This window comes from Palaemon carinicauda, chromosome 1, assembly GCF_036898095.1.
Source record: "Palaemon carinicauda isolate YSFRI2023 chromosome 1, ASM3689809v2, whole genome shotgun sequence".
NCBI classification, from domain to species: Eukaryota; Metazoa; Arthropoda; class Malacostraca; order Decapoda; family Palaemonidae; genus Palaemon; species Palaemon carinicauda.
Window position 1 is genome coordinate 243,968,787 of NC_090725.1, and position 123,242 is coordinate 244,092,028.

Genomic DNA, 123,242 nt, shown 5'->3' on the forward strand with positions numbered 1-123,242 from the left:
TCCATTGTCTGTTATTCTCATTATATGTCCTTCCCATGTCCGTTTCTTCTTCTTGCGTTGTTAGAATATCCTCTACTTTAGTTTGCTCTCGTATCCAAGTTGCTCTGTTTTTTGTCTCTTAGTGTTATTCACATCATTATTCTTTCCATATACATATATATATATATATATATATATATATATATATATATATATATATACATATATATATATATATATATATATATATATATATATATATATATATATATACATACATTTACAACGGATTTTTATTCCTTCTATTGGCCCTAAAATCCTTTCTCCCCTTTACACACACACACACACACATATATATATATATATATATATATATATATATATATATATATATATATATATATACATGTGTGTGTGTAAAGGGGAGAAAGGATTTTAGGGCCAATAGAAGGAATAAAAATCCGTTGTACATAAGAGTAAAATATGAAGAAAGAGTCAAGAAAATTGATCTCAGATTGAAAGATGCGAATAGGGAAAATTGTTTTGAACCTTTTATTCATATCTAATCCACAGAAACTATGCAAAAAGTAGTTGCAAATGTGCTGACTGTTTATAAATGCTGTTATTTCCTGTCATTCCAGTAATTCTATATCAAGCTTAGATTGCATATACTGAATAGAGATAGTACCCAATTCTGCGATGTAGAGGTAATTACATCTTGTGTTTATTTCCATTTATTTGAACCAGTTGTAGACAGAACAACTTCACAGTTACTGACAATGCATGTGCACACGCACAGTTATTCTCCTGACTATTACACTAAGAAAATCTAACTCTGATATTTCATCAGATTGCATAACATTGACAGTTTTATTTGTGACTTTTCTCATATTTTCAATTACGTTCTTTACTTCTTAAGTACCACTGCCTATAGTTAAAATTTATTAATCGTTCCTCATTTAATTTTTATACATATTGAAGTTTACTTTTACATAATTCAGATTATTTTTAACTGAAATGATAGAACATTTACACCTTGTTGCATGACATTATCAGCGAATAACAACGAATAGGTTTCCTGAGTTGTATAATATGTTCTAGCAAAGAAAGCTCTGCCTGTAGAGATATGGAGGGACATTAGAATAACTTAGTAAACATCCTTTTTGAACTATCTTGATAAATGTGATAATGGTGGAGAACTTTGCGTTTGGGTTCGTTCAGCCTGGGTCGTTTAGTAAGACGTAAATAAGTAAATGGAGGACGTTATGAAAATTATTCACAAAAATACCGCACGTTTAATCACTGCAAATAAGGGGAGAAATTGTCAATGAATTTAACTTTTAAGACGAAGACAAACTTGATATTCAACTAGCAATAGGAAAGTCCAGATAATTCGGGGGAAAGAAGCTAAGAGTTTCTCTTTCTGTGGTCCATTAGTAACGTCTTTGTCTGGTGATCGCCAGACTAGGGTTCGAGTCCCCCTCAAACTCGTGAGTTCCTTTAATCTGCAACCCCACCATCCTTGTGAGCTAAGGGGGTTTTGGGGGAGCCCATATGTTTACCTGCTGAGACATCACCAGCCATTGCCTGGGCCTCCCTGGTCCTAGTCTGGTTGGAGAGGTCTAGGGCGTTGATCATATGTATATATGGTCAGTCTCTAGGGCATTGTCGTGCTTGCTAGGATAATGTCACTGTCCCTTGTCTCTGCAATTCATGAGTAACTTTTAAACCTTTAAAGTGCAAGGTATAAATGATAATTAAACAGGAGGATTTCTCTACTGACAACTTCCACTTTATATTTGTGGACTGGGAAGCCTGGCCCGTACAAAGCAACCTGTTAAATGATGGGGACGTAAATTTCAAGAATTTCTCCAGGGCAGTGACCGAAATAAAACCAAGTATACAGTTCCTAAGTTAAACTTGAGAAAAATTAATCATAAACTTCACACAAGACTTTATAAACATCTTTGAAATTTGACAAATATTGACTTTGTTGTGTAAAGATAAGTTTTCTGGTGGTATTGGAGGAAAGAAATGATAGATTTCCGTTGATTTATTGTAGACCTATTTACCACTTTTAGAAGAATGTTTGAACATTTTATTGTTATTGACTTTGCTATTGTAATATCCAATCTTATTACCCCCTGTTCTCCCTTTATGTACCTGAGATTGACATATGTGTTGTTATTTGAATAGTTAGCATAACCATCAGCACGACTCTTCCCTTCAGTATGTGTCTGATTTTCTCTCCTTTTTTCATTGCAGTTTTCAGGTGTGTCTGAGGATAGAGTCAAAGTGACGGTGTACCTTCAGTCCCTCTGCTCAGACACAGTCAGATTCTTCACAAGCCAGTTATACCCCACTTGGCAGGACCTGCAGGACATCATCGACCTGGAATTCGTGCCCTACGGCAAGGCCAGGGTAAGGAGGAAACCGGGTGCAGGAGAAACACATTGTATTTATAGTTGGAGAGAGATGGGAAATACTTCTTTATGATCATATATTTACGGAGGTACGATATCACTTTTTTTAATGATTGAAAAGGATGTTAAGGGAAAAGAAAAGAAGTATACATGCATCATCTTCAATTTTCCAGGGGTACAAAGACAGATGGGGTTTGTATTTAGCAATTGGGAGAGAATGAATTGCATATCTTTGATAGAATATCAACAAAGAGTGACAGGACTGATTATTGAGATGTGATATGAAATATGAATCTGTCATCTTACTTAGGTAAATTATTATTTTACGAGGTCGCTACAAGAGTAGACATTTTTTTTTTTTTTGTAGTTAAGTAAGTTATACAAAGAATTCTCAAATGAATAAGATCATTTTTTTTTTTTTTTTGAGTTTCCTGTCTACAGATTGGGATTTTCATGCAGCTTTTTATTATTTGAAGAAACCGTTAAATTCTGTAAAAGTATTAAAAACTTCTTGAAAATGAACTTTAAAAAAAATATATTTAATTTGCGGGAGAAAATATTAAGCACAAGCATAAGATTTAAGATATTGTTTTACATTGAAGCATGAAGTGCATAGAAAAGCAGATAGATTAGGGTTTTCATAGTCATGTGCATTAAAATATATTACAACATTGATAATAATGACGTTTTTAACAATATGGAAGAGTCCTTCTGAAAAATTTAGATATACTGTATAATTTTACCAAAATAAGATATTGGGGAGAGGAAAGAAGGTTTTTAAACAAACTTGTGCAACCATTTCATGAAAGCTGAGTTTGAAGGAAACAATCATATTTCGCTATGTTCAATATGCGTGATGTTATTATGATTTTTCTATTTCATGAAAGCATTCAGAGTAACCCTTCTAGAAATAAGGAATGACACTTTCCTAAAAACGAAGTTGAAAAACTTGTGTTACACCAACAGGCAACACCTTTGGAATCGGGAGGCTACAAGTTCGTGTGCCAACATGGACAAGAAGAATGCTACGGAAACTTGGTCATGTCTTGCGTCCAGAATTCCCTCCCTATTTCCACTCAGGTGGATTTCTTCAATTGCATGTTTTCACAGCGAAATCCCGCTCAGGCCGGAAGTAAGGTGAGGACTCTCTCTCTCTCTCTCTCTCTCTCTCTCTCTCTCTCTCTCTCTCTCTCTCTCTCTCTCTCTCTCTCTCTCTCATGAACTAAAGAGTAACTTTGGATTCTAACTTTCTTGCCTTATAATAAGTTCTTTTTAGTTACTTTGTAAGTTTTACCTTGGAATCACTTCAAATTACAGCAAATACCCTATTTAATAGATGTGAGAGGACCAGTCTCTTATAATATATTTCAAATAAAAATTACTAGATCATTCTTATAAAAGCGCCGCAGAATCACCTTACCTGATTATTCAGAATTGATAAAGTTCTAGATGAATATTTTTTATTGTCAATTATGTCTTCCATAATTAATTCTTGATATTAACACAGATATGCAATCATCACTGAGAATTTCTGCTTGTAAACTGACAAGATTGCGTGTGTTCGAGCTCTCTGGCAATCTTAACGATTGATTAATATAATTCCATAGTCATTATTCTTAAATTAACTAAGTTGCGTCCGAAAATGCGAGACAAGGATTATATATATATATATATATATATATATATATATATATATATATATATATATATATATATATATATATATATATATCTTCTTTTTTTGAGTAATGTACGTTTGTTGGAACCAATCTTGGAAATATTTCGAAGCGAACAATTTTTTGTTGTTGCTCCCTTTGGTCTGTTAAGTCTTAATAGAATACGGCCAGTAACATTGAGCGAAAAGGCTGGAGTTGTATCGTTTTCTACAACTCGAGGTAAAGAGCTTAGATGGATAAAGAGATAGGATGAATTTGAGTAAATTAGAGACGAATGAAAAGATAGCAAACTGTAGCAAGCAGTGTACGGGAAAACTTGAAACACACCCACATATGTTTATTGCCATCATTTACACTTTCATTTCTAGTAAGAACTTTTAGCTGTGTAGAAAAAGCTATAGAGAAAGTGTGAACTGTCATTCTGGAGTGCCGGGTAGGTATTTTATTTCACTGACTTTGTGGGACACCACTCAAAATAGATATAATTTCCACGTGTTAATCGTACTCATGCTAAGAAAAAAATTATTGCAATGCTAGTAGATAAACAAGATATCATTCATGCAATTGAAGGATGGTACCTAAACCTCCACTTTGTACTATTTTTACAATTCATATGCTTGGGTAATCGGGCGATGACCAGCTGTTTCTCATTTTACTCAGAATAAAAGTACGCTCTTAAACAGAGGTTTCATATGGCATACTTAGCGAAAACAACTCTGGATCTTAAATAAACTTTACAGCTTATTGATCTCTCTGCAAAAATTGCAATTAAAAATTAATATTTATTCAAAGACATCAAGCGCACGATGTGCTATCTTCGTAAAAGGGGAACAAATATGATCTCTGAAGGAATTAATTCATTTTTAAAACGAAATCTGTTTACGAAATGCTGCGACGAGAAGATATTTAGTTTCAGATACATTTAATTAATTAATAGAATTGTATTTTAGTTTTGACCTTGTAGAAGAGCCAAAAGAGAAATTAATTACAAGACTCAACAGTTCTGCCCGACCATCATATCCCACCAAGACATGACTGTGACAGGAAGATTTGTGAACCGTTGACCCTTGACCTCGGAGTGACTGACGGAAAGCACAGACGACCGGTACTGGCTTGCACCATCGTTGGACGGAAGCTAGGAAAAGTAACGGAGGGAAGTCATAGGGATAATCTTTTCATATTCTCATATTTCGTAATGCATGGGGTTGAGGTGAGGTCATTATTAATTTCTCTACTATTTTGGACACAAACCACAAACGAAAATTGCACCTGGGTATGTTTACAATGTATGTTTTTGTTTCATGCCGTACTGCGTAGCTCTAAAAGGTTGCCTATAACCTTTTATGCTCAATGTCTGTATTAAATTATATTGAATTATATTTTTGACTTGGAACATGTTGAATTATATCTATAAGTTAGAGTATGTTGAAGGATATCTATGAGTTGGAACACACGTTGATTATTTTGTCAATCAGATGGGACTTTTTTTATGGCTTTTCTTTCTTTGGAGAGATATCCTATTGCAATATGATTCTTTTTGTTTTCCTTATATTTAAGCCTTATTGGTAATTTTCTTAGGATTTCTGTCGTTGTACTTCAATAGTTTTTTGTTTAAAAATGCATCGCACTATTCCAATCTCTCAAAATTTACGCTATTCTATGTTTTCATTCAGTTTTATTTAACCGATTTTACGATCTTTAAAATGGAGCATGACCTGACTACGTTCAAAGTCTCTGATATTTAGGGAAAAAATATGTAAATCCATGATAAAAGATATCACCGACAAAAGCAAGACCCCTAACGTTTCTAATTTGATGACTTGAACTCACTTTTCATTGCTGATAACTTTTAATCTTAGTTGTTATTCTCAAATATAGAAGCAGTGGATTTGGCTCTAACCCCTTAAATTTGTTACGTATTGTTCCTTAGTGAACGTCATCTATAAGCAAGGGTCTTGCAGTAGCGCTTTGTGCAAATTACTGGACCAGATAAATAAAAGAAACAGTAATAACTTCATCCTATAAGAAAAGCCACGTCAGTTTCTCATCTGTGTATTAAAAAAATCCAATATGCAATTTGTTTAAAGGGATGCATGGGTATGATTTTGCCAAATTATTCTTCCTAATATTTACTTTTTTGCATGAAGATGATAGTACCTATTACTTATGATACATTGCATCCTTGGTATTAATGAGTCGTCAAAATATTGTTTACATGTTTTACAGTACACCATTGGATCCTAATTGACGAGTTGTGCGCCAACGTTTCTGCAGTAATGAAACGTTGTTTTCTCCCTTTTTATAGTTGTCACGGCCCCTGGTGGTATCATTACTTAGTATTCGTGGTGGCGACCGTTAAATTTTTTGACGAATTTCAAAGCTGGGGGCCTATACAATATTCTATATTGAGTATGTTTAGTGTGCCCGGTGTAGAGGTACCTGCATTTTGATACTATTCATTCTTTTTCAATTCCTGCACATTTGCCCTACATTTCGGAGAATAAGCTTTATCACATTATTCATCTTAATTAGTTGCTATTGACGATAGCGCTGATTTGATTTGATTTGAAATTTGTTTAATTTTCTCATTCAATTTATTTATACATATTTCCATGGGATGGAAAGTTCCATATCTTCATATATCCCTGGCTGGACGGAAAGATTTGAAGACCTTTAGGAAAAAAATCATAAAATCACTTCCCTGTCGAAAGCGTGTGTGATCTTGCTTACGGGAATAAACAGCCATGCGAATTAGGCTACTCTCGCTAAATGGTTCTATAATCTTGTAATTGGAAAGAATTAGCAAGGCAAGTCGCGAGTGAGTGACATGAACCTGGTGCCGTTTAAATCCGCTCGATGAAAATCCTTTTCTTAACCACAATCACTTTTCAGTTTCTTCTCAAAAGATTATTCGAAGGTCTTCACCATTCGACAATTAATCATGGTTCGCCTTTCAGACACAAGTCATATTTTGTCGTCGTTGGCGATCTCACAAGAGTTAGAATTCAAACTTTCTTCCCTTCTCCTCTTGGATGATTCATCAGTCCCGAGATTTGGCATTGTCGGGTAGTCAACAAAAGATTGATTATATTAAGATCTGGTTAGGCAGTATTTTTATTAATATTTCGATAACAATGGAAGTCAACGCTCAACATTTCCAATTATTTGAAGTATATTCGCCTTCTTAAGATTGCGTTGTTTGAGATTTAAGTGAAACCTCAATAGTTACTTCAGCAGGATCTTGTCAGTTGGAAGATTGTAGGGGTACATATAATTGAGTAAAAGAGAAAATTTTGTACCATAAAGTGTACACTACATAGTGTGGAAAATATAGTAGTAATAATGATCTATGTTTATTTAGAACAGTTTTTATATATATCTTATTTGCATTTGTTTGGTTTTGTTCCAATTCTTTATTAACCTACTATATGGTTTATTATTTTTAAGAATATCCACTACCAAGTACATAATTATCTTCTATAAATAGTTTAACGGTATGTTATATATACTGCTTGTAGCTTACTTCTAATAATGATAATTGTCATGATAGCAATTTCAGTAATATTTTGTGATGTTGAGAATTACTTATATAAACGTATCTCACCCGGAGATGGAATATGAATGAAATGAGGAAAAGCAGATAAGAAACCCAGATTTATTTGTCTTTAGATTCTCCTTCATCATCGCTATCCGCTGAGTCATTAGTTACTGCCTAAGACAGAGATATATGATCATGACTGATATTTATTTATTTCCTTCCCTTTTTTTTTTTTTTTATTCTCACCAAAACACGAAAACGTGGGAGCAGTGCAGCGATGATCTAGGCCTAGACTGGACACCCTTTGAAGAGTGCGCTAAAAGTGACCAGGGCGCCGAGCTGTTGTACCAAAATGGCCTCAGGACTGCAGCCCTCAAGCCCAGACTCCATTTTATTCCTACTATTGTTATCGATGGAGTAAGTAGTGTTCATTTGTTGTTTTTCGTCTCTGTTTTTGGTAAATTCCTTATATGTGACGTCATGTTTATTATATCCAATGGATTAATCTGTTCATACTATTATCTTTGTTTAGATTCATATACTCTTTTATGGTCTGATGTTTCTTTAAAAAAATTTTTAATGAAACTGCTCCAGCCAAACTCTTTATGCGTTGTCATGAAGAAAATTGTATTTTCCTTATTATTATGTTTATATCTTAGCCGGGTGCTCGAAAAGTTATTTTTCCCAGCAGTATTAGGAAATTTGAAAAAAAAAAAAATCCGAAATTTTGACTTTCATTGTAATACCTATTATAACTTACATTTTAATATATATATATATATATATATATATATATATATATATATATATATATATATATATATATATATATATATTAGTCATGAGGCGTACATCTAAGAGTTTTCTTTTGGTTACATGGAATGACTGTTATGTGGCTGTTTAATAATATGTCAGGGCTCTACTTTTGCCACATATTGTATTTAAGTAGTGGTAGAGTTGTACAGTACATAGTATATCTCGTGATGTAGTATTCCATTCCATACATTGAAATCAGTAGCATCCCTCTCTCTCTCTCTCTCTCTCTCTCTCTCTCTCTCTCTCTCTCTCTCTCTCTCTCTCTCTCTCTCTCTCTCTCTCTCTCTCTCTCTCTTTCCACTTATATTTCTTGTAGCTGAGGCTCCTGTTGCTCTCCTGTTAGATTAATTTTCTTTCTAAACAGCAATTCGTTGTCAGAATACTCTAATGTTAGTGTAACGATCATTTAGATTAGGTAGGCCTCATGCCACCCTCATTGTATCTCAAATTTTTTGACTCAGTCATAATTTTGTTGATTTATTCTGACATCAGAGCAAGTTGCTGATTTTAGTAAAGAAATAGTCTTAAACTTTTCTGTAAATATATCCTTTTTTTTTTTTTGGAGTACTGGATTTTCTTTTCTGCATATTTGTTTTCATCTAACCCAAGTGTTAGGAGGTACCTCTTCAAAAATTATCTTATCTTTCTTGTCCCCTGCTTTAACCCCACCTTCCCATTTTCATTTTCCCAATTCATCATTCTTTTAATCTGATTGAAATATTAGGTTTCGAATTCTATTGATACATTTCTTTATTCTTTATAATATTTATAATATGGTGGCTTTTGATCTTTTATCCTTCACTTAGTTATTCGTAGCTAAGAATGTAGCCTACTTTTTGGTGTAGGAATTGGCATTTTCTTAAAAATAAGATTTAAGCACGACGGGATAATCAGAGAAGTACTTGTAACTGACGAATTTCATCGATTCATAAGTGTTATCTCCATCTGTTATTTCCCCTACATTGTTTATCAACTAATCAAGATGCTTCTGCATTTCTTATATTATCAAGTATTCAATGTTCTTTCAACTCTGATGCTTTCGCCTAGTTCTTAGTACTACAATGTAGTTAGCATGATTTACTGAAATTATAGTTTATATAATGAATATAGAATGCCTATTCTCAATAAAATGTAATACCATTCTTATCAATCCCCAAGACTTAGGTACTTATTAAGTAGGGGGTAAGTATACCAGGGTTGCATGCCCTCTCCCTCTCTTCTCACTTTGTTGCCTTTATCAGAATTTTAATATATCACTCTAAATTAATTTTCTGTCTTCAAAGACTCTTAGGGAGAGTGCCTTATTTATAGGAAATTGCTATAACCATACTGATATTTATGTTATATTGCCTTTAGCAATGCTGTACCCCCTCGTAGGCATCTGGCCATTTTCTGCTTGCTATATTTTTCATTTTTCTTCTGATCTGAACGAGAGTATTGTTGATAGATTTTTATCTTAGATCACTTTATGTAGCCATCCATGTTGTAAGTGTAGTAGCCTATACAGAATAGCATTCATAGTTGATGCATGCAAATACATTGAGTTAATTTTAGAATATATCACTGTTGTTCTTCCTTTATATATATATATATATATATATATATATATATATATATATATATATATTATATTTATCTATATATATATTTATATATTTATATATATATATATATATATATATATATATATGTGTGTGTATATGTGTGTATATATATATATATATATATATATATATATATATATATATATATATATATATATATATATATATTGAATTAGGTTAATATAACATGATTTGGAAGAACGTTGTAGCCAACATGGACGTCTTTACCTCAGAAAGAACGTTATTAACAGTGTAAATTACTAGGCACATGCCTATCGTAGTTTAACAATGCCATTCTCTCGTCCAGACAGCTTCAGTCAATATTCATCTTAAGATATGTTCTGTAGGTTTACCATTTTTTATATATAAACCATATGAGGAGTCGAATATTTTTGTCTAATTCAAAAGAAAGAAGAGTGTTAGAAATGAAAAAGGTGTAGTATCTCAGACTTATATTTCCAAAGAGGATTATTTTGATCCACGTGAAAATAAGCAACAGTCGACAAGCTAAATTGGCTAGGATTTTCAGATGAAGACAAGATAACTGGTCTCCTGTGTGACAAATGCAGTTAACTGCTTGAGAGGTGGAGGCATCTCATCGTAACGGAATAGTGCTAAAACCAGCAATTGTAAGCAAGACATATCGAGGTTTTCTTATCGGAAGTATGAAGTTGATCTAAAAGAGAAATGAAGATAATGTCAATGACTCGTCAAACTGACTTCTCATACAGCTATTTAGAGGAAGCGGGATATTCAGAACAGGGTCAGATATAAAGCCCATAATATGTGATTTGACCTAGGAAACAAATTTTTTTGCATATGCAGGTAATGCTACCTTCTTTGCATCAATTCCATTCCCTGAATGTATACCAGTGATTGTCAAATTCCTAAATAGAGCTATAGCTAGAATTATCGCTTAGTGAAAATTGAATGTATACCAGTGATTGTCAAATTCCTAAATAGAGCTATAGCTAGAATTATCGCTTAGTGAAAATTATGGGGACTAAGTTGAGCCCTAACAAAACTCAGTGTGTGATTGTAAGTAGGTGAGGAGCATTGGCTCCTCAATATCCAGATAATTTCATTGATAGCACTTCTAATTATATACAACTCATTTGGAATTTGAGGCATAAATCTTAATTGCAAATTCAATTTTGAGAAATACATTAGGTCTGTTTCTTCTTCTTAATGTGTTAGAATTTTGAATAAGTTGTAGGTAGGCAAAGAAACAGCTATGAAGAGATTGTGGAATGATCATCATAATTTAGCCCTTGATTCCGGGAACCTCAGACTAGTTGCAATTGCTTCAATATAGAATAAGTTGGCATAAGTCACGCTTCTTTATATATATATATATATATATATATATATATATATATATATATATATATATATATATATATATACATACGATTATTTATTTTAACTTGCTTACTGGTGTTATGTTTTTTTCTCTCATTTATAGTTAATTCGTTTTGTATCTATTTCCTTTAATCAATTGGCGTCATGGGGCTCTTGGGCTTGTAACATCCTGCTTTTCCAACTAGCTGTGTATCTTAGCTAGTAATAATGATATTATAGTAGCGCAAATAATTTTTAGAGCCAAGAATAGTAGGTAGAAGTTAAGTTAAAAACATTTTGAAAAGACAAGAATATTGACAAAAGAGAGGATTTTGATTCCATTACCATCAAATATATAACTAATGACTTCTGTTAGAAATTTAGACATTATACCGAATCAGTCTAAACTGGATTAAATTGTAAACTTTCACTCAGAATTGCTCTCATAATCATTGTATTGAGATGAAGAGATAGTGAATCAAACTTGACTGTGAACAATGTTGTGTCTCTGAGGTGAGTAATAGATCTGGAAGGTCGAATCATTTAGGCATATAAGGTCATTGGACGGTGCATCTGTTATGAAATTGTGGAAAAAAGGGTAAGGTTCGTTTTCGTTAGAACATTTTCACGTGTATCTCCATATGCATGATTCCGTTTAATATGGCCCATTAAATTGCTACTTGTTCCAACCACAGATAAACGGTAGGTATTAAAGAGGTAGATGAGTCATACCAAATTTTCTTAGATTTTCTTGTAAAGTGTACTAAGATGGATTCTAGTAAAATCCTTTACAAATTCACAAAGATATCAAGAGCATACGAATCTTAGGCAAATTATTTATTATTTAGATATTAGTATAAAAATGCATGCTTGTTTAGAGTAATCTAAAAATAAATCCATAACTTACTTTTCAATGGTTATAATAAATGGCAAGAATTGTTGGAATTAGGAAACGTTTTAAGTCATGGCCTAAACAGGAGAGATAATAATACTGTTTACAGTGTATCCGATACCGGAATGTGATACTGAATTCTTTCAAGTATCAAACTCGAAGACTTGTGTTCTTATTAAGTTTTCTTCCAAAATTAATGTCCTTTTTCAGCATTACGACGACTACCAGCTACGACTATCGCTCCTCGCGTTCAAGAACCAGATCTGTAATATGTACCAGGGACCTCCACACCAGAGCTGCCTGTAGACATTGGCTTTGAATTCATGTCCGCTTCTTTGACTCACTGCGGATTCAGCGCTCCTTTTCTTCAAGACGGAATTTCAAAAGCAAAGATCATCTAAAAATTTTGACAGCTAAATGTTTGACCTCAAAGACTTATCATCAAAAAGCTTCACTTTTAAAATATAGCTGATCCTAAAGCATTAGCTTCCTTCAAGAATATTAATTGATTCTAAGAATTTCCCTCAAAGAAAATTAGCCATGAGCCTCCTTTCTGAAGAAGTGCTATTTATTGCAAAAGATATTGTCACTTATATAACACCAACTCGAAATTCAACAGAACTCGACTGAAAAGGAGATGCTTGTTATGCAGTCGCTAGTTACAAAAGTCTTCCATATTGCCAAAACAGTGTTCTTATAGAGCTGTAATTTTTCATTGTTATTTTTATTGCAGTGTTTTTTCTGTTCATTTTTTTATGTGATGTTCAATAAAGATTTTGTAATACAAACTCTTTTAGTGAGTGGTGTTTGATAACAAACTCGATCATTTCAATTATTTTGTGTATATGCAAGGTTAGGTTATCAAGCATAGTAATTTGAATGAGCTTTTAACATGTATGAGATTTATTCAGACTTATTCTTGTCTATAATTTAAAGAATATTTGAGTTAGGACGTGAGAATTGCTGATGTCTTGAACAAGATATCTGTGAACTTGGCATATTAACATCAATTTTTTTCATTGTTTTATGTGGACAGCCCATGATGGCTACAAGTAACGATTAATTTTGTCATAGTAATAGTAGCAGTAGTAGTAGAACTGGTGAGAATGATAGCTATAGCAAAACCAATAGTAGTAGTAGTAGTAGTAGTAGAACTGGTGAGAATGGTAGCAGTAGCAAAACCAGTAGTAGTAGTAGTAGTAGTAGTAGTAGTAGTAGTGGTGGTGGTGAGAATGGTAGCTGTAGCAAAACCAGTAGTAGTAGTAGTAGTAGTAGTAGTAGAACTGGTGAGAATGGTAGCAGTAGCAAAATCAGTAGTAGTAGTAGTAGTAGTAGTAGTTATGTTGGTGAAGAAATCAGAGCAGAATGTTTTTTTTTTTCTATTACAGTATATTACAGTACTGTGAGAATTAAATTACATTTGGTTTACTTGTGACAACTGGGAGTGTTTCATACTATTAAACAGACTGTCAGTGGTAAAAATACGAGAATTACCATAAAGTATTCTCCAACGGATCTTGTTAAAACTCAAAGCTAAGAGCTTTACTAACTATTGGGCAGCGGACTCCACAGATGAATACGTAAACTTGTTTTGTATTGTTACTGCAGAATACACTTCTTTTACCGTAAAGGTAGAGTATTCCTTTCTCTGGAATAATTAACAAATCCATTTTTCGACTGTGTATCAATAGAACGAAAGATGTGATTTTCTGTCATGATTAATAACACTGTAAACAATAGTTTTTGACTTACGTACGAAATGGTAATGAACAACCTTATACGTGAATGCATACGTTTGCCAATTGATTTTAATCTTTAACGAAAATAATAAGAAATACATATAAAGAGGCAAACCAATTTTTACTATAGTTAACACTGATTTGTTGTTGCTTAAAGTGTTAGTGTAATAATGTATTTAGTAGTATTTGAAAGGAAAGTAAATACGGTATAATTGAATTAAACAAATTCCTATAGACCCCTTGATTTTATTGAGATTAGTGGAATAAGGAATATATGCTTTGACCATACAATTGAAATACATTGGAAAGAATCATTACTCAATTACTTGTAAGCATCTCTCTCTCTCTCTCTCTCTCTCTCTCTCTCTCTCTCTCTCTCTCTCTCTCTCTCTCTCTCTCTCTCTCTCTCTCTAATTCATTATAACCCCCGTCATTGAGATTTGATTAAAGGATGTGTCGTGTATCTACATATGTCACTTTTCAATATGCTTATTGCCGTCTTGACTTTTTTATTAAGTATAGTTATAATAATAAAGATGTTTACTGCTATACAGTTAGTATATTGGTCTCGGGTGTGCAGCGTGTAAAGGCAGAGCCGTATATAGAGGGAGGCTGGCCAACTGATTTTATGGCACCATCTTTTAGAATAGTAGGTTGGCCAAAGCACCAGCCACCCGTTGAAATACTACCGCTAGAGAGGTATTTGATCCTTTGACCAGCCATATAGTACTACATTGGAGCCTTCAGTAGTTACGGCCCGTTTTTCATTTGCCTACACATACATCGAATAGTATGGGCTATTTTTTCCACATTTTCCTGTCCTCATACACCTGACAATCCTAAGATAACCAAACAATCCTTCACTTAAAGGGTTAACTACTGCACTGTAACTTTCTGTGGCTATTTTTCATTTGGTAAGTGTAGAAGAGACTCTCTATCAGCTCTTTTAGGAGAAAGATACTCCATAATCAAACCAATGTTCTCTAGTCTTGGTTCGTACCATAGCCTCTGTACCATGGTTTTCCACTGTTTAGGGTTAAAGGTTTCTTACTTGAGGGTACACTCAGGCACACGATTCTATCTGTTTCTTTATTTCCGTTCCTCACTGGGCTATTTTCCTTTTTGGAACACATAATCTTACAGCATCCTGTTTTTCCAACTAGCGTTATAGCTTAGCTAGTAATGATAATAATAATCTTGCATTTCTCGCTCTCCGCAATGATATAGTACCCCGCGTTCCTTTGCCCTTTTCTACGCTCTTATGTGTAGCTGAATGTCAACTTAAGTTCTCTATTATTCTTTAAGATGTTAATCGAAATACACATGATAGTTTATAATTTTATTTCATTTATGAATTTTAATCATGAGATAGATTCCCAACATTTACTAAAATCCATTCAACTTTCGAAGCCTGGTGTGGTATGGCCGATACAGATATCATACGTTGCCAATTAGATGTTATGGTAATTATATTATTGTCAACGAGTCCACTGAAATGAGTTATTTCTTGAAATGTAGTGTTTTTCTTCCAACAGATATTTTGGATATATCTTATTTCATCGATCATTATTTAAAAACTAAGTTGCATTATTCTCAGGCCGCTGTGATGAAGCAAGGTAGAACTGTAGGGATGTCAGAACAAAGGGTAGGGTTGTTTAAATTGCTCCCGCAGAGATAATCCTTCTAGTGGGCAAGGAGGTTTAATACCTCCTTGCCTGTTTGAACTTGGAGGAAAGATACCTATCTCGCCTCCAAGCTCGGGAAGATTTTCAGGAGACCTTGAAAGTCGCAGGTAAAGATCTGCTTCTTAAAATACACTCGTTTATTTATTGTTTATTTTCAGTCATGATTCTATTAACTCCTTCATAGGAAGGAGTATGTATTATTTACACACACACACACACACACACATATATATATATATATATATATATATATATATATATATATATATATATTTATATATATGTACGTATCAGTCTTTATATTAATGGATAAAGTAAATATCGCCGCATAAGATATTGGTATTATATGCAGCATCTTTTAGCACACTTCATATCTTTTAAAGGAAAACAAAAATAGTTGCTTATTAATATATAATTTGATGTTCTTAATTGTTTACCTCTCAAATTTTTCTTAAAAAAAGAAAAAAAAATATCCGCAAAGATGTAATATCTTTCTCCATTGAGAACTGTCGACCGATTTTCTACTTCCACTAAATACAAAATTTCATTGCAACCAGCACTTTGTCGAGTGTGTGTGTGTGTATATATATATATATATATATATATATATATATATATATATATATATATACACACACAGTTTATATGTATATATATATATATATATATATATATATATATATAGATTACAAATTACAAATAGAAATTTGTAATGAATTGTTAAATAATTTTAGGCAAGAAATTTAGTCATTTAGTTTTATTTTGGAAAATATACACTACCGTTTTTCATTGTATTCATTTATTTGATTGCGTATATGAACGTCATCATTGTCAGTCCCATCATAATTTTCTTTATCTTTATCATTGGCATTAGCATCATCAAAATTATGATGTCCGGAATCTACATCGCTGGGGGTCCGTTGCAAATCCAGATAACATTATTAAACTGAAAATATGACTCCCGCCAGAGATGAAACTCCTTTATTTCTATTGAAGGAAAACGATACCATCAAAGAGCATTCAGGAAAATGGCTATGGTCTGGAAGAATACAGCTGTGGCTCTCATGTTATTATATCTCGAGGCATAAATTCTTCAGAGGATTATAACCATTGTTTTGCGTCCCGTGGGATTCAAAATGGAACCAGTCGACTTTCCTCCAAGAGTCGCGAGGTGATTAAGAACAGGAATAGGAATAATACGAAGTCAGTACCCAAGTGGCCCGGTGTACCGGTTTCAAATTACCCCCTCCAACTCTTACCTCCCCCCGGTAGTTTGAAACCAGTTTCAGGCTACCTTGGGGTGGGGTGGGGGGTAACTTGAAACCGGTTTCAAGCTATCCCCGGGAGTAATTTGAAGCCGGTTTCAAGTTATCCCCCTGGTTTCAAACTACCCCCCTCGTTTTTGCGTAGTATCCCATCATTTATACAGTTGCTTTTTATCAGGGTCAACACAAAATTTTTAGATTACATGTACATACATGGACGGTTTCCTCTATTGATGAATTTTATTGTTGTCATATATTTATCCGTTTATCATCTTAGTTCTTCTTTGCGATTATTATACTCGTACAGTGATAAAAGCATGGTCGATACGGCCATCATGTAGAGTTTTTTCCAAAACGAACTTAAGATACATTCAGTGAGGAAATTTGCATGATGTATAATACTAGTGCGCATTAGTTTAGCGTTCCTTAATTCATAGGGATGACCACAAAGAGGACGATAGTTACGATGACCATGTCTCGTCCTTGGGCCGCAAATCAAACCCCCTTTTTCTGTTATCTAATTATTTTGTATGCGGCAGTAAGCCATTGATCTCTGGTGTTTTGGGATGCATATAAATCCAGGTTAACCCGATGACAGCATCACTTGTCCAAAAACTCGTCAGTATGGCTGCTGAATGGAAATTGGACAAACTCGATATCATCTTTGACTACGCAGTGAACGCCAAGTGCCCAAAAGGGGTTTCGGAAAACGAAAAAGCCAATCTTAGAAAACTATACTCTGTTAGATTACGAAGGTCGATGTGTATCCAAAGACAAAAACACACGGTGCCATATTTTCGACTTCGTAGTATACCTTCTCACCTCACTAGATTCTTGTAGTAATCTCCATTGGGAATCGAACACCTATCAAAAAAAATTCTTCTGAAGGCCACAGATGAAATGTTTCTTTGTTTTCTTTAGTCATATTGTCTCTTACAAAAAGTTATTTTATCATTTTTGTTGGCAGATCAACATGCTCACTATACTTTCTTGTTATCAGTTTGGTTTTAACATTTCTCTAATGATGCAATACCCATTTCCCTTCTTGTTATATTTGTATTCTAACTTTAATTTATATCTTCCTTTTATTTCTTTCTCCTTATTTGTTTCCCTTCTCAGTAGGGTTGCTTCTTGGCTAGTTATAATAATAATAATAATAATAATAATAATAATAATAATAATAATAATGCAAAGAATTTCATACATCTAACTTGTATTTTGAAATTAGTCTTTCGATATACACCAGAATTTCTTTGTTGATATGGATGACAACATATCATTTTTAAAGAAGATTCCTCATTAGAGGACTCAACACTTTTTACTAAAGAATCAATATATTTATCGATTACCACATCTTGCTTTGCATCGTCCTCCTGTATTTTTTCGGCGTGTTTTACGCCATTCGCTCAATTTTCTTTTGTCACCGAATGCAGGGATTTTTTTTAAGTAGGCATACCTTTAAATCTACTATTTGAATTTTTTTTTTCGCTACATAGGTCTTTACTTGTGCTCAAATATGTTCAATCGGATTGTATTGGCAATAGTTTGGGGGAAGACGAATGACCCTGTGACCATTTTAACTGCGATTTTACCAATCACGTATGCGTTATCTATATTACGGGAGTATTCCTTGACCATTTCCAAAAGTTGACATTTTAACATATTGTCTCTTGGTAATACGGTTTATTTTTTTTTATTTTTTTTTTTTATTTTTTTATTTTTTTTTTTTTTGGTGAGCCATTATCTTATTTGTACCTTGTTGCTTAATGCTGTTGGAGGTTTATCTTATTTTTCTTCACGATAAGATGCGTTACCATTGCAATTATGGAAGATGGGGATATATTCGATAGCAACTGCTTACGGAACCATTGTTCAAAATTACGCGACTATTAATTTGACTCTGATAGTAGTTTTGCTTAAATTGGTTGCTTCTGCTATGCAAAAAATTGCTTTACAAACATCAGTAATAGGGCCTTCTTTCTGTTTTTCTAAAGCAAAATATTTCGAAAGATTATAAACAATCTCGTGCGTGACCTATAAGTACTGTATCCTACTGTTTTTCTGTATGAGGATGGATGACCTTCCATTCTGGCTGACGAAAAGTTCATGATGCTTTTTCTGTCTCCCTTGATTGGCTATTATCTGTTACAGCGTTTGTAATTCTCTCTCTCTCTCTCTCTCTCTCTCTCTCTCTCTCTCTCTCTCTCTCTCTCTCTCTCTCTCTCTCTCTCTCTCTCTCTCTCTCTCCTACATCTGGGTATGGTGTGCAGCGCAAGCAGCAAGCTACTTTCGTCGCAGGCAGGATCTACTTAGAACAGGTCTGCCAGACAGAATCCGCGCTTAATCCCCGTGACGTCACATGCTCCATAGGATCACTAGTAGTGAGCGATGAGAGGCTTATCATCCTTACTTATTTTCAGCACAATATTCAATCATTATTATTATAGTATATTTCTTATATACTACCATATATCATTCATCATTTTGTTGTAAATTACAACAATAGGATTTAAAGAAGGTACGTTTTTCTATTACAAGATATGTTAGAAATACAAATTAATTGAATAATAACATTTATTGTTTTAGAATTTCAAGATTATTACATATAAGAATTCTTTTGAGATAATATCACATATTACTCAAAAGTTATAAATGATGATATTACACTTATCCAGCTCTCTCTCTCTCTCTCTCTCTCTCTCTCTCTCTCTCTCTCTCTCTCTCTCTCACTCTCTCTCTCTCTCTCTCTCTCTCTCTCTCTCTCTCTCTCTCTCTCTTTATATATATATATATATATAATATATATATATATATATACAGTATATATATATGTGTATATATATATATATATATATATATATATATATATATTTGTTCTTTATCTTTAATGACTATAAAATATTCACAAGCATGAGTTCAACCCAAGTATGTACAAAAAAATTACATATTAAGTTTCATCCTTTTTCCTATTTACTCCCTTAGAATCTTCCCCTTTTCCTTCATTTTTAGCAAATTTTAGTTTGTTGTTGAGGTTTCTTATCCTAAAAAGAACAGATATTTTGGCGAAAAAAAAAATTTATCACTTCAACTGGAACTTTGACTCCCGATTGTTTCAGCTCATTAGCTAAAGTTTTTACACATTCTTTTCCTTCTCTGAGAGACCTACCGTGTATTGCATTAAACACTTCTCTCATCAGTGTTGATTGGGGAAAGAAATCATCTAAAGGAGCCTATAGTTCACCTTGGTTTACTGCCTCTACCAATCTATTTGTATTGCTGCCATTTTCACGTACTTTGTTGCCTAAATGTGGGTATTTGGTTATAGATTTTCTGACTATGAAACCTCCAATATATCGTAATGCTTCTTCTTCAATAACCGTTGAAACATTTTTGTCCAAGTCTTTATCCTTGCAAAGTTCCAGATCATCTTGTGAATTCAAGTTCTCATTTTCTTCAAATTCAAACTCTGAATCCCTAAACATGATACTGGTTAGGCAGATTTCTAATGCAAGTTCTCTTTCTCTTGCTGTACTAATATGTTCATCAACTTTTGACTGAATGGTCATTGAATTTGTTTACTGCACTGTGGCTCAGTATTTGTTTTTTCGCTAATCAGTCTCACGTCCTTACCTAATAACAATGATCTAAGTCTATGTTTGAATTCTATTGGGGTTGGATGATCATTTGTTTTAAGCACCCTAACAACTGCTCAATAGAGTCCTGATTTAATTTTTGTGTCATAATTTGCTGTAGGTCGTGCTTATATTTCAACATATTGAATAGACCTATTGTTGACTTGCTTGTTAGAATTACTCCTTTTTGAAACATATAAACTTCTTGCTTTGGGAGATTGTACCCTCATTGAACTCATCAGTTCCACTACTTCATTTAGAACCCCAGTTTGTTTTTCAATATCTATGCCAATTGCATTCCTCAAGGGTATATCTCCATACATATGATTAGTGTTCATTATATCAAACCAGTCATTGACCAGAGATATGAAATTAGAAGTTTCCTTCCAGTTGTTTGACTTTAACAAATTCTTCTCTCCTAGAAATTTTAAGGCATTTGAGCATGATTTAGATAACAGTTGTACGGCATATTTATCTGCAAGGTCAGAAAGGTAGAAGATCCTAAGAAGCTTAGTAGGTCCTGAGCACGACCATGGATCAGGTGATGTAGTGACCCACGGTGACTCATCCTTAATCCTCAGTCTGGCAGACATGTTCTAAGTGGGTCCTGGTCGCAGGTGGTTCCTGCCATTACCTGCCCGCAAGGCACGAAGGGTTAATAAGGGATACTTTCTGACGAAAGCCGATTAATGAATATCCATCGCTGACCTAAGATACTATATCCAAAAAGTGGTAATTTTGTGTCTCGTTTCTTTATAGAACGACTGAATAATGTTACAAAACTATAACAATTTTAAGTTGAGTTTTTATAGAATTAAAGTTTAACACCAAGTAATTGCATTTACTATAACCATCAAATGACATCCTTTTCTCTTTATTTCCGAAACACAATGTCGGAAATATGGCATATGTGTTTTTGTCTTTAGATACATCTCAAACTTCTTCGTAAATTTGAAAGAGTATGGCAACAAAGTACACGTCTCGTGGATTTTTGTGTCAATTTCTCCACGCATGCTGCCGTGTGAAGCTCATGCAGCTGAAGCACATGAATGGAATCTATTTGAGATGATAAAAGAAAAAAATTCTTTTCCTTAAATACAAAAATAAACTTTTTTTCTACTGCTGCGAAGTCGGCAATAAATGCATGATGCATATGTGCACTGTCATATAGATTATTTTCTATTTTGATGAGGGGAGTAACTTGAAAACATGAGGGGTAGCTTGAAACCGGTTTCAAAGTACCTCCCCGGTAATCTGAAAGCGGTTTAAAGTTACGGGGGGGGGGGGGGGGGAGCTTGAAACCTTTACACACGGTCCAGATATACCAGGTCAGCCAGACAGGGTACCGATTTTAAGCCTCTTCTGCGCACCTATGTCATCTGAAGGGGTTTAAAGTTGGCGAGACCCATTAAGAACGTAGATCTATCACACAGTCAATTTAAATAAAACAACATTTTACCTTTGGAAAATACTTTATTAAGTTACAACTTTCATTTTTTTTCTTAGGGCCTCCCTGCATGGTTGTCCTTGAGGTTTTCTATACTTTATCAAATTATTAAGATATCGCATTCGAAAATATACCGATATCTTAACAAAAAAAAGCAATAACATCGTCAGGAACTTCAATACCAGACTGTTTTAATTCTAAATAAAGCTTTAAAAACAATTTTTTCCCTCCATGAGAGCTTCCCCGTGTACACCATTAAAAATCTCCCGCATTATTAACAACTGTGAAAAAAACTTACTAGAAAGTGCATGTAATTCCCCCTCCGATTAACACATGCCATCCAAGTATCATTCCTTAGCACTTCTTCAGTCTTTTTTCCCAACTCAGGATATTTTACACAAAATTTCTTTACAATATATTCACCAATGTATTTAAGAGCTTCGTCCTCAATTACTCCCCCAATATCTTTCTTTATTTCTTTATTTGCTCTCAAAAGATCTTCTTCCTCGTCTAAAGCACCTTTCTCTAAATCAAAATCTAAATTTCTGAATATCTGCGTTGTTAGGCATAATTTCTAACGCTAAGTCCCTTTTGTGATAGATTCATCGTCTTTGGATGATTCATGAGATTTTCCAATGGTGGTGATATTACACTTTTCACTTAATACTTTAATTTCCTTTCCTAGTAACATTTTTTTTTAGCCGAAATTTAAAGTTCACAGCCTGAGAATGATCATAGTGCCCATCCATTTGCCTTATACACCCAAGGAAATGTTCAAGGCAATCTTGATTTAGTGTTTGTGTAAGTAGGTAGTCAATTTCTAGGACTTTCAGTACCTAATAACCTAGACTTTATGTCATCTTTGTAATCGCCTGGTTTAAAATGAATCGAGCAAACAGTAGTATCCAGAACGTTAATTCTGTCTGCACGGCAACATGCATGTATCCACTGGTCTATGTATGGTTTTTCTTTTGGAAAGCGATGGTATTCTATGTTTGAGCTTTTAGTTTTATCATGTCTATTATAACAGCCAAATACTGCGCATTTACTTGGCATTATTAGTGACGGAATGAATGAATGAATAAAATGATAATGGACACAGCGTCTCCTATTGTTTACGTTACCTCTATATTTAGCTAACTAAGGCAATGGTCCTTTTTGTTTACCCACGTGTGTGAGACGGGGAAGCTTGACGTCACAGTATGGGTGATTCACAGCTTAAGCTGCTCGTTGGCTGACCTGGTATACATAGACCTTGCCTTTCATCTGGGGTCTAATCCCTCGCAGAAGACCTGACCTTGGGGGTCACTCGAATGATACGAGCGAGGCCCGCAAAACCTCTCGAAGCCTAACTTTTTTTTTTCTTTTGTCTTCATTTTCGTTCTTTGGTGTCTCAGTAATAAGAATTCCGTCAACTTTCGTCTTCCAAATATTACTGTTTAGAAAGATGACTAACGTCTATAAGAGATTAAATATGCAATTCAAACGATTTATCACTGACTTTGGTATTGTCTTTAATAAAGATACCACCAAAGTGCATTATTATTATTATTATTATTATTATTATTACTAGCTAAGCTACAACCCTAGTTGGAAAAGTAGGATGCTATAACTATAAGCCCCAGGGCTCTAACAGGGAAAATTAGTCCATTGAGGAAAGGCAATAAATAAACTACAAGAGAAGGAATGAACGATTAAAATAAAATATTTCAAAAATAGTAACAACGTTAAGATCTTTTACATATAAACTATGAAAAGAGACTTATGTCAGCCTGTTCAACTTCTATTTCGTTGTTAAAGTACACGGACCTATAAAAGAACCTCGAAATGGACTGTTTATGAGACGTGAGAACGCATGTTCAGCTGAACCTAACGACAACAACCTTGTAGTGAAGTTGTCCTCAAGGTTGTGTATTGAGCAAAATCAAATGCTTTATCAGCTGTTTTCTCTTGCCAAAATCTAGTGTTGTGAGTTTGACTTTTTTTTCAAAAGCTCTTCATTACTAAATCATAACATTGAATGAATAATATGGTATGCGGTTGTTTATAAAAAGAAATACCTTTAAAAAAGGGAAAAAATTTGTTTTTAACTATTTGCCAATAAGTAATGAAACTGTACAATGTGGAACTATATAAATCATCCAAAGACAAAGACAATTACACATGCAAGTAGCAGAAAGATTTTCAAACTATTAAATGATGTGAAAATGCTGCTGCTTTGTAAAATCAACGAAAATTTTATTATAAGAACAACAGATAAGGTGAACGTTCATTTCACAATGTTTTAAAATTGTTCAGAATTATAGGTAAGGGTAAAAAAATTATTATTATTATTATTATTATTATTATTATTATTATTATTATTATTATTATTATTATTAAGTACACACATAAAAATCCACCAGTTTACAACGTAAATTTTCGCGATCATCATGGGAGAAATATGTTCAGAAGTTTTTGCACAGAGGAACATAGGTAACCCAAATTATGATTTTAGGGCAAAAGAAAATTTCAGTAAGAATATGGCTCTATAATCTGGATGTCCGTATGTTCGTTTAACTATTCTTAATTAAAACAAAAGTTTGAATGATATTGCAAGCATAAGATTCAGCAGAAATTGTTGTGAGTTGATTTTGTTTCCTGCTTGAACCAAATCACAAATTTGTTTTTTATTCTAGTTAGGTTGTGTCCATTGCGTTAATTATTCTATTAAGTTAGTAAAAAGCAAGACCTATCTGTAGGTCTTGGTGAAAAGACAAAGAAAGACCCTTCCACGTGCGGTTTAAAGACCCCAAGTTATAATCTCCCGTAGGAAAGTAATGCTGTGAGTGCACCTCTCTCAAGCCGTGCAGTGAGGCATCTCTTTTTGGGTCTTAGCAGTGACCCCTAATTGCACTGCGCTTTACCATCGTACCTAATTCCTTTCTTCCAACTTACTGTCCAACCTCTCATTTTTTTTTACTTCATGGAGCAATTGCAGGGTTTTCCCCTTTGTACTTAGGCACTGAATAGCCTCCCAGGCCTCAGTATCCTGTCGTGTATCCCATCTAAATCATAATTGTTGTTTGTACGATTATACATTTGAAAGTTCAGTGTACGTGGAATAATCGTACATCATTCAGATTTCATCTTTAAAACTTAAATTACCACATTCATTAGCGACTGCATAGTAATCTTTTTACACAATTGTGCAACAATTAGTTTGCCTTACTATGTTTATAGCATACTGTTTCACGACTTGTATTTACGGAAATATTTTTTCTAATTTAGTTATCATACACAGATCTAAGTTCAAACGGTTACCACCGCCTAGGCCGAATTTGATTGGCTATTGTCAAGGCCAATGGAAAGGCATTTTTAAATGGGCGCTCTGATGTCAAGACCCAGGCCTGAACTGGGAGGTTAATCAGACGGGAGCGCAGATAGCTGGCGGTCACATCACCGCTTCCCAGTTTTCTTGTTGTGTGAGGTATTCAGAGGGTGTCAATCTCGTGTTCTGAATATCGACGGCGATGGCAAAACGACCTGGCGACATTTCTGTCAATCACAGTAAAGACAAAGGTAAATTTCAGGAAAACATTTCGCATTTTTTTTTCTTTAATTTAACTTTCAAAACTGATAGTGGTTACCTCTGTGGTTATTGATGGCTTTTATCAAAACTACACTAAATCTGATTCGCTTAGAATGTTTTAAAAAAATCCGAAAAAGTATGCATTATAAACATATTAGGATCCTTACTAATGTATTCTTGTAGATTATGGCCTCTGTTTGTATTTATGATTATGATGTGCCATTGATGATCACCAGAGACATGATGCTGTCCAGTAGAAACCAATGAATCAGTCGGCTAAGACTTACTTGCTTTTATGTGGCAGTCAGAACTTGTCTTCAGAAATTATAGTTTCAAATGAATCGAGAAACCGAATAGTTTAATCATAATCGAAAGCCATTACTTCACCCTGTGGTTGGTCAACAGTGAAATAGTTGTTTGTTGTTTTCGATAGATTTTAGCAGGAATCTAATTTCACTTGAATATTATGCCCTTATTGCTTCCATATATATAACTGTGATTTTAGCGCAGAGCATCTTGTGTATATGCCAAGATATTTGACTTTTGAAAAACAAATATATTTTAGACAGACTCTAATAAACTGACTTCTTTCATCAAATGGAAAATGTTGGACTGGAGAGTACGTTATACTGCAGTTGGAGTTACCCAATTCAAAGAGAAACAGAAGTTCATTTGAATAAAAAAAAAGTTAATTCAATATTACTCGGTCATTCTGTAGCCTAACTTAATAGCCGATTCTTTGTTTATTATCAATTTAAGTTTTATTATTGTTTTATCATTCTTCCAGGGTTGTTTTAATTTTTTTATAATTATTAGTTTTCTATTTCTTATAATTTATGTAAAGGTTAGCTTTATGTGAATTTTTATTTACTCCTTTTTTTCTTTGATTTTATGCAATGCCTCCTGCTTTTATTGCGGAGACAAAAATTCACATTAAAAATTAAAATTTTTATAGTTATTAGAATTAGAAATAAAGTCCTGATTAGGTTTCTAAAGCGTATATTGTCACCGTAATACTTAGTACTAGATTAACTTACCTTAACCTTAGTTAAGACTAGATATACAGAACTTCACTGCAATTGATAAGTAAATAAAATAATACTTGCATCCGAATCTACTTCCAAATTTAATAAACTATCCCTTTTATCGTAACACAATTTTTCCCAAGATTCCATTGAAATCCATTCTATCATTGGGATATTTTGTCAACGTCCTACCTCTTCTCAAAATCTAAAGAATTTTTGTTTGGTTCGTATTCCAACACCTATAAAATTCCCGAGGAATCCATCAACCAGGGTATTGTTTTAACCCTGGCATCAACAACCGTTTGGGAATCTCTTGTGGGAAACTTCACCCACCCCTATAAAAGTAATCCTCTCATCCACCTACGAATCTGTCACAAAATCTCATCCGTTCCTCCCTGACAACCGACCACCCGTCTTGAATATGTCTTCCAGAAGTAGTAAATTAAGGATATTGTGAGATTGATCGCAGAGATGGGTGAATACACTTCCCTCTTTGCCACTTATTTGTCAGGAAATTAATTTTAGTTTTAAATTTCATGCTACGATTTATTTTATTCTGAAAGTAATGATGTTAGTTTATCGATCAAAATCAGTCACGTTTTCATGTATCTTTGTCGATTGGGAATTTTATTTGGAACGGTACATTAATGGATATAATCTTAATTCCTATTTTTACCCGAAATAAATAGTGATTAGGTGAAGATTAGATTCATGTTTTGATAAACAACTTCAACGTTTATTTGATTTCAGTATGAGCGACGGTTAACTATGGAAGCAATCGCGATTAAACTTCTCTAGGAAACCAACGGGAGAGGCAACCAAATGGTTTTATTGACACTGAGACTGAGGAAATAACGAGAAAAAAATATCAACGGAGGAGAAATGGCCTTGGAAGAATCAATTTTCGGATACTTAATTAGCGTATTGAAAACAAAAAAATAAACCTTAAGGGGCAACTGTTCCTTCTGGAAATATTTTTGTTTTCACACTGTGCCCAAACTCATGCATCCACTCAATTAAGATCTGCTTTGGTACCCAGACTTTATTGTTGAACCTCCACATCTTTATCACGCTGTTCCTCTTGCATGGTAAACAAGTAGGGACCTGGCCCTCAAGTTCCAACTTACATCCCCACACAGTAACAGAATTAGCATATCATTCATAGGTTTATACCTAAGTAAGGCCTTCCCTTCTTGGGTGATGCAAGACCTTTTTTGTCATTTTCTTAAAAAATAGGCCAGTATTGTTGCAGTTGAAACTTGATAAATCTATATACTCTTGTTAACGAAGCTTTTAAATTCCTCCAACGTATTTGATAGCAGCTGCTTTGTCTGAACTGGCAGCTTCCTCATGTCGTACAATCCTTTTGGCTGATGTGTTTTATAGTTGGTAGAGTAATGAAAAGCTTGATCTTCATCATTCTTGTTTTCTTAAAGCTAAACTAACTAGTTTAAATTCCAGTCCCATTAAATTAAAACACTTTTGTTGGACCTTGATGCTTATGAAGATGTAGAAACAAATCGTATTTTTCCTTTATTTTGTTATACAGACAACTGATTTCTTAGCTCCGTGGCTGTCTGTTATTTTTCACTTCACAAATTAGCAATAACAGACTACTTCTGTACTTTTTGGAGAATCAGAAATGTAACTCCATTAGATAAATGTGTTTGTAGCAGTTCTAGCCCAGCTGATTGCCGGCCAATTTTCGTAACTTCCATATTATCTAAAGTTTTTTAACATGTTTTGGCAAAACGTCTAAATATGTATGCTAAAGATAATCACCTGTTCCCTATTTTGCAGTTTGGCTTTCGCAAAGGCCTTGTAACATGTGATGCCCCTCTTACAAGTCTCAATGCTGTACAGAAATCTTATGATTGTGGTCACGAGGTTGTATGATTGACCTTTGATTTTAAATTCCACCTTTGACCGTATTAATCACGAGGGCTTTCTTCTCAAACTTCGATAGATGGGATTAGGAGGGTCTTTTGCTACCATGATTATTGAATTTTTATGTAATAGATTGCAGAGTAGTAGCTGATGGGTGTGGTACTAGAGACTATATCTGGTATTCCTCGGGGCAGTGTTCTCGGCCCATTATTTTTTATACTATATATGATATGTGATTTTGCCTAGAAAACAAGCTTGTTGCATATGCAGATGATGCTACTCTCTTTGCATCAATTTCATCTCCCGAAATTAGACATTTTGCTGCTGAATCCTAATAAACATCTAGCTAAGATTAGTGCAAATTAGGTGGGATGAACAAAACACAAAGTATGGTTGTAAGTAGGTCAAGGACAGTGGCTCCTCAACATCCAAATTTTTCATTGACAGTGTCTCTCTAACTATATAAAACTGGCTCATTTAAAATTCTAGCCGTAATCTTTTATTCCTTATTTACTTATTGGAAAGACATTTGAATTACTAAAAGAATGAGTTAATGAGAAAGCCTTTCCAAGTATTTAATGATCAGTCTATCTTGAAGAAATGTTTTAATTTTTTTCATTCTACCATATTGTTTTCCTCTCACGCGGCGGCCGGCTGTCTGGTCTTCAGCTGCTAACTGTTATATTGATTTGTTGAACAAAAATTTGTGGTTTATTAAATTCCTTATTCGTGAACTGGATACTAATCTCTGACACCATCGTTCAGTTAATTCTATGTGTATGTTGCATGTTTTTTTTTTATATACATATAATTCTAACCATCCTTTGCCTTCAGATCTTCTCCGACATTACTATCCTGCGCACATTACTAGGTATGCGTTAATTCTAACAATTCTCCCTCAAAAGGTTCAGTACTATACAGTATTCATGAAGTTTTATTCCAGCTGTGACCAGATTTAGGAATTGTCTTCCTGGTCTGGCAGTTGAATCGTTAGAACTTGAAAAGTTCAAACTTGCAGCAAATTATTCTCTGTTGAACATGTTGACATAAGTACCGTTTCATAGTTCGATATGATTGATCTAATTTAACGTTGTTACTGATATTGAAATAGTTTTTATTTTTTATTCATTACTTTTCAGACATTGTATAGTTTACTCGTTATTTCTCAATTTACTTTCATCTTTGGTCTACTTTCCGTGTTGGAGCCCTCTGGCTTGTAGAATCCCGCTTTTCCAAATAGGATTGTAGCTTGGCAGTAGTAGTAAAAATAACACGATGAATATCACTTCTCGTTTGAAATTTATCAAACCACACTCGGCTGACCCCCTGAAAAATCACCTTAATCTGCATCATCATTTTTTCCTTTGGGTGATTTGAATGATGTCTGAATGTATTTGCGTTGCCTTTTCACATGCGATTGTCTCTGAAACGTTATCAATCCCCCCCCCCCCCCATTTTCTTCATCAATTTAAAGCGATGATAATTTCTCAAGTTCCTCGATGTTCTTACTTCTTTGCTTAGATAGAGATGACTTATTAACTCCTTTATTGGCTTCTTCATTTTCCAAAATCGTACAGATTGTCGGTTTCGGTATACTATAGGCCAACTCTTCGGAAATGTCGGTTACGTTGACACTTCTTTCTGTTATTTCGGTGATCTCCTTTCATAGTTCTATAGTAGTTATCGAAACCTTCCCTTTTGGCTTATCTCTGCTACTAGTAACTACTAGAAACCATTGTGTATAGATAAACACTAAAACTCCAAGATGAAGGAAAACTAGTGTTATGTCTCCTTGTAGGTATAACATAATGTCCTGAAAGTGGGAGGCTACTCTGTCACCTTCTTTGGGGAACACTCATTTGGCCAATACCAGCCATCTTGCGGTGACTATTGGTATTCCAGACGGTGAAGCAATTATTGCCTGTATGCCCCATTCCTGGGTACTTAGGAAATAGATTTCTGTTTGAGGTTCGAAGTGAAGGTGGCAGGTTAATCTTTACCCAAGATTCCCGGGGAGGAAATCTTGTACTATATTAGCGGTATTTTTACATCTATATCAAAAGCAGGTCTTCGGAAAGCTATATAACTTTTATACTGATTTGCTTACTTATATGGTTTTGAAGTGAATTGCCTTTTATAGTTTATTTTAAAGAAAATATATTTGCATCAATGACCTTCGATGTCACGGTGCCAGAAAACCCAAAATCATTCATTCATTCGTTAATAGAATGATGTTTAGCTTGTCAAAACTGGGCAAGAGCTATCCGTAAACTGGGTCATTCACTTGAATTTATAATCTTGGTTATGTCTTTCGCCCTTGCTAAGCCTCTCGACCCATACATGTTTTTTCAAGTTGTTCAACCTCAAATTTCTTTTATATTCTTGGCAAAAAAATATAAAAAATTATGTTCGATCACGGAATTGTTCTTGTTCTGACGCATTCGATCTCCCAAGTATTAATGTACTGATTTACATTAGTATGAAACAAGAATTGGGTCCACCTTATATATATATATATATATATATATATATATATATATATATATATATATATTTGTTTCAAGTGGATTATAGTATTCGTAGTAGAATAGGCTTTAGGTTGACTAACATCACTTGTAGAGGAGAAAGAATGTGTCTGGGAATAAACAACCCATTACCCTGTACTGATATGTTGTCGCGTCTAGCAGGGGCTATGTTTGTTGATGTGGAACCCATAAGAATTGATTAAGATTGTCTTTGGCCACTTTTTCATTTTGAATTTAGGTCGTAAAATACTTGCTTTTCACCTGCAATAGAATTGGTACAGTTTATAGCAATCATAATGATGGAAATTAAGTCAGCCTTAAATAGTAATGTGAAGAAGGCTATCTCTTTCTACGTGGTGTTTCCCCTTAACTAAAGAAATTGATCCCTGAGTTCTAAAGAGACTGATATGAACTCTTAAGGGAGAGCTATTCTTAAATTGGTTAACTTGAATATCAATTTCATATCATTTTCCCCACTGGGAGGAGCTGATCTTTCGTGTCATTTCAGCTTATTTGTGAGAACAGTCAATTAAGCATTAGTTTGCTTTTTACTGACATCTCTTATTCTCTAGGCAAAAGCCGACAGGATTTGTAACTTGGTGTCATTAGCAACCACAAGCTTAAAGGTAAAGCGAAAAAATATAAGAATAAGGATTGATTGATTATTAGATATTTTATAGCATAATAATAGCGATGGTCATTGATGCCAAAAGACTGGGGAAGGGAAGAGGGAAGAGTAGGGTCTTTAATCCCGAAGTGCCTGATGAACTCCTATTTTAAAGAAAAAACTGAAACCTAGATGAAGTGGGAAGACGTAAATTCTTGCTCAGCAAATGTATGATTTTGTGCCTGGCATATGTTATATAGTTCACTAATCAGTCCTAAATCATACTCCTCAGTGCACCTCATTCTGTTCTCTGCAGGCATTACTACTAATGGGTCTTTGCAAGATCACTTGAGACCATAGATGAACCCACTTTTTAGCCTTATTCTATCCTTCCACGTGCGCCTCCTTACTTCATCTTGTTCTCAAACTTCTTAACTTCCAACTTCATGGTGCAGCTGTGGGGATTTCCTCCAGTTGTACATCAGAATGGAGTTACCTCCCTGGAGCAAACACTGGGTCTTAATAGTCAATTTCCTTAAATTGTAAATCATGCTTTCACATTTCAGTTAGTTGAATGAAGTACAAATTTTCAGTTATCCCATACAATTTAAACCATATGCTTCCGATTGTTTTTTTTTTTTTTTCTTCTTTTTTTTCAAATAACTCCCTTTGTACTGAGAAAAAAAAATTAAGTACTAAAAAAGACAGAAATAATATATATATAACAAGAAATTATATGTATATTTTTTTTTTCTAAAATGTGTGTTTTGAAATCATTATGATACTGTAAATTGGAGTAATCATTCGTATGGAAAGGTCCACTCATTAATATGTCGTCGGATGCGGTAATTGAACACAGGAATAGCGTTACTGTATCTGATACATTGATGCCAGAGTACACTCTGTGAATGTAAATATATTATTTCCTATATATTGTTGATCATATCTAAACCTGTAATTTATATTCATAGTACCAAATATATGTAATAGAGATAAAAAACTATCTCTTGACCCCATGAGTCATACACATCTGCGCATATGTCACCAGATGCATATCGTAGCCTGATGTCCGGGTATATATACGCCATTAGACCTTTTCTTCGTAAAATAAGATACAACACTTTACCACACTTAAGGTAAGCACCCTTCCTGCCATAAAGCTGTTTGATTAGCCAATCAAGCGTAACTATAGGCTATAAACAAATAAAATATGTACACTGATGATACTAGAGAGGGGAGGACTTTAAAAGTATTTTCTGTTTATAGAAAATATTTTTTGGGCTAGATATTTTGTGAATTGACCTAAAACTTTTCTATGGAAAAATCTTAATTAAAGTCTGGAAGCCTTTTTTTATAGTCTTAATATCATATTATTGGAGGGTAAAAAAAAACTCGATCTGGACTAATCCCTGACTATACAATACTGAAGAGTTTTCGGATGTAAGTTGAGTCAGGAATAAGGAACTACACTGAAGAACGTCATTGAAAAAGATAACCCGAAGAATGCTATTTGACCTAAGAAAAGGAGCAGAGCAGACGATATTTCTGTGAAGTAGGACTGTAAAATTAACATGATAAGATACATCCCTCTATCGTCTTCTCTTGAGTCTAAGCTATTCATAGTTTAGCAAAATATATGCTAATGTCTCTGAGTAACTATGATTAATCTCTCCACAGAAAGTTGGTAATAATTATTGTTGTGAGACATCTTTATGCAAGTTAACATATAAATACAAGCTACAACTTTTCACACATTTAACTAAAGTAAAAACAGGCTAACAACACCATAGTTACCACACTACTGAAGCCATGCAAATGACAGGTTACTCTGCTACAGAAATCATGCAAATAAAGGTTTACTCCACTGCTGAAACCATGCAAATGAAATTTTACTTCACTGCTGAAACCATGCAAATGAAAGTTTACTCCACTGCTGAAACCATGCAAATGAAAGTTTACTTCACTGCTGAAACCATGCAAATGAAGATTTACTCCACTGCTGAAACCATGCAAATGAAAGTTTACTTCACTGCTGAAAGCATGCAAATGAAAGTTTACTCCACTGCTGAAACCATGCAAATGAAGGTTTACTTCACTGCTGAAACCATGCAAATGAAAGTTTACTCCACTGCTGAAACCATGCAAATGAAGGTTTACTTCACTGCTGAAACCATGCAAATGAAAGTTTACTCCACGGCTGAAACCATGCAAATGAAGGTTTACTTCACTGCTGAAACCATGCAAATGAAAGTTTACTCCTGTAGAAATCATGCAAATAAAGGTTTACTCCACTGCTGAAACCATGCAAATGAAAGTTTACTTCACTGCTGAAACCATGCAAAGGAAAGTTTACTTCACTGCTGAAACCATGCAAATGAAAGTTTACTTCACTGCTGAAACCATGCAAAGGAAAGTTTACTTCACTGCTGAAACCATGCAAATGAAAGTTTACTCCACTGCTGAAACCATGCAAATGAAAGTTTACTTCACTGCTGAAACCATGCAAAGGAAAGTTTACTTCACTGCTGAAACCATGCAAATGAAAGTTTACTTCACTGCTGAAACCATGCAAAGGAAAGTTTACTTCACTGCTGAAACCATGCAAATGAAAGTTTACTCCACTGCTGAAACCATGCAAATGAAAGTTTACTTCACTGCTGAAACCATGCAAATGAAGATTTACTCCACTGCTGAAACCATGCAAATGAAAGTTTACTCCACTGCTGAAACCATGCAAATGAAAGTTTACTCCTGTAGAAATAATGCAAATAAAGGTTTACTCCACTGCTGAAACCATGCAAAGGAAAGTTTACTTCACTGCTGAAACCATGCAAATGAAAGTTTACTCCACTGCTGAAACCATGCAAATGAAAGTTTACTCCACTGCTGAAACCATGCAAATGAAAGTTTACTTCACTGCTGAAACCATGCAAATGAAGATTTACTCCACTGCTGAAACCATGCAAATGAAAGTTTACTCCACTGCTGAAACCATGCAAATGAAAGTTTACTCCACTGCTGAAACCATGCAAATGAAAGTTTACTCCACTGCTGAAACCATGCAAATGAAGGTTTACTTCACTGCTGAAACCATGCAAATGAAAGTTTACTCCACTGCTGAAACCATGCAAATGAAGGTTTACTTCACTGCTGAAACCATGCAAATGAAAGTTAATCCACTGCTGAAACCATGCAAATGAAGGTTTACTTCACTGCTGAAACCATGCAAATGAAAGTTTACTCCACTGCTGAAACCATGCAAATGAAGGTTTACTTCACTGCTGAAACCATGCAAATGAAAGTTTACTCCACTGCTGAAACCATGCAAATGAAGGTTTACTTCACTGCTGAAACCATGCAAATGAAAGTTTACTCCACTGCTGAAACCATGCAAATGAAAGTTTACTCCACTGCTGAAACCATGCAAATGAAGGTTTACTTCACTGCTGAAACCATGCAAATGAAAGTTAATCCACTGCTGAAACCATGCAAAGGAAAGTTTACTTCACTGCTGAAACCATGCAAATGAAAGTTAATCCACTGCTGAAACCATGCAAATGAAGGTTTACTTCACTGCTGAAACCATGCAAATGAAAGTTTACTCCATTGCTGAAACCATGCAAATGAAGGTTTACTTCACTGCTGAAACCATGCAAATGAAAGTTTACTCCACTGCTGAAACCATGCAAATGAAGGTTTACTTCACTGCTGAAACCATGCAAATGAAAGTTTACTCCACTGCTGAAACCATGCAAATGAAGGTTTACTTCACTGCTGAAACCATGCAAATGAAAGTTTACTCCACTGCTGAAACCATGCAAATGAAGGTTTACTTCACTGCTGAAACCATGCAAATGAAAGTTTACTCCACTGCTGAAACCATGCAAATGAAAGTTTACTCCACTGCTGAAACCATGCAAATGAAAGTTTACTCCACTGCTGAAACCATGCAAATGAAGGTTTACTTCACTGCTGAAACCATGCAAATGAAAGTTAATCCACTGCTGAAACCATGCAAATGAAGGTTTACTTCACTGCTGAAACCATGCAAATGAAAGTTTACTCCACTGCTGAAACCATGCAAATGAAGGTTTACTTCACTGCTGAAACCATGCAAATGAAAGTTTACTCCTGTAGAAATCATGCAAATCTATGTACCCTAAATGATGGTTTACTCTGCTGATGAAACCATGCAAATTAAAGTTTACTCCGCTGTTGAAATCTTGCAAATGAATGTTTACTCTGCTGCTGAAACCATGCAAATGAAGGTTTACTCCGCAGATGAATCTATGTAGCCTAAATAATGGTTTACCCTGCTACTGAAACCATGCGAATGAATGTTTACTCTGCTGCTAAAACCATGCAAATGAAGGTTTAATCCGCTGCTAAAACTGTGCAAATGATGGTTTTCGTGATTTACTTTTACTTTAATTTAAGGGCTGTTTTTTTTTTTTTTTTTTTTTTTTTTTTTTTTTTTTTTTTTTTTTTCCCTGGTCGTATACAGTAAGAGAACCCTACTCTTTACAGGATATCCACAGTCATTTTATCATGTTCGTTCGTAAGCATTCACCATTTCAAACTGAATATTGCTCGTTTATTGTTAAATCGTCACTATCGAAGCACTCACAGAACAAGAAAGTCTTCAATTTCCTCTTGAAAGCCTTTATATTTTGAATCTTTCTTATGTCTCTGGGCCGCGTATTTAAAGGTCCTAGAGCCTACAGTAGACATATCTAGGTCCCAATAATTTAAAACCATCTGTAGTTGTTCTCGTGTCAACACGATTTGTTAGCTGCACAATATGTAACAATTCTCTTAGATATTTTGGACATCTGGTTCTGATAACTTGATGGGTTATTGTACATATTTTAAACTCAACTCTCGCTTTAAAAGGCACCCAGTGTAAATCAATTAGTATAGGAGTGATCCTATCTCGAGGAAGGACACCTTTAATTTGTTTTGCTCCTCTGTTTATTATGTTTTGTAATTTCTTAAAGAGAACTTTTGGTTAATTGCATTAGATAGGGTTACAGTAGTCAATCCTGGTGATAATACAGTTATCACAATTTTCTTTACAGAATATTATTTTTATAAAGGCAATGTTTCTAAGATGATAACCAGCAGTTTTAACCACATTATATGTGACAATTGAAAGACAAGTTACAGTCAAGAGATTCGCCTAGATCACGAACTTTACTAGATATCAGGACAAGAGTCGTTATTTACGTTTATTTGAATATCACCCAAGTTTCTTAGGCAGTTTTTCTTTTTCAGTTTTATTTTCATTTAATTTTTGTTGTTTGTTTGTCATCCATTATTATTATTATTATTATTATTATTATTATTTGCTAAGCTACAATCCTAGTTGGAAAAGCAGGTTGCTATAAGCCCAGGGGCCCCATCAGGGAAAATAGCCCAGTGAAGAAAGAAAACAAGGGAAAGTTAAATATTTTCAGAACAGTTACAACATTAAAATAGATGTATCCTATATAAACTATAAAAACTTTAAGAAAACAAAAGGAAGAAAAATTAGATAGAATAGTGTGTCCGAGTGTACTCTCAAGCAAGAGAACTCTAACCCAATACAGTGGAAGACCATGGTACAGAGGCTATGGCACTACCCAAGACTAAAGAACAATTGTTTGATTTGGGAGTGACCTTCTCCTAGAAGAGCTGCTTACCATAGCTAAAGAGTCTCTTCTACCCTTGCCAAGAGGAAAGTAGCCACCGAACAATTACCTTACAATAGTTAACCCCTTGAGCGAGGAAGAATTGTTTGGTAATCTCGGTGTTGTCAGGTGTATGAGGACAAGGAAAATCTGTAAAGAATAGGCCAGACTATTCGGTGTATGTGTAGGTAAAGGGAAAGTGAACTGTAACCAGAAAGAGGGATTCAATGTAGTACTGTCTGGCCAGTCAAAAGACACCATAACTCCCTAGTGATAGTATCTGAACGGGTGACTGGTGCCCTGGCCAACCTACTACCTATGATAAGCAAAAATTCGGTTTATAGTTTCAATACTGTCGTCTATATCATTTATGGAGAAGTAAAATTGTTTATCATCTACAAATAGTTTGAACTTCACACCATGCCTTTGTAGTATTTTCGATAGACCAATAGTATAGATACAGAATAAGATTTGGCCTAGTACACTTCCCTGAGGTACCCCTCTGTTTGAAGGATCATATGAAGAAATAGTTTCCAATTTGCACACAGTAATTTCTGTCGATCAAGTAGTCTTTTAGGTATTCGAAAATTCGATCTTCAATACTGATGGACCGTAGATCATTTAGTAGCAGATCACAACTGTATCAAAAGCAGCACTAAGATCGAGTAATATTAAAATACTACATTTATTTTCATCCATCATTTCCAGCATATCGTTTACAACAGAACAGATAGCTGTCTCCGTAGAGTATAATTTTCTGTAAGCAGGCTGGTTATTTGGTAAAGCTTCTATTTCTTCTAAATGACTAATTAGTTTTTCAATAATTACGTATTCTAGCACTTTTGAAATAAAGGATTGGTTCGAAATAGGTCTATACGAGCTTAATTCCTTATCATCTAGAGCACTTTTTCAGAACTGATATGATTATAGCCATTTTCTGAGAATTGGTTAAACTTACACTCATCGATGCTTGTATTTGTTATTCTCATAATTATATCAGCTCGACTAGGAAAGTTTCTTTCACCTTACTTCAGATAGTGCCTTTTGATCGATCGCACAGTTTGTTTTCTTTACTCTCTTGATAATCCTGGTGATATCGTCTTGCGTTATATTATTGAATATTGTTAATTGTATCTGTGTATCTGGTGTAGCATTAATCTGATGTTGAATATTTACAAATGACCTAGTTATATTTTCTATTTTGTTTTTAAAGAATATTAGAAAATTATTTGCTAGTTCCTGATCACTCTATCCCTCTAGTAGCCTTTTTTCCTTTACATTTCCCATTATACCATTTAGGAGATGATATAACGTATTTATGTCTGTTGCTGCTTCGTGGACCTTTCACTTATAGAATTCGCTTTTTATCCTTCGTAGTAGGTAATTATATTGGTACATTGCAGTTTTTTTTTTATTCTGCCCATGTACTGTCAGTTTTTAACTAATTTCACTTCCTTTCATTATGCCTTTTTCCCCCTTTTCTCTATAGTCTCTCTATCAAATCAAGGAGATCGGTCTTTAACAATTATAGGCTTTTCCATCAGTGGACACATGGTATCATATTCACTTTTACTCACCCTATTATATATGGTCATAAGGCATTCAACACACATAGCACCCAACAAACGTTGGTTATCATGATCACAGGGAATGTTGATAGCCTCGTTTTATTTTCTTTAAAGCTTCTTCAATAAATACAAAAGGAGAGAAGTTTGAGTTATGTCTAAAGTTTATTTTCTTAACTATTGCGTGTATCTGTAGGGGTAGTCGAAACGTGATACGTTTGTGCACTGGATAGATAGTGCATTTCTCCTCTACTTTTATATCACATACAATGTTATTCATTTCATCACTTAAAACTAGATCCAACGTATGCCCAGTCAAATTAGTTGCACAGTCAAAATCATTCATCAATTGATAGGATTCCAATAACTCACTAAATGCTGAAACATCACCATCTCAATGAGTACACTGAATTCTTCAAAGAAGATACTACTATTTGTGCTCAGAGGTTTGTAAACTGTTACAATGGATATCATTTTTTTTTGTGCATAAAGTTTATTTCTATAAATTCAAAACTTATTACACTAGTTCTTTTTAACATCTTGAGATTTGAGTAACCCTTATGAATGAAGAGCCCTACACCCCCACCAGAACTGCCCCTCTCTCGGAATATGAAAGAAGGCTTGGGTTGGGGGGGGGGGGGTGTGTGTTGAGGCTGGCATCATAGCAATCTTGACCCTGTCAAAATTGTCTAATCATGTTTCAGCTAATGCTAGTATGTCCAAATATTTGTCATTTATCAAATCTCGAATTTGAATAGTTTTATTACCAACAGATTGTATATTTACATGGCCACAGTTTATGACATCCTTAATATACACTATCAGTATTTTATGCTAGTCTTTTCCATTCTAAGTCATAAGCTTTGCAATTTATTGAATTCACTATGTGGTCATTTGGTTTGTTTAACTTTGTGCAGTTTGCACATTTTAAAAGTTGCGAAATAACATTCTTTGGTGGAATGTTTTTCTGAACATTTCCCGCAGACTTCATCATCAGTCTTTAACTTGCAATCTTTTTCAAAATGTCCATACCCCTGACAGTGATAGCAGGTGATCACGTGGTACCTATCACGTTTGTTATAAGTACCCCATCTCAACCCTCTGAACTTCAGGATCACATTTCAACAAGTAGTGGCAGTTCCACCCGCGGCACTTTAATTGAATACCAGACTTATCTTCTCATATGCTTTGGATATGGTCCAGGCAACGATTTCTTTGAATCAAAGCATTCACTACTTCATCTTCATCATTGTATACATTGCAAATCATTATTTTGGGTTTTAGTTTTCAAATTTTCATCGTCTCGGTTTCGGCAACCATAGTTTAAATCTTGTTTGGTGCTTCCTCTCTGATCTTTACGTCAGCAAAGTTTACAGCAACATTTCCATTTGAAGTTGACCTCGTATTAAGAATTGGTATATCCTTAAGTGCATGTTCAACCTCATTTTTTCGATCAATGATTTTAGTTGATGCATTAGTTGAATTAATTACCAGTAGATTCTCATCCTTAACTTTGTCAGCATATGTAATTTTCTCTGGTTTTGGATCCATCAGTGTTTGAAGTGTTAACTTGATTGATTCCATATTCATCGCTAGATTGTCATCTTTCTCAGTGAGATCGATGGTCTGGGTGGAATTTGCTGCGTATGCACTAAGCTTCGCAATTTTGTTTTCCAATTCAGCGATTTTCTCATCACGTTCATCTAAAATTCTAAATCAAGGTCTTTAATTTTCAATTCCTCCTCCATTCCTGGTATAATTGTCTTGGCTATTGTGGCTTCATCTCTGCATTGTGGACAAATCCAAGTTTCTTAAGTCTTCATCACTGATGTTTGACTTTATAAACACACCCTTTTTGTGGTAGAACCTTCTATCCACCTTATAAAGTCTCCCCTCGCGGATCCACCTGTGGGTGGGGGTGGGGGCAACCTGCCATAATGTACTTTTACTTCCCACTTTAGTCTCTCCATGAGGTTAACCAATATTTTTCAAAGATTTCACAAATGAGAAATTTGAGCTAAAATACAGCCCAGAGCTCCGCGAAGCACATTTTCACTGGGCGACGTCTTAACATGAGTAAAGGATAGTGAATGCTTATGATCATATCATACATAAGTACACAAAGGCTGTCTGACATAACTTATAGTGAAATGTACGTATAGTTTTTGTCTTTATTACAAGACCAGTTTGTTCATGAAACCTTTTGTTCAATTCAAATCCAAATTCCGTACTCATGTCAGTCGAGCAATTTTACATCGTCATAATATTTATCGTAGAAATAAGAACCAATGTTGATCACCAATAATAAAAAAGGTTAGATAAATTTTGTTAAGAATTTTCGAATTTCTTGGATAGTATTTTTATCCTGGCCTGCTTCGCAGGTGAGATTGGTGACCTTGGAAAGCTATTGCGACCTGCAGTGAATGGGTGCTTTTAAGGACAGAATTAACATAGCTGTAAGTTTTATCAATCGATTAGACAAAAACCTAAATTCCGCTAATAGTCACCGATGGGTCACAAGGAAGTTTGAGTATGGCTACTAGGTCAAGAATACATTTTGTGCACAAGATTGTCAGTTTTCCCTTGGACTACGCAAGTTTTTCTTTATAACACTTTGTCCTTGTTCGTGCTTCACTCCGTGAAAAGTAAATATATGTGTTTCTTATCAGTTTTTATGACTTTAAGATGACCATAAAGCAATTTGCAGATTCTTGTAGGTCCCCATGACAAAAATCCTGTGTAAGGTCAAAGGTTATGGAGGAAGCCGAAGTAAATTTCGATCATGAAGTTATGTGGAATGTTTACAATTCGCGTAAAAGGCTCGCGAACAAGGATACACAATTTTACCCGAAGTGCCTATGGTATTTCATTTATTTTGTCGCTAACATTTTAGCTATAAAATATTACTATTGTGTTTGAAAAGTCCGGTCTGAAGTCCCATATACTTAAGCATTATGGGACGGGTTAGCATTCCCAAGGAGTTCCAACAATTTTCAACTAATAACATGGAGGGGAAAATAGGAATTCTATTTTGGCACTGTGTTATTGATAATTTTTACCATATAATTTTATTTATTGTAAAACGTGAAATTACTTCTTGTGGCTCCATGAATGTTACAATTATCGATATATGAGACATATGTTTTTACAATATGAACGTTTCAAAGACTTGGGTGTTCACTGCTAGAGGTTAGGGAAGAGAGAAAAATAATGGCGAAAGGAAGTCTATATTTTACTATTTGATTTATTTTATACATCCAGAAGTCTAACCTCATCGTAAGTCTCTCTCTCTCATTTCATTTCTACTGAAAATGTTCTGTTAAGTTGGTTTTTGTAGTTATTTCAAGTGTGGAAAGATGTCATAATGCAAAAGCGGAACATGTTTTCTGTGGTGTCGAGGAAAACCAGAAATTAAAGTTGTCATTGATCACCTTAGGCCTGTGGAATGCAATGTCGAGAGCGAAAGTCAACATTACTGAGTCAGTGTTGGTCAAACTTGTTTGTGTAGTTTCTGAAATTAACTGTGGAAGTGTACTGTTGGGTTCACAGGCTAGTTGTCAAATCTCCCACGTACGTTCACTTTGATTTCGGGGTTTGTCACCTTCAACACCAGTCTACAGCAAAGGCGACGGAGGTCAATTACGATGGTTCGATTCAGCTAATTTCTTGTCTGTAGGTTGTTCCCATTGAGATGGCCAGTGGTAGTCTGCATCAGGTGTTTTATTTTGTTCGGCCACCTACCTAAAGGCACAGTGACAGTAGGCCAGACTAATTCTGAGGAAAAGGTTAGTCACGACATGGTTTCACTCGTCATAAGGACTTTGTGGTATAATTCCCTAATAAAAATTCTGATATATCACTTGGTATTTATTTTAATTGGATAGAATTTTTCCTGTACACCACTGAGAAGTTCACAAGTCCCACAAAAAAGAAACACTGGACCATAGGTTAGGTTAGGTCTTCGTAATTAAAGGGAAGGTACAGGGTTTGTATGAGCTGAAGGCCCTGATAACTAAAGACACTATCCCATAATAAATAAGCGTACTGGTGGAGCTCTGGTTACCTTTGACAACACATCAGATACTGTATTGATCTCTTAAATTTATGAGAATTTAGTATTTAGATATAGGATACTTTAATTTCTAGATAAATACATGAACCCTATATTTTTCCTACTTGCTATTTTATGTTTTCTACATTTCTGACCATGATTATTGCGGCAAACTACCCGTCTTAACTTTTGGACCCCCTTAAATGAAAGAAAACTATTGGGGACCTCAGTGGGAAATGGGTTTACGGTTGGGAAAATGCCAAGTAAGAGTGAGGAGCCTTTGTAGTTTATGGGGACACGCCGAGAAAAATGGACGACAACTAACCCAAACTTCCCCCCCCCCCCTAACCTGACCTACAAGCCGTGTCCTTACCTTCCTAATGACCTAACGGGGAACCACTGTCGCTATTATACAAACCCAACTTAACCGAACCTAGTAGTTCCCAGGTTACAACCCCTGGGCAAGGCCCGGACCCCCTTCTTGGGCTAAACTTAGAAAATATAAAATAACTTCATATGGTATATCGGATCATAGTAAAGCATATCTTGCCCATAAGGAAAAAACATTGGGCTAGTAATAAGAAAGATATCGACATGTCCCGATAAACTACATTGACCCCAATATGTGGTTACTGTAGTGTAAGTGGCAGCAAAGTGCCACAATTTCTAAAGTTATGAATAAAAAGTCACATTTAAAAGGGAAACTAACACAAAAACAGCAGCTAACCTAAAGTTCTCCACCTGGTGTAACCTAGAAGCCATGTCCTAACCTACTGGCAGGGGCTTTGCCCCCCTGCAACCCCCTTTAGACTGCCATATCCTTACCTAACCACCTTTTGCACTGCCTTGCCCTTACCTACTTACCTACCTCCCTTAGACTTTAGTATCCTTACTTGCCTACTGGTAGGGGTTACTCATCTCCTGTGACTCCTCCCTTTAGCAGGCCATACACACAGAGGACTGGCATGCTGATTTGACTGTAATTGGTTTGTTCGCGCCAATTCTTGACATGCATGCGCGGTAAACAGGACAAACCTGGCATGACTAGCCTGTCCTCTCATCCTGTCAGCAATATTTGTCTGGACAGGCAAAACCCGTTGCGATTGGCAGCGTGTGTGGGCATTTCTCACAGGGCTGGAGCACCGCTTCAGTCGTTAAGCACAATCCGTACGATCAGTCCTCTGCGTGTTTGGCCGGCTTTAAACTACCATATCCTTAACCTTAAGACTAAGTCCCAATCACGTGTTTTTTCTTAAATAATGTCACTCCCTGCAAGGTAACACTAAATCATAATATTATTTTGAAAATCGCAAAACGAGTATCATATCGTATTTCTGATCACAATAAACACTTATTAAACGGTTTCACTGCTCCTTTGTTTTGGCAAGCCGTACAGCCATGTGGGCCACTATTAAACTATTATAATTAGGCATAATTACAGTAATTGGAGATCAAAGGTTAATGGTCCTCTGTAGATGGTGTGAGCACTGGCACTGCCCCTCTGATATAATGGTGACTAATTTACAAAAACTCAGATACCTCACATTTTTCTTATAAACAATCATGTAATTTCCCTCTGTCTTTTACAAGACACCTGGACCAGATTGTGGTCGTGCTGGTGAAGAGAAAGGGGGTTTGGGGGATGGGTGTTGTAAAAGTACATCCAGGAACTCATGCATAAGTACTTGTAAGCTCTTAATTGAAACCAACGCATGCGCAATAACCCACCATCAGTCTCCCAAATGTAAACAATGAACTTTGAAATCAATTTCACATTTTAGTTGAGCGATAAGTAAGTTATTTTGCCCCACCCCCATTAATCATACTGAGAAAAATACCAAACTAGCCAACACTTATCCATTTCTTACAAAAAATTCCAGTTTAGCTTGAAATTCTAGTATCATAAATTAACCTTAATTTATAGCCAAATACATGAACCAAATATTTTCCACTGGTTACCTTACTTTTTCCTTTTCTGACCATGAATATTTGGTAAGCCACCCATTTATGGGTTTTCGTTATGAGGTATCCGAGTGGAGACTGGGCTTTTGGGTGGAATTTATAGGGGTATTACTTTTGGCAAAGCTGAAAGGACGAGCCATTAGAATTTAGGGTGGGTTAACTACCCATCCCGCTAGTTTGCAGGGGGTAGCGGGGTTAGTAAGCTACCCTTCTCACTCACACACCGGTGACTGTGCTTCACTTTGCTTTTGACTCGGATGAAGAATGGTTGTTACCGTTCCTCCTCCTCACCTGTTTTTGTACTCCCATTTATCATTGCTTTTTCATCTTTTTTTTCCAGTGTGTGTGTGCGTCTGTGCCTTCCTGCCAGCCATGCCTACCTGCCCTGGTCCCGAGGGCCACTCCTGTGGTACCTTTATGTTTCTGAGGACGCTGATCCCCACCGTTTTTGTCCAGCTTGCAGGGGCCAGCGTTGTGATGAGAGTAATAAGTATTGAATATCGTGGGTGGTCTGGCTGCCAGTAGGAAAGGTTTGGGTGACAGTGAAAGAAGGCTAAGCGGGTTTCTTCTCCTTTGAAGGGTTCATCGAAGCTGAAGAAAACTAAGGCTTCTTCCGCTTCCCGATCTTCCTCCGAAGCTCCTGGTCGAACAGTTTCCTCCTGGGAACTGTCGAGTAGTAGCGCAGGCCATTTAACTCCTGGACAACCTCGGTCCTCGAGATATTGTGTTGCTTCCCCTAACAAAGCAGCCCCTGCTCTCCCTTTTTACAGGTTTGGCCGTCCCTGGATTTGCCCAGCCGGCCTTCCAAGGAGGTGTTGCTGCAACTGCTTCATCGGGCTGCTGGTTTGCGTTCGTTGACATCGGAAGTGGATTCTTTGACCATGGTCGATGTGGCGGTGTCTGAGGATTCGTCTGCTGCCCTGCCAGCAGACTCTGTTCCTGCCTCGCCCTATGCTTCTTCTGCCGCTGCCGAGGACTGCACTTCCCCCCTTTCTGTCCGTCCTTCGGGGCCGGAGCAAAGTCCAAGGCATGTCTCCTGCAAGTGGTCACCTCTCATTTGCGAGAGGCCACTCGTAGAGACTCCTCTTTAGAGTCCTGCTGCTGATACTCTTGCGCAGGATCGTCACCGTGGTCGCCAACCCCAACGTGCTCGTCTGCTGCTTCACCTTAGAGGTGCTCCTCCTTCGGTGAATACACTTCTTTGGCTCCTCAGCTTCGTCGTCGTGGCACTCCTCTTTGAAGGATCCTTCTCGTCATGGTTTTACCTGTTTCTCCGAACTAGCATACCCGTCAACGAACTCCAATTTGTGACTTCCAGTTGACGAAGGTGCATCTTTTGCGTCAGAGGTTCTCTCCTATGTCAACCTAGGCTCCTTTTGTGGTTCCTCCCAGATGACGTTCTCCTCCTCCTCCTGGATTTCCTAGGGAAACCCTGGACTTATGGAAGGGTGTTGAGCTCCCTTCATGGCTTGGTGCCTTTCTGACTACCCTGAAGAAGTCCTTGTGCGTGGCTTCTCTACCGCCACAGCCCCCAACTGCTCCAGTCGGGGCTGCTCCTCGGATTCCCTAGAGTCACTTGGAGTATGTCGCATGAGAGTTCGGACCCCCAGAAGGAAACCTTTGTCAGACAAGGCATGACAATCCTCCCCATCTCAAGCTAGTGCCGAGATGCCTACAGTCACAGATCCTCTTGAGAACCTTCCCTTTACTCCAGTTAAGGCGAAGGAGATCTAGACGAAGCGACAGAAGAGGAAGATGAGAGGCATAACTCCACTGCACGCCGATCCCATCCACCCTAGGAAGAGCAGGGACATTGGCTCTCCCAGGGAGGTTACTGTCCATCCCTTCAACCATCAAGAAATTGAGGTAGTACCTCCAGACCAATGTCTTATATCCTTACCTCCAGCAGAGGAAGAGCCTTTGTCTCCTGTAGCTAAAGCTTCTGTAACTGGTGTCCCGAAACCGTCATAAGTTCGTCCCTCCAACATCATGGAGAAACTCTTTCCTGCAAGAAGGGAATCTAAGGACACCAAGACCAAACCTAAGAACGCTAAGGCAAGGGAATCACGTTTGACAGAGGCAGACAGGAAGTCCCCTGCGTTAGGTCCCTCTCACAACCCAGTCGATGACCCTGACCTACCCCAAGCTCTGGATGTGAGCCTGGAGGTATACGATCCAATCGATACCGATGACGAATATCTTCGGAGGGCAGCTGGTCCAAATTTTCACTTGTAACAAGAGAGAAGAGAGTCAGAGCATACCCTCTGGCAGGTCCTCTCTTGTAAGAGGGCTGTCAATAGGCTGTCTACTCTTGGTACGACCACCCAAGAAAGGAAATAAATGGTTCTAGACAAGATCTTCGGAACCCAAAGCCCCCCTAAGAATAGTGCAGCTCTGCCCTGGTCTGAAGGCCTGACAGCCACCAGAAAGAAAGCTATCACTCAGCTGGAGCATCTAGTTCCTTGAGGCCAGGATCCTCCTCGTGATCTTTACCACCTCCTTTTGTGTTAAAAAGGAAGTTTTTAAATATGTAACTTCCCTGGTAGTTACATATACAGTATATAGCTTAAATCCCGCGTTTTGTCGCGCGCACGGCAGAAATTCAAATTTCGCGGCAATCGCCGCCATGACAGTAGGTGGTCATACATGAGCGCCATCTCTCATAGGTTACCAGAACCATTCCCAACATTCCTCAGAAATTCCCTGCCGTTGATCGAGTCAACACCTAGGAAATTCGTTTCGCTGATATTACTTTAATCTACAATTTGGTGAAGTACCTTTTGTCTGATTATTTTTAATGGCTTTCGCTGCTTATTTTTGGATATTCTTTTGACTTTTCACTATAGATTTAGATTGATTTTGTTGGATTTTGACCTGGACTTGTTTTCTGATTACAAAATGGCTGACTCAATAAGAAAGTGTGTTAGAGGATGCAAGACTCCTATGCCCAAGGCCTCTGTTGATCCTCACTCAATATGTAATGGTTGCAGAGGTTAGGTTTGTACTTTTAGTAATAGATGTGTTGAATGCCGGTCTTTGTCTGATTCAGATTGGAATGTGTTTGATCGCTATGTCAAGCGACTAGAGAAGGATAGACTTACAAGAGCTAGATCGACCAGTGTTCTTTCAAATAGATCTTCTAGTGAACCTTCTTTAAAGGATGTGATGGCTGCTATTTCAGCCTTAGGTGCACAGGTTCGTTCCCTGACTTCGGAAAAAGAAGTTATGTGGGGGGCAGTGCGTGGCTTGCAAAGCAAGCTTGTGAATAGTGACAGTGAAGTGGAGGGTGCGTTTGTTCGTGTCCGTCATAATCCCAGCTCGGGACCTCTTCCATGCTCCCCAACCCCTGGGAGAAGGAATGTCGAAAGGCGAAAGGATATGTCAGACCTTAATCAGCAAACAGACGTCCCCTCAAGCAATCCTGTTGACGATCCCCAGGTCGCTCCCCCTCACCACTGGAAAGGCGAGGTAAGGAAGTGTGCGTCCTTTTCGGATGACGCAAACCCGCGACGTGGTTGGTGCCAACCACTGCGTTCAAGGCCTCTCAAGAGACATATGTCTCCTGCTAAACCATCCTGCAGTAACTGGAGCTCACCGGAGGTTTTCCTTGCGGTAGAAGACGACTTGTCAGTGCCAAAACACTTGCGTATGGCACATAGTTCGTTGGAGGAAGAAGGTGCTCAGTTTACTTCTATACACGCTTCTCCTCCCCCAGATTGGGAAATGTCGCAAGGACTTTCCCCTGGTGGTCACCCTACTACAGTTGACGATCCCTTGCAGCGATCGGTATACAGTTCAGCTAGCGATAAGAATCGCGACGCTCCCTCACAGCAGTCTGGACGCGCGCAAAACGCACCGCAAGTGTCAGGTCTGTCTGAGCTGAAGAGGTCGATTTCGTCCCTGTTTGACGCATACAGTTCTCGAACAGAGGAGTCTCGTTTAAAAGAACCAAAAGACATCAACAGACCAGGGAAAGGAGCTGCCGCTAATCAAGGCGTTATCAGGCAGTAAATTTCTCCTGCGCTCAGCAACGCTCCCTCGCAGTGTTCGGGACGCGTTACGGGAAGCGACAAGGGTCTGGACTCTCCTTCGCGGCATGCTGGATGCATACAACACGCTGGAAGCTCACGGCAACCTGGACGCATGCAACAGTCTGTACGTATGCTGGACGCATGCAGTCGGGATTTGTCCCCACAACATGATAGACAAGCAGTTGTCTCTCCTTCGCGACATGCTGGACGCGCTACTAACGCTTCCTCGCGTCACACTGTAAACATACAGCATGCGGGACACATGCAGCGCGTTGGAACCTCACGGCAACATGGATGCATGCAGCAATCTGGACGCATGCAGTCAGGACTTGTCCTCGCAGCATGATAGACAAGTAGTTGTCTCTCCTTCACGACATTCTGGACGCGCAATTAACATATAGCATGCAGGACGCACGTGAGCAGGAATTACCCTCGCAGCATGCGGGTCACGATGTTGATGCTTCCTTACAGCATGATGGACTTATGCTGGAAGCACTTGAACTTGTCTCTCCCTCGAGACATGCGGGACGCAAGCGAGATGCTTCCTCGCAACTGGATGGTATCCTACACGATGTTCCATCACAGCAGGATGATGCGGTTTTGTCTCCAACCCATTCGATTCAGGAGATCGATATTCCCTTAGCCAAAGTTTTAGAGGAGGAATCACAGGATACGCTGCAGGCAGCTGACCTTAAAAAGTTACTGACGGTTCTAACATCACTGTATCCAGAGGACTTTACTCAGCCTATGCCTCAGAGCCCGCCCTCTCAGTTTTGAAGGGCAGACCCCGAAAACCTTCCTCCTTCAAGAAGATGGTTCTTGCTAGATCAGTTAAGAGAGCTTTCTCAACTCTCAACCAATGGACGTCCAAAGAAAAGATCTAGGGAAGGCCAACTTTTCCTTTCTACCGACTAGACTGGCCTCCAGATCTAGTGTGTGGTATGAGACTGGGGAAGTTCTCAGTTTGGGAGTTCCTGCCTCCTCCCAGGGAGACTTCTCCAGACTTGTTGACGCCTCACGCAGGTCAGCCATGAACAAACCGAAGATTATGTGGTCCACTTCTGAGATGGACCATCTGCTGAAAGGCATTTTTAGGACAATAGAAGTCTTCAGCCTTATGGACTGGACTCTCGGAGCTCTCGCAGAGGCCACAGACCCTAAGAACGAGTCTCAGATGCATCTGATTGCCTGTCGTGAGGGATGGCTCCGTCGAACTTTCCGCCCTTTTCACGGCAGGAGTTCTTAAAAAGAGGGCTATGCTATGTTAATTCTTATCGTCAGGTTTGACCCTTGTTCAGAGATCTAAACTTTTGTTTGCTCCTTTGGGTAATCATCTTTTCGCTCCGGACTTAGTGAAAGACTTGTCGGCAGCTCTGGCACAACAGGCTACGCAAGATCTTATCTCTAGGACTGCTAAGAAATTCCTCCCGGCTAGTTTTTTTTTAGCAAGGAAACAAAAGGAGACTCCTCCCACTCGCCAGCCCTTTCGTGGGAAAGCCCCTTCAAGGGGAACTAGAGAATTGCTGCTGGAGGTCAAGCTCGCAGATTCCCAAGACAGCAACCCAAATCAAGAAAATGAGACATGCAACCTCCAGACACTAGTGGGAGCCAGGCTATCCCACTTTTGGCGAGAGTGTAGCCAAAGGGGGGTGGACATCTGGACAATCAATGTCCTCAAGGAGGGATACAAGATCCCCTTCCTGAGAATGCCTCCCATGTTGTCGAAACCCTTAGAGTTGACAACAACCTACTCAGGGAACAAGGTAGCAGCTCTTCAAGAGCAAGTCAACCCTATGCTGTCGAAATCAGCCATAGAAGTGGTAGAGGACACCTCCTCGGAGGGGTTTTACAACAGTCTTTTCCTAGTTCCGAAAAGCTCGGGGGGATGGAGACCTGTTCTGGACGTCAGTCCCTTGAACAAGTTCGTCAGCAAAGTAGAATTTGCCATGGAAACTTCAGCGTCAGTTCTTCCAGGCACCAGACAGGGAGACTGGATGGTGTCATTGGATCTGCAGGACGCGTGTTTCCATATCCCGATACACCCGAACCACAAAAAATTTCTAAGGTTCGTGTTCCTCAAGACCACTTATCAATTCAAAGCACCCTGTTTTGGACTGAGCACGGCTCCCTACGTTTTTACCCGAGTGGTGGCCAACGTGGCTCGCTGGCTTCACCTAAAGGGAGTAAGGATTTCTTTGTACCTGGACGACTGGCTACTCAGAGCAGAATCACAAGAAAAGTGTCTGGAGGCTCTTCAAGTGACAATGTCTTCAACGCAACAGTTAGGTCTGATGGTGAACCTGGCCAAATCTCAACTAACACCTTCACAGAATATCATTTATCTGGGGATAAGAATTCACTCAGCGGTTTTTCGGGCTTTTCCCAGCCCCGAAACGCATTCTAGATTGCCTAGTAAAGGTGCGACATTTCCATGACTTACGGTCCTGCTCGCTGAGAGATTAGATGAGTCTCCTGGGCACCTTCTCATCGATCGAACAGTTCGTTTCCCTGGGAAGACTTCATCTACGGCCTCTTCAATTTCATCTGGCAAAGTTTTCGACGAGAGGTCAAAGTCGGGAAAAGTGGATGCCGATCCCTCTGGGGATCAGGAATCACTTGAGTTGGTGGGACAATGTCAACAAACTCCAGGAAGGCCTAGAACTGTATCAGAGGAACCCCGACCTAGTGTTGTACTGCGAAGCCTCAGACATGGGGTGGGGTGCAACACTCGGGAAGGCTGAGATCTCGGGTCTGTGGGTAGAGTCTCAGAGGAAATGGCACATAAATATCAAAGAGCTAGTGGCCATTCACCTAGCCCTCATTCATTTTCAGAAGGAAGTCCGAGGGAGATTGGTTCAGATTAACGCAGACAACGCCACTGCGTTGGCTTACATCAAAAAGCAGGGAGGCACTCATTCGGACTCACTTTACGAGGGTGCGAGAGATCTACTTCTGTGGGCGAAAGCGAGGGACATAACCCTGATCACTCGTTTCATAGAAGGGGAGAAAAACGTCAGGGCGGATCTTCTCAGCAGAAGAAGGCAAGTTCTACTAACTACAGAGTGGACCCTACATCACGAGGTGTGCACCAGCCTTTGGATGTTGTGGGGGTCAACCCTCGATAGACCTCTTCGCCACACAAATAACAAAGAGGTTGCCGTTATTTTGCTCCCCAGTCCCAGACCAGGAAGCAGCCGCAGTGGACGCTTTTCTTTTGAACTGGGAGGGTCTAAACGTGTACACTTTTCCTCCATTCAAGATCCTGGACAAAGTCCTGAAAAAGTTCAGGGAATCGCCCAACGCCCGCATGACCTTGATAGCTCCCTTTTGGCCCATGAGACCTTGGGTTGCGGAGATGATGGAATGGCTGGTAGATACCCCCTGAACATTACCAAATCGGAGCGATCTACTCAAACAGCCTCACTTATAGAGGTACCATCAGAATCTCCTCTCTCTCAATTTGACTGCCTTTCAACTATCAAAAAGCTGGCAAGAGCGAAGGGTTTTTCAAGGGAGGCTGCACGAGCTATCGCCAGGGCTAGAAGGACATCCACTATTAGGGTTTACCAATCCAAGTGGGACATATTTAGAGTATGGTACAGGAATAACAAACTTGCCTCTACCAGTACCTCTGTAGCCAATATAGTAGATTTTCTGTTGTATCTGCGAACAAAAGAGAAGCTGGCTGTGCCTACCATCAAGGGTTACCGCAGCATGCTAGCCTCTGTCTTTCGTCACCGACACATTGACGTGTCAGGTAAAAGGATCTCTCAGATCTCATTAGATCTTTGGAGACGACTAAGAGAAAGGACAATCCAACCCCCTCTTGGAACCTGGATGTAGTCCTTGCCTTTTTAACCTCAAGAAGGTTTGAGCCCTTGGATAAGGCGTCTTGGAAGGATCTTACCAAAAAGACTTTTCCTAGTTGCATTTGCTACAGCAAAAAGGGTAGGAGAGTCACAAGTCATCAGCAAGAAGGTGGGCTTTAATGGGGACAATGCTGTTTGCTCCCTTCAGCTGGGCTTTCTCGCGAAAAATGAGAATCCTTCTCAACCTTGGCCTAGATCTTTTACCATCCCAGGGCTATCTCACTTGGTTGGACAGGAGAAGGAGAGAGGCCTTTGTCCAGTGAGAGCTCTGAAATTTTATCTGCACACGTCTAAAAACCTGAGAGGTCAAACAGACAACCTCTGGTGCTCAGTTAAAAAACCCTCTTTGCCGTTATCAAAGAATGCTCTAGCTTTTTTCATCAAGGATTTGATAAGGGAAGCTCACCAGAATTGTGAGGAAAGGAGTTTCCCAATCGGTGAAACCACATGAGGTTAGAGCTGTTGCAACTTCTATGGCTTACAAGCACAATAAGTCAATGAAGTCAATTCTGGAGGCTACTTTCTGGTGAAGTAAATCAATCTTCGCAGACTGTTACCTCAAAGATGTCCAGACCCAGTGTGAGGATTGCTGTTCCCTGGGTCTGTACGTTACCTCCGGCGTCATAGTTGGAGAAGGGTCTACTGCCTCTTCTCTTTAACCTTTTTTATATATACCCTTGCCTTTTCTCTTGTACTTGTGTTCACAGATTGTCTGTGAAGGTTGTTGCAGCCTTCTACAGTCTGGGATGCAAGTAAAGTTAGTTTTTTATGGTGTGTGTTTTTAAATTTTGGAGTAGGTGGTCAGTTTCAATATCCATGGCTATGCCAGGTTTGCAAGGGTGGAGGTGTAGCCACGGTAAGGTCAAGGACCTTGTGGCAGCCCCACAGAGACTTTTACAGCCCCCTGGGTGGATCGCTGAGTCTCTTAAGGAATGCAGGCGAAATGAGGCAGGATAACTTTAAAGCCAGCTTCCTTATCAGGTAAGAACCAGATTATTGGTACTACTAATTGTAGCTATTAATAATTATACGAATTCCCGATGGGATGAGGTTTTCTACCCGCCACCAATGGTGTCAATCAGCTATATATATATATGTAACTACCAGGGAAGTTACATATTTAAAAATGGTATTTTTATTATAAAATTAATTTTTAGATATACTTACCTGGTAGTTAGAGGGAGTAGCCGAGGAGGTCAGCCCCTATAGGAACGTCAATCATCTTAACCGACCACCTGTGGGAGGATGACTGCAGTGCATCTGGCAGAAGTGACAGTATCACGGGGCAGATCCATAGATGATCGAGTTGATCGCCATAGGTTATTGCGTCCCGTTCATTCAATCTCACCCTCTTCTGACTTTGGATCCAGTCCCGAGAAACTTCTATGCGAAAGGATCTGCCGAAGTCCAGACCATGCTGCAGAAGGGCACTCCCAGAGGTTGTGGACGGGTCTCCAGGCTTTTACCCTCGAAATTTTCTTGTGAACAGGCGTCTGGAGACCAATCATCGATCTCTCTCCCCTGAACTAGTTTGTTCAACAGACTCCGTTCAGGATGGAGATGGCAGATATAGTCATCCAGGCAGTTCAACTGAGGGATTTCAAGTCCACACTGGATCTCAAGGATGCTTACTTCCAGATCCCAATCCATCCGTCTTCCAGAAAGTATCTTAGATTCATACACTAGGGCAAGATATACCAGTTTAAGTTTCTTTGTTTCGGTCTCGTGACAGCACCTCAGATTTTTACCAGGGTGTTCACCCTAGTGTCATCTTGAGCTCACAAGAACGGCATTCGTCTCCTCAGGTGTCTCGACGACTGGCTGGTTCTGGCCGACTTGGAGCCAACCCTTCTTCGTCACCGAGACATGCTTCTAGTGTTTTGTCAGGATCTGGGTATCTTGATAAATCTCGAGAAGTCATCACTGCTTCCATCTCAAGAGACTGGTATACATCAGTATGATCATGAGACACCGTCCAACAGAAAGTCTTCCCATCAGACGAAAGAGTACACAGGCTGAGAGAAGTGGCATCACCCTTCCTCAGACAGCTCAACAATGGTTGTGTGTGTTAGGTCACCTAACCTCTCTCCGTCTAATTCCAAACAGCAGCCTCAGGATAAGATACCTGCAGTGGCAGCTGAAGTCTGTGTGGAACCAACAATTTAATGCTCTGGACATTCAAGTTACAATCACTCAGGAACAAATGCATCAAAAGGAGGAGGGGGGCCGGCCCACTTGTTGCATCCCACAATCTCCAGCCTTTGGTCTGAGTCCGAAAGGTATTAACATATAAACCCTCTAGAGATGAGAGCAGCATACGTAGCTCTTCATCAGCTCCAACAGTTGCTGGCAGCTCACTCCGTGGTGTTGGTGAGCAACAACACCCTTGTGGTGGCTTACATAAACAAACAAGGTGTTACTTTTTTGCAGCCTCTTTGTCTTCTTGCAGTAGAGATTCTCAGATGGTGAAAAGAACATTCAGTGTGTCTATCGGCTCGCTTCATTCCAGGCTGGACGAATGTGCTTGCGGACAGTCTGAGCCGAGCGTCTCAGATAGTAGGCTCTGAATGGTCTTTGAATCCTCTGATTGCCAACAAAGTCCGGACTTTGTGGGGTTCCCCGACAGTAGACCTGTTCGCGACAACTCTTGAATAGCAAGCTTCCGCTTTACTGTTCTCCAGTCCCTGACCCTCAGGCTCAATGGCAGGATACATTTCAACAATGGTGGGACAACATCGATGTGTAAATCTTTCCCCCGTTCTGTCTGATGAGAAGGTTACTCAACAAGAATAGAGCATCCAAAATTCTAATGATAACTCTTGTAGCTCCACTATGGCATTACACAGAGTGGTTCCCATACCTCCTGCAATTACTAGTAGATCTACTGAGAGAACTCCCTCCACAACCAGATCTACTCAAACAACCAACCACACGCAAACACTTTCACAAGACTGTTCAGTCGCTTCGACTTCACGCCTGGAGACTATCCTATGTCTCCTATCTCAGAGGCTTTTCACAACAAGTTGCTGAGAGAATGTCCAGATTCTTTCAAGTTCTCAGCCTCAGTGTACCACGCTAAATGGATGATCTCTTGTGGTTGGTGTTGTGGAAGGAATATCTCTCCTCTTGATGCCACTATCCTTGTAATAGCCGAGGCCACAAACGCTAGGATAGGCACTCCCCCTGCTTCTCCACCAGTGGGGGGAGGCCTACAAAGTTGCTCAGACAGGTGGAAGCAACCCGGGGCTGATCCCTGGACAATCTCTGTGATTTGTCTAGGATATCGCATTCCGTTCATAACATCTCTCCCTCCCCTGACCAGAAATCCAGTGTCAACAGACTCCCTTGCCATGGGATCGGCAAGAGGGCAGGCCCTTCGGGCAGAAATCCAGACCCTGTTGAAGAAGGGCACTCTCCAAGAGGTCCTCGACGGGTCCCCAGGCTTCTTCAGTCGACTCTTTCTTGTAAGAAAGGCGTCTGGAGGCTGGAGACCAGTCATCGACCTCTCAGCCCAGAACAAGTTTGTCAAACAAAATACGTTCAGCGTGGAGACGGCAGACACGGTCAGACTAGTGGTAAGACCTCAGGACTTCATGTGTACACTGGACCTAAAGGGCGCGTACTTCCAGATCCCAGTCCATCAGTCTTCAAGGAAGTACTTAAGATTCAGCCTAGACAAAAGTCATCAGCAGCAGTTTACCAGGCAAAGTGGAAAGTGTTCTGTGGTTGGTATCGTGGAAGTGGTATCTCTCCTCTCGTTGCCACTATTCCAGCAATAGCGGAGTTCCTCGTGTATTTGCGTGAAGAAATGCGCCTTTCAGTCTCGGCAGTAAAAGGCTATCGCTTTGCCATAAGGCTCGCCTTTAGGCTGAAAGGAATGGACATTTCTTCATCGCTAGAACTTTCGTTACTCATACGGAGTTATGAACTTACGTCCTCAGTCTGAAGTGAGACCTCCCCCATGGAACGTGGTTCGAGTTCTCAGGTCTCTTAAGAGACCTCCCTATGAACTATTACGCCAGGCAACAGATCACCACCTGACTAGGAAGACGGTGTTCCTGCTAGCTTTGGCTTCAGCCAAACGAGTCTGTGAACTTCATGGTCTCTCATACGACATTGCCCATTCAAGGGGATGGGGAGAGGTAACATTCAGCTTCGTCCCTGAGCTTATTGCTAAGACTCAAAACCCGGGAGTAGCGGATCCACGATTCGACTCCTTCCGGTTTTCAAGTCTTTGTTCTGTAACAGATGACCCAGACCATCTCTTACTGTGCCCGGTGAGGAGTTTGAGGCTGTATCTTAAGAGAAGAGCCGCAGCCCGTCCTTTTGTGCCTGCACTATTCGTCAGCACAGGAAGGACCAAGAGGAGGGTCACCAAGAACACCATCCCACCATGGATTTGCAAGGTCATCGACCATGCATTGAATCCAGACCCTCTTCCTTCACGTCGCCCCAGAGCTCATGGTGTCAAGGGCGTAGCTATGTCTCTGGCATTCAAGAGAAACTTCTCTGTGACACAGGTTCTTCAAGCTGGGGTGTGGAATCTTCAGACCACATTCACATCCCACTACCTGCAAGACGTGACCCACCGGAGACTCGATACGTTCTCTATCGGTCCTGTGGTGGCTGCACAACAGCTGGTTTAAGACCTCAAGCTCCTTATTGGACAAGTAGCAGAAGGTTGAGGGCATTGTTACCCGGTTTTAGTCTGCGTGAATGAAAAGGCTTGATTGGCTCTTATTCTTTTCTTCATCCTCCCCTCTCTTGGGAAAAGCAGCATTCTAGGGTCTCTGCACAGCTGACCTTAAACCACTGCAGGTAAACCATGCTCCCTTGTATACCTAGTATTAAGACTAATACTACTCCGTATTTTTGAGTACTGACACTCAGATAAGGAGCCCCCGGGTAAAGTTAAAAGCCAAATTGGCAGGGACGTCCACCCTTCCTAATGGGTGAGTCACCCTAAATAAATAGTGTGGTTTGTATTCTAGTTACGGAACAAGTGCCAATATCGTAGATAATTTGTATTTTTCCTAACTATACAAACCTTAGGTATTTATACAAACTTTCCCACCAGCCCTATCCCCCTTGAAGTCCTACCTCCAAGCAAAGTTAGCTCAATCACAGGTGTGTGAGGGGGAGCGGTAGCAAGCTGCCCTCCCCTACCCCCCGCTAACTAGCGGTGTAGGTAGTTAATCCTCGCTAAACTTTAATAGCTCGTCATTTCAGCTACGCCGAAAGTAATACGCCTAATAAATAGCTAAGGTTTGTATAGTTAGGAAAAATACAAATTATCATCGAATTTGTCATATTGGTAGGGACATCCACTCTCTTAAAGTGTGAGACAACCCTTATAAATAGCAAAGTTTTGTATTTTGTATTACAGTTATGGAAAGAATGACAAATTTGGAATAATTTGTATTTTTCCTGACGATACAAACCTGTAGCTATTTATACAGACTTGCCCTCTAACCCAGTCCCCCTTTGAAGTCCTACCTCCAAGCAAAGTGAAGCTCAGTCACAGATATGCGAGTGAAAGAGGTAGCTAACCGAACGTATCTGTTGTCATGAAGGACTAGATCTTCATAACTCCTTGAAACAACCTTTTCTTTTTCCACCAGCAGAAGTGACCTTCAGGCTGTGTGAAATTATCGGTTGTCAAGAAAAACTAGATCTTTATAACTCTTCCTTAAAACAACCTTTTCTTCTTGACGTCCAGGCTGTTTGGTTGTATCGGTTGTTAAGAAGGACTAGCTCTTCATAACTCCTTGAAACAACCTTTTCTTTTTCCACTAGCAGAAGTGGCATCCTGGCTGTGTGAACGTATTGGTTTTCAAGGTGTAGATCTTCATAACTCCTTGAAGCAACCTTTTTATGAATAGAACTTACCTGGCAGTTATATATACATAGCTAATAATCTCTATTTCGGCAGAATTTTTCTAAACGTGGCAACCGCCTTGTGGTGGTTGGGTGGTAACACCCGTTAAAGGGTGGTAGGAGGAATCATTCCCGTTTTCTGTTCTTCAGTTCATCTCTGCCGGCCGGATCGACAACACTTTGGTCCGTCACTAAGAGTTTTTCTTCGCTTTCCCTGCTCGGTGTACCAGTCTGCTATTTTGGTGAAGTACTCTGATTTGGGGGTTTGGCGATCGTGTTTTTTGTTTTCTCTTAGCTTTTTTGCTGTTTTCATTATGAGTGAAAAGAGTCATTACCGTGTCTGTGCGAATGAGGAATGTAAGGTGAGACTACCGAAAATGGCGGTAGACCCTCACACCGTGTGTTCGAATTGTAGGGGTTTTTGTTTGTGCCCTTGATAATAGGTGCGGGGAATGTAAAGTTTTGGATGAGAAAGATTGGTTGATTATGAAGCGCTATGTGCGTAAACTAGAGCTCAATAGAGTTTAGGAGAGCTTCTAGGTCTAAGGGTAAGTCTGTTAGTGGTAAGGAAGACGAACTTAGTGTAGATTTTTCTATTGAACCTATAATTGATTCCTCTTTGGAAGTTGATCCTTCCCTTGAGTTAGTAACTCCTGCACCTCCTACAGGTTACGTATCTACGGATGACCCTCGGTACGCTAGCCTGGCTGCCGAGTTGAAGGCCATTAAAGAACAACTGGAGGCCTTTAAAGGTAAGGAAAGTGAAAGTGCTTGTGTTAGTGCAGTGGAGGTGGCGACTGACCGAACCTGTCATTACCCTAGGCCTAGACCTCTACCAAGCTCCCAGGACCAAGGGAGAAGGTACGTCGATGACCGAAAGGGGGTGAGAGGTACGTACCCTCGGTCAGCCGTCGCCTCAGACAGTCCTGTTGTCAATTCCCAGGCTGCTCTTGACCGTCACGGGAAAGACGTGTCGGATGTGTTGTTTTCTTCTCCGAATTCGTCCAGACGTAAATGGAAGTTTGAAGCTTCAAAACCTACGAAGAGGAAATGGAACCGCGACGAACGGTCTCGTTCTTTCTCTCCCGGTTCTAGCAGTTATGAACCTTGTCCGTCGGAGGATGATTTCGACTCCGTGCCTGTGAAAAGGGCGAAGCCGAAGTCTACTGCCGAAGATCCTCCCCCTTCTACGAGTGTTATTCGTCAGCCCTCCCCTTCGGGGCCGCAAGACCCAGCTGATGTTGCTAAATCCTTTATGTCTGTCATGCAGGAACAACTTTTGACGTTAGTACAAGCATTTAGCCGCCCTCACGCCCAGTCTGACAGACGTAAAGACGACTCGTTACCTATTAAGAAGTCTGCTTCTAAGAAAGAACGGAGTTCTTCTTTAAAGAAAACTTCTCCCTCTCTACGCCAGGATGAGGAATGTGTGCTTTCGCCAGGCGATACTTCTTCTCGATACCAGGACGATACGGTTTCTCGTTCTCGATACCGAGACGATACTTTATCGAACGATGCTGCTTCTCGTTCTCGATGCCAAGACGATACCGCCTCCCGTTCACGATACCAGCACGATACCTCCTCTCGTTCGCTTCGCCACGACGATACCTCCTCTCGTTCGCTTCGCCACGACGATACCTCCTCTCGTTCACGACGCCTCGACGATACCGACCCCTAGTTCTCGACACCACGACGATACCGCCTCTCGTTCACGACGCCACGACGATACTGCCTCTCGTTCTCGACGCCACGACGATACCGCCTCTCACTCTCGACATCAGAACGACTCTGCCTCTCGTTCTTGGTGCCAGGGCGATACCAGCCTGCCTCTTCGGGACGATACTGCCTCTCGTTCCAAGGTTTCTTCTAGCGCTGGACTCCAGGATGCAACCCGTCTTTTGCAGGACGATGCCTTTGATTTGCCCTTGTCGGGTTCTAAGGATCCTTCTTCTCGTTCGAAGGATATTGCAGATGTGGATCAGGACCTCGAGGATGTTTCTGATGACGATGATAATCCTGCCGACGCTGCGGGAGATTACAAAGTTCTCTCTCGCTCCCTTCTTGAACTTTTTGGAGAGGAATTCCAACCTGCTGCCCCTCAATCTCCTGAATCCCAATTTAACAGAAAGAAGGCCAAGAAACAGTCGGCCTTCATCAAGATGAAACTGTCTATTTCCACAAAGAAGGCTCTTACGAAGATTGATGACTGGATGAAGGAGCGGAGACAAGCAGTTAAGACTTCCTTCTCGTTTCCACCAGCTCGTCTTGCTTCCACCAGCTCGTCTTGCTTCAAAAGCGGGTATGTGGTATGCAACTGGGGAGCCTTTGGGTCTGGGAGTGCCTTCCTCCTCCAAGGGTGACTTCTCTGGTTTAGTGGACTCTGCTAGAAGGCATGCTCTCAACTCAGCCAAGGTCATGTGGTCGATGTCGGAGCTGGATCATCTCGTCAAAGGTATTTTTAGAGCCTTTGAGGTTTTTAGTTTTCTAGACTGGTCGCTTGGGACTCTCGCAAGGAAAACTGACCAGATGGATGGATCTAGGGACCTTACCAGTATTATGTCCTGTATGGACAAGGCCCTCAGAGATGGGGCGAATGAGTTGGCTGCGCTGTTCTCAGCTGGGATCCTAAAGAAGATAGCTCTGCTTTGCTCTTTTGCTTCTAGGTCTGTTACCACTGCACAAAAGTCTGAGCTTCTTTACGCCCCCCTCTCTCAACATCTTTTTCCCGAGTCCCTGGTTAATGACATTACGCTTTCTCTGGCCCAAAAAGCCACCCAAGACCTTTTATCTCGTTCTGCCCGTAAGCCCTTGGCAGCCCCTCCTTCTTCTTCGAAACGGGAGGAAAGGAGATTCCAGCAGCCCTTTCGGGGCAGGACTACTTCAAGACCAGATTTTAGAGGGAGAAGGCAGGAATCAGGACCAAGATCTACCAGGGGTTCTTTCAGACCTCGCTCCAGAAAATGAAGTTCGTCTCCTCCAGACAGTAGGCGCAAGACTGTCAGGTTTTTGGCAGTCTTGGAAGAAGAGAGGGGCGGACACCTGGTCCCTCTCAGTCATCAAGGAAGGATACAAGATCCCCTTTCTGAAAAAACCTCCTCTCGCAGATGCTCCGCTGGCCCTAGTAGCCCAGTACTCAGATCCGGGGAAACAGAAGGCCCTAATAGACCTTGTCGACCAAATGCTAGACAAGGGAGCGATAGAACCGGTTCGGGATCTATCCTCCCCAGGCTTTTACAATCGCCTGTTTCTGGTCCCCAAGAACTCGGGCGGATGGAGACCCGTCCTGGATGTCAGCTCTCTCAACGTCTTTGTGGAGAAGACAAAGTTCTCCATGGAGACGACTCAGTCGGTGCTGGCGTCAGTACGTCCAGGGGACTGGATGGTGTCCCTCGACTTGCAGGACGCGTATTTCCATGTCCCCATCCATCCGACTTCAAGGAAGTACCTGAGATTTGTAATGCAGGACAAGTGCTTCCAATTCAGAGCTCTTTGCTTCGGTCTCAGCACGGCTCCTCAAGTCTTCACCAGGATAATGGCGAATGTGTCAGGTTGGCTGCATCAGGAGGGGATAAGGATATCCTTCTATCTGGACGATTGGCTGATTCGTTCACGATTGAGGGAGAAATGTCTGGAGGATTTACGGAAGACTTTTATGATGGCTCAAGATCTAGGCCTGGTCATCAACAGGGAGAAGTCTCAGATCAGACCGAATCAGACTATTCTCTATTTGGGGATAGTTCTGAATTCAGTTCTTTTTCGGGCTTCTCCCTCTCAGGAAAGACAGACCAAGTATCTCGTAAAAGTCAGAACTTTCCTGGACAAGAAGAGGTGCACAGCGAAGGAGTGGATGAGTTTGCTGGGGACTCTATCCTCCCTCGAACAGTTTGTCTCTCTGGGGAGACTCCACCTAAACCTCTTCAGCACTTTCTTTCGAAGAAGTGGAACAGAAAGATGCAGGAAGACTCCTTTTCCTTCCCCATTCCAACAGAAGTCAAGAATCTTCTGAAGTGGTGGCTGGACCCAACCTTGTTAGGGGAAGGGATCTCCTTACACAAGAAGAACCCAGACCTAGTGTTGTTTTCAGACTCATCAGAGTCAGGCTGGGGGGCCAACACTAGGAAGCAAGGAGGTCTCAGGCTATTGGGAAGGAATTCAGCTGGGATGGCACATCAACAACAAAGAGCTGATGGCCATTTTTCTGGGGCTTAAGGCCTTCAAGGACTTGGTGTCTGGGAAGATTGTGGAGGTCAACTCAGACAACACCACAGCTCTTGCTTACATCAGGGAGCAAGGAGGGACTCACTCTCTGTCTCTGTTCGAGACAGCAAGAGAGCTCCTTCTTTGGGCGAAGGAGAACAGGATAAACCTGCTGACGAGGTTTGTTCAGGGACAGAAGAATGTGAGGGCGGACATGCTCTCTCTCTCTCTCTCTCTCTCTCTCTCTCTCTCTCTCAGGAGTGAGCGTAGATGTGTTTAAGAATAAGCTCGATAAATACCTAAGATGCATCCCAGACTGGAAGATGCAAAATACACCGGAAGATGCATTAGCAACTCTCTGGTGGATATACGAGGTGCCTCACACTGAGGGACCTGGGGGAACCCAAACAAAAAATAAGGCAATAAGGTAAGGTAAGGCTCTCTCTCTCTCTCTCTCTCTCTCTCTCTCTCTCTCTCTCTCTCTCTCTCTCTTTTTTTTTTTCAGGTTCTGCATTCCCTTTTCCTCATCCTTTTTCAACTCTTTCCCTCCCCTGATTCCTCTTTCACCAACGTCATCATCCTATTGCTGGGGTTAGAGAAAGATCTTCCCCTTCAGCAAGAAATTCAGGCCATGTTATAGATGACAGATCTCTCAACTTTTACATTCTATTTTATCTTGTAAAGAAAAATTGGAAACTGGATATCAGTCAACCTCTCAGCCCAGCAGACCCCATTCAGAATGGAGACGGCAGCCACGGTCATTCAGGTGATAAGACCATAGAATTTATTGATATTTTTTCAATCTGAAGTGTGCTTATTTTCAAATACCAACTCGTCTGTCACCTTTAAGCGGTTTTCAACAAAAGTAAGTTATTCCAGTTCAAGGTGCTCTATTTCGGCCTTTCGTCTGCGCTTCAGGTTGTCACGAGGGTTTTCAAGCTGGTGTCATCATGGTTGGTGCCAGTAAGATCCAGCTGCTGCTTTACCTGGACGACTGGATGATCTGATCCTTGGGGGTCTTAGTAAAGGAGAGAAATCTGTCCTCATCCCCATACCTGGAGTTGGAAATACTGTAGATACAATTCAAAGAAAAGTGTTTACCTCCCAAAACAGTATTTGTTCCAACACGCAGTACTTACCTCGAACTACTTTCTTAGGAGTATCTGGGATCTCCTCCCTAACCGACCAAAAATTTTGCGTAGTTCCCCCTATCTCCGTTTTCCCTTGTCGGGTCCCTCCGTAGCGGATGGATACTCGCCTTGAGGCGACCCGGGGTCAACATGCGAGAGTGCGCTGCTAGGTCTGTGTCGCCAGTAAGCATCTAGTCGCGGCGTAGATCACATCTCGCCGCGCTCTCTCACATCCCGAACGACCCACCATTGTGTTCCACGTGTTCCCTTTGTGCTTTCCCATTCACATCCTTTCCTTGTGTAACTTGTGTTGCTTGTGTATTCGTGTATTCCTGTATGGAATCCCAACGTCGTTGTCCCAGGCCCAAGGCCGGTAAGTCTTGCGGAGCTTGGCTTTCTAAGCCCGATGTCGATCCGCTCACGTTGTGCTCCTCTTGTAGAGGCAGTGTGTGCTCGCCTGCCTCCACGTATCTGGAGTTGCAGTGGCCCATCAATGGCAGGTTCTTCTCGATGACCTAACATTATTGAAACATCTAGTTTTTGGAGGCAGACTTCGTCTGCAGGCCTTGCAGTGGGAGCTGAAGTACAGTAATCATTGCCCCAGCATCAAGACTATCCTCTCTTGCTATTACACATCAGAGTAAATTCCAGGGAGGATCTTTTGTGATGTACAGAAGAGGTGAACCTTTGAAGGGGACATCAGCTCATGCCGTCCCCTCTCGAGTTTCATCTGTTCACAGACGCATCCAGGGAACGGGGGGAGCACACCTCAGGCAATGCATGATATCGGGAATCTGGTCGGAGCAAGACCGCCGGGAGCATATCAACATTTTGGTAGTGAAAGCAGCGTGGTTAGCCGTTAAAGATTTTCACCCTTGGTCAATATTGCAATTATCTGAATTTCCAAAATTTCAAATTGAGGTCGTTAGTTGCTCTTTTTAATACACTATATGTAAAGTTGGTGTTATAGCAAATGTTTTACTTACTGTATTCTTAGAAATTAGAAATAAATAAATTTAAGCTTATTCTATGCCATGTTTTTCCTACATTTGATGCCCAAAAGAGAAACCATTATTTTGTTAACTTTTCATTGATAAACTCAACAAACGAATGCAGTTGCATATCCAATTTATAACTAATAATGCTAACAACTTCAGTAAACTGTATAAAAATTGTGGTAGACTATAACGTATTGGTATGTCTGCACTATTTATTATGAGATTTTTTTGAATAAGTTTGAAAATTATAAATATGTAATATCCACCTCAAGCATAGATCTGGGGTTAGAGGCTCTCATCTCCAACCTGTGATAGATTATAATCTAGTTGAGATTTCTTTTGCCTCATCTTTTAGTCCAGCCTCTTTAACCTATGGAATTACCTCCCCTGGATGCATTTAAATATCTTATTAACTGGTATACATATTCCAGTGGAAGTTGGATACCATAGTTGTTTCTGTGACCCCTAATTTTAGATAAAATTTTAACATGGAATGGCACTTGGTATTCTGTTCTGAGGTCAGGTCTGCCATCATAGCTTTCAGAAGTGCAATAAATAATGTCTTCCACATGCATGAGGTAACCCTTGAACCTCAGAGCAGTGGACCATTGTAAAAGTTAATATTCAAGTGAATATCTAATGATAAGCCATAAAATTAGGTTGCATGTATATAGATGAACATCTTATTTTCTGTTGCTTCTCATATTTCATTAAAACAGTCAATTTTTATGATTAATTTTACAGCACCAAGGCTGATGGGTGAGCCAGTGGTGAGCCCCGGTCGATCATCACAGCTGTGGGACCAACAAGCGAAAGGTGTCGGCCAGGCTGCAGCAAATCAGTCTGTCAGTACCGTTGGTCACCACCCTTCTAGTGTGGCGCACACACACAGTTCCCTCACTCCTGTAACACACATCTGTCATTCTGGTAAGTCAGCCTTATAACTGTTGTACAAGGTACATATTGTATTTTTCTTTTATTAGCTTTAACATGAATTGGTTAGAAATTCTTTTTGTTCTTACATGAATTGAAACCTTGGTCCTTTGATAGAAGCTGGATTCCGCTTTTAAAGCTTAAAGAGGCGGCGGTAGTTAGATGGAGGGTGGTAGGTAAGCCCTGCCCACCTGGCAGGCCACAAAACTTGCGCATTGTTTTTCAGCCACTGTATGGTACAGGCATTCTTCTGGCACTCTCAATTGGCTGTATTAATCTTTTGCTGTTTTTATATAGATAAATTTGTTGGCAAATTGTAATATGCGAGGGAAATTAAGGAAGAGGAGTTGCAATTGTTTCCAATAACTGTAAGTGTGAAACAGTTTTCTTTGCAAACCTACTGATATCCACATTTTTTTCTTGTTGAACAGCATTCCTGTATGCCATTTATTACTTTGCTTGTGGGAACTATGACGACAATGTAAGTAATCCCAAGGAGCTTGGCAATCATTAGACATTGATGTACTTTGTCGAAGTAAAGATTTTGCTACAGTCAAATGCAAAGGGGACAAGAATGTACTATACCCATTCCAATTGAAGCTGACTGTTGAGTGGTGGCATTTCTCAAAATATTTAGAGAAGGAATTCTTTCGATCACTTTCCTTTAAAAGTCCTAAAACAAGCACTTAGACCAGGAGCTACAGGCACTTTAATCATGTAAATAGAGGAAAAAGGTTTGGTTATCTGAACTGATAGGACTTTTATGTAGGTTTTAGTGAAATGAACTTCTGGTTGACCATATCCTTTACTTTTAGGCGCCGGGACTGCATTAAGACCCCCAAAATTCATTTTAATCATGTATTGTGAGGAAAGGATGAAATCAATTCTGATAGGTCTTTAGTATAGATTAGGCTTCAGAAATGATTATGCCAGAAGTTTTATACCGTACGTTGCCTCAGACAGAAGGATTTACAAAATACATGGTTAATCAGGCAAAGAGAATAGACGAAACTTGGTGCAATTAAAAGGTTACAGTTTCTTGACTTCTAAAAAACACCAATGGCGGAAATTTCACCCTGTAAACACACACACACACACCCCGAAGCCCAATTGTCCCATATGTTGACTTGGTGTGATGAGGAAGTATTTCATGCTCTATAAATCCTCCATCAGACAGCAGTGACTGAAATGTGTATTCTGCGACTGATGCTGCATCAATCTTTGACTCCAAAATTTTTGTTATGTTTGCTTTATCTGTCTTGGAGTTCCATCAGTAAGTGCAATTGCAAAGGATTCCTCTGTTACTGGGTAAGTCAGTTTCTTCCGCAAATTAACATTGCTTTCTCCCATCAGGGATATCCTTGGCAATCCATTCCAAAGACATCACAAAACCCTTCTGCAGTATTCAAAGCCTTTTTGTCCTTTGTAGGTCTTCTCTTAATATTTTCAGATACAAAATTTTCAACTTTGATACATTTGACTGGTTTCAGAAAATGGGTGTAATTTATCCACGCTTTTTTTAATCTCTCTCTTAAGTTGGGGGTTAGATTTGCTTTTAAGTAAGACCTTGGGAGTTGTAGTCAAAGTTTGGCTTCTTATAAGTATCCTTCAACAGTTTACTTATTTTAAATAATTAACTTAGCCGGTGGATATATGTACAGCTAACGTCTCTGCCGGTCCGACAGATTCAAAACTCGCGGGCGATCACCGTGTTAGTTTGCTGGGTGTACACTAGCGCCACCACTCGGCAGGATACTAATACTATTCCCAAAATCTCCAGTTCTTCTCTGTCGCTCTCGCGATAAACATTGATTCCTGCTCGCACTAAACCTCAAGTTTTTCAACTATTGGTGAAGTACTTCTTTATGGTTTTGGCTTTCGATGTGTTAGTTATTCTCAAACAATAAGATCTTCAAGAGAAACTCTTTTTGAAAGGAGAGAAAAATTTTTACACTTACTTTTTTTATCTCTCTCTCTGGATTTTCCACGTTAGAGAGAGAGAATATGGCCGACCCCTCCCCCAGTGTATGGGAAGTGTGTGAAAGGCTTTTAGTTTTTAGTATTTATTTTATCACTTTATAAATTCTTGTTGATATTTATAGATTTACCTCTATATTTTTATATCTCAACCGCCTTTATTAGGCCTCTTCAATTCTCTCTCCAATTGTACTAAATACCAAAGTAAATTTTATATTTTTATAGATCAATGCGATGAATATTTTTAAAAAATGTTTTAAGTGATTTTTTGTCTTTTAAGATTTATTCTTGGGGTCAACAGGACCTAGCCTCTTATCTAGGTCTTTGGATATATCTCAGCACAGTCTCAGAAGTTTAAAAGGCCACTCCCGCCTCCTAAAGTATAAGTCTCCTAAGAAAGTAGTTCGAGGAAAGTACTCCGTGTTGGAACAAATCACAAATTTTAAGTAATTTGTATTTTTCCTAACAGTACTTACCTCGAACTACTCTCGGGTAATGGCCCGCCCTGCCTTCCCCGAGTGCCTTCTGGAATTCTTAGAGACCTAAGCTACCAAGAACTTACTGGAGGTTGAGACCTGAGCAAGCATGCTCTCTGACCCGGGGTTAGCCTCAGGGCTGTATCACTCCGCCTGAGGTTATCCCTCATAGAAAACGGGTATAGGGTAAACTACACAAAACTCTGGTCGGATGGGAGGAGATCCCAGATACTCTTAAGAAAGTAGTTCGAGGTAAGTACTGTTAGGAAAAATACAAATTACTTAAAATTTGTGATTTTAATATGAAAATATAATTTTTCATTCCTTATTCTATTTATTCCTTCCTATATATATTTTTTACTTATATTTTATATCATTCTTTGGGTCAATGGATTAAGTAAATGCTGCTATACTGTATAGATATTGGCATTACATGTATACGTAGCATCATTCAATACACTTCTTATCTTTTGAAGGAAAACAAAAACAGTTGTTTATTTATTAATCTATTTTTCAGCAATACATAAATAAATTCTTGGTGAAAAACATTAGCTTTATGGTAAATCGTCGTCAAAGAAGTCGAGATCAATGACAAATTGTTCAAGGAGTTTATCTATGGCAATTTCCTTCTTTGCTTCTTCATGTTGCAAAGTCTAGTCATGTCTTACAGCTTTGTTCCTATCTTCTTTTGTTATTCTATCCTGTGATTCCTGCAGTAGTGTACCCTCCAGTCTTTCATAATGTAATTATTTTTTTCATGCCATGTAGTATTTCACTTAGCCCCATATAAATTTAATATGGTTGTACTGAAAATACAGTCTACAACTGACTAATACAATGAGGGCTGAGAGAATGTTTGTAGCTTGAATTATTTGTAAATAGTTATCATACAAGTACCGCTAGAGTTAAATTGTAGCCTAGGGTATGCGTTGCCTACCTTAAATGCGTACGATTTTCAGTAGTCAACAAATAGTCCCCTTTTATATAAAATCAATATCAAGTTATTACAAATGGTGTTTGATTTACTTTATCACCTTACAATACTGTAGTGTTATCAAAATAGAAACTTACAAATGGCCGTAAACACTAACAACGTTTGTGTAGATGCTACCGTGTTTGTTTACATTACCCTCTAAATAAATGTACACAAGGTTATTTTATAGTTTCATTACTGAATTAAATGCTAGAAACTTGACTATATTTATCTACTTCGTGAATGTTTGAGTAGTGTTAAATAAAATGTAGGTGATCATATTATTTTCTGTAATGACATACACACACTCTCTCTCTCTCTCTCTCTCTCTCTCTCTCTCTCTCTCTCTCTCTCTCTCTTTTTTTTTTTTTTTGGATGGAGTAGCAGTTCTGTAGGATCCTGAGGATAATTTATCGCCCTCTGAAGGAGAGAGAGAGTCCTGTGTCTACTTCCGCCAGCGCTCCGCTGCTCTCACGACGTCTTCTGTGGTGAAAGGAGGCAGTCCTTCCAATGGTGAGTTCCAAAGCCTTGCCACTTCCGTCTTAGGAACTTGCTTGTGGAACCTATGTATTATCGAGTCCCATCGCCTCAGGAGGAAGTTTGCCCACAAGTTGACCACTTGGTGGGCAAAGAACTCAAAAGTCCTGGTTCCCAATAATAGAAAAGTTGACATGAGCTTCTTGGTATATTCTTCTGACCAGTCCTCCGTCCTGATCAGGTAGCACACTGATAAAGCCACGAAGTAGCCTGCATGGCAAAGTTTGTGACCTTCTCCATATTTAGGGCCTTGTTAGTTGAGGACGTGAGGGGAAGTCCAGTGAGTTTCTGGCACGACACCTTTAGTCAGTGTGTCGATGCCCAGATCCAGAGGTAAAGCGGACAGCTGGGTTTGGAGGGTTTTGAGCGCCGTACAGGTGGTTCAGCACCGTATCCATTTGATGGTGCTGTTGAAGGCCCTCTTACAGACCAGGACCTGCCAGAACACATGGTGAGTTTCTCTCTGCTTGTCCTCCAAAAACCTTGGACTTGCTGACCTGGGGAGAGTGTTGTCCTGCCCGAAATCCTAGTCATTGTCCACCCACAAGCTCTCAACTATGTGATCCTGGGGTTGGTCATAGTTATCTTTGTAGTGCTTTGGATGAGTCCCTTGATGTCGCGGGTCTTCCTTTGCTGTTTTCGTTATCCTAGCAGCTGAAGAGTCCTGCACCTTCTCCTGAGTCTGGATTAACGTTGTCGAGTAGCGGTTCTTCGGCACTGTCTTAAGAGTCCTTACTCTCTCTAGGGGTGGGAATAAACTCTGAATGTCATAGTCCTGTCCTTAAAAAACAGCATTAGCTTGCCAGCCCCTTTAAGGGACAGCTCCTGCTATACCGCTCCCCTGGGGAGACCGATCGAGAATGAGCTTAAAACGGCATTAGCTTGCCAGCCCCTTTAAGGGACAGCTCCTGCTATACCGCTCCCCTGGGGAGACCGATCGAGAACGAGCTTTGAGCAAAGATCGAAAAGTGGAAGAAAGAAGTCTAGGTTTCTTTGACTTCAAGGATGACCCCAGAGAAAAATCCCTCTGACATCTTATGCCTCCTACTAAACCTCTCCTACTGGCAAGACGACCACTCCATACACTCTTCATAGGTGTTATCCTGGTTATAAGGTCATACTCAACAGGCCGGACACAGCAAAGGGGGGACTGTCCCTACTGGAGACATGAAGGTACATAATGACTGGGATGAATACTCACAACCTGAAAAAAGAAACCAAAGAAAAGATTAGCCAGTACAGGTGGTGGAGAGAGAGAAACATCCACTGTTAACCGAGCCAAAAGCAAAAGTGACGAGACAACACCGGTGTGTGTGTGAACGGAACGGGGTAGCCGGTACAACCCCCCCCCCCCACTAACTAGTGGTGCGGTAGTTACACCTTGCAAAAAGTCTAGTGGCTAGTCTTCCAGTTTCATTGAAAGTATATTCCCTAATAAATAGCTAAAGGGTTTGTATTTAGTGATGAAACAAAGCATCAATGTATCCAGTCCATGGTGCAGTCTTTGTTATTAGAAAACAAAGTAATTCCCATTACTCCACTAAAAGAGTTGTTCCAAATAGATGAATGGAATATTCATCAAAGAACCAAATGTTTGTTGATAAAGTTTGTCTTTATAGGTAAAGCATACTACCATTAGGTTTGCATTTTTGGAAAAAATAAAATTTATCATTTTGTTTGTATAGTTATTGTCAAGGTTATTAGTGTTTGATCATTTTTATCTTTTTTTTTATGACAGAAATAAGCGAGATTGGATGTAGCAGTGAAGAAAGTGCGCAGCGCTGTGGAACAGAGTCTGTGAAATTGGATCGTGGAGGTAGTAGTGGTTTACGGGGTACATACTACCCCAGTTTCCCTTCAGAGCATCTTCAGGCAATGGATGACGTGCCCCTGCCATCTGGCAGTGGTGGCTTCTATGGTGGACCCCAGCAATTTCGCTCTCCAGACGAATATTATGATATTTTAGGAAGTTTAAGTGCCACCAGTTCACCACAGTATGCTGGAACTGGTACTGGTTCTGCTTTGCCTGCTGGTCCTCCTACCCCATCCAAGGTGGATAATGCTTCATACGTGGAAGCATCGAGTGCTCCCTTGACATATGGAGACACCCAAGCACCCATGGATTTTAGCAGTAATCCTTCTGGTCTTGCTTTTAGTACAACTGCTACAGCAGCATATGGACCAACTCCTGACTATCCTGATAATCAAGGATACTCACAAAATGTTAGCAGTCATCTTAGTTTGCTGACTGATGTTACAATGGGAGGTGATGCCAATAGTGGCATAAGCAATCACAGCAATAGTGGAAATGTTAGCAGCAGTAGCAGTAGTAGCAGCAGCAGTAGTAGTAGCAGTAGTAGCAGCAGTAGTAGCAGCAGCAGTTCTAGTAGCTCAGGGTCATCTTCATCAGGAGGTAGCACCAGTTGTGACGGAGGTGACAATGAAGTTCGTAGGAAACGTGTCCACAGTGCTGGTGCAGAAGGCAGTCGGGGAAAAAGTCAGCGAGGACGAATGGAGCCGCGCCGTAATGGTTGGGGAAGTACTCACACTTTGCATCAAAATGATGACAGTGAAGATGAAGATGGGGACATTCATTTACCTGTTCGTAACACGAGACATTCTAAGGTTGATGATGGTCCCACTGCACCAGATTTACAGCTTGATTGGGTGTCTTCATCAGATTCAGACTCCGATACAGATTCCTGCATTGAGGTAGTAAGTGTTCATTGTGCGGTAAGAAGAAATAGATCGGTTGATGTAGTTGACTTAACCAATGAAAGTGATGATGAAGTCCTTGTTTCTAATACTGGTTCAACAGCCCAGGCCACACCTACTTCACATCAAGTCCCTTCATCGTCTGCTGCTTCATCTTGTGCTGTTGCTTCTTCAAGTGGTTATGGAATGTCCCCTGTTATGGGTAGATTGCCTCCTAACAATACGCATGCAACACCTGGGGCAAGCACTGGTGTTGGCTTGTGTAGGGGTCATCATAATTCAGAACCGGCACAGAATACACCATGCTCTTGCCAAAATGGCCCAACACTAGGGTCAGTTGGACTCAGCGCTAGTGGTGCTGCCAGCTACACCATGGACCATCGTGCAGCTTGCTATGGAGCATGTGTTTACCCACAGCATTCTCCTCATCATCACCACCACCATCACCACCATAGTATCACCCCAGGTTTAGGACATCATCACCACCACCACCACTATTATCCACCAGAATCGCCGTTGTATTATTCAGCTCTTCCTGCTCATCCTTTATTTCCTCCGTATCCTCCGACTAGTTTAGCTACAACTGCTTCGTATCCAGCGCATCCATCTATCTCTAGGCTGAATCCCCTTCATCAGAGGATATGGCATAGTCAACAACGTTTTCAGGAGTTACAGAGACGTCGGATGGATCCTCGTTTGCGAGAACCCCTTGCCCCATCACTTGCAAGACCAGTTACTCTCCCACAAGACGTTAATCAGCATAACCATAATGGCGCACCTGTCACTACCATAGCTTCACATAGTACACCGCATCAAGTTGCCACATCTCAATCTTCATCTACCTCAGCAAATGCAGACCAGTCAGTTCCAACACCAAGTACGACACCTCCAGCTGCAACGCCGATGGATATTCAGTCGACACCTCCGAATGCTGCACATAACGCCACTCATGCACCAGCACAACATTTGCATCATCACATGGGAATGGATGTACTGATGCATAATACTCCAGCACACAGGTTAGTTTAGTATTTTGGTCAAAGTAAATTCCTTAGAAGAACATGTCTTTATTTGTTATTATTTGCTTGGTATTGCCTCTATTGGATACATTATTTTGATTAAATATTTAAAATTCAACTCTGAAAATGCTAGATTTTTTATAGGCATCCATCAGAGTTCACTCCATGTAAACATTATCTTACAATCATTTTTTTTTATTTTACAGTTATCAGTCTAATATTCATTGTAAATTGAAAGTTAGAATTTATTTTTTTTTTTGTCACCAATAGATGAAAATTTGAATACTCATGCTGTAATGCTAAAAGCATTGTTTTTATTGCACATGTATTTTTCAGCCAACACCATTAATCATTGTTAGACTTGAAGCTTGATGGCAAGATATGGGTTGTGATAGATACAATTGTAATTATCAGTTATTGCTTTTTTACTTAATGAAATATTGATATTTAGTATTTCTGTGTGAGAAAGCTTCATGTATTTTGTTGTGCAGTTATATACAGATTTATTTGAATACAAAGTTATCAGCAGCTCTCTCAATCATCTCAAGAAGAATATACTCTGTTACATGTGTCTTTATGTAATTCAATGCCTCTAGTAATTTTAGCTCCTTGATGTATTTTTGGGGAAATTTGATATAAAAATTCCTTTTTTCCTTGGTTCCTGTGGGATGCGTTGCTGAGATTTGCTTCAATTTTAGATAAGCATCCATTATTTATCATGAAAAAAGTGCATTTTAAGTTAGATAGTTAACAACCCATTCTACATTCATTAGTTCCCACCTGGTTAGCTGAAGTTTGGAATAAGAGATCCCTGCTCAAGCTTTACTGTCACTATGAATCTTCTCCTTCCACACCGTTATCCCTACATTAAGGGGTTTGTTGCATGATGCGCCCTCTCCACTGCCTTCGATCAAAGGCATCCTCTTCCACCAAACCTCTTCTCTCCATATCATCCTTCACCTTATCTTGTCATATAATTCTCTGCCTCCTTCTGGGTCTTCTCCCCCTTACAGGTTCCTCCAATTCCTCCTCACTCCCTCCCCACCATATATCCTTCACACGTGGCCACACCATCTCAGTCGTGACACTCTTATCATCTCGGTAATCTTTACTACGCCTGCCACTCTTCTTATTTCATCCTTTTCCAATCTTTCAAACAGTGATATTCCCATAATCCACCCTAGCATTCTCATCTCTGTTCTCTCAAACTTTGCTTCCTCTTTTCGTCTTAAGGGGGCCAGCCGGCTAATGCCGATTTTTAATGACAGAACATTGACATTCATACCACTTAATAAGGTGAATTAGGACATCTCCAAACTGCATAGGATTTTTGCCTCTGACCTTCAGTTTTGCGACGCCAGGGCGATTTATCCTGAAATTCAGTGTTTTTCAAATTCCATCTCATCCCTTGATAGTTATTACTAAGATTTGGGATTATTACCCTATATAGGCCTGATATAGACCTCCAATAATATGACAAGTTTTTTTTTCTAAAAGTAATATTTTTGCCAGATATGAATTTTTTCATTATGATAAAATAATAAATCCTAAAAATCAGGGGAAAAAATTAAGTAAAACATATGAAATAAAAATTGGAAAAAAAGGTTTCATTTCATTGTTTTATAATGTATTTTTAAATTATATACCAAATTTCCATGCTATATCTTTAAAACTAAGGGAGACTATTGAATTTGAAGGTCAATAAGTAGTTTTGAGATACGGGTGTTTAAAGTTTTTCTTTGTATTTTTACAAATATAATAGTAGTAAATCATGATTGTTATAAATTTTATAATTATTTGGGGGGTATTAACAAAAGAAAACAAAATTATTTATCATAATTTAATCATAGTTGACCATGATTTAAATATCTTAGGTATTTCATACATACATACATATAGCAAGGCACTTCCCCCAATTTTGGGGGGTAGCCGACATCAACAAATGAAACAAAAACAAAAAGGGAGACCTCTACTCTCTACGTTCCTCCCAGGTATTTCATGTCTCTTGTAATATGCGGTGTTTACACGGAAACAAATAAACACATATCGTGCCTGACAACCCAGCATATAAATTTTGTGCCTCTTCTGAACTCTTAATAGAGCAAATTTTCTTCTTCCTTATGTTATCAAGATGTTGAAATTGTCTTTTCCCTTTTGAAATGATAAAATTCTTGCCAAGAACGAGAAAAACAAACGTAAAAATGAGTGAATGTCAGAGGTCAAACTCAGGCATGTACTCTCTCTGAGGTTTGTGGTAGGACTGAAGGGCGAAAGGTACCGTGTAATACATCGTTTGTGACTCGTGGAAGCTATACAGATGCCATTGTTCACAATTTCTTTTGCATTAAAATGTAATGATTATAAAAATTTATGATAATAGAAGAAATACTGCCTTTTCTTGTAGGGAACAATGTTTTTGGTTTATTGAGTTACTTTTACTAATTACCCTGTAACTATGAAAGTAAGAGGAATTTTGACATAATATTTTGTATACGCATTCTCCATTGTCAATCGAAGCTTAGTGATTTTTTTCAGGATTTTGTGTTTTTCTTCCTTTACCCTTATATATTGGCATTCCGGCCAGCCCCTTAAAGCCCAAGTTTCTGATCCATATGTTAATGTTGGTCTTATTACTGTGCTGTAGATCTTGACTTTTACTTGATTGGCGTTTTCCTATCACACACCACTCCTGCTACCTCCCCCCTCTTAACCCTAGGCTGCTTTTATCCTATTCTCAACTTCAGCCTCACATCCTCCCTCTGATTAATAGTAGATCCCAAGTATCTAAACTGTTCTACCTGTTTTATAACTACTACTCTATTTTCATGTATGGCTATCCTGTCCCTACTTTCCTTAATGCTAACCATGGCTTCAATCTTATCCACATTCATCCTCAAATCTCCCTTTTGTAAAGTCTCTTGCCACTCTACCACCTTTCTCTTCGATTATTCCTCATTTTCAGCAGTAATCACCAAACCATCTGCATATAGCAACTCCCGCAACTTTTCATTTTCATTTCTGATCACTCCACTTACGCATCCAAGACCAATACAAATATAAATGGGGTTAATGCTGACCCCTGATGTTATCCAACACTAACTTTAAAGGTTTCTGTCTCTCCAACAGCTGGTATTACTTTTATTCTTGTTCTTTTTTATATCTTCTACCATTTTAACCAACTTCTCCGGGACTTTCCTCTTCCTCAAGCACCAAAACATCACTTGGTATTCTGTCATAAGCCTTCTCTAAATCTACAAAAGCACAGAAGAGCTTCTGGTTTCTCTCTTGTCTCTTTTCCTGTAACTACCTTACTATAAAAATGGCATCTACAGTCCCTCTCCCCCTCATGAATCCATACTGCTCTTTCCCAATCTTTACAATCTTTCTTCTTGAATCCTCTCTAATACTTACAAACCATACTCTGTTAATTTGATTCTCCTCTAGTTATTGCATTCCATGATGTCACCGTTTTGCTTAAATATAAATACTATCAGACTCTCCTCCCAGTCTTTATGCATTATTTCCTCTTCCCGTATTGCTCTCAAGAAATTCAGCATCCATTCTTCCCCATCCGTAGCTAGTAGCTTGACCATTTCAGTTTGAAACTCTGTTGAGCCTGGTGCTTTACCATTCTTTTGTCACAGAATAAATACCCCCTAATAGAAGTAGTTAATACAGTTTTTTAAGGGTCATGTGAGCTATTGCTATATCAGCACTTATTTATATCATATCTTATAAAGTTTCAGCTCTGTCATTTTAATTTTTGCTCCTGTGTTTGCTGCAAAGTTTTCATTACACATGGGTAGGAAATTCATTGGATTTATCCTCATTTACACAATATTCCTGTGGAAGCAGAATTGGTGGGACACTTGCTCCTTCACCTTTGCATCACATTCTATATGCTTTCTAGTAAGATTCTGTTTCCTTTATAAACCATTACTAGTTCAGGTTATATGTTACTGCCTGTACCTCTTGTAATGTTGCTTGTCTCAGCGCCTTATGATACTATGCAGCCCCTTCAAGACCTTTTCAACAAATTAGAATCTCATATGTTTGTATTAAAAAAAAGGTTACTAAAAAAAAAGGTTTTTTACTAGTTTTTTGTGGTTCAAACCCAAGAGTTAACAAAGTACCAAGTACCCAAAACACAATTCCTGCATTTTATCTCTATGGTGCATGGAGAAATGTAAACCAATACCAGGGGCATAAATTTACCAGGTCAAAGTTTCTATTTGAAGTATATCTGAGAACATTTAGATTGCAGATGAGCCAATGTAAATTGGTGTATTTGTAATACAAAAATTTATTTTGTTTTTTATGAAAGAATTAAATTTCCAGCTTAGAGCACCTTTCTAATCATTTACACTATCTATAACAATTTTAGTGTGATTTATCATTGGTGTTCATCTTTAAATCACAAATTATCATAGATATGCCATAGCAAATTGATATTGGTAGTTTTATATTTTTTTCAGTGATGGTACTGGGATGTATGGTCTATATAGTGGTGCAGTTCCTCCAGCTCATGTGTCAATGCCTTCAATACCAGCAGCCGCTGCAGCAGCTGCGGCAGCTGCGGCTGCTGCAGCTGCTACAGGTGATCCCAGGCATTTACCAGTCCCGGGTCTACACATAAATATTGGTGGGGGTTCTCAATTGCCACTCGATCTATCTTTACCTCCAGCCCTTACACCAGAGCTTCCTCCACCTCCAAGACTCACTTACATACCTCAGGTGAGGTTTTTGTCTGTAAGTTTTTTATCTATTTTTTCCAGCTTGAAGCTAGGTTTTATTCTCAGTGACATTGCTAATATGGAATAAGTTTTTTTTTTCATATTTATCCTTCAACTTACATTTGGAATGGATAATTTTCTAAAGATAACTGTCATTTGTTCCTACAAAATTACAAATCTTCTTTTATGAGAAGTATGCTTTCAGCTTGACTGGAACTTCTGTTGGTGAAATTTATGCAGGTGCTCGTCAGATTGCGACTGCATTTTGTTTCGACTGATAGGTCATAACCTGATCTGGTCATAAGTTGGCCTGTGTTAGATTACCATAAGTATGTTATACTGTGTTATGGTACTATAATCATCATCTAGTCATGTTTTATAAAAAAAAAGTCTGTTTCCATAAATATGACACAAAATAAATTTACACACACACACACAAAAGAAAGACACCACAAGGATGGAAACTAGGCAATATTCCCCCAATCTACAAGAAGGGATCAAAAGAAGAACCCCGCAAGTACAGACTTATGTGCCTAACTTCAGTGCCTTGCAAAATTTTTTAATCAATTATATTAGATTCAATAGTAGAACACACAGAAAAAACAATCTTCTGGTAGAGAGCCAACATGGATTTAGACAAAAGAGATCATGTGTGACAAATCTTTTGGAATTTTTCCACATGTTTAGCATTTATGACAAAAACAGGGCAATAGACATCATATACCTAGACTTTCAAAATGCTTTTGATAAAGTTCCTCACAAAAATTAGAGCACTAGGCATTACTGACGAGCCAGCTATACAAACAGAACACAGAGAGTTGTAATCAGTGGAGAAGCTTCAGATTGGTCAGCTGTTACAAGCGAAGTACAGTACCTCAAGGATCTGTCTTCAGCCCATTGCAATGTCTGATTTACATTGACCTAGATTTACTGCCAGATTTGCAGACGATACTAAACTAGGCATAAATGCTGTGAACTCAGAAGACATAAAAGCCTTAAGAGAGGATCTACTGAAGCTAGGAAAATAGTGCAGAAAATGGCAAATGCCTGTCAACTGTGGGAATTGCAAAGTCATGCACATACTTATAGTTACCCACAATCAGATTACTCATTGCTAGGTAATGAAATAGAAAGCGTTGATCTGGAGGAAGATCTCTGTATTATTGTCAGCAAGGATTTGAAGTTCACCTAACAGCATTAAAGCTGAAAAGAAAGCACAAAATCTAATAGGTTACGTAAAGAGAAAATTCAAATACAGAAACAAAGTCACTGTACTACAGTTGTAGGCATCACTAGTAAGACCCCATCTAGAATACGTAGTCCAATTCTGGGCTCCTAATATTCAGAAGGATATGGATAGACTGGAAGTCACCAAACTAGTTCCAACACTAAGGCAGTTTGGATAAAGACGAAGGATGGAATGTTTGAACTTATTTGATCTTCAAAGTTGACAACTAGGGGGACAGTTGATAGAGGTATTCAAATGTAGATTGCAACAATCTATTTACGCTGAGCATAACTCAGTCAAGAGGTAACGGATACAAACTGGAATTGAGAAGATACAACACTACTCAATGTGGCAATTTGTTTACTTACAAAATAGCAAATACTTGGAATAGACTTTCAGCAGATGTAGTAAACAATAACATGGTAAACAAGTTTTAAGAATAAGTTAGACAAGACCATAAGAACTTTCTAAATGCTTAAAGTAAATCACCCTACCAATGAGCAAATGGAGTCTTGCAGATGAACTAAACTAACTAACTAACTCATTCTCTCTCTCTCTCTCTCAGAAATTACTTGTGATGAAGATAGGAACTCACTACAAAGAGATCTAAACAAAATATATGAATGGGCAGAGATAAATAGGATGGTATTTAACTCCGATAAATTTGAATCGATAAATTATGGAGACAGAGAAGGAATGGTATATGCATACAAGGGACCTAATAACGAGACAATCACAAACAAGGAAGCAATTAAAGACCTTGGTGTAATGTTAAGTAGGAATATGTTATGCAACGACCAAATAGCAACACTGTTGGCTAAATGTAAAGCAAAAATGGGAATGTTATTCAGATACTTTAAAACAAGAAAAGCTGAACACATGATTATGCTTTACAAAACTTATGTACGTCGTGATTATGCTTTACAAAAATTATGTACGTCGTGATTATGCTTTACAAAAATTATGTACGTAATACACTTGAGTACTGCAATGCGATATGGTACCCACACTACCAAAAGGATATTGCACAAATAGAGAGTGTACAAAGGTCCTATACTGCTAAAATAGAAGAAGTTAAGGACCTTGACTACTGGGAAAGACTGAAATTTTTAAAACTACAGTCTAGAAAGGAGAAGAGAATGCTACATGATAATACAAGCATGGAAGCAAATAGAAGGAATTATTGAAAACATTATGGAGCTAAAAATATCAGAAAGAGCAAGCCGAGGTAGATTAATAGTGCCAAAAAATATACCAGGAAAACTAAGGAAGGCGCACATGACATTAATCCACTACGCACCAGCATCAATAATGCAGCGACTATTTAATGCGCTGCCAGCTCATCTAAGAAACATATCAGGAGTGAACGTAGATTTCTTTAAGAATAAGCTCAATAAATACCTTAGATGCATCCCAGACCATCCAAGACTGGAAGATGCAAAATACACCGGAAGATGCATTAGCAACTCTCTGGTGGATGTACGAGGTGCCTCACACTGAGGGACCTGGGGGACCCCAACCATAAAATAAGGCAATAAGGTAAGGTAAGTCTCTCTCTCTCTCTCTCTCTCTCTCTCTCTCTCTCTCTCTCTCTCTCTCTCTCTCTCTCTCTCTCTCTCTCTCTCTCATATATCTGATAGCAGGCAATCTTCTGATCGCATGGTGATGGTAAGATGCGTCGCTGACCTTTACATGCCCAACATACTCTTTTAGCCAGCAAAACCCTCATCCATCACACGCATGATCTTCAGAGAGCGCACCAATGAACGATCCATACTGTACACTCTCCGTTTCAAGTCCTCCAATATCCTTGACATCTCTGCTAACTTCTTGAGGGTGATGCCTTCTTCCTCCTTACCTACATCACCGGGCGCTGCCACCTCTTCCTCACTAGCTGACTGGACTAGGTCTGCAAGGTCCTCCTCAGTTAACTTCTGATCATGGCCATCCAACAACTCCTAAATGTCATCCTCAGAAACTTCCTTGAAGTCTTCGGCTTCGACTTCTTAGCTAAACTGACAATCTTCAAAGTCTGATTGAAGGCTTCGTCAGGAGTGAAGGCTCCGAAGTCCTTAATGCACCCTGGCCATAAAAGTTTCAAGCAGGCATTGACGGTCTCTGGTTTGACATTCTGGAAGGACTCCTGGACAATAGACAAACAGTCTGCTATCGTGAACCTCTTCCAGTAATCCATCACGAGGTCAGGGTCGTTGTCAGTGGAAATTTGGAGTGGCGCCATCACACACTGGCTTTAGTGGGCCTTAAAGTTCTTGATTATCCCCTGGTCCCTGTGAGCGTTGTCGAGGGTGAGGAGAACCTTGAACTCCAGGCCCTTCTTCTCAAGGTAGTCCTTGACCTCCGGCAAGAAGCATCCGTGAAACCAGCTTTGGAAGAGTTCCTTGCCTTCTTATTGTGCATCCAATACACAGGGAGCAAATATAGATTTATAGATTAGGATGTTGAAGTGCACGGGGCCTTGCTGACTTATAAATGAAGCCAGGCTTGATAAGATAGCCGGCGGCGTTACCGCACAACATCAACGTACACCTGGGGAAGACAGAAAGGAACACATTAGAACTACAGTTTATTAAACTACAGTAACTAATGAAGTACAAATACTTGTAATTATTAATTTTTCACACATTTAAATTTATATATGAAAAGAGAACAATACACTAGAAAACCAGAAAATTAACACCATTATTCTACCTGTCCTTTGTGGCCTTAAAATTGGGTGTATGGCGTTCTTCCTTAGCTATGAAGGTCTCTTGAGGCATCTCCTTCCAAAACAAGCTGTGAAAAAATAAAAATAAAATATTTACATTAAAATACAGCACTGTACCTGTATTGCGTGTTATTCTACTTTAGAGAAATTATTTAAACAAGATTTGAACATTTACACACACTCAAAATGCAAAGATTTTAATAATAAATCAAATACTGTACTGTTCAGAAACTGAAAGTTACCCAAAAATCATTCAAAATGGCCAAATTACATCGTATGTAAAAGTGTACTGAGCTCATCTGCAGTATGGCAGACACGTCTCTACAGTAGGGAAATTAAACAAGATTTGAAAATTCATGCACACTCAAAATGCATAGATTTTGATAATAAATCAAATCAAACACTACCTTTCAGTAACTGAAAGCACTGAAAAACATTCAAAATGGCCAGATTAGATCGTACGTAAAACCTTACAGAACGCACCTATGCAGGACACGCGTCTCTACAATAGGGAATTTAAACGAGATTTCAAAATTTATGCATACTCAAAATGCAAAGATTTTAATAATAAATCAAACACTGTATCGTTCAGTAACATTCAAAATGGCCAAATTAGATCGTACGTAAAAGTTTACTGAACCCACCTATGACAGACGCGTCTCCACGGGGAAATTAAATGAGATTTCAGAATTCATGCACACAAAATGCAAAGATTTTAATAAATCAAACACTGTACTGTTCACTAAGTGAAGGCAACAAGAAATCATTTAAAATGGCCAAATTAGGTAGTACGTAAAACCTTATTAAACGCACCTGTGCCAGACAAACGTTTACGTTAGGGAAATTATATGATATTTGAAAATTCAGGCACACTCAAAAGTCAAAGATTTTAATAATACAGTAAATCAACCACTACCATTCAGTAAGTGAAAGCATCAAAAAAAAAAAAAATTCCAAATGGCCAAATTAAATCTTACAGTACTATTCGTAAAACTGTACTGAACACACCTTTGCCAGACACGTCTCCACATTATGGAAATTAAACGAGGTTTGAGTATTAATGGACCCTCAAAATGCAAATCTTTTAATAAATCAAGCCCTGTACTGTTCAGTAACTGAAAGCACAAAAAATATATTCAAAATGGCCAAATTAAATCATACGTTAAAGTGCATCAAACACACCTACAGCAGACAACGTTTCTCTGCGTTAAGGAAATTACTGTATATAAATGAGATTTGAAAATGGATGCACACTCAAAATGCAAAGATTCTAATAATAAATCAAATATTGTACAGTAACTGAAAGCACTGTACCAATAAATACAGATACAGGTGTAATTCAAAATGTCCAAATTAGATTGTACGTAAAACTCTACAGTACTGAAGGCATCTATGACAGTCACTTGTCTACGTTAGGGAAATTAAAATAACATTAGAACAATCACGCACACTCAAACTGCAGATTTAAATATTAAGCCAAATGTTGTACTGTACAGTTTTGTATAGTAACTATAGGTTACTGAAAAAGGATTCGAACTTCGCAAAAATATCGTAAATTACACCTAATGCAAGCATGCGTCAATGTTAAGGCATGCTTTATATGAAACGAGATTTTAATAAATTTACTACGTAAAGTAGATTTTGAATATAAAATATCCATGAAGTTACCGGTTTCATCCATGTTCCAAACTTGCTCTAGAGCGTACCCTTTATCCTTGATGAGTTTCTTTAGCACATACAGGAAACTTTCTGCTGCCATATGGTCCGCAGATTCTGACTCCCAAGACATCTCCACATTCTTCAAACCAATATGCCTTTTGAATTTATCAAACTAGCCCTTGCTGGCTTGGAAAGGCATCTGTGGGGTTGTGGCACCTTGGGTGGTCGACGGCTGGGGGTCATCCTCCAAGAAACGTCGGTACAGAGACTTGGCCTTCTCCCAGATGGTGAGTGAGTCGATGGCTACTCCCTTCTTAGATCCATATGCAAAGGGGATTTTCCATTTTTAGTATGCTTTTTTCCCTCACCCTTGAGGCAGTCTTAGCACTGCGAGGTGCAGTAGCAGCTACTGCAGCTCGTATATTGGCTTCATTCCTCTCTATGTACCTCACGGTACTCTCGTTAACACCAAAGAGTCTCAATGGCAGTGTACTTCATCCCTTCCTTACACTTGTCAAACAATTTTACATTTTCGTCAAGAGTCATGACCTTCCGCTGCCGTTTGGCAGACCCTTCACCAGAAGTAGCAGTAACACGCTTGGGGATCGTGATCTTGAAGCAAAGGCTTAGCAAGGCAAAGTTGGGTAAAATACAGCGTGGATTAGGAGGCGGCTTCAGCGAGGCTTCAGAAAGAAGGTTTAGGCAGAGTAAGACGTGTGAACTCTGATGTGCTGGGCGGAGAGACTGGAGTGGCGCGAAACATAGCCAATGTAAAGGACCGCAGGCCATTTAAAATTACTACGAAGCATAAGATTTTATTGCGAATAAGTTTTTTTTTTTCCCATAGGTATTGCGTTGTTCTTATGCGCGAAAAACTGAAGCCGCGAAGCAAGAACATGCGATTAACATGGGCCGAATGTACTCTACAGTACTATAGTGTAATACAGTACTGTTCTGTTCTGTAAAAAAATGTACTGTAGTTTACTATTCAAGATTACTAAGTGTACAGAACAGTACATAGAGTATGTTATATAACAACCACTCACCATTACCTTACGAAGTTCTGCACAGCAAAATTGAAGAATTGCGCAACTATTCCTTCGTCATCTCTTGCCCTTTCTGTAGGGAATCGGACATCTACTGTACAGTACTAACCCAGTATTCGATAGATTATATGTACAATCTGTTTCCAAATTTAATCATGAGAAATTGTGTATTGGTGCAGAAAATGAACAGAAAATACAAAATTACGGTACATACAGTAGAAATGGACTTGTTCCATACCCCATATTCTGTACCATACTCTTGTAAATGAAAAGCAGAACTACAGTACACCTTCCGAATAAAACAGTAATATTGTACTGTACAAAATGTATACAATTCTGTAGTGAACAATTTAAGATTACACTACAGTGTACTGAATAGTACATATTTTGTACAATGTCACTCACTATTTTCGTACAAAGTTATGCACACCAATTTGGAAGCATGGCGCAACTCTTGATGTGTCGTCTCTTGCCCTGTTTGTGTAGGGAATCTTGTAACAACACAGTGACCCGGCACTATTTACAGTATTTACAGTAGCAAAAGCAAAGGCAAAATCGGGCAAAACATGTGAATTAGGAGGCTGCAGCGAGACGTGGTATATGCTAGCTGGCTGGGAGAAGACTGAGGTTGAGTCAGACGTGGGAGCTGGGACGAGCTGAGCGGAGAGAAGGGAATGGCACGGAGCACACCCAGTTCAAAGGAGTGCGGACTATTTAAGATTATCGCACAGCATGAATTCTTATCGTGACAATGTTAGTTTATATTTAATAGGTATTACATTGTTTTTGTCACGTGAAACTTAAGCCGCGATGGAAGAACTCGCGTGAAATGAGAGCCAACTGTATTCTTTAGCGAGCACACACAACCACATGCCAGCCTCATACTTCTTGATTATCTCCAGCCTCGTCTTCATAGAAAGTATTCTCTTCTTTCCCTGAACATCAGCAACATTCTTGGAACCCATGGTTAATAATATACAAGTTGAATAACACAACACGATACAGTACAGTAACTAAAAGCATAAAAGCGTAATCAAAAACATGAATTCAATCTAAACGATAGCTCTTCCAAAACGAAATGGTCGAGGAACTTTGATACGCAGCTGCATTATGGAATAATGCTCTCCAATAGGAGAGTAGGATCTTACGTCGGTAACTAGCATCAGAGTAGGGAGATAACCAATGGGAGAGCTGGACGATGGTGGCCAGTTTACAGTTTGGCAGCGCTTAAATTCTAAAATTATCGACGGCCTACTATATATGGTTTCGTATCATGAAAAAATATTTTATATGAGGCAAAAAATCTGCGTGTCTCATTTCTTAATACTTTCGTATACAGAAACTTTTGTATCAAGAGGTATTACTGTACAAGAGTTGCAGCTGTTTCTATGGAGGGAATGACATCAGGTAGTAATGGTGGAAAAAAGTGCAAACAGGTCTCTAACACCGATCAGTTACTGCTAAGGGCCCAGCACCTTTAAAGATAATTATTCTGAAATCTTCATCACACTTTTAGCCATTGCTGAGAAACAATCAGGCGACCTGCAGGTCCAATTGGCTACTCAATGCTCTACCTCCCAAAGAGAAGCACCCCTTTCCACTTGCAACCTTGCCTTCTAGGTAGAGGGAGAATAGGAAGAAAGGCAGAAAGGATCACAGAATTCAGTGACTTCTTGCTGCTTCTGCGATTGAATATATGCGGCCTTGTACGAGGATCTACACAATGTTCCAGACCTGTTCGCCAATTTTGCTCGTGATTTACCAAAACTAACCCCTTACTGGCGAAGTGATTACCTGAATTTTTTACTGTCCAAATTCTCTGATTGACAGAAGGATTGCACCTGCTCCTCAGTCTACCAGGAATGTTTGGAGTACTTCTACTTTGTTAGTTTAATAAAGGGTTTGGTTAAACACTTGGTAAGGATAATGGGTGATAATGCTTCCATCCTTGCCCCCTCTCAAGAAGGAGAACTCATGTGAGTAGAAGATGCAGTGCAGCTGTGTAAGGTTTATTCAGTCTCAGTTCAAGGTTTTAGGCTATCCTTCCATAATTGTGTGGTGGAAATGCTTAATTTCTCAACCTTACTTGCCATGCAGTAGGATAAGGAACTTTTAAGATTCTCCCATTCACGGGCTGTCAGTGCAGTTTGAAGATGCCTTCCAGTATCTCCTTGAATCTTAGATCCTTAAGCCTCCCCTCTCTCTCTCTCTTTCTCTCTCCAATTCCTCAACAGTCAGTCATTCTATCTTATCGCGCTACTCGTGTATCCAATGGATGGCTCTGTCATTTGTTTCTTGTAGATCTACATCAGAACATGTAGGTCCCAGTGGGCAGCAGCATAGAATGTGGTCCATGATCTGGGGTGATTCACCACAGGGGCAATCAGCATTGGTGACATATCCCCACTTCAGAAGTCTATCTCCTGTTTTCCAAACCTTGGATCTTTCTCTATTTAAGGTGGTCCACTCTTTTTCTGTTAAGGGATGCTTCACAAGATAAGTGTTTACTAGGGTCAAGTAGGGCTCCATTGATTGAATTACAGTTTCTCTCCTTCCATTTCATCAATCTGTATGCATCATGGATTAGCTATTCTTGACCCTCCATGGCCCTGAGGCTTTTTCTTGGTTTTAGTCACTGTCTTGTTGCCTGTTCATGAAGTGGATGCCTTGGATCATTCATCTGTTTGACCATTTGATTATTCGACAAGCTCTATTGAGCTCTGGATTCACTTTCTTTGCGTGGCACGATCTTTCCCACACTGGTGAATATTTTTTTGCAGTAGAATAGCAGATTGCTAATTCTATTTGCTTAGGGTTTTTGTATCTCCTCCCCAGCAGGTGATGGCTAATTTGCTAAGTAGATTATTTCTTGTTGATAGTTTTTTCTTTAGTTTGTTTGTGTTAAAGCTAAGAGTTCTGTCAAGAGTAACACTTAGATATACTAGATATTGATGGGTATCTAATTTTTTATTTCCCCATATGATCTTTAGTTACCATTTATCTTTGTGATTGTTAAGGGGAATGCACACACCTTGTGTTTTGCTAGGATTTGCATTGTGGTGCCATTTTTTATAATATACTGAGAGAAAGGATAAAGCACATGTTAGTCTCTCCTTTATTTCTTCAAAGGATCGTGACTGTGTGCCAATGCATAGGTCGTCTGCGTATGTGAATAATTATATATCTTGAAACTGGTTGGTCATTTGTATAATGCTAAAGAAAATGGGAACCAGTACAGAGCACTGCGGGAGACCGTTCTTTTGGGTCCACCTGCTTTTCTTGCTGTCCATTTCTATGAAGAACTGTCGATTTACAAGGAGTAACTATGATTCATACTACAGTATGTTTGCATCTTCAACTGTTTGGGACACTTTTACGGGCATTGTATTCGAGAGCAGCCTGCTTTTAGCATTCATTTATTCAAGGTGAACTGTCCTTCCAGACAGGACACTTGGTGAAGAGCATCCTGGCAGAACCGGCTTGGCTTCCATTTGCAGAAACTGTTCGGAACCTGACGGGGAAGCACCGGAAAAAGTGCCTGGTGGTTGACAGTATTGTATGCAGCTGTAAGGCCTACAAAGGCTGCCCCAGTCATTGGAAGACATCAAGATTCAGAAAGACTGATTGCTCCCAGCAGCAATAGGTCAAAAGGTAGCCAGATTAGCTGCTTCTCTCTTCCTTCATCTGGATGCTCCCCAATTTCTATGGTAAAAATACTGCTTAGTCCCTGATCCAAATGTTCAACTTGGATTCAGACCTGGACTCTTCATGAGAATCGTCTATACTCTTGAGTTGCCGGGGTAGTCACTGTCATTACCTCCCAAGAGCTTAAGCCACATGGAGCATTTCGACAAGTCTGAAGGTCTCTTATTGGACTCACTCAAACTCAGGTTAGCCCGGGTGAAGCAAGTAGGAAAAGCCATATATTTTCCTGTGTCACTGGATATTTTGAAAGATAAGAGATCTCCATCTCCTTTGTTCAGAAGTTCATGGCAAGAACCTAGAATCTAAGCAGCTATGACTTAAATCTTTCTTTCTATCCTCTCTCCAAAGATGACGTGGTGCAAGAATGAGTTACCTTCCTGTCAATGTGGGAGAGATACCACGACTTTCTTCAGTATGGAACGAATAAGAGATCCTGAAATGCTGGCTTCATAAGAACCATCAGACACTCCCTCCCACAAGGAGACCACACTGGATGCAATCACACTATGCCAGGATGTCGGATCTACTGCATCCTTCAGGAAGAATCTTTCAGTGATGCAAGTGCTGGAGTATAGAAGTGCCAGGCAACCTTTACAGCCCACTATCCATGGAGTTATACCCTCAAGTTTTCGGTACGCTTTCATTGTGACTTGTCATAGCTGCTTAGCATGTTGTATAGCTTGCCTAGCTTTTCATTGGACAAGAAGCATCTCCTCTAAGATAAGTCTTGATGTTGGTCTAGAATTAGAGGTGGAGTGTCTGACCCTTTTCCCTTTTCCATCCTCTCTCTGGGGGTGCCATGGTAATTCTGTTATGAGCTTTATTGGACGTTGGTGTGGGTTAGCTTCTATACCAATCATCTGTTCTATACAAGTTGGTTATAGAAGTATCTGTAACGTCCTCCTTATGATGGGGAGGATGGATGTAATGTAAGACGCTTTACGCTTAATTGGCCATACATTGAAACATCCCAGCCTTCTGAGGCTATAGGTTCTTTATTGACTGTCTGTCAACAGACAGAAACATAGCCCAACCTATGTGAATCTATTCATAAGTATTGGGAGGAGGTAGGATTCAACACTTCCGTACCTCTATCAAGTCTAGTTTATAGACTACCCTGGATTTTAAACCAGCCTGTATGGTTATTGGGTCTTCCTCCCCCCTATGGATGATTCTCCTATCATAGGACGAGGGTATGTATTTGTGTTGGAATAGATCACAAATTTTAATCAAAGAAATTTGTATTTTTCCTAACTACAGTCTTGAGTCCTTAAAATTTCACTTCTGCCTCAACCACCCCGTTAGCCCTAGGTGAGGGTCATAGTGCTATTCAATATACTGTACTAACTTGTGGTTGGGATTTCCCTGCCACCCAACAGCAACTAACCGACACCCTGTAATGAACTTTTAACAGAAGTTAGAGAGCACACAGTACTTTTATTAAAGGTTTGTATAGTTAAGAAAAATATAAGTTACTTTTAAAGTTTGTGATGTTTATTTTTTATTCTTGCTGAAATTTTTTCTAAAGTGATAGATGTAACCCAAACTGTACAACATATTTGTGGCATAACACTTTCAATACTATAAAACTTTGTTTCATTTAAATAGTGTACTGTATCTTAAGTCAATTTAAACGTGTTGAGAACATTATTCTCACAATTGCCTCTCCCATAATCTTATGCTCATTCTATTGAACTCTCTGAGGATTCAATGACACACTTTGGCACCATCCATTCATGTAACTATAAGTGCTATACTGCTTTGAAACTTTAGTCAGCTTTCTAATGCAATTTTAAGTTTCTTTTCATCTCTATTCCTTTGTTAGTTAAGCTACGAAATTTCAACTTTAGGTAGGTTGACACATGATATCATTGATCTCGAGACAAAAGTCATGAGCCTTACACCGATTTTGTCATGGCCAGGGTTACCAGAGGGTTAAGATATATAGTGTCAGAATATATAGATTTGTATGATTGATTATACTAAATATTGGCAAACCTTGTTTACACTGAAATTCATTTCATGCTTGGAAATTAGTTGCTTGATTTTTTTTTTATCTATATGCAATGGTAACGGTAAAGTTAATGGAAATTTGACCTAATTGGTATGTGTCTTGGGACATTCATATAAGAGTTATGAACTTTAATCAGCAGTAATTTATTATTATTATTATTATTATTATTATTATTATTATTATTATTACTTGCTAAGCTACAACCCTAGTTGGAAAAGCAAGATGCTATAAGCCCAAGGGCTCCAACAGGGAAAATAGCCTATAGAGGAAAGGAAATGAGGAAATAAACTATGAGACGTTTAAGAACAATAACAACATTAAAGTAAATCTTTCATATATAAACTATAAAAAAAAACTTAACAAGAAGAGAAAGAGATATAAGTGTACCCTCAAGCAAGAGAACTCTACCCTAAGATAGTGGAAGACTATGGTACATAGGCTATGGCACTACCCAAGATTAGAGAACAATGGTTTGATTTTGGAATGTCCTTCTCCTAGAAGACCTGCTTACCATAGCTAAAGGGTCTCTTCTACCCTTATCAAGAGGAAAGTAGCCACTGAACAATTACAGTACAGAAGTTAACCTCTTGAACAAAGAATTGTTTGGTAATCTCAGTGTTGTCAGGTGTATGAGGACAGGAGAATATGTAGAGAGTAGACCAGACTCTGTGGTATATGTGTAGGCAAAGGGAAAATGAGGCATAACCAGAGAGATGGATTCAGTGTAGTACTGTCTGGCCAGTCAAAGGACACAATAACACACTAGCATTAGTATCTCAATAAGTGGCTGATGCCCTGGCCAACCTACTACCTTAGCAATTGATATAATCTTACTAGGTAGGTAGTAAGTTGGCCAGGGCACCAGCCACCCATTGAGATAATCCCACAAGAAAGTTATTGGGTCCACTGACTGGATCCCTCTCTCTGGTTGCAGTTCATTTTGTTTTTGTCTACATATACACGAATAGTCTAGCCTATTCTTTCCACATTCTCCTCTGTCCTCAGATACCTGACAACACTGAGCTAAACAAACAATTCTTCATTGAGCTAAACAAACAATTCTTCATCGCGTAAGGAGTTAACTACTGCAATGTAATTGTTCAGTGGCTACTTTCCTCTTGGAGGGTAGAAGAGAGAGACTTTGTAGGAAGCAGCTCTCTTAGGAGAGGGATACTCCTAAATCAAACTATTGTTCTCTGGTCTTGGATAGTGTCATAGCCTCTGTACCATAGCCTTCCACTGTTTTGGATTAGAGTTCTCTTGCTTGAGGGTACACTCGGGCATGCTGTTCCATCTTGTTTCTCTCTCCTATTTTTTAAAAGTTTTTATAGTTTATATATGAAAGATCTAATTTAATGGTGTTACTGTTCTGAGTACATTTTATTTTGTTTGTTTATTACTTCTCTTGTAGTTTATTATTTCATTGTTTCCTTTCCTCACTGGGCTATTTTTCCCTGTTGGAGCCCTTGGGCTAATAGCATCTTGCTTTTCCAATTAGGGTTATAGCTTACCTTGTAATAATAATAATAATAATAATAATAATAATAATATAGTGTAACAATCACCATAATAATGATAGCTGGCATGGATAAGGAATATAGCTTATGCAAATATTTTACTGTAGTAGAAATGATATTATTTATGGATGCAGCAATGATATCTTTGTCAAATTGGTATCTTAATTTTCATGATTACTTTATTTATCTTTAAATTTTCTTGTATATAGCAGTATTTTATTGTCTTCCAGTTGCCACTATTCCAGCGTGGATCTTTCCCAAGACTAGAAGATTATATGCGGTTTGTTGAACATCGACGCCTCCCTGTTGTTACCCGTGGAGCAACTCAGAACACTATAGAACGAAATACTTTTCCGCATAAGTACAAGAAGGTGAGTTTGTTTTGCTTCCGTTATCACAAATAATTTTGTTAGATTTTCCTTTTGTGGGGTTAAATATGAAATATATATATCTCCTCTTTAGTATTGTTAATTTTCCATTTTAATTCCTATCAGGTATAAGTATGCAATGATACCTTTGTTTCAAAATTTCTAATACTTTCTCACTAGTTTTTGCCCAATTTCCATACCTACTACTATTATAGGCCCAACTGTCTGAACTATCTGTCTAGCAACTTGTCACCAAACGTCTGCAAATTCCAGATTGATATATTAATCTTTCTTCCCGCAATAACTGGTCTTTTCAGCCCTTAGCTGCATTTAATTTTTAGCCTTTTGTTCAAACATCCCTTAGCCCATCTTGCTGTCCAACCTCTTGGACTTTTATTTCTTCCGACACTAATACAAACACTCGCTATTTCTAGGGATTATATTTTCGGCAAAGCTGGAAGACTAGCCATAAGAATTTTAGTAAGGTGTAACCACCTACCGCTAGTTGGCGGAGGTAGGAGGGCTAGCCAGCTACCCCGCTCACACATACACCCCTGTGTACTGTGTTGTCTCGCCACTTTTTACTTTTGGATCAGTTAGAGAAGACTTTTCTCTCTCACTCTGCCCAACTTTTTTTTTTTTCTACTGAAACCTTTTATCATTACAGTATGAGCATTGCTGTTTTAGTGTCAACGCAGTGCAGCATTTCTCGAGGGCAGAGAAACCTTTAATGTGTCTTCCCCCTATGCCACCGGACAACCCATAGGCTGGTGAACTTCCCAGACTGCCGTAAACACATTTTGAGATTTCCTCATGTATGCATGAGAGGAACACTAGGCACCAGAAATGTATCTACTTTGTCCAGCCGAGTAACAAGAACTCCCCGACGAAGCTCTCCCCATCTACCTGTAGAAGAAATAGTACATACTTGGAACTTGGGAGGACAACCCTAGTATGTTGATATCTAGTATGTTCTCGCCTCATACACGGGTTGAAAGGTTGTTGGAAATGCTTCTTTCACTTAGAATACATTTTGGTACGTGGTTCAGGTTTGTACAGCACCTGTTCCAAACTAAGAGATCAGACACTTCACGATTGTTCTTCAGTGACTTTCACATTCTATAAATTCTGGAAACCTGTTTTGTTCCAGCTCTCCCAGAAAATGATACCTGTGGAAGAGGAACCTAAGATCATGGTTGCCTTTCATGAGCACAGAAATTTCCTTGTGCTCTTTACTTCATTTTTCTTCCTCACAACTGAAACGTTCTAGATTTTGTTTTCCACCAAGACAAAGTCTCCTCTCCCTTGTTCTCCACGATAATCTTTTCTTTTGGGACCGGCTATGATTGGGATCCGTACAATAAATGGCACATGATCTGGAACCACAGGATCAAGATCCATGCAGTTTGAACTTGCACTCATTCTTCAGGTGATCGTCACTTTCTGTTACCTGCTTCTTCCCGCACTCATGCCACTCCGAAGAGGAGGATGAAGAGATCATCAAAGCACAGAACAACCTATCTTACAGAGTCCTGTTGGTCAGGATGTTGGCAGCCATCTTTGTCTCTTTTCTTGCCTTGGGATGTTGAGATGTTTTTGGTGACTTCATTGTTCGAGAATGGGCTAAAACATGAGATCTTTCCTCTCTCTGGGACCAGTCCATGACTAAGTTTTCCCAGATGCCAATATCTGGCAACTCATTTGTAAGTTAGGTGACTTTTCAAATCCAATCTCAGCACTCGTATAAATACCAGGATACATGTAGTGCTCTCACGGTTGTTGGCTAGGGTCCCCTCCAACAAAGGACAGTTATTCAGTCTCCCTATTACATTCACTGACAGGCTGTTAGGTATCCTAGGAGAAGGATTCTTCTATTAAATATAGAGATGATTTCTGTGAAGATGTCCAGGAAGACCAATTGATAGGAGTCTGTATGAATGACTCCTACTGTTTTTCTCTGCATGAGGGAGATAGTGCAGACAGAGATTGTTTCGCTCTAGGAAGGGGTCCTAAAGCATTCGCCCCTCGTCATAAGGTAAGAAGATATGTTCTGGAAACATACCTATCCCCGAATAAACATAATGGTCCACAGTACAGAAGGCTACCTGTTCTCAGTTCTTACGAGAGTGACCACATGCACTAACGTTGGTAATAAAAGTCGCTGCCTTTTTTTCCACGTACTGAACATTTGAATTCTCTCTCCTGTCTCTAGACTGAGAAGCCATTCCGGGTCAGGCATGGGGACACATCTTTCTCAAGACTGGAATCTCCTACCTAGGTAGTCACTTTCAAGATCGGTCTGGCAATAGCTTACTCGACCTTTGGTTGAGTGCAGTCATATACTGTACTTCTTTTGCCACAACATGAAACATGACAGTCCCAATCAGGCTGAAGGCAACAACCTTTCTGACTCTTGAGCCATCTTACCAGTGAGCCTTTGGATCCCAAAGAAGCACATGAAAGAGAGATGCAATCAAAGTCCTCCAGACTGTTCTCCATGCCTTTACAGTTAAGTTGTCTAGATCTTATGCCCAACTTTCTTCCATGTTTAAAGGAAGATTTCAAGTACCATACAGTCAGTCATCAATCAGTAAGAGGACTTCTCAGTGAACCTAAATGATATTTGCTGTATATCTAGATACTGTACCCATCCTGCAGTCCATTGGAATCTTCTCTTTGTCCTCTAGGCTATGGCTTTCACCTCAGTCCAGAGCTTCAGACTGTCTTTTGCCCCATATTGTTCATGCTCATCATTCTGGTGCCTTTTTGATTGAGACCCATCTCTTAAGTTTTCTCAACAACTGGTGTGTCATGTCTGTCTCTTGGAGGCAATACTCCAGGACCAAGGAAGTTGACCTTATGCAACTATACAAGAATCATATTTAATCTGTAAGCCAGCTGCATGGCTACTTGGAAATAAAGGACCAAATTAGGCTGATAACACATTGAACATTCATTTCAGCAAAAGGAGGAAAATAGCACAGTTCCTCCTGCACAACCAGGAACTTTCAGTTAGGCAGTAACATTTTCTGAACTTGCCCTCATTATTGCTGATCCAGCGAATTCCCAACCTTCTGGTTTCAGGCAGTAACATTTTCTGAACTTGCCCTCATTATTGCTGATCCAGCGAATTCCCAACCTTCTGGTTTCAGGCGTTGCCATGAGATTATTGTTCAAAGCTATTAAGAATCTAAAGCTACATTGCTCTAGGGTATGTTCACGATTATTGTTGACGACTTTTATTCTGAACCCATAAGGCTTTAGATGATCCCATTGTAGTTTTCTTTATACAGTAGTTGTTTAGCTTTTCCAAATGGGAATAGAACTGTATTGTACTTTATAGGTATCATATGAACTGTAGTTATGAAATCAGTTGCTCAATATGTCCTTGGGTTGTAGAGTTTAAATTTCATATTTTATTCAACATTTGTTATTGATTAGTTGCAAATACAGTAATGAAAAAAACATGCTATCATATGTTAGCTTTTATGAACATTTATATTATGAAATTGGGAAGGTAAAACCTTGCAACATAATTGTAGAGAATAATGGATTTCTGTTTTTCTTCCTTGTTCTTCTAGTACAGTATTTGTCTAATGCCAAGTAGAACTAAGTCAATTATTATTGCCATTGATAAACGATCTTTTTTTTTTTTTTTTTTTTATTCTTATTAATAGTGTACCATGTACATAATGTCCACCCATTCCTACGGAATCCAAACCAAATGGACGTTTCCACTGTGTTCTCAAGTTCTGTATATCCTGTAATTTTTGTTATCAATAATTTTTCATAAATTTGAATGTTTCTTAGGATTCCATTTTATAAAGCTTATTTTATTTTTTTTATATATAGAGACAATTTTTCTTTCTAATAAATGAATTATGAATATTTTTGTAATGATTTTATTTCCAGATCAAGCGTGGAGACATAACTGATGATGGGTTGGAGAAATGCACAATTTGTCTCTCAGAATTTGAAGAGGAGGAGGACGTGAGGAGACTTCCATGCATGCATCTGTTCCATATAGAATGTGTTGATCAGTGGCTAGCCACAAATAAAAGGTGCCCTATTTGCAGGGTAGATATAGAGGCTCATCTTTCAAAGGATTATTCTGTGACCTCCTCCTGAAATCAACACTCTAGTAAGAGTGGAATATCTTGAAGATCCCTTTGGCCCTAAACACTCATGAGAGATCTTACATCTTGCACGTTTGTAAATGACTATTGCTTGAGTTCTGTACAAGCAAGATGCAGACTGTTGCCTGTGACAAGCCTCGCATAAAATTTGATTGGCGAGAGAGTTGTTTTGTCCAATTCATTCCCTCTTCACTGCCTCCCAGTTTGCAAAATGCTGGATAAAACGTGTGAGATGACAGCTCCTTGTGTGTTTTTGGACATAACTTCAAAACCAAGTTCTTGTGTCTAGCAGATATATAGGATGGTTTTAACTGTGATTATTCTACAAAAAATCAGTTCCGTATTCTGCCTTTTTCAAATATTAACACTTTTTCAGAGTTTATCTTTAAAAAGAGAATCTTATTCTTTTAAGCAAAATCAATCGAATGTAGACTTGGTTGAAAGAGGGAAGAGTTCCCCCTTACTAGAGGAATTAGTTTATATGTAGTAGATAAAAAAGAAACATATTTTCTTTTTTAATTTTTTCATATGAAGATGTAATTTGTCTTCAACAATTTATCACTGTAGTTTATACAGTACTGTATATTAAACTACTAATGTCATTGATGCTGGTGCTGTAAGTTGCTTCAGCAGGACCTGAGGTACCAGGCACCAGCTTCATGGACACCAATAAGCATCATCACTCATGCCAATGAAGAGTTGTGGTTAGTTATTTAACAAAACTTTAGGCGCATTCTATTCACAAAATTGTGAATATTGGTTACCAACCTCAGCTTAACTATTTAGTAAGATCTGAATCTGGGTATCAAACAGCAGTATTTTACAATGTACAGAATTATATTAACTTTGAATTGATAGGCTTACAGCAGTGCTCAAACTGGATCAGATTCAGTTTTTTGTTTATTTGTCGGTGATATTTACACCTGTGCTGAAACCCAGAATCGGATTGATGAGCAAAGGTAATTTTTAGATGGCGCCTTTTATAGTACTATAATATTCTTTCGATAATATCATGTACTTTGGTAGCAGTGTTACCCTATATGAAACATCATATCTTCCATTTGTAATAAAGTTATAATATTTGTTGAATTGTAAAATTATGCTAATATAACTACTATGTTACTGAGTTGGCCAAAGTAGTTGGTAGAATTACCCCAAATAGTTGACGGACAGTTAAGGGTTTTGCCAAGCTGTGCAATAAGGTGATATGTTTGTGTTGGGCGTGAAGACGTAAGACGCCACTTGTGAGAGGAAAAATTCTTAACTGGATTACATTTTTACTGTGTAAGGTTCATGCATTAATCTTGAACCTTCAGGATACGCAGAAAACCAAGAACCAAATCTTATTGAAACGGGTGTTTAGTTATCAAGCTTAGGGTGGAGAGGAAAAAGTAGACAATAAGGAAGGTGTTTACGGGGTTTTGCCTGATATTGCGCATGTGATGGAGCCAAAAGAAAAGATTTTGAAATATATTGTAGTGGGAAAATCATTCATATGTATATAAGTATATACTTCCTTCCCTATTGCATTATTTGCAGTATTGAGCTGTAAATGGTACATTTATCATTTGTATTTTCGATTTTTATCATAATTGCAAGCTCACTAAAGACTGAAATCAGTCTAGAATGTCTTTTGTTTCTTAGAGGATTATGTTGCAAGGTTTCTGATTTCTGTCTGACAAGACTTGAATAGAAACCAGTTTAGTCCCCTCACACTCAGGTATGATACAGAAATTTGTCACTCTTGCCATGGATTTATGCCAGTCCTAGATTAGGATGTTCATGGTGCATTTATGAATGACAACAAGAATTCTTAAGTATTTATGGTGAACTGGTTGAATGTGATACATTATAGATTGTAATAGATTGCATGTGGTACACAGTTTATTTTATTATTATCTTATGATTGTAGTGTATTTCTCTTGATCTAAAATACATAATGGAAATATGAAATGGATATTATTAATTTAGTAGCTCGACTTATTCTTTTCATTGTATAGGTGACAGTTCACTGAGCGTCCGTATGGGTGAAGTAAGCATTTTTCAACAGATATATTTTCTATTATATCCCCTTTTACCTTTTTTTTTATACATGTATTAAAGATACGAAATTTGAGCGCCTTTTTATATTGGTAGGACTGTCTTGTTTTGTTTCCTTGTTATCGGGAATTTTTGTTCTTCTTCCTGTGTTGTACCTGTTTACAATGATAGTTCTGACATTTTATGAAAATTCTCATAGAGAACATTTCACCAGCACTTCCAGGTGTGGGCCTCACTAATTGTAGTTGAGAGATTTTACCTCATTATTTTATATTGTAGTTGAAAATAAACCTGATTTTCCTTTCATCTCACTGTAGTTAAAGGCACTTTTTTACTTGTTCTATATTACCTTCTTTCCTTTTGAGGGTATGAGGTGTTGTGACTGTTTCAAGTAATTCCCCAACTTTTTTCTTGAATTATTGAACTTTCTCTTTTATCCAGCTATGCTATCAAGTGAGAAAACTAGAGAATGACTGACTAATGAAGTGAGTGTGTATGTTTTATTTTCTTTACCATTGTATGTTTGTATTTATGTGTGATTTGAAAAACTTGCAATTATACCCTCTAAAGTTACATATTGTATTTGGAATTGTGTTAGATTTCTTTCTTAATCCTATCTTTTTTTCTTATCTAATATAGTACCAGTACTTCACCGTTAGGGGGTCACAAGGAGGGATTACCCCAGTAGCTAGGGTGTAGTTACAGACTGTGGTAAGTTGCCCATCCCAGTACCCTTTGCCAGCTTGGATAGGTGCTGTAAGGTATTTGTATTTTTTACGTTGAATGTGTTTAATAAATTAATTTTTACTTAATACTTAATTTTATTTGAATCCCTTGACATAGAGTGATCAACTGAGTTTATCCTCTACTTCAATTTTGGTTTCCAAAATGTGTTGATGAAATATTCTAGTATTAAAAACTATTATTCCAATTATATATATATATATATATATATATATATATATATATATATATATATATATATATATATATATATATATATATATACACACATACATATATACACATATATATATATATATATATATATATATATATATATATATATATATATATATATACACATACATATACATATACACATACTCAGGAAGATCAGATGGAGTTGGAAGAGAAGGGTTAGGAATGATGATGTTCACCAAGAGCAGAAAAGGCATTAACTGAGTGGAAAGCTGTAAATAGCAGATTGTTACTAGCAAAGTTCAAATCAAAGCAGTGCAATATGAGTATTATAGTTTGCTATGCCCCAACAAATAATTCCCCTGAAGAAAGGAAAGGTGAATACTAAGAAGAACTGCTGAGGGTAATAGATGAGATCCTTGAGAGAGAGATGGAAATTTTGATTGGCAACTTCAATGCTAAAATTAGAAGAAATAATCAATGTAATGGGTGTAAGGGTCTTGGCAAAGTTACAAATGGAAATGAGGACATCTTATAAGTTTATGTTCAACAAACAATCTTGTCATTGGACTCTATGTCAACACAAGAACATCCACAAGTATACATGGACTTCACCGTGTGGCGATTACAAAAATCAGATAGATCGCAATGCCATTAATAAAGGTAGAAGGAGGACTCTGAGAAATGTAAGAAGGTATAGAGGTGCAGATATTAGTAGTGATCACCAGCTCCTCATCGCCACACTGAAATTAAAACTGAAAGCCCCAAATAAAAAGATGAATAGAATACCTAGTTTTGATATAACTAAGCTTTGAGAAGAAGAGCACAGAGAAATCTTTACAAATGAATGTAGGAATCAATTTGCAGTCTTAGAGACTTTAGGAGACAAAGAACATAATTAATGAAGAATCCTGTGATATTAAGAACATATATCAGTCAGTTGGTAGTGTAGTCAAGTCTTGGGACACGCAGTTACAAGGAGAAAGCCATGGATATCGAATGTTACTTGGGATATTATTAAAAGGAGACAAAGAAATTGATTGTTGAAAGTTTTTGAGGAAGTAATGAAAATTACAAGGTAGAGCATGCTAAGTATTCCAGTATTGATAGTGAGGCCAAAAGAAAAGCCAAGAATGACTGGAGAAAATATTGAGACCGTAAAGCAGATGAGGCTGACAAAGCTATGAATTCAGGAAGTGGCTATGGTGTATTAATTACGCTTAGAATTATTAATGAAATCTCAACTGGGGCAAAAAGAGAAGCATATATCCATCAAAAAGAGAGATGGCTCTGTTATAGCAACAGAAGATGAAGAAAAACAATGTTGAATGAAACACTTTAGTTAGGTTATGAATAGGAGATAGGAAGGGAATAATTTGATTGATATACCTGAAGCTGATGAAGACCTTGATGTTCCCATGAATGAATTCAGTGTGTTTGAAGTGGAAGCTATCCTCAAAAATCTAGAGATGGAAAGCCCTGGGATACAATGGAATAACGGCCGAAAATGAAGTGACTCTCAGACTACTTACATGATTATTTTGTAGTATGTGGCATGCAGACGCAAAACCTGATGAATGGGAGTTAATACCGGCATGTACAGCAATGCATAGAATATAGAAATCCCCTTTTGAAGGCATTTGTGGATCATGAAAAAGCCTCTGATATTGTGCACCGGCCAATTTTGTAGAGAATCCTGCTTTATTATGGAATTCCTCTTGAATATGTAAATTTAATTCTGTTCATGAGCATAGCAAGTGCAAAGTTAATGTTAATGGAGTCTTATCAAATTAATTTCTATTGAACAGCGGAGTGCTCCAAGGGAATGTGTTGTCACCTACGTTGTTTACCCTCCTCATGGATTTTGTAATGTGTAGAACAGTCAGAGATGGTGGAGAAGGACTGGACTGGATTAGAGATAGGAATTTAGCAAACCTAGAGTATGCTGATGATGCTGTCATTAGCAGAACACCACAGGATTTGTAATGCTTGCTTACCAGAATGCCTGAAATATCACACTAGGATGGGCTGAAGATAAATAGAAGATAGGCAGAGATGATGAGAATGGATTATGCAATGGAAGATGAAATATCATTGGAAGGAAAAAGGATTAATGAGGTAGAATCATTCAAGTATCTAAGAACAATGATCTCCAATACAGGGTCTTTAGAATTAGAGTCTAGTGAAAGATTTAAAAAAGCAAATCAGACATTGGATAGGTTAAGAAAACTTTGGAAATCAAATCGCCTGAAGTTACATATAAAGATCAGACTATATCAGTTTAGTGAGATCAGAGTTACTGGATGGACATGAGTCATGGTATGACAATGAAACAATCTCCAAGAGACTTAGTATATTTAAGAACAAAGCCCTCAGAAGGATATTGGGAGGTAAATGGCAGGACAGGATTAGAAATGAAACTATGGTTTGAGCAGGCTTTTCGCACTCCCCAAGAGAGATTAGTTCAAACATGAAGCTTGGCTCCTCAAAGGACGAAGAGTTGGAAGACCCAGGCGTACATGGCTGAGGACTATGAAGCACGAAGTAGGAGATAATGAATGGAGAAGTATAGAATTAAAAGCTTGAGATAGAGATGACTGGCGAAATCCAACCGAGGCCCTTTGCGTCATTAGGCATAGGAGGAGATGATGGTTGTTCCAATGGTAATATTACACAAATTTTATTTAGAAGTATTTGTAATGTAAGTTGGAAAGGGAAGGTCAAGACATTCTCTAGTGTCATCAGTGTTTGATAGACGACATTTGATACAGACGAATGTAGTGAATATTTTTGGCCAACTTCCTGAATAGATATTACTCCTGCTTGTCTCAAGTGTTTACACACATGGAGGGAGGTGATCAACATACACACTCCTAACATAGCGAGAGTTTTACACAAGTTTCTATCTAGTCTCTCTCCATGTCACAGTAAGCCCACAGAATGAATTCCGAGTTCCACTTTGGTAGAAAGGAAAGAATTATCTAGGTTTTCAGAAATTTTTATATTTGCATTCCTTCCCATGTTAAGGTTAGAAGTTGGATTTAGTTTTGTCCCAGCTGGGAACAAACACTAGCACATACCGGCATGTCTTCCTCCATTGAAGGAGATCTTTCCTGTACTCTTAGAGATCTATTGGAATCAGAATCTGAGTCCTACTTGGACAGAGTCCGTGCAGGCTTAAGTAAGAGGAGCACTTTCTTGAGGCCAATGAGCTCATTTATGAGCTTTCCGTAAGAAAGGGTGGATGGTTAGGGGCACTGCCTTGTTGCTTGCCTTTCGAAAGAACAAATAGGCAGGGGCAACTCAAGTATTGAAATGTGTCTGGTTCTGACAGACTACCTTTATCACTCGGCCTTAAGAACATAACCCATAAATCCTTGGTATATCCTTAGCAACATGGTGGTTTCCCATCATGTGTAAAATGGTGTACTGTATAAGATAATTTATGAGTGGTCTTTTTCGCAACCATAGGCTATAGTCGCACTGGATGGACCTATTGCAGGCAAGTTATGCAACAAGATGCCATCCTGGTTTACAAAAGTTTGAACAGCAAATGCGACTCCCTTTGCCTCGTAACAATTGTGTTAGGGGATCTTTGTGTGGGGGTATCTTTCCATTCAAAATAATGTAGATGTCATGTTTAGCCTAACATTTTGTTTGATAGAGTTCACAGAGATATAAATAACAACTATGTTATCTAAAGTTTTTGAACGTTTTCCGGCAAAGCGTATTAATGTTTGCTGAAGGTAATCATCTGTTCCCTAGTTTGCAATTTGGTATTCGTAAAAGCATTGGAGCATGTGAACCCTTCTTACAATCTCCAATGATGTACAGAAATCTCTTGATTGTGGTGTGGAAGTTTATATAATTAGCCTTGATTTTAGTGCTGCCTTTGACCGTGTTAATCATGATGCCCTTGTTTTCATACTCAAACAGTTGGGAATGGAGGGGTCTTTTTTTAGCATTATCATTGAATTTTTAAGTAATAGGTCTTAAAGAATGGTTGTTGATGGTCACCAACATAGTGAGTATAGGAATGTGATATTGGGTGTTCCTCAAGGTAGTGTTCTTGGCCCATTACTTTTCATACTATATACACATGACATGTGGTTTAGCTTATAAAACAAGCTTGTTGCATATGCAGATAATGCTACTCTCTTTGCATCAATTCCATCTAATAAATGTAGATCTGGGGTTGCTGAATCCCTTAATAGAGATCTAGCTAAAATTGGTGCATTGTGCAAATTATGGGGTGTGAAGTTGAATCCTAACAAAACTCAAAGTATGATTATAAGTAGGTCAAGGACTGTGGCTCAACATCCGGTTGTCAGCATTGATAATGTTTCTTTAACTTTGTATGACTTTTGTAATTGTAGGTGCGATTCTCCACAGCAAATTTACTTTTGACAAACACATTAGGTCTGTTTTCTTCAATTGCCAAAAAGGAAAATAATGGCTTAATGATACTCTTTTAAGGTTTTTGGTGATCAATCTATTCTGAAGTAGTGTTTTAATTCTTTCATTTTATCTTGTTCCAAGTATTTTTCTCCTGTCTGGTCTTCAGCTGCTAATTCTCATCTTAATTTGTTGGGCAGGAACTTACGGTCTATTAGATTTCTTGTTCTTGATCTAGATATTAATCTCTGGTAGTATCGTTCAATTACTTCATTATGCATGTTTCATAAGATTTTTTATAATTCTCACCATCCTTAATATTCAGATCTTCCCAGATAGTTCCATCCTGTTCGTAATATTGTACTAGGTATACAGTTAATTCTAATAGTCAGGCCTTCTCCATCATGAGGCTCAATATTACACAGTACTCTAGAAGTTTTATTCCAGCTGTGACCGAGTTGTGGAATGATCTTGCTAATCTGTTAATTGAATCAGTAGGACTTCAAAAGTTCAAACTCGCAGCAAATGTTTTTATGTTGAACAGGATTACATAAGTCCTTTTATAGTTTATATATCAAATATCTGTTTTAATGTTGTTGATGTTTTTAAAATATTTTATTTTAATTTTTCATTACTTCTTATATCGTCTATTCATCTCTTTATTTCCTTTCCTCACTGGGGTATTTCTCCCTGTATTCTTTACATATTCTCCTCTGTCCTCATACACCTGACAACACAGATTACCAAACAATTATTCGCTTAAGGGGTTAACTATTGCAATGTAATTTTTCAGTGGCTACTTTCTTCTTGGTAAAGGTAGAAGAGATTCATTAGCCATGGTAAGCAGCTCTTCTAGGAGAAGGTCACTCCAGAATCAAACCACTGTTCTCTAATCTTGGATAGTGCCATGGTCTCAGGGTGCCCGGTAGAGTTCTCTTGTTTGAAGGTACGCTCGGGCGCACTATTCTATTTTTTTTTATAGTTTACATATGAAATATTTATTTTAATGTTACTGTTCTTAAAATGTTATAATTGTTAGTTAGTTCTTTTGTAGTTTCCTTATTTCCTTTCCTCACTGGGATATTTTCCCCGTTGGAGCCCTTGGGCTTATAGCATCATGCTTTTCCAACTATGGTTGTAGCCTAGCAAGAAATTATAATAAGAATAATGTCAAATTATGCTTATTTGCTTATATTTATAAATTTGCCAAGACAATGATCGGGCCGAGAGCGAACAGATGTGAACACCCCTGTGACCCCGATACCTAGAACGAACCGAGAGTGGAGCGTGACCGACTAACCGGAGTCCGGGTCACTCCGGACCGATGGTGTGCATCAATCTTAACTGTCCCTTGCCTTTGCCGTTCATGAATGGACTTTAAACCTTAGAGAAAGATAAAACAATAGTTATGATAAAAGGAAGCAGACCCATCTGCTATATATGTGCACTTTGGTGATGGATAGAATATATTGTTCATGTTTAAGCTATGTTGAGGTTTTATTTAGTTTTTTTTTTTTATTTCATTCTGAAGATTTCATCATGCGATCTGAATGAATAGCAAACTATTGTATGAGGATAACATTTTCTTTATTATAGTATTCTTTATAAAGGGAAATCACGAATATAAATCTCATCATGTTTTATCTTGGTGTGAAATTCAGGAAAAATGGGAAAAAAGTTTAATGTAATAGACAATAAGACAAACACCTGTCGAAAAGAAATCCTCTTTTAAAGATGGCGGTCGTTGTGTAGAGACGACCGCAACGCCAGAAAATAAAAGTGGCAACACTGCAAACCAACATCCGGGGCCCAGTGAAAGTTGTGAGACTGTCCGCCATTAGTTTGTCCCAGCAATCGACTGCCAAAGATTTTGTAATCTAGTTCCATCGTAGTCTCAAGAGAGGCCAGCAAAGTAATTTTACCCCTTTGTGATTCACCGGAAGTCGCATGTCAATCCAGAACCTCAATACTTTCGGTAAGTGTCTTGTATAATGCTGTGAGTATGTTATTAGAAATTGTGTATGTCATTGTGACGAAATAATACTGTACCTTTGTATTCCTCTGGTAGTTTTTGTAGTCGAAAGCTTATTTCAAACGGTACACAATTACGCCCGTTTATATGCCGACCTTTTAGCCAGTGAGAAGTGTTCAAGTATTTTGCAAATATCTCGGTAACTGGTAGTATTACAAGGACATAGAAGTTCTCATTAGGCGGTTAGAATACCCTTAATTGTAAAGGCTAAATTATTGCAACGTGTACAGGCATTACATAAAATCCATAGGCAATCGGTTCATATCTCGAATGGTTCCAATTAGCATAAATGGGTAGAATATATTGTCCCTCTGACATAATGCCAACCTTTGACGTTTCGGGAAGATTCCCTTCAAGCTGAAACTATGTCTTTAAGAAAGTAGTCGCATTCGTAAGATTCTTTAAATTAATATATTTGTATGTAAGATCTATTATGGGGGTTTACGTACATGGTACTGTTGTAGGTCGATATGATCGATCTGATAACGAATTAGCAAATGTTAGGTAATACAGGTACTAGGCAGTCCGAAACGTAGAGGCCTCGAGTTATCAAGCGATAATCAATTTCGTGTATATACCTGTGTGTGTTAACCCTGAAAGTACATATTAAAGAAATGGTTAGCCAAGACTTTGTAGGTTATGTTCTTAAATAAAGTGTGGTAGTTACTTGCAATGGCTTCCACTGGGAATGCCTAACCTAGGATGTTTGGTCCTGATCTGAGGAACAAAGCTTATGGGACCCCCTCCCGCCACCTATCGTAAGGAGGGCGACTTGACCTCATTAAAATGATGATTTCGGGGCGTTACTCCTTCAACACTTTTTCTTTATCAACTGATTTATTCCATTTGAAAAGCGATTTGAAAGAAGTTTTATAAAGTTTAAAAGGAAATTCTAATTTTTTTTATCTTGGTAACCAATCATTTGTCTGAATGTTTTGTTCTATTGTGTTCTGGTGTTTAACTCCCACAAAAATATATTTTTCCTGATTACTACCCCCTACATGCCTCCACGGTAATTGAGTTGTGGGAATTGTGGTTTTGGGTGGGATGAAAAGATAACTTATGTACATAAGATAACAACAGAACCCAGGAAGACAAGAAAGGTTAGACCCTTCTTATAATACAACCCAGGCCTACATGCGTACTAGATGGAATTTCTTTCCCATTTTCTAGACGTTTGTACCATTGCTGTCTTACTGTAAACCTCCAACTTAATTAAACGTACTCTGATTTTGCTTGCAAAAGGAGGAAAGTTCATTTGAGATTTTGAAGCCAATTTGGATTTAAAAAAAAAATTCCTTTTTCTTATTATAAAGTAGTTACCTGGTGTATTTAGAACATTCTGAACAATTTTTATTCTATACAAGGTTGCTATAGGGTTAAGAATAAAGGGAGTTATGGGGTGGGGCCATCATATATACTGTACATCCCGAGATGTTTGCTGGAAAAAAAGTGTTTTTCCATGCAAAAGACTGGGTGAAACAAAACACGACTTAACGCAGCAGAGGTATTTGTCACGAGAACTGTTTTCCAAATTTGTAACGTTCTCTGATCACTAGCTTCGCCGTCATGATTTTCCGTCCTTCTAAGGTTTTTGCTTGCAAATAAACAATCTCGCAGCTCTTCTGTGCTGGCAAGCAGAACGGGGATGTGCTGTTGATGCCAGTCACTTGGATCACTATTGAAGTGTCATAATAACCTATAATTTATCACTTCCCCCGAATGGTTTATGCTACGTCATGGCTCCCTTCGCTCACCAATAAACTTAATCTCTCTGCTCCTCTGTTCTGGCAAGTGAGAAATTGATGTGCTATGGTCACCAACTACATTGGTCACAGTTTGAGGTACCATAGTAAATTACTGTTCTGTATTTTAGTATTGAGCTGACCTATCATGCCATATTGTCTTGCCTTATTAGCTGGAGTTTGATTTTTTCGAATGACATGTAGCAATAGCACTGCAAGTGTGTTAGTTTTGTGCTTACAAACCTTTGCGTGATACTGTCCTGCCAATTTTAGTCTAAATGTAAACTGCAAGGACGCTTAATTTCTCTTGGAAGAACAAGTGGTTACCTAAATGTATCAAAATTTCTGAATTGTGTAAAATAACGGTTATTGTTGAACTTGGTCAGTTGACTACCCTAACAACTTGGCCATGATTGAAATAAGGATTTTTTATTTCAAATTAACTACCGAAACTCATTGTTTAATGGCTAATGAAACCCAAGAAAATCTGTTGATGAAAATATATCTGGAATATAATTTGACTCTTTGAAATTAAGCTTAGTCAAATCGTCAGATCTACGAAGTCTTCCCATCTCGGGACAAGTGGTATGCTTGCTAGAGGTGGGGTGGTGTATATATATTATAGCGGCCACCCTGTATGTACCATGATGACTGCTGACTAAGAATCTGTCAATTTCTGTCCATTTTAGGGGGGGGGGGTCGCAGTGGCCCCGTTAGGCAAGTGGGTAAGGGTACGGCTTTTAGGTTAGGTGAGGAATTTTAGGTTAGTTGATATCCATTTGCTATGCCTGCAGGAGGAACTGGCTGCTGATATATAAAGGCTCCGGAAGTGGTTATTCCTTTCATTTAACAGATATCTTTTGGTATGTTTGCATGGAGCCATTGTAGGGTGCCGGCCAGGTCCGTTTTCAACCATAGAAAATGGGAATATTATAAAGTGGGGTGGACTGTGGCCGCCGTTCTAAAATCGAGTTCGTAGAAAACGGGAATATCCAGAACTGTGGCCGTCGTTCTACCTAACCTATGCTAAAAGCCGTATCCTTACCCAGGGGGGCTTCGCCCCCCCGGACCCCCCCACCCTTACACAACAGTTTCCTTGCCTACGACTACGACGGGAGAAGCTAACTTAGAAAACCCACCTAACCTATGCTAGAAGCCGTGTCCTTACCTACGAGTACGACGGGAGAAGCTAACTTAAAAAACCCACCTAACCTATGCTAAAAGCCGTGTCCCCCCCCTTACACAACAATAATATCAACTAAGTAGTTATATACTGAAATCCATGAGTACTTACATGATTATAATTCGTAATCGCTGAATTCCGAATCTTCGGGGTACGCGCTGACGATCTTCTTTCTGACTTTCGATGGGCGGGACGGACCAGGAGATATGGATGGACCGGGAGATATGGATGGTCCAGGAGAAGTGTGTGTAGCGGCCATTGTTGATGGGGTTTGGCAAGTTTTGAGAGGGTAAACACGATTGATTAATTACAAGAATGCCTTCAGTTGACACTCTGATCCCTCTAGATATCGCTTGCGAACACAGTAATTTGAAAAATAACTGTCATACATGTGTTTCCGTGTGCCGAAAGCAGGTATGACAGTCCTTTTCAAAACGTGCCACTGCGATTCTATAGAGTTAGTGTGTACACTGCGATCGTCCGGGTTCACAAAGTGAATGCTATGATTAACTGTGAGATACTGAAAAAATTGTTTCTTTATATTCTTTTAAGCCTTCCAACAATCCGAAATAATAGTAGTTTCGGGATGGACGAATTCTACTAATATAGGAATCAACGTCTCAGCCGAACGATGCTCGACAACCTGGAAAAACGTCTCGCGTGTTTGCCGATCAATCCCTCCAAACACCCAAGCACCGTCGACCGGATCCCCCCGGCCGTACTTCTGTTTGCCAAACTTGCTCTCATCTATCTCCACCACGTGACCAGGACCGCCAATCTTCTTATTGTCTATCAAAAGAATATCGGAACACACGTCCCGGCAAAAGTTGTACCAATCCACGAGAGTATGAGAGGCAAACTTTTTATACGTCTGGCGAATGGTGTATTGGGAAAATTTATAAACGAAACCACAGACGAGGATAAAAACATCCTGGCACGACAACTGGGATCTTTCAAAAAACTGCCACGTTTCAAACTAATCTTTTTCCGGCACATGTGATAATTACACCGCCAAAAGTACGTGTTTTCACCGTTTCTTGATTTACCGTCGTACTTCTTAGTGACTTCGCCGATATTGCACTTAGAACACACACCGGAAAAATCACCTAACAGGCCTTTGAAATACAAGTAATCACTGAAATTGTTAGTGGCCATGAAACTAAACACTTGAAAAAAAGTAGGGTCGTTAATTTGGTCAAACTTAATTATATCTTCACAAACACGAGATGTAGCACCGGACGACATGGTGTCTGCAGACTCTGCACTAGAAAGAACGAGCGTGCTTCGTGTGAGGTATGGTATGATCGAGATTTTTGAATTCTTGAATTCTGATTGGGCAAAAAAATGCCCTTAGGCTAATCCGCAGGTCAAGTGGGGTCTCATTGGGTCGTTTCAAAAGTACCGCGGCCGCGATTAGTTCGGTAATTTGCCACTACAGCGGTGCTATCGCTATCGTAACGCCAACTACAGCTAGTTTTTTTAACTACGGGAGCGAGAAGATTCGTGGCCGGAGTAAGAACTCGAGCCACATAAATTTTCAGGTAATTTAGGGTTTTCAGCAAAAAACATAAAAGTGTGCGATTAAGCACATATTTAAGATCCGTAGACCATTTCCAAACGATCTTATTCTATACAAGATAACAGTGGGAGCGATAATAAACAAAATATGGGGGGGTGGCCGGCACGCTACAAACTACCCGCTGGAAAAAAAGTGTTTTTCCATGCAAAAGACTGGGTGAAACTAAACACGACTTAACGCAGCAGAGGTATTTGTCACGAGAACTGTTTTCCAAATTTGTAACGTTCTCTGATCACTAGCTTCGCCGTCATGATTTTCCGTCCTTCTAAGGTTTTTGCTTGCAAATAAACAATCTCGCAGCTCTTCTGTGCTGGCAAGCAGAACGGGGATGTGCTGTTGATGCCAGTCACTTGGATCACTATTGAAGTGTCATAATAACCTATAATTTATCACTTCCCCCGAATGGTTTATGCTACGTCATGGCTCCCTTCGCTCACCAATAAACTTAATCTCTCTGCTCCTCTGTTCTGGCAAGTGAGAAATTGATGTGCTATGGTCACCAACTACATTGGTCACAGTTTGAGGTACCATAGTAAATTACTGTTCTGTATTTTAGTATTGAGCTGACCTATCATGCCATATTGTCTTGCCTTATTAGCTGGAGTTTAATTTTTTCGAATGACATGTAGCAATAGCACTGCAAGTGTGTTAGTTTTGTGCTTACAAACCTTTGCGTGATACTGTCCTGCCAATTTTAGTCTAAATGTAAACTGCAAGGACGCTTAATTTCTCTTGGAAGAACAAGTGGTTACCTAAATGTATCAAAATTTCTGAATTGTGTAAAATAACGGTTATTGTTGAACTTGGTCAGTTGACTACCTTAACAACTTGGCCATGATTGAAATAAGGATTTTTTATTTCAAATTAACTACCGAAACTCATTGTTTAATGGCTAATGAAACCCAAGAAAATCTGTTGATGAAAATATATCTGGAATATAATTTGACTCTTTGAAATTAAGCTTAGTCAAATCGTCAGATCTACGAAGTCTTCCCATCTCGGGACAAGTGGTATGCTTGCTAGAGGTGGGGTGGTGTATATATATTATAGCGGCCACCCTGTATGTACCATGATGACTGCTGACTAAGAATCTGTCAATTTTAGGGGGGGGGGTCGCAGTGGCCCCGTTAGGCAAGTGGGTAAGGGTACGGCTTGTAGGTTAGGTGAGGAATTTTAGGTTAGTTGATATCCATTTGCTATGCCTGCAGGAGGAACTGGCTGCTGATATATAAAGGCTCCGGAAGTGGTTATTCCTTTCATTTAACAGATATCTTTTGGTATGTTTGCGAGAGCCGGTTATACCGTTCAATTAACCACCATGTCTTTCGCAAGCTTCAGTATGCTTGCGATTGCTAGTTATCCCTTTCATTTAATAGCCATATCTTTTGGTATGCTTGGGAGAGCTGGTCATCCCTTTCATTTAATAGCCATATCTTTCGGTATGCTTGCGAGAGCTGGTTATCCCTTTCATTTAATAGCCTTATATTTTGGTATATTTGCAAGAGCTGGTTATCCCTTTCATTTAACAGCCTTATCTTTTAGTATGCTTGCGAGAGCTGGTTATCCCTTTCATTTAATAGCCTTATCTTTTGGTATGCTTGCAAGAGCTGGTTATCCCTTTCATTTAACAGTCATATCTTTTGGTATGCTTGTGTGAGGTTGTTATCCCTTTAATTCAACAGCTGTATTTGTTGGTACAGCCTTGGCAGAAGCTGCTAGGGCATCTGCCCTCCTTAGATCATCCCATTCTGAACGGTTTTCTCCACCTGCATTCATGTCAATGAGACATGAAGAGATGGGTCACAGGACAGCCTCCCTTTCTCTATTATTAGTTCTGATTTGTGAGTGTTCCTGACTCGACCCTATATGGTGGTGAGCTGAGTAAAACCTTTTATAGGGCTCACTTCTGTTAACACCTGAACATCTATGCAGTGGAACCTCTACCTACGATTGCTTTTAAATACGATTGTTCCAACATCCTAAGTAAAATTCAATCGTATTTTCGTCTCAACACCCGAAGTCATGCTCTAACATCTGACGTAGACCATACCCGCAGAATTTTCTTGTTTACGCCGGTAGACAGCAGCACATATGAGGGACGCCATTGAGCGTCGCGTCGGTCAGTTCTCTGTTCTTGTGCGCATCGTGTGGTTGTCCTCTGTTCGGTCCGTTATTAACAGTGCTTATCTTCCTTCTCTCACGTTTCATATTTATATTAAGTGTAATCATGGGGCTTAAGAAGCTTAGTTTTTGTACAGGTATTAGCAGTGGTGAGAAAAGGAAGTAGGAAATTATAGAAAAACATGAACGCGGTGTGAGTGATCTGGCTAAACAATACGGCCGGAATATGTCTACGATCTTAACGATCATTAAGCAGAAGGCAGCCATTTAAGCAGTCAAACCATTGAAGGGGGTCACCATTATTTCAAAACATCGCAGCCCTACCCTGGAAGAGAAGGAACGCCTTTTGCTGATATGGATAAAGAGATTGTGGGCGATACGATCATTTATGAGAAGGCCAGCGCTATCTATTGTGACTTGAAGGCAGCGGGCTCTAGGGATGACGCTTGGTAGAGTTCAACCTATCCTACGACGAAGGAATTCAAGGCGTCTCGCAGTTGGTTTGAGAAATTTAAGACTGACCGGGATTCATTCAGTTGTTCGGCACGGAGAGGCTTCAAGTTCGGACACTAAGGCAGCTAACGATTTTGTTAAGAAGTTCGAAAAGATTGTGGAGGATGAAGGCTACATAGAGGAGCAAGTTTTCAGTTGTGAGGAAACCAGTTTGTTTTAGAAAAAGATGCCTAGTCGAACATACATCACCGCCGAAGAGAAGAAAATGCCTGGACGTAAGCCTATAAAGCCGTTATTGGTTTATCATTCCGAAAACCCTGGGGCATTTAAGGACATGATGCATATTTTCTGGCTTGCTAATTCTAAGGCTTGGGTTACTAGGCATTTCTTTGTTAAATGGGTTAAAGTTTTCGGTCCTGCTGTCAAGAAGTGCTTTCAGGAGAGGAATTTACCTTTAAAGTGCTTGCTTTGCTTGGATAATGCTCCCGCTCACTCCCCAGGACTCGAAGATGATTATATCGACCAGTTCATGTTCATCAGAGTGCCGTATCTTCCACCGAACACCACCCCTATCCTCCAGCCTAGTCAACTCTAATTTTAAGATGCTCTACACAAAGCACTTATTTTAGCAGTGCTTTCATGTCACGCAAACTACCAACTTAACTTTGCATAAATTTTGAAGGAGCCATTTCAAAATTGTGCACTGCTTGAAGATCATTGATCAGGCTTGGGAGGGAGTAACTCGACGGACACTGAATTCAGCTTGGAAGATGCTTTGACCTGATGCTGTTTTCTCCCAGAGATTTTGAAGGTTCTGGCCCTGAACCTGAAACTGGGCTTGGCGTAGAGGAAGACATAGAAGAGATTGTATCCCTTGGCAAGTCCATGGGTCTGGAGGTCGATGAAGATGACATCACTGAACTCGTCTAGGAGCATCATGAAGAGCTCACCACCGAGGAATTCAAGGAGCTGCATGTTATGCAGAATGATGAGCTCCAAGCGCAGTTGAGTGAGTCGGAGGACATGGAGGAGGTAGAGCACATCTTAAGTTTGGCTGCAATAAAAGAGATGTTGGCACGTCATCAACACGTGGTTGATTTCATTGATAAGTATCACCCACAGAAACTTCAGGTTTGCCGTATAGCTTTGCAATTCGATGTCTGCTTAACCCATTTCAGAAAGATTTTGAAAAGCCGTACCAAGCAACTTTCTCGATAGTTTCTTTAAAAAATCTACAAAGCGGTCTAGTGATTGTGATGAGGAGAGAGAAAGTGAAGCAAAGAAAACTAAGATTGAATTGAGTGATAATGGTGAAAATTAAAAAAAAAAAAAAAAAAAAGCTTAGTTAGATTAAGGTTCACATAGTGTAAGTTACGGTACGTTATCGCAGTCACCATCTCTTTCTCTACCTTTGGGCTCTAGATCTAATTATACAAATTACAGTGTATTCTTATGGGAGTTTTAGCTCGAACATACGAAGCAGGTCCCGGAACGAATTTAGATTGTATGTAGAGGTTCCACTGTAGTTCGTGGACTCAGCGAAGGAAGGATTCAAACACGTATGGTTGAGAATGTGAACTGACCGGGAGCGTTGATGCCATATCAATGTGTCAGGAGTGTTGAGCAACTTTCCTCACCCTCCAACTCTTTTGCACCCTTGGATCGGGCACTACGGACACCGATGGACTACAATGCCACCGGAGTGACACAAACAAACTAATAAAGTAATTTGTACCCAGCCGAGTTGGCTAACCTCTTTGGTTGGGGACTTAAAAGGGGTGTCTCTCCTCTCGAAGCCTCTTATTTCATGTATAGCTGAATTTCCCTTTACCTCTCTACTTGGTATCACTGGTGAAATGCTATTGCTCAGCCTTGAGCCAGGTCTTTAGGCTGAAAGGAGCTGGTATTTTCTCCTCAGCAGAATGCACTTTTCGTATGTTGAGGCGGGAACAGTCCTGCCCTCTGATAGAGGTGAGACCACTTCCCAAAGATGTTAGTAAGGTCTTGCTGTCCCTTAAGAGGGAACCCCATGAACCATTGATGTTTGCCTCAGACAGGAACCTTACTCTCAAAATGGTTTTCTTGCTTGCCTTAGCTCCTCGAAATGGATTATCAAGCTTCTTGGCCGCCTATAGAGTCACTCATACTAAGTGCGGGAGATGGGTCTCATTATCCTTCGCTTAGGGTCGTGATCAGCTGATTGTGTGTCCTGTGAGGGTGCTGAGGCACTTCTTTAAACATGCATAAACAATGCAATCACGTACAGTACCTCATCAACACGGGAAGGGTCAAGATGGTAACTAAATACGATCTCTTCTTTGCTAAGAGAGTTTGACTAAATGTGATCATCTCTTGCTAAGAGAGTTTATTGATTAAAATGAGATTTTTTTTTTTAATTTTTCTTAGAAAGTAGGCTCTATTCCTGATTACTAAATTATTGAAAGTTACTGAAATAGTGCTTCATTTTATTCATGGTTTTTTTAAAGTATGGTAGGGTTTGGCATGAAAAATAGTCTTTTGGTTTTGCTTATTGATTTTTTAATCCCTTACGAACTATTATGTCTATTTCTTGTAATTTTATTTTCTTTGTTTTACAAAGTACTGTATTATGTAAAACTATTCATAATCTGTTATGTTAAATTCCTAAGCTTGCATGTTTTGTATATTAAGGTGAAATATATAATTGAAAGGATAACTTTCATGTTGATGTATTCTGGACTACACATTTGTCATTGGAAGGTTACGTATTAACTTTTATAAATTGTTTCAGACCCCTTTGCTGATGCAGCACGTGGGACAGATGAGGGTGTACAAGATGGCCTTGTGCATATAAGGTAATATATTTATATGTATATAATAATCAAATTTTGATAATCACATTGCTCCATAAATTAAAATGCAAAAAGTAATTGAAAAGGAAGAAGTAAAGTAATGATATTGAATTTATTTCTGTTTTGCAGAATTCAGCAGCGCAATGGCCGAAAAACTCTTACTACAGTTCAGGGTCTCTCTGCGGACTATGATCTGAAGAAGATCGTCCGTGCTTGTAAAAAAGAATTTGCCTGTAACGGCACAGTGGTTGAACATCCGGAATACGGTGAGGTAAGTAATTTACTTCTATTGTTTGGTATTTCCCCCTTTTTTTTGCTGTCATTTTTTGTAGCCTCCTTTATATACAGGATAATGATTTTTTCCTTTTAGTGTTCACATGTTACCTGAATCAACAACTTCGAGAATTGTATCATTTACTGTTGATGCCATCAAATCCTCAGTTGAGTCCGTCCTTTTCCCTGTAAACAGTTTTGACCAAGCTAATGCAGCATCATTAGTTTTATCCGTACCTGGTTCTTGCTGGACTACTGTTTATGTTTAGTCACCTTTGATATATGCAATGCATGGAAGCAGATAATGGGTGTAAAGTACTTCCTTGTGATTTATATAAGATACATAGGCAGAGCATTTAATTTATTGCGAACAGTCAAAGTACAATAGTAAAGGTCAAGTGATAGTTCTCACCAATAGCATTATTGGAAGGGTTTGAGAACATTATTGTATTACTGTATCCTTTTTTTTAAACTATAAATGGTTGTGTGAACCAGGCGGTTATGTAATGCCTGTATTCTTTGTGTGTTGATTTATCTTGAAATTCTGGATTGTCTTAAGTTTTACCCAGGATAATGTCCATTCTAAATAATGACGAACAATACTACTGTTGGTGTGGAAATTCAGGAGTCCGTGTATATAAAATGCTTTGATTTTTGCTGTAACTTTATCAAGATTTTATGAAGAATGTCAAAAGAAAAGTTGGATATTTGCCCTAAAATTTTTGCTGTGAGAAGAGGAAGGCCGGGATCTTGAAGACATGAAAATCGGAATTTCAAGACCGTTTTTCTTCACGAGTGATTAGTTTACATGATTTGCATGAAAGTACCATCATGGCATTATGGCATCTGCAGTGTAGTACACTACTAGAATAAGGTCATGTAAGCATTACTGGAGATTTGGAAAGGTAAGCATTTTATAATACTGCAGTACATTTACATCATTGTTAATAGAATTGCAGAGTAGGTGTTGGTGACTGGTATGTATGTGATGGGCGTATACAAGGCATGCATTCTTAGGCTTGGAAATGTTACACAACTTGAATGGTACTTGTTCTTACATTGATATAAATCCTTGTATTTAAAAGGAGTATGGTTGCAGCTTGGCTGGAACTTTTGCTTTTAAAATTAATGAGATGTTCGTAGCTACTGAAGGGTGGCAAAGAAGACCTCCCCCTTCCCCCCCCCCCCCCTAAGCCAGTACACAGGGTAACCATGAGGATTACTGATGTACTCCTGGCCCTATCAACTGTCTCTTTTAATTTTTTATCATAAATTTTATGGTTAGCAGGTGTGAGCAAGGAATTTAAGGAAGTAAAAAGTCTTGTTAGCTTTTGCTGGCTAAGTTTCTGTATAACAGCATTCCTGTTGCTGTTTATTCCCTTGCTATTGTGTAGTAGTCGTGATAATGTCACTAACTTGATTATGAAACTTTGCCGACAACGAATCCACATATTCATTGGAATTAGTAAAAACTTCTTGCTGATAGGAAAAAAAAGACGCCCTTTCTTTCACTCTTTGTTTTAAACTTTAGGAATTGTAAGAGAGTTGCATAATCCTTTGCCGTGGACAAAGAAGGATGGTGGGATTATGCTCTTCTTTGCACAAGCCCATTAGCATCCTACTACTATGTGCTCACATGCTTGTAAGGAAGCGCCACCCCATCTGTTGAGATTGTCCGTTTAACTCCTACAGGAGCACCATTTTACCTGCTCGTGGACCCATTTGAAAGGTACTATGCATTTGAATAAGACTGTATGCATGCGTTCCTTAACTACTACTAATTTGCGATTGCGATCCATCTCGCCTGTTCTCGAGCTTAGGAGCACCATCTCCTGTTTCTGATTGAGCTCTGCCGCTTTTGATCACTCGCTCATAGAGGAGTGTAACCTCTTCTGCTCGTAGTGGGGCACGTTTATATGAGAGCTACCTCACCTGGTTGCGATCATGTGAAGCTGAGGGAGTGCTACCTCACATACTTGCAATTGTGTATAACTATGGTAGTGCTATTTCACATGATCACGCAATCATCAGCTACTGATATCGCACATCTATGTGCTCAAGTGCATTCTACTGCTGCCACCTGATTGCTGGATCGAGACCACACTATTGTTCACACATATCTTCCAGCAAATTTGACGAGGCTAAGGTATACTTACAGGGAGCATTCCTTCCCCAAAGATACATACCTGTGCTCACGCTGATGAGCAAGTTGCTAAAGAAGTCATAGTAACAGTGTAAAAAAAGGCTATTCCCTACTGGGTTTTTTTTTTTATCAACTAACACAATTTTACGAAAAATCTAGTTCCATGTCTGCTTTTCAGGGATTACACCTATAGTTCCTGAAGTTTTACTGCTTTTCAACTAGAGCTGTTTTACCCTCAGGTTGGCGACATGACGAACTGCGTCATAGTATTTCTCTGCTGAAAATCTACCATCAACATTCAGAGAAAGGATGAGGCACTTGCCTGAATTTCCTCCCGTCCTAAGTGTATGATCGGCAGAAGGATTGCACCTTTCCTCAACCTACAAGGAGTTCTTGGTGGTTTTGGGTTATCCCTGTCATTGTGTGGTGGAAATGGTTAGTTTCTCACAGCCCCTTGTCCTGTTCACCATGCAATAGTACAAGAAACTTTTGGGGGTCTCATAGTCACAGATTGTTGGCATGGTGTAAAGATGCCTTCCAACATCTCTGAGAATCCTGGGTGCCTAGCTCTTTGCCACTCCTCTTTTCCTGTCTTTCTGATTCCGGATTCCTCAACAGTCGGTGGGAGAGCTATAGGCTTGAAAGGACTGTTCACTTCTTAGCAGCCATAGGTCAAATGATGTCCATATCTTTTTTTCATCCTTCATTGGAGAAACTTCCCAATTTCTTGGTAAGAATGCCACTCAGTCCCTGATCTAAGTGTTCAACAAGAGATCAGACTTGACTTGAGCGAATCAACTAGATAGGGTAGTCATAGACTTTATCGCTTGAGAGCTAAAGCCATTGGTATGTTTCCATGAATCCTTGGGTCTCTTGAAAACACCACAACTCTTTTCCTCAATATGGAAGGAATGAGAGATCCTGAAATGTTGTTTCGTTTTGGCCTCGGGTATGATTGGAATCACTCCCAAGAGAGAATCGCCCCAAATGCAATCACACGAAGCCTTAATATCGGATCTACCCAGCCTTCAGGAAGTGTCCCAAGTGCTAAAAGCCTGAGCCTAGAACCACCACTCTCCACGGTAGTATACTCACAAGTCTTTAAGATACTTTCATTTTGACCAGTGGTAGCTGTTCAGCAGGTTGTGGAACAAGTTATAAAGTTGAAGGGAATTTTGTATTTTCCTGACTATAATACAAACCTGAGTCCGTTTTACTTCCCGCCTTGTACCATCCTGCAAACCCTGGTAAAGGTCAAGGTGGCTACTCAGTGTATTGGGAGTGGGCTTCCCCGTTACCCCCTCGGTAACTACCAACACCTAGTCACAAATTTTAACAAAGTTCCAGCCAAGCTGAAAGCATACTCTTATTTTGAGGACACAGTTTTTTTTATAGTGAGCAGAAATATCAATTACTTTTAATATTTGATTTTATATGCCATTTGAATTTGTTGAAACATTTTTACTTCTCATGCCATTCTAGCTATTTTTACCAATTGTTCGTCTGCTTTAACTTTAGGATTGCGTGCTCTTCATTGCTTAAGGAACTTTTAATTACAGGCCTGTATGATTGATTGATTGATAGACAAAGATGTAAGAGAATGAGTGATGTTCAAATGTATTATAAGAAACAATTAGAATAAAAACTGAGGTCATTGCAAGAATTTGACACTGTATTTTAAGAAACAATTAAGATAAAAACTGAGGGTGCAAGAATTTGTGTAATTGAAGAAATAAACTTTTTTAATGGTAATAATATTTAAGTATACTCTGGTGCAGGGGGTTCTGTAGGTATATTCTTCTTTTCTGCTGTGCTTATAAAATTTTTTGATAGTAATGAAGTTGACTGAAATTTGGTAGGAATGAAAAGTGTCAGCTTGTTGAAACTTGTGTGTATGTGCCTTAATTAATTTTTATTTTTTATTTTTACCTCGCCCTAGCTTTATGTCCATTGTATATTATTTCAAATCAATAATGATGATCTTATTTATTCTAGGTGTTGCAACTACAAGGTGACCAGAGAGAAAATATCTGCCAATTCCTGACCAAAGTTGGGCTTGTAAAGGCAGAGCAGATTAAGGTGCATGGCTTCTAATGCCTGGCACAATTTGTCATCGTTACTACAAAAACAACCATCACCACAACTTTGTTGCTACTGAAGCCCTGCTTTGTCATGCCATATTTTAAAGTTTGTACCCAAGGACTTGGACTTTCAATATTTTATTTAAATGTAAGCCGTTTTGATGTATTCCCAGCCCATATGAAGGTCCCTGGGAGTAGTGATTAACCGGCAGGAGGCGCCACCGTAATACTAACTTTTAACTACAGTAACTATTTGCTACAGTTAACAAATAATTGTAGTCTCAGCAGTGGCAGGAGGGATGTAGAGCAGATACGCTCTGCAGTTGCACACGACAACTGATGTAACCGGGTGTGCTATCCCACTCTTTCTCCCCTCCCCTGAGCAATAACATCATTATGCGAAGATAAATTTTTTCATCATATGTGCAATTGTACAGAATCTATTGAACATACTGTTTAAGAATAGGATGTATCTGGACAATTGTATAGATGTGTTTCGGGAATGAATGTGTATGTTAGATTGAGAGCATGAGGACTGATTGATTTTCAACCGTTATTTTTCTACCAGGAGTCACTCAAATTGGTTATGTCTGTGTTTTTATTAAATGTAATGTTTCTATATTTGTTTTTATGTTTGGTGTACTAGTGGAGCTTGTCAGTGATGTATAACTATGTAAAATCCCTCAAATAAAAGAGGAAAAATTTTCTTGGTGTCTTATCATTTTTCCTTTTGTTGTATTCTGTGGACGCATGCAGGTTACATTTACATAAATTCTACAAATTACCTAAAATGAATATTTATTTGAATAAATTACCCATCTTTTATTTTATAAGCTAGATAAAAACTTGCAAGGTTGTTACGTTTTCTTTTGCAATTTAAGATTGAGTTTTATATCCATTTGGACAAAATGATGGAGGTTTTACAGAGATAAAGTAGATTATATATGTTTTTTTTTTATATATATATATATTTCCAAGAATCTTTTGTCAAAAGCTATTGTTTCAGATGTGTAAGCTTCACCTTATAATGAATAAAAGTAGAAAATAAATACTTTCTCTCAAAAGGTATCATCCCTCTTCTTGGCCAGGCATGGGACTAATGCTCCCAAATCTTGCACTGGTTCTATCGGTAACATTTAGTTGTGTATTGCTCATACAATTTTCTGTCATGTTAGTTTGTGAGTGATCAAGACAGTTCCATGATGATTTTTTGTGAGGTACAGTCAGTTTTATGAAGCAGATGATTCTGAGAAATTTTGTTTTAAAGTGAAGATTGGCTACGTAATTTCACAAGCCTGTGAAAAAGCATTGTTGCCAATATTAGCACGGAATTTTGTGTATGTTGTCAGGTGTAACAGTTGAAGAGGAGTTCCTCTAAGTATGTATGAATTTAATGTTAGGAATCATGGTAATTTAGAAGCTAACAAAATTGTTTAGGTACCTTTTTGTTTTTGGATATATATAGTACTGTACAGTGGGGTCCCTCTTATTTCATGGTAATTTAGAAGCTAACAAAATTGTTTAGGTACCTTTTTGTTTTTGGATATATATAGTACTGTACAGTGGGGTCCCTCTTATTTGCCTGATCAGTTCAGAGAGATGCACGTAATTGGCATAAATCCACAATTTATTAATGCTTTCGCCCAGTAATAATACTAGTGTGTTTGTGTGGTTAACCAACTTTCCATGTTATTAAATGTTAAGCTACATTCCTAGTTGGAAAAGGAAGATGCCAGAAACCCAGGGTCTCTGAGGAAAATAACCCAGTGAGGAAAGGAAACTGATGGAGTAACATGCCCGAGTGTACCCTTGAGCAAGAGAACTCTAACCCAAATCAGTGGGAGACCATGGTACAGAGGCTCTAGCACTGCATAAAACCAGAGAACAATGGTTTAATTTTTGAAGTGATATTCTCCTAAAATAGCTGTTTACCATAGCTACGGAGTTTCTTCTACCCTTACCAAATGGAAAGTAGCTACTGAACTATCAGTGCAGTAGTTAAACCCTTGAATAAAGAATTAGTTGGGTTGCTTATTATTGTGAGGTATATGAGGAAAGGGAGAAAGTGTGAATTATATGCCAATTATTCGTTGTACGTATAGGTAAAGGAAAAATTTCCCGTAATGAGAGGCATCTAGTATTGTACTTCATGGCCAGTCAAAGGACCAGGTATTTTTAGCGGTAGTATCTCAACTGTTGGTGGGTGCCTTGGCCAACCTATTACCCGAGCAGACTCCAAAGAAGCAGCGAGTTAGAACTGAAAGATGACTGTTCTTTCATATACTGTAGAACACTTGACAGTTATAAAGGGTCACATTAATACTGAAGCATAATGGATGGTACATTGGTAACACTAATGAAAAATGTACATTGTATGAGGTTGTTACTTAGCAATTATACCTGAAAGAGGCTGTCTTGTTCAGTGGTTATCCCATAAAGAAAAAATTTATGTGGATGATGGTGAAAGCTGTCTAGTGTAATTATGATGATGAGGTAAAAAGACGTACCTGCACGGTGTGACAATTGTTGGTGGGCTAGTTGTCATTGCTTTGAACAAAGAAAGTAGGTTGAATGTACATTGTGATAGCAGATATCCTTATGGATAATGGGCTATTTCCAATTATGCCTCGCTTTTCTATGCAAGGGAAGGAGTCCCGGGATGATGTAAGGGTTTAAGGTTACC

General features: G+C 38.8%; 9 protein-coding genes across 14 annotated transcripts in view; 8 read left to right on the forward strand and 1 right to left on the reverse strand.

The window, feature by feature from the left end:
- Positions 1 to 13,067, forward strand: part of LOC137654641 (uncharacterized) — an 89,050-nt gene extending 75,983 nt beyond the window's left edge. For both annotated transcript variants that reach the window (XM_068388452.1, XM_068388462.1), the window contains 4 exons: positions 2,245 to 2,400; positions 3,369 to 3,539; positions 7,887 to 8,033; positions 12,480 to 13,067. In XM_068388452.1, the coding sequence (XP_068244553.1) occupies positions 2,245 to 2,400; positions 3,369 to 3,539; positions 7,887 to 8,033; positions 12,480 to 12,575 (570 nt within the window). In that variant the 3' untranslated portion in view covers positions 12,576 to 13,067. The remainder of the gene's footprint in view (positions 1 to 2,244; positions 2,401 to 3,368; positions 3,540 to 7,886; positions 8,034 to 12,479) is intronic.
- Positions 13,068 to 13,293: 226 nt separating this feature from the next.
- LOC137638621 (uncharacterized) lies at positions 13,294 to 20,524 on the reverse strand. Its single transcript, XM_068370875.1, has 3 exons — positions 20,252 to 20,524; positions 13,820 to 13,917; positions 13,294 to 13,669 (listed from the first exon to the last, which is right to left on the reverse strand). The coding sequence occupies exons 1-3, from the start codon at positions 20,522 to 20,524 to the stop codon at positions 13,294 to 13,296; spliced, it is 747 nt and encodes a 248-aa protein (XP_068226976.1).
- A 12,937-nt stretch (positions 20,525 to 33,461) lies between these two features.
- LOC137638628 (uncharacterized) lies at positions 33,462 to 33,950 on the forward strand. Its single transcript, XM_068370886.1, has one exon. The coding sequence runs from the start codon at positions 33,462 to 33,464 to the stop codon at positions 33,948 to 33,950; it is 489 nt and encodes a 162-aa protein (XP_068226987.1).
- A 4-nt stretch (positions 33,951 to 33,954) lies between these two features.
- On the forward strand, positions 33,955 to 34,443 carry LOC137638638 (uncharacterized). The gene has a single exon (XM_068370898.1). It carries the CDS (start codon positions 33,955 to 33,957, stop codon positions 34,441 to 34,443), a length of 489 nt encoding a protein of 162 aa, XP_068226999.1.
- A 4-nt stretch (positions 34,444 to 34,447) lies between these two features.
- Positions 34,448 to 34,852, forward strand: LOC137638643 (uncharacterized). Its single transcript, XM_068370912.1, has one exon. The coding sequence runs from the start codon at positions 34,448 to 34,450 to the stop codon at positions 34,850 to 34,852; it is 405 nt and encodes a 134-aa protein (XP_068227013.1).
- LOC137638647 (uncharacterized) lies at positions 34,849 to 35,181 on the forward strand. Its single transcript, XM_068370926.1, has one exon. It carries the CDS (start codon positions 34,849 to 34,851, stop codon positions 35,179 to 35,181), a length of 333 nt encoding a protein of 110 aa, XP_068227027.1.
- A 22-nt stretch (positions 35,182 to 35,203) lies between these two features.
- Positions 35,204 to 35,674, forward strand: LOC137638655 (uncharacterized). Its single transcript, XM_068370937.1, has one exon. The coding sequence runs from the start codon at positions 35,204 to 35,206 to the stop codon at positions 35,672 to 35,674; it is 471 nt and encodes a 156-aa protein (XP_068227038.1).
- A 5,979-nt stretch (positions 35,675 to 41,653) lies between these two features.
- On the forward strand, positions 41,654 to 99,614 carry LOC137654653 (E3 ubiquitin-protein ligase Arkadia-like). Of its 5 annotated transcripts, none has more exons than XM_068388482.1 (6): positions 41,654 to 41,747; positions 65,746 to 65,928; positions 71,636 to 73,631; positions 78,107 to 78,380; positions 92,489 to 92,629; positions 96,539 to 99,614. In XM_068388482.1, exons 1-6 carry the CDS (start codon positions 41,669 to 41,671, stop codon positions 96,752 to 96,754), a joined length of 2,889 nt encoding a protein of 962 aa, XP_068244583.1. In that variant the 5' UTR covers positions 41,654 to 41,668; the 3' UTR covers positions 96,755 to 99,614. The 5 variants fall into 5 exon arrangements, with proteins under 5 accessions (XP_068244583.1, XP_068244593.1, XP_068244611.1 ...); XM_068388492.1 differs by having other exon boundaries at positions 78,107 to 78,365; XM_068388510.1 differs by lacking the exon at positions 41,654 to 41,747 and adding an exon at positions 41,896 to 42,162.
- A 6,296-nt stretch (positions 99,615 to 105,910) lies between these two features.
- eIF1 (eukaryotic translation initiation factor eIF1) lies at positions 105,911 to 121,265 on the forward strand. Its single transcript, XM_068388533.1, has 4 exons — positions 105,911 to 106,093; positions 116,002 to 116,065; positions 116,192 to 116,333; positions 120,474 to 121,265. Exons 1-4 carry the CDS (start codon positions 106,066 to 106,068, stop codon positions 120,570 to 120,572), a joined length of 333 nt encoding a protein of 110 aa, XP_068244634.1. The 5' UTR covers positions 105,911 to 106,065; the 3' UTR covers positions 120,573 to 121,265.
- Positions 121,266 to 123,242: the final 1,977 nt, after the last annotated feature.

Coding starts and splice junctions, on each gene's coding strand:
- LOC137638621 (XM_068370875.1), bottom strand. CDS start 20,524: ATGACCATTCAGTCAAAAGTTGATGAACATATTAGTACAGCAAGAGAA. Junction 13,918..20,251: donor ACCCACATTTAGGCAACAAA/GTACGTGAAAAT, acceptor TAATTATTCCAG/AGAAAGGAATACTCTACCTT. Junction 13,670..13,819: donor GTGGAGTCCGCTGCCCAATA/GTTAGTAAAGCT, acceptor TAATTCTCACAG/TACTGTAATATACTGTAATA.
- LOC137638628 (XM_068370886.1), top strand. CDS start 33,462: ATGCAAATGACAGGTTACTCTGCTACAGAAATCATGCAAATAAAGGTT.
- LOC137638638 (XM_068370898.1), top strand. CDS start 33,955: ATGCAAATGAAAGTTTACTTCACTGCTGAAACCATGCAAAGGAAAGTT.
- LOC137638643 (XM_068370912.1), top strand. CDS start 34,448: ATGCAAAGGAAAGTTTACTTCACTGCTGAAACCATGCAAATGAAAGTT.
- LOC137638647 (XM_068370926.1), top strand. CDS start 34,849: ATGAAGGTTTACTTCACTGCTGAAACCATGCAAATGAAAGTTTACTCC.
- LOC137638655 (XM_068370937.1), top strand. CDS start 35,204: ATGCAAATGAAGGTTTACTTCACTGCTGAAACCATGCAAATGAAAGTT.
- LOC137654653 (XM_068388482.1), top strand. CDS start 41,669: ATGAAGTTATGTGGAATGTTTACAATTCGCGTAAAAGGCTCGCGAACA. Junction 65,929..71,635: donor AACACACATCTGTCATTCTG/GTAAGTCAGCCT, acceptor TTTTTATGACAG/AAATAAGCGAGATTGGATGT. Junction 92,630..96,538: donor TTCCGCATAAGTACAAGAAG/GTGAGTTTGTTT, acceptor TTTTATTTCCAG/ATCAAGCGTGGAGACATAAC.
- eIF1 (XM_068388533.1), top strand. CDS start 106,066: ATGTCAATCCAGAACCTCAATACTTTCG. Junction 106,094..116,001: donor CCAGAACCTCAATACTTTCG/GTAAGTGTCTTG, acceptor AAATTGTTTCAG/ACCCCTTTGCTGATGCAGCA. Junction 116,334..120,473: donor AACATCCGGAATACGGTGAG/GTAAGTAATTTA, acceptor TATTTATTCTAG/GTGTTGCAACTACAAGGTGA.